This window comes from Stereum hirsutum (genome assembly GCF_000264905.1).
Source record: "Stereum hirsutum FP-91666 SS1 unplaced genomic scaffold STEHIscaffold_11, whole genome shotgun sequence".
Taxonomy (NCBI): Eukaryota; Fungi; Basidiomycota; class Agaricomycetes; order Russulales; family Stereaceae; genus Stereum; species Stereum hirsutum.
In genome coordinates, this window is record NW_006763141.1 from 1028273 (window position 1) to 1148801 (window position 120529).

At 51.8% G+C, this 120529-nt stretch overlaps 33 protein-coding genes and 1 non-coding gene across 34 annotated transcripts; 21 read left to right on the top strand and 13 right to left on the bottom strand.

Moving 5' to 3' along the window:
- The first annotated feature begins 1487 nt into the window (after nucleotides 1-1487).
- On the top strand, nucleotides 1488-2632 carry STEHIDRAFT_170152 (uncharacterized protein). Its single transcript, XM_007306512.1, has 2 exons — nucleotides 1488-2300; nucleotides 2347-2632. The coding sequence occupies exon 1, from the start codon at nucleotides 1538-1540 to the stop codon at nucleotides 2234-2236; it is 699 nt and encodes a 232-aa protein (XP_007306574.1). The 5' UTR covers nucleotides 1488-1537; the 3' UTR covers nucleotides 2237-2300; nucleotides 2347-2632.
- Nucleotides 2633-3164: 532 nt separating this feature from the next.
- STEHIDRAFT_61381 (uncharacterized protein) lies at nucleotides 3165-3380 on the bottom strand (the record flags this gene model as incomplete). Its single annotated transcript, XM_007306242.1, has 1 exon — nucleotides 3165-3380. A coding segment is annotated over one exon (216 nt), but the record flags the coding sequence as incomplete, so codon positions are not given.
- A 192-nt stretch (nucleotides 3381-3572) lies between these two features.
- On the top strand, nucleotides 3573-6227 carry STEHIDRAFT_159137 (uncharacterized protein; the record flags this gene model as incomplete). The annotated part of the gene is made up of 9 exons (XM_007306513.1): nucleotides 3573-3609; nucleotides 3678-3817; nucleotides 3883-3958; nucleotides 4033-4134; nucleotides 4247-4750; nucleotides 4808-5321; nucleotides 5451-5699; nucleotides 5815-5963; nucleotides 6079-6227. 9 exons carry the CDS (start codon nucleotides 3573-3575, stop codon nucleotides 6225-6227), a joined length of 1920 nt encoding a protein of 639 aa, XP_007306575.1.
- Nucleotides 6228-7599: 1372 nt separating this feature from the next.
- On the top strand, nucleotides 7600-8722 carry STEHIDRAFT_159138 (uncharacterized protein; the record flags this gene model as incomplete). Its single annotated transcript, XM_007306514.1, has 4 exons — nucleotides 7600-7764; nucleotides 7836-8220; nucleotides 8282-8607; nucleotides 8663-8722. 4 exons carry the CDS (start codon nucleotides 7600-7602, stop codon nucleotides 8720-8722), a joined length of 936 nt encoding a protein of 311 aa, XP_007306576.1.
- A 504-nt stretch (nucleotides 8723-9226) lies between these two features.
- On the bottom strand, nucleotides 9227-11453 carry STEHIDRAFT_159139 (uncharacterized protein; the record flags this gene model as incomplete). The annotated part of the gene is made up of 15 exons (XM_007306515.1): nucleotides 9227-9551; nucleotides 9707-9763; nucleotides 9832-9860; nucleotides 9933-9946; nucleotides 10017-10041; nucleotides 10107-10154; nucleotides 10227-10406; nucleotides 10505-10515; nucleotides 10581-10663; nucleotides 10764-10816; nucleotides 10889-10909; nucleotides 10979-11065; nucleotides 11129-11204; nucleotides 11271-11313; nucleotides 11411-11453. 15 exons carry the CDS (start codon nucleotides 11451-11453, stop codon nucleotides 9227-9229), a joined length of 1095 nt encoding a protein of 364 aa, XP_007306577.1.
- Nucleotides 11454-12793: 1340 nt separating this feature from the next.
- Nucleotides 12794-14065, bottom strand: STEHIDRAFT_123252 (uncharacterized protein). The gene is made up of 5 exons (XM_007306516.1): nucleotides 13822-14065; nucleotides 13611-13697; nucleotides 13480-13545; nucleotides 13287-13408; nucleotides 12794-13210 (listed from the first exon to the last, which is right to left on the bottom strand). The coding sequence occupies exons 1-5, from the start codon at nucleotides 13993-13995 to the stop codon at nucleotides 13090-13092; spliced, it is 570 nt and encodes a 189-aa protein (XP_007306578.1). The 5' UTR covers nucleotides 13996-14065; the 3' UTR covers nucleotides 12794-13089.
- A 2899-nt stretch (nucleotides 14066-16964) lies between these two features.
- STEHIDRAFT_148503 (uncharacterized protein) lies at nucleotides 16965-20918 on the top strand. The gene is made up of 13 exons (XM_007306517.1): nucleotides 16965-17048; nucleotides 17119-17252; nucleotides 17311-17353; nucleotides 17445-17520; nucleotides 17583-17669; nucleotides 17748-17768; nucleotides 17939-17991; nucleotides 18117-18199; nucleotides 18396-18406; nucleotides 18622-18795; nucleotides 18975-19047; nucleotides 19181-19213; nucleotides 19301-20918. The coding sequence occupies exons 2-13, from the start codon at nucleotides 17210-17212 to the stop codon at nucleotides 20518-20520; spliced, it is 1917 nt and encodes a 638-aa protein (XP_007306579.1). The 5' UTR covers nucleotides 16965-17048; nucleotides 17119-17209; the 3' UTR covers nucleotides 20521-20918.
- Nucleotides 20919-21560: 642 nt separating this feature from the next.
- On the bottom strand, nucleotides 21561-22523 carry STEHIDRAFT_112837 (uncharacterized protein; the record flags this gene model as incomplete). The annotated part of the gene is made up of 2 exons (XM_007306518.1): nucleotides 21561-21605; nucleotides 21696-22523. The coding sequence occupies 2 exons, from the start codon at nucleotides 22521-22523 to the stop codon at nucleotides 21561-21563; spliced, it is 873 nt and encodes a 290-aa protein (XP_007306580.1).
- A 917-nt stretch (nucleotides 22524-23440) lies between these two features.
- Nucleotides 23441-27447, top strand: STEHIDRAFT_170158 (uncharacterized protein). Its single transcript, XM_007306519.1, has 15 exons — nucleotides 23441-23608; nucleotides 23693-24066; nucleotides 24171-24213; nucleotides 24347-24422; nucleotides 24547-24633; nucleotides 24801-24821; nucleotides 24890-24942; nucleotides 25095-25177; nucleotides 25279-25289; nucleotides 25374-25423; nucleotides 25554-25804; nucleotides 25906-25915; nucleotides 26049-26105; nucleotides 26216-26391; nucleotides 26494-27447. Exons 2-15 carry the CDS (start codon nucleotides 24024-24026, stop codon nucleotides 27060-27062), a joined length of 1530 nt encoding a protein of 509 aa, XP_007306581.1. The 5' UTR covers nucleotides 23441-23608; nucleotides 23693-24023; the 3' UTR covers nucleotides 27063-27447.
- Nucleotides 27448-32041: 4594 nt separating this feature from the next.
- STEHIDRAFT_148506 (general substrate transporter) lies at nucleotides 32042-34688 on the top strand (the record flags this gene model as incomplete). The annotated part of the gene is made up of 12 exons (XM_007306520.1): nucleotides 32042-32576; nucleotides 32684-32700; nucleotides 32760-32949; nucleotides 33011-33107; nucleotides 33166-33512; nucleotides 33568-33718; nucleotides 33779-33858; nucleotides 33923-34047; nucleotides 34102-34175; nucleotides 34232-34267; nucleotides 34333-34413; nucleotides 34491-34688. The coding sequence occupies exons 1-12, from the start codon at nucleotides 32431-32433 to the stop codon at nucleotides 34686-34688; spliced, it is 1542 nt and encodes a 513-aa protein (XP_007306582.1). The 5' UTR covers nucleotides 32042-32430.
- A 980-nt stretch (nucleotides 34689-35668) lies between these two features.
- STEHIDRAFT_170160 (uncharacterized protein) lies at nucleotides 35669-37652 on the bottom strand (the record flags this gene model as incomplete). The annotated part of the gene is made up of 1 exon (XM_007306521.1): nucleotides 35669-37652. One exon carries the CDS (start codon nucleotides 37650-37652, stop codon nucleotides 35697-35699), a length of 1956 nt encoding a protein of 651 aa, XP_007306583.1. The 3' UTR covers nucleotides 35669-35696.
- A 1135-nt stretch (nucleotides 37653-38787) lies between these two features.
- STEHIDRAFT_170161 (rRNA adenine dimethylase) lies at nucleotides 38788-40410 on the top strand. Its single transcript, XM_007306522.1, has 6 exons — nucleotides 38788-39020; nucleotides 39148-39160; nucleotides 39217-39365; nucleotides 39428-39917; nucleotides 39997-40103; nucleotides 40168-40410. The coding sequence occupies exons 1-6, from the start codon at nucleotides 38845-38847 to the stop codon at nucleotides 40208-40210; spliced, it is 978 nt and encodes a 325-aa protein (XP_007306584.1). The 5' UTR covers nucleotides 38788-38844; the 3' UTR covers nucleotides 40211-40410.
- Nucleotides 40411-41496: 1086 nt separating this feature from the next.
- Nucleotides 41497-42465, top strand: STEHIDRAFT_112843 (uncharacterized protein; the record flags this gene model as incomplete). The annotated part of the gene is made up of 1 exon (XM_007306523.1): nucleotides 41497-42465. One exon carries the CDS (start codon nucleotides 41497-41499, stop codon nucleotides 42463-42465), a length of 969 nt encoding a protein of 322 aa, XP_007306585.1.
- Nucleotides 42466-42799: 334 nt separating this feature from the next.
- Nucleotides 42800-43662, bottom strand: STEHIDRAFT_148509 (uncharacterized protein; the record flags this gene model as incomplete). Its single annotated transcript, XM_007306524.1, has 3 exons — nucleotides 42800-43011; nucleotides 43119-43329; nucleotides 43393-43662. 3 exons carry the CDS (start codon nucleotides 43657-43659, stop codon nucleotides 42950-42952), a joined length of 540 nt encoding a protein of 179 aa, XP_007306586.1. The 3' UTR covers nucleotides 42800-42949.
- A 5806-nt stretch (nucleotides 43663-49468) lies between these two features.
- Nucleotides 49469-51641, top strand: STEHIDRAFT_82405 (uncharacterized protein). The gene is made up of 5 exons (XM_007306286.1): nucleotides 49469-49494; nucleotides 49584-49836; nucleotides 49902-49997; nucleotides 50066-50634; nucleotides 50943-51641. The coding sequence occupies exons 2-5, from the start codon at nucleotides 49611-49613 to the stop codon at nucleotides 51072-51074; spliced, it is 1023 nt and encodes a 340-aa protein (XP_007306348.1). The 5' UTR covers nucleotides 49469-49494; nucleotides 49584-49610; the 3' UTR covers nucleotides 51075-51641.
- A 2623-nt stretch (nucleotides 51642-54264) lies between these two features.
- On the bottom strand, nucleotides 54265-55476 carry STEHIDRAFT_123262 (uncharacterized protein; the record flags this gene model as incomplete). The annotated part of the gene is given in 4 exon segments (XM_007306525.1): nucleotides 54265-54298; nucleotides 54333-54733; nucleotides 54753-54827; nucleotides 55245-55476. The coding sequence occupies 3 exon segments, from the start codon at nucleotides 54825-54827 to the stop codon at nucleotides 54265-54267; spliced, it is 510 nt and encodes a 169-aa protein (XP_007306587.1). The 5' UTR covers nucleotides 55245-55476.
- A 27-nt stretch (nucleotides 55477-55503) lies between these two features.
- On the bottom strand, nucleotides 55504-58790 carry STEHIDRAFT_148511 (MFS general substrate transporter; the record flags this gene model as incomplete). The annotated part of the gene is made up of 15 exons (XM_007306526.1): nucleotides 55504-55845; nucleotides 55997-56019; nucleotides 56082-56132; nucleotides 56216-56293; nucleotides 56384-56527; nucleotides 56600-56715; nucleotides 56803-57291; nucleotides 57374-57410; nucleotides 57471-57502; nucleotides 57600-57789; nucleotides 57906-57924; nucleotides 57998-58113; nucleotides 58224-58235; nucleotides 58313-58364; nucleotides 58707-58790. The coding sequence occupies 15 exons, from the start codon at nucleotides 58788-58790 to the stop codon at nucleotides 55669-55671; spliced, it is 1620 nt and encodes a 539-aa protein (XP_007306588.1). The 3' UTR covers nucleotides 55504-55668.
- Nucleotides 58791-59157: 367 nt separating this feature from the next.
- STEHIDRAFT_140738 (uncharacterized protein) lies at nucleotides 59158-60991 on the top strand. Its single transcript, XM_007306527.1, has 8 exons — nucleotides 59158-59261; nucleotides 59362-59571; nucleotides 59628-59663; nucleotides 59721-59744; nucleotides 59801-59833; nucleotides 59893-59925; nucleotides 59978-60472; nucleotides 60594-60991. The coding sequence occupies exons 2-8, from the start codon at nucleotides 59425-59427 to the stop codon at nucleotides 60879-60881; spliced, it is 1056 nt and encodes a 351-aa protein (XP_007306589.1). The 5' UTR covers nucleotides 59158-59261; nucleotides 59362-59424; the 3' UTR covers nucleotides 60882-60991.
- A 367-nt stretch (nucleotides 60992-61358) lies between these two features.
- STEHIDRAFT_123264 (uncharacterized protein) lies at nucleotides 61359-64103 on the top strand. Its single transcript, XM_007306528.1, has 2 exons — nucleotides 61359-62069; nucleotides 62140-64103. The coding sequence occupies exons 1-2, from the start codon at nucleotides 61464-61466 to the stop codon at nucleotides 63946-63948; spliced, it is 2415 nt and encodes an 804-aa protein (XP_007306590.1). The 5' UTR covers nucleotides 61359-61463; the 3' UTR covers nucleotides 63949-64103.
- Nucleotides 64104-64641: 538 nt separating this feature from the next.
- On the top strand, nucleotides 64642-66588 carry STEHIDRAFT_170168 (uncharacterized protein; the record flags this gene model as incomplete). The annotated part of the gene is made up of 2 exons (XM_007306529.1): nucleotides 64642-64865; nucleotides 64930-66588. The coding sequence occupies exons 1-2, from the start codon at nucleotides 64665-64667 to the stop codon at nucleotides 66586-66588; spliced, it is 1860 nt and encodes a 619-aa protein (XP_007306591.1). The 5' UTR covers nucleotides 64642-64664.
- A 243-nt stretch (nucleotides 66589-66831) lies between these two features.
- On the top strand, nucleotides 66832-66906 carry STEHIDRAFT_t196. The gene has a single exon. It is a non-coding gene; the product is annotated as a tRNA-Met (tRNA).
- A 1098-nt stretch (nucleotides 66907-68004) lies between these two features.
- Nucleotides 68005-70347, top strand: STEHIDRAFT_100545 (CTR copper uptake transporter). The gene is made up of 4 exons (XM_007306530.1): nucleotides 68005-68341; nucleotides 68443-68806; nucleotides 68929-69147; nucleotides 69524-70347. The coding sequence occupies exons 2-4, from the start codon at nucleotides 68514-68516 to the stop codon at nucleotides 69612-69614; spliced, it is 603 nt and encodes a 200-aa protein (XP_007306592.1). The 5' UTR covers nucleotides 68005-68341; nucleotides 68443-68513; the 3' UTR covers nucleotides 69615-70347.
- Nucleotides 70348-71462: 1115 nt separating this feature from the next.
- On the top strand, nucleotides 71463-73088 carry STEHIDRAFT_159156 (uncharacterized protein; the record flags this gene model as incomplete). Its single annotated transcript, XM_007306531.1, has 1 exon — nucleotides 71463-73088. One exon carries the CDS (start codon nucleotides 71463-71465, stop codon nucleotides 73086-73088), a length of 1626 nt encoding a protein of 541 aa, XP_007306593.1.
- Nucleotides 73089-73867: 779 nt separating this feature from the next.
- Nucleotides 73868-76873, top strand: STEHIDRAFT_170171 (uncharacterized protein). The gene is made up of 7 exons (XM_007306532.1): nucleotides 73868-74039; nucleotides 74113-74411; nucleotides 74482-74565; nucleotides 74621-74936; nucleotides 74994-75162; nucleotides 75218-75728; nucleotides 75793-76873. The coding sequence occupies exons 1-7, from the start codon at nucleotides 73987-73989 to the stop codon at nucleotides 76416-76418; spliced, it is 2058 nt and encodes a 685-aa protein (XP_007306594.1). The 5' UTR covers nucleotides 73868-73986; the 3' UTR covers nucleotides 76419-76873.
- Nucleotides 76874-77926: 1053 nt separating this feature from the next.
- STEHIDRAFT_123267 (uncharacterized protein) lies at nucleotides 77927-83808 on the top strand. The gene is made up of 10 exons (XM_007306533.1): nucleotides 77927-79668; nucleotides 79729-81369; nucleotides 81435-81603; nucleotides 81694-82048; nucleotides 82117-82158; nucleotides 82218-82280; nucleotides 82343-82464; nucleotides 82587-82745; nucleotides 82994-83096; nucleotides 83340-83808. Exons 2-10 carry the CDS (start codon nucleotides 80115-80117, stop codon nucleotides 83547-83549), a joined length of 2478 nt encoding a protein of 825 aa, XP_007306595.1. The 5' UTR covers nucleotides 77927-79668; nucleotides 79729-80114; the 3' UTR covers nucleotides 83550-83808.
- A 220-nt stretch (nucleotides 83809-84028) lies between these two features.
- On the bottom strand, nucleotides 84029-85719 carry STEHIDRAFT_132807 (Aldo/keto reductase; the record flags this gene model as incomplete). The annotated part of the gene is made up of 8 exons (XM_007306534.1): nucleotides 84029-84189; nucleotides 84258-84417; nucleotides 84480-84563; nucleotides 84646-84732; nucleotides 84819-84992; nucleotides 85064-85219; nucleotides 85294-85325; nucleotides 85554-85719. The coding sequence occupies 8 exons, from the start codon at nucleotides 85717-85719 to the stop codon at nucleotides 84029-84031; spliced, it is 1020 nt and encodes a 339-aa protein (XP_007306596.1).
- Nucleotides 85720-86269: 550 nt separating this feature from the next.
- On the top strand, nucleotides 86270-87091 carry STEHIDRAFT_148516 (uncharacterized protein). Its single transcript, XM_007306535.1, has 3 exons — nucleotides 86270-86337; nucleotides 86399-86443; nucleotides 86503-87091. The coding sequence occupies exons 1-3, from the start codon at nucleotides 86276-86278 to the stop codon at nucleotides 87008-87010; spliced, it is 615 nt and encodes a 204-aa protein (XP_007306597.1). The 5' UTR covers nucleotides 86270-86275; the 3' UTR covers nucleotides 87011-87091.
- A 4337-nt stretch (nucleotides 87092-91428) lies between these two features.
- Nucleotides 91429-96647, top strand: STEHIDRAFT_170175 (uncharacterized protein; the record flags this gene model as incomplete). The annotated part of the gene is made up of 3 exons (XM_007306536.1): nucleotides 91429-91963; nucleotides 92523-96247; nucleotides 96305-96647. 2 exons carry the CDS (start codon nucleotides 91429-91431, stop codon nucleotides 96224-96226), a joined length of 4239 nt encoding a protein of 1412 aa, XP_007306598.1. The 3' UTR covers nucleotides 96227-96247; nucleotides 96305-96647.
- Nucleotides 96648-97151: 504 nt separating this feature from the next.
- STEHIDRAFT_123271 (uncharacterized protein) lies at nucleotides 97152-101278 on the top strand. Its single transcript, XM_007306537.1, has 11 exons — nucleotides 97152-97695; nucleotides 97794-97866; nucleotides 97953-98138; nucleotides 98665-98717; nucleotides 98781-99244; nucleotides 99338-99549; nucleotides 99636-99779; nucleotides 99844-100143; nucleotides 100236-100380; nucleotides 100458-100588; nucleotides 100671-101278. Exons 1-11 carry the CDS (start codon nucleotides 97430-97432, stop codon nucleotides 100731-100733), a joined length of 2037 nt encoding a protein of 678 aa, XP_007306599.1. The 5' UTR covers nucleotides 97152-97429; the 3' UTR covers nucleotides 100734-101278.
- Nucleotides 101279-105094: 3816 nt separating this feature from the next.
- Nucleotides 105095-105910, bottom strand: STEHIDRAFT_61444 (kinase-like protein; the record flags this gene model as incomplete). Its single annotated transcript, XM_007306250.1, has 1 exon — nucleotides 105095-105910. A coding segment is annotated over one exon (816 nt), but the record flags the coding sequence as incomplete, so codon positions are not given.
- Nucleotides 105911-106433: 523 nt separating this feature from the next.
- STEHIDRAFT_61717 (uncharacterized protein) lies at nucleotides 106434-106907 on the bottom strand (the record flags this gene model as incomplete). Its single annotated transcript, XM_007306266.1, has 1 exon — nucleotides 106434-106907. A coding segment is annotated over one exon (474 nt), but the record flags the coding sequence as incomplete, so codon positions are not given.
- Nucleotides 106908-109995: 3088 nt separating this feature from the next.
- STEHIDRAFT_61396 (fungal pheromone STE3G-protein-coupled receptor) lies at nucleotides 109996-111273 on the top strand (the record flags this gene model as incomplete). Its single annotated transcript, XM_007306244.1, has 5 exons — nucleotides 109996-110104; nucleotides 110170-110292; nucleotides 110378-110557; nucleotides 110621-110758; nucleotides 110822-111273. 5 exons carry the CDS (start codon nucleotides 109996-109998, stop codon nucleotides 111271-111273), a joined length of 1002 nt encoding a protein of 333 aa, XP_007306306.1.
- A 1152-nt stretch (nucleotides 111274-112425) lies between these two features.
- On the bottom strand, nucleotides 112426-113594 carry STEHIDRAFT_100561 (uncharacterized protein). Its single transcript, XM_007306538.1, has 4 exons — nucleotides 113425-113594; nucleotides 112939-113291; nucleotides 112739-112825; nucleotides 112426-112648 (listed from the first exon to the last, which is right to left on the bottom strand). The coding sequence occupies exons 1-4, from the start codon at nucleotides 113524-113526 to the stop codon at nucleotides 112642-112644; spliced, it is 549 nt and encodes a 182-aa protein (XP_007306600.1). The 5' UTR covers nucleotides 113527-113594; the 3' UTR covers nucleotides 112426-112641.
- Nucleotides 113595-116617: 3023 nt separating this feature from the next.
- On the bottom strand, nucleotides 116618-119527 carry STEHIDRAFT_100564 (uncharacterized protein). Its single transcript, XM_007306539.1, has 8 exons — nucleotides 119243-119527; nucleotides 119095-119163; nucleotides 118537-118993; nucleotides 118234-118439; nucleotides 118023-118141; nucleotides 117593-117930; nucleotides 117244-117507; nucleotides 116618-117152 (listed from the first exon to the last, which is right to left on the bottom strand). The coding sequence occupies exons 1-8, from the start codon at nucleotides 119444-119446 to the stop codon at nucleotides 116704-116706; spliced, it is 2106 nt and encodes a 701-aa protein (XP_007306601.1). The 5' UTR covers nucleotides 119447-119527; the 3' UTR covers nucleotides 116618-116703.
- Between the last annotated feature and the right edge of the window lie 1002 nt (nucleotides 119528-120529).

A 120529-nucleotide genomic window follows, 5' to 3' on the forward strand; every position in this document is an offset into this window, starting at 1 on the left:
AAGATATCTGGGCGCTCGTATTGCCATCGTGACTGTGGCAGCCCACGATTACCAGCTACATTAGTTGACCGTCGGGTTCCTCACCATGCCGGAGGTGAGCGCTGGGACAAACTATTGGGAGTGAGTCGCAAATTTATAGTCTCCGGGAGTTATTGTGCGTCAAGGTGTTAGAGGTGTAGACGTCTGCTGGAAATCCTTGTCCCTGGGTCCAAAGGATCGTAAATGATCCTCAAAGAGCGGGAACGTGCAAATGACGCCATACAACCTTTGATAAGTTCCCGTTCCACACTTGTGGTGCATCCAGCTCGTGAGTATGGGGCATGATAGGGCACGTATGTAGTGCTGTACATGTACATGCAGCCCTGGGCCCCGCGCCAATCAGCGAGCGAGCTCTGGTGGAACTCGAACGTTCTGAACCTACATGTGTGCCCAAATCAGAAGTCTCGCTTTCATTTTGAACACCATGTTGGAGAAGCCATCCCCAAGCCTTTGTTGACTGTATCACAGCGATGAATACAATCAGATGAAAGGCCCAAGTACCTTCAACTTCGAAACGTGACGAAGTAAGTTAAACATATCAGGGTCCTACTGTCGGTGCAGGTAGCATCACCCAAACGAGCCCTCGGTCCGTAACGCCTGGAATGAGGACGAGGGAAAGAGCGGCGATACATCTGAACATGTTCGGGAGTCAGAACAATCATAGCGCAGCCTGAACAGGAATCGAACACCATGAGGACACACGTACGTTGTCTATCCCTGTCTATCCCCGTTTCGTACCGCGGAGGTTCAGTTCTACACAGCCGTGTGGGATCAAGAGTATTCCCTCAAGGTTGAACGTACTGTTATACCGGAGATCTCCTTCTGAATAGGACGCCTAGTCGAAAGTCTTTGTCTGATGAGCCGAAACATAGGTGACCGACACGTTAACACGTGTATTCGTGTCTGTCTGTCTCAGTGGCGGGGCTATGAGGCCTGGGAGCCAGATATGGTTATCCGATTAACATGAGGGGCTCAAATACGCCAGTTGCAATGCTTTTCACAGCCTTGCTGAGCACTGGACCCACAGGCTGAGGCAGTCCTACGACTTTAAAGGTCACTCGAACCATTCTTTCATCATGGGGCGGGAGAACGGTCGAAGGCTCTGCATAGTATATTTATTGTCGTCGGCATGAAGCCGACATCGTGTGACACTGCACAATAAGATCGATGGCATTTGGGGATGGTGACTCCATGAACTGTAGCGCTGCAAACCGTTGTCCATCGATGGACTATTCCACGAATGTTCTGGACAGGAGGCCAGCTATGTGTGATAAAAGAATCACACCTAGGTGGCGCAGCGCAAGCTTTGACTGCATTAACGGAAACATGCGTTCCTCGGGTATAAAAGCCACCTCCTTCTTATACAGCGAAACGTCCTCTCCAAGATGCAGCATCCCAATCCACAATCCTCACCGTCTACTATACCCTCTCTTGCAACGCAAGCCATCATCTTATCATCGCCTCATTCCCGCTCTGGCTAATCACAATCCTGAACACAATGTCAAACACTCACCAGAACGTCGTCCTCGATCTCCCCAATCGCCCTACCCAGGGCAGCCTCCAACCATCTAATCACCAAACTAAACGTTCCACTCCCTCGAATAACCCTGTGCCCATTCACCTGACCCTCTTCACCGCGCTCTCTGCGCTCTTATCCTGCACCACCGTAATCCTCTCGATCCCCATCTCCGGCCTGCCTTCGCACTATCTGTTCTTCCTTTTCCCGCCCCTCACCTTCATCAACTCCGTCTTCCTCCTCTTCCCACCCAGCAAATACGGTCGCGCCGTCCCCTCGCTCGATGCATACACGAGTAATGCACACTTCGTGGGACAGGCCGCTCAGATCGTGGGCTGGACGTGTGGGGTGGTAATCAGCGTTTGCGAAGGCGTATTCGAGTATGTTGGGAGAGCTCCTGCGAGTGGCGATGACGAAGAGGTGGAGACGACGATGTTGTGGTGGGGAATCGCGTTTGCGAGCGAGCTGGTGGCACTGATGCATGTTACGCTGCAGTGCGGGTTGTTGGTATATTGTCTGGTCCTGCGATGGCGTAAACAGAACCAGGGAGGAGTCGGAGGGGTGTTCTTGAGACGATTCACCCAGGCAGGGTCGAATAGAGCGCAAGTGCAATCGACGGTCCTCAATCCGAGGGAGGGAGAGTTCGACGAGAAGACGATCAAGCCAAATGAGGAGGTCTAACCTGTGCGACGACATGGCTCACGATTCCCACCGTCCATATACCAAAGAAAACCTTTGAACGATAGTGAGTGTACTAACAACCATTAATACAATGTACTAACGTCATCTAGCCTTCTGCTTTTTCGTTGAAGATTGTACTGTTCTGTAGCAGGGAACCATCTTGAGAACGACCTGACTGTGGAAAGACTCGACGTTGTCTGTATACGGTCACGGGCTTTCAATATTATAGAATCTAAGTTATTAGTGAGGAGTCGTGTTAAGCTTTCCTCTTTTATTTAGTTGCATTCGCAGTACTCACCACTTATGCGAGTTCCTTTTGAACATTTGCTCATCGAATAGCGTATTATATCAGAGTTCTGCAGTGTTGTATCCCAAGGACAGAGTTTTATGATACTTCCCCGAGATAATCTCTTGGAATGGCATCAGTAGCGTCAGTTGCAAGTTGCGAGTTGAAGTAGCATGGAACAATAGACCTTATATGTTTCAAGTTTACTTGGAACTCGTTGGCGGAAGATCTGTCCGATCCGCCAATGAGCTTTCGCAAAAAGTTCCAAGTTTTTACTAACATATAAGCCCTAATCACTTACTTGACTTGAGTGCTTCTGGCATGGGCTGTTCTGTGCCAGAATGACTTCCGACTTCATTGGGGCAGTCTCACTTGACATCGAATACCTCCAACCAACCCTCAGAAGCCTGTCGATTGAGTTATACACGCAGCACACGACCGAAAACGAGCTCTGTAGTCTGTTCCTAGGGCCATAAGCATTGATGATTGCGACAAGCAAGAGGCGACGGCACATTCCGGTGGAAAGCTTTCGTTCTTGTGTCTTTTCAGGTCTTTTCGCCACTGTGACGTTCCCTGACATTTCCATAGACATGAAATCTCCTGCCAGCTGGCACCTGAAAATTTTCCTACAAGTTGTCAGGTCTATATATGCGTATCCCTCATTTGTTGAGTGAACACTGTTACGCGTGGATTTGATGGGCAGTAGGGGGAGCAAGAATAACAGAACGAATGAGAAAAATAAATATTGAGACCCGTAGGTCTACCACTCTGGAGAAGCGTGTCATCCTTGTGCAGGGGCCATGCTAATCTTCTCTGTATCGTTCCAATTTTTTCGTATGTCACCCCGAAGGGGACGATATCAACTGGGTGCGCGCGCCTTGCCGGAACGAAAGAACGCGTTTTGCGTGGGTGGCGGGTGTAGCCGAGCCATCACCGCGTGGCCCAAAACGAGGCTTCCCTCCACAACGCCACACCACACCCATCCGCGCAGGCATTCATCTAACCTCCACGCTATCTACCCCATTATTTTCCTTTTATTGTACATAATTGATGTTCAAGAAACCGCCGAAGACTTTAAAGACATCAGGTCCGTAGTGCAGATCGTCACTTGCCTGACATCATCAGAGTATCAAGCTTACCGTAACTTGCTACCAGCACCACTTCGGGGTTCAGACAGACGAAAGCTGAGGCAACGCATCGTGGAAATATACACTCTCAGTCCAGATGAAGGCAACGAACTAGTTCCCGATGGTCTCCTCTCGCAGAAGTTTACCACTCATTCCGGAGAACCCGGTGTATGTTGCGCCATAAGTTGTTCGTCGACGAGGAAAGGCTCACTCGACTCATCTGCATCATATAGATGATATATCTGGAACCGAATGGGGACCCATTATGGTTCTCGATTGGTAAAGACTCAGATGAAATGATTCCGACAGGTGCGCCGTCAGTGGTCACCCCATTCATTGAGAGCAACGACATGTAGCTCACGGGTACACCCATATAAACCCAGTTTACACACTATGGAAACATCCTCTTCTCATTCCATGGATGACGACCCCTGGGATCGTATTCGAAGCCTTGGCTCGTGGCGCAGATATGATGTGTCCAGGAGGTCAGTTCTTATCCATTCACCCGTCCATACCGTCCATCCGTCTCACAAACCTTCTTCAAATCATCCCCAACCCCGAATCACGGCGAATACGCTCTACCCCTCCGATGCAAAGTCGCCGGCATCGTCAAACCCGAAAAACTCCCCGCCAATTCCCTCGTTTGCATCAGAGAACATATCGTTTCACGACAAGCCGTCGGTCCTGCGTTCGTTGTCGCTCGTATGGCCGTCGACGGCCGTCGCATTATCACAGAAGATATAAAGACAGGAAAAGCTGCTGTGGTTCTGCATATGGTAGGAGACAAGCTGTGGGAAATGGGTAGTCGACCGGCGAAACTTCCCGAACCTCTTGACATGAACTTTTTGTCGCCGAAGCCGGCGGACAGTGGTGACAGATTTGGCGGTGGGGCTGGGGCTGGGGCGTCAAGGATAGAGGAGGTTGGAGGAGAGGAGTCTGCGCCTGTGGCTGTTCAGGATGAAAATGGAGCTGCGACAGAGCCGCCACAGTCGGAAGATGAAGGAGATGGAGAGCATGGTCCTCCACAGTCGGCGAAGGTTGACGCTGAACCCAGCGTGACGTCTGCAACAGCCGAACCCGACATCAAGCTCACACCAGACGGTGCGTATCTATCGCAAGTTCCCTTTTCATCGTGCTGACTCCACTCGTCAAAACCAGAGGTGACCACACTACTACGATCTTCACTCCTGCAAGCAATCCAAACAACACTCTCCTCCGTCCCCCAATCGTCTTTTCCCATCTCTTCCTCCATCTTCTACACGAACTATATTCTTCCTGCTCGTCCACTTTACGTCCGCCCACCGCCACCATCCGCATTGTCCTCAACCAACTCACCATCGCCGCCACCCACTCACACCCCAGTCGACATCAAACACTCCACCCACAAATCCCTCTCCGCCTTCCTCCGAACGTCACAATCCCAAGGTATTATCAAACTAAAAGACAATCGTCCAGACGCTTCCATCGTAGCCGTCTTCCCAAAACACCCTGATGTAGAGCATCATAGGAAGTATCGGACAGTTGGTGACGAGGAGAGGAGGGAGAGGAGAGAGAGGGAGAAGGAAGAAGGTGAGAGGGAAGGGAAAGAGAGTGGTAAGAAAGAGATGGAGATTGAGGAGCTGTGGAAGCCGCATCAAACGTCGGTCAAATTGTTCGAGGACATGAAAGTTAGGTACGTACGCTTCATCGCCTCGGGTGTATGCAGCACCACCTCGCCTCTTCCCCCCCACTCGGACACGCGTCCCTCCCTTGACGACATCTCGCTTAGCATACTTAGTAACCTCCTCCTCTATGTATTCAGCGCATCCGACCTCTACACCCTCCCTACCATTAAGTCTCACCTCAATACCTATCTCACCTCCCAAAACCTCGTCAACCTCGCCGACCAATCCTACATCAACATACGCGCTTCGGATGTCCTCAATTCTACACTATCGACCAAGGGAACGAGTCCACCAGAGTTCATGAAAAGGGAGGAATTGATCAAGGCGATTTGTGGTAAGATGCAGAATTGGTACAGGATCGGGTCGGGTGAAGAGGCTGTGGTAAAGTACGTTCTTTCTCCGGTCTCCGTTGCTTTTCCCGCGCATTTTGTTTTTATTTCATGTTTTGCGCTGGCTGACTGACATTTTTTTGTACGATCTGGCGTGGCGTGTGGCGAACAGGAAGGGCGAATTGAAGCCGATCTCCGTGATCGTAAAAATCAGGGCAGGGAGGAAAGCGTGTACGCTCATAACCGGGCACGAACAATTCGGCCTGAAGAGCGAACATATCGCAGAGGCCTTGAAGGCGAAATGTGCCTCTTCTACTACTGGTGCGTCCCATAACTTTACCACACCGCACGCTTTCTCCCTCCTGTTCACGCGGCCCTATACTCGCACGCTCCAACCTGGATGCTATGTTTATTTTGCCTCTTTTTGTGTATACAGTTTCGTCACTTCCCGGGAAAATAAGCGGCGAAGAAGTCATGGTTCAAGGGAAACAGCTGATTGCGGTGAAGGAATATTTGACGACTGTGCAGGGCGTGCCGAAGAGGTGGTTGGAGTTGACGGACGCGACGGTCAAGAAGAAGAAATGATGTGCGTATTGCATATTATCTGCTTCTGAGTGCCGGTGGGGATAGATGTACTGAACAGTGCAGTTCTAGGTGCAGAAAAAGAGTGATGTGATGTACGATATGTGTGTAGTATCAGCGTAACAGGTGTGTGGGGATAAAGTCCGTCTTACTCCGTGTACTCAACCTTTCTCGTCATGAAATTTTAATCGCAGATATGTATGCTTGACACTGAACAACGCAAACCGAAAGCTGTCACAAAACATAAGAATACAGTATTCGTATGTTTTTCTCCAGTGCCACACTCGTTCGCATTCAACGACAAGCGCCCGCTGTGTGATGACGTCGTGCGCTAAGCGCTCGTGCCACTTGCAGAAGACCAGGGTTTTGACGACAATGCTGATCTCCTAAGCAGTCTCTTTCAACCGGTTCACGATGATCATTCCGTCTCTTGTCTTATATTGCGATCTGGTATCTCAAGCGTCTTCGCTTTCGTACATCTCCGATATGGTCTCAACCAACCCTGTCTCTTCAATGAAGACGGCTCGAAGAGTCGTATAACCTTGGCTTCAGACTTTCCAATCCTTTGTTGGCAGCAGATATATGAAGACGATGCCGAGCATGGTCCGTACCGTGTGCTATCGATCATTTACACTGGTGCAGCTGATCTCAGACAGTTTTCTCCACAGAAGGGTCATCAGCACTGGCAGCCCCTTCAAATTCGACTCCTTGCACTGGTCCTCCCTTTCAGCTGTTGTCGATAGTCAAAACTCTCCTGATCGCCACCAGGGGAATCTGTCGTTTGTCCGTAGGTCATTTCGGAATCTTCAGGTCTGGACCATCTATTAACCCTATACGATAATGGCCAAGAGTGCTGTCTGCTTACCCAGGTATAGAACCCGGTGCTGATTCTGACTATTGGGTCGCAATGTATCTGAATGGTGTCCAAAGCTTCTAGGTCAATAGGTTCTTTGCACTATCTTCCCTCCTTCGACATCACCTCGAGGACCTCTAAGTGAAGTCTGGATAGAAGCCTAGAAATCCGAGCGAGATATGGACACAGGTAATAGGCACCTTTGCGTACGTCGGTTACACGAGAACAGGAAATCCAAATACAGACCCCCCTTCTGTCTCCAACCTTCCGCCATCTGTTAACGGATTCCATTTATTCCAACCGTGTCCGCTGCAGCGACCCTGGTCATGTATACTGGCCGTCGATCTTCGACGCCGACCACCATTTCAACATCCAAGATTCATCGAAGCACTTTCAATAGCCCTCTACAACTATATAAGTACGCATGTGCGCTAATCCTCTGTCAACGACTCGGATGGTCACCATCAGACACCGTTCTACACTCTCCTTTGACCTGCTGCCAACTATTATCCCTCCCTTCATATGTCTCTCGCTCTGCCGTCTCTGAATCTTCTACTCTTACTCTCATGGCCGTCGAAGCTATCGCCGTTCCAGCTGTTTGCCCCAGTGTTGATAACGCCGAGTGCTGTCTTGAAGACGATCTTCTTGTTCACCAAATCCGATCTGAAGACCATTCTTGTGCCCGTAGTGCGTTGGACTTACTGCCCGTAACGTCGGCTTCGGAATTCCACTCATCTAACATCCTTCTTGCTTTGTAGACTGCATTTGCGTTCCTCACAGCGCCTAATCCAAGCATCACACGTCTTCCGTGCACGATGATGTGGATATGGCTCAATATTCTTCAGTTCTGTGTCTCTAACCAGAGCATCAACCCAGAGGAGGATGCATCGAACAAGCCGTGGCGACCCATACCATCTCAGCGCACATCCGTTTGCTCCGCTCGGATTCTACGGTGGATACTCCTCCCGATGTGCTTGACACTTTCCGTATACCTAAACGTCCTCGGCGAAGGGCTCGCCCTTGCCATTATTTTTCTGGCTCATAACGAGCATAACCTCGGCTCGCATTGGATCCTGCGCAACGTATGCAATGCTATTGGGTACGCTGCGTTCAACGCGGGTGCTACATCCATTGCTTGTCCTTGTGCGTCCTTCATCACATTTATACATATTTTCTCTCCGGTCATACCCATCCTTTCATCTAGCCCCGGATCATGTGATTGACCGTCGCACAACAATGTCTTTCGCCTGCAACGCGCTCATTATCTTCACCACTATTTACGCTCAAGACTTTCGTGACGCCGAGGGTGACGATGTCCTCGGTCGTCTAACCGTACCCCTCGTCTGGCCAGAACACAGTCGCATCGCAATCTTGGCGTCCGTGACCCTTTGGTCTGTTGGTTTGAGCATAGCATGCAACGTTAATGTGGTTGTAGCGGTCGCGTTCTCGTTGTCGGGGTTCTCAGTAGGGTTGAGCTTTTATCGCAAACGATCGGCGGAGGAGGACAGGAGGACGTATGTGTGGTATAATGTGAGTGCTTCTTTGACTTGACTTGCGATATGTTGTTCTGACGGTAGTTGGACAGATATGGTTGGCGGTAGCGCAGGTTGTTCATTGTCCTGCTGTCTTGAAGCTACTTTCTTGATGATCGAACCCGTCATCATGCGGACACGTGCGCTTGTGTAGAGGGTACGAATGTAAAGTCCCGATATCTCTTTGTGAGTACTCTCATTCCACGAATGCTTGTTGCCTTGAGCTGACGTTTCGGGCCTCCTGCCTGATAGGTTTTGATCTTCTGCCGTTCTCTCCTATACCCAGTATTCTCCTCATTGATTGAACCTCCATGTAATGGATTACATTCGTACTTTCGACTCCACACTCGTCTATTATTTTTATCCATCGATTCTCCTAGTTACTGTGGCATAAACACTCGCCTGCAGAGGAGGCAGATACAGTAATTACAGTAAAGACACGTCTCGGAGGTACAAGTACAGAGGGCTATAGGATCCCCCCCAAGTAGTGGTACTTATGATACATTGAAAAGCACATATTTGTCCGCAGACGAAGACAAATCATGCATGTAGATGGAAAAAAGGGATAGAAAGAAGGACGAAAGAGTTCACCAAAAACTGTAAGCCTTCTGGGTTATTCACACAGTCATCGTCCCAGGCGCAGCCTCCTTCGCGCCTATCGTCCCTAACGCCATTTCCTCGTCACCCACAACCATACCCTGCTCCTTCGAATTCGTCTCACTTTTATCGTCATGTTCGAAAACACGACAAGTGTTATGCACCGTCACTTCTACTGGGCCCCGGCTCTTAGCCCCGCTGAACCCACAGTGGTGGTTCGGGCTATCGAAGGCGCTGGAGTCCTGGTCCCGATCTCGACTATGATTACGCGGACGCATATGTAGAACGTCGTGAGGTGTGGGCGATGAGTGGTGGCGGGAGTGGTCTGAGTTGTCAAAGTGGTGCCTGCACGTTCAGCGGTGTTCGTATATTGAGGGACAAAGAAATCGTAAGCGCGTGAGGATGGGTAGATTGACCACGGGAGTTTGCAATATAAAATATATGATATTGTGTGTGAGTTGAAGTTCAAAAGTGGATGAACGAAATATGTATCAACGTACAAATTCGAGCTAGCAAAGTTGGAAAGACCACGGTAGATGCGTGTCGTTGCAATTGTCCTACAATACAGCTCACATATCAGTACGATACTCCAGAGGATTAGAGGAAAAGAGCTCGGGTGGCTTACATGATTATCATCGCCGGAGTTTGGAACATCTATAAACGAATGAGAGCGTGGCACATGAGGAAGGGAGAAGCATATATGATACGTAGGGAGCGAAGACCTACTATGTTGAGGGCAGCTAAGCATGAAATAAATATAAGACAGTCAATATACTGGCTGAAACTGATCGCGTGTCGGAGGATGCTTACGATTGAGGTTCAAAGAGAGGAAGGTCTACCGAGAACAAATAATGGTCAATACGCTCAGCCGGTAGCAGAACTACATGCGATCAGACTTACCACTGGTGGAATCTCAGCCACCGCAGCGAGCGCGATCCACGCCAGACCCTACCATCAAGACCGTCCAAGCATCACTGGATCAGGTTTGCGTGATGTCCCAAACATCGATGAAGGACGCACCTGATGATACAACATCCTCCACAACGGAAACATTCCCGCGCCCCTCTTCCTAAGCAGACCCACAAGCATGATAGAAAGGAGGGAAACATCTGTGGCAAGCGTTGCGATAACATTATTACGGGCTTTTTCAGTGTTGAGAACATCGCAGGTGTTTTCGTCGGGGAGCCAGATGGCTTTGCCCTGTTATTTGCATGGTCGGGGAAAACGTGGATCAAAATCCAATACATGGCTACATGGCGAAGATAGAGGGGGGAATAAAAGGCGATTAGATGACTGACCTCCGTCACGCCTAGTGGTAGAATAGTAGCCGAAGTGTTTAGCAATCCACTACTGAGAGATCGAGGGTCCACCCACCATGAATAAGGAACGCAATCTCCGTCAACCAAATACCCATGACCAAACACGAAACAGGAAGTCTTCGCTCCCAGATTGCTATCCTGAGGTTATCAAATCGACGACGACAGTGGATTGGCAGCCAAGTCGTGGGTGATGATTAGAATGGCTGTGGTGAACGGGAAAAAAGGGAGGGGGACACACGAGCGGAGGACGACAAGGAAAGAGGCGAATGCAAAAGAGAAGTAAGAGAAGACCTTATGAACACCAGTGCGAAATGTGTGCCGTCAATAGTTGCGTTCAATCGAATGAGGATGGTATGTACGTACGAGAAGTGCGACGATCCATGCCTATTGGTAGCAAAAGAAAGGACATGAGGCTCATGGCAACAGACCACGATTTTGACCTAGATGACAAACCTGGCAGTTGATGGGAGACGTGACGTTGAACCCGACGAGGTTAGTCACAACAGAAGCGAGCGTGAACCAGCGGCAGCCAACGTAGACCTGCACAATCACAAAAACACTGAGTCATTGTTCGAGAGGGCTAGTAGAGATGAGATTGCGTACCCATATCGTCCATCGCGCCTTCCTTCGACCCGAGACAAAGCTCCATTCGTAATTGAGAGTGGTGAAGAACTCCCATCTATGTGGAATCGGACAAGTTGAGGTCAATCAACGATGAAACAATCCAAAAAGTGGGTCGAATTACATGTAAAGACCGTCGACGACGTGTAGTAACTTGACGTTGGCCGCTATTTCGTGACACAAATATCAGTAAAGGAGTAGTGAATGAGTAACACAAGGAGAGTGAACGTTATGTATATGATAAAGACGCAATCATATACTCACAAGCGTCGTTAGCAAGTACAGTGGGGTCTAACCAGTTCACCATGATCTTCGCAGAAGAAAGCCTAACTCAAAATCGGATAGGTGGATGCGAAATTCGGCGGGAAATAACGGTTGAAAGTCGTGCGCAGAAGAGCTAGATACAGGTGAAGCACGATGAAGAGAAAGGTAGAAGGGACAATGGCCAAGAATAAGAAGGGGGTGACAACAAGGCCGCAAAGGTATGCGTACGGATCCTATAATATACGGATGAAAACCGGCGAGTCCCAGAGGAGAGTACGGTGCTCAGCGGAGTGGTGATCTAGCAAGATGGGGTAACGACGAGGGACTGCTAGCGCGTGTGAAAGTTGAACTTCAATCCTGAGAAACCTACGGTTCAAGGAGATCTTGCGATGACTACGTAGATGTCTTGGTCTTTGAAAAGGCGAGGAAGTCTGCCGTTAGGGCAAATCGCCCATCGATGCGCGGGTGTGAGGAAAGATCTGTAGTAGCCCACAGAGTGTATCAAGGTTAAGAATATTCCAGATTCGGAGTACGAGGACTACCAGTAGGCGACACGAGACCGCAGATTAGGGGAATGCTATTGTGTTGTGGAGCGGTAGTGTCAAGACCGAGACAGAGGTATGGAGAACGCTGGCAGTCAGTGAGAGGAAGATGAGTACATTATCAGTAGTTCTCTTTAAGAGGAGATCCCGGCATCATAAAAAAAACAGCAAATAACGAGACCAGATGCCATCGAAAGATATAAGGGCCGTCTATGGAAGATAGGTGAACGCGACGAAGAAGATGATTCGATTGTTTACATCTCGGCACTTTGCGATAGCTTTGAACTCCGCAACCACGGTGACCTGTCCGCCACCGCCACAATCTCAGTAACTTAATAAGACTGTCTCGAGCGTCGAACGAAAGTGACCATCGACAGGGCTTGTGGACATGACTTCCAGGAGTTCTAGCCTCACAATTACTCAGAGGTATACTAAAGACCTCGAGAAGGAAACAATCCCGACAGATCTCGGGGTCGGGAGGTGGGGAGGAAAGGGCAATGAGCGCGTCATGAGCGAAACGATCTGAGACAGATCCAGCAGCACTCCCATGCAATTAGTACTAGTAGCCGCTAGCATCCATTGAGTTAGCGCGAGAGTGAACTAAACATAGACAGGTCCAATATCATGCTCAATATGTTGAATTCGAATGGTGCGCGAGAATGTATGGTGGCCGACCATGGGTTCAAGACAGAGATTCAAGGGATTGAGATGTCTCTGTCAGAAAGGCTTGACGAACCCATGGGGACCACAGCTCATATATTCAAACGGCGCCAAACGGATGGATCTGACCGTGCGCTGCAGTGCAGCGAGTTTCCGTCTGTTTCCGTGCGTATGTAGTGTGTTCACGGCTCATGAAGCTAGGGCACACATCGGGACCATTGTGCAGAAAACAGTGCAGTTAGAATTACGAAAATTTAGCATACAAAAACGAAGGTATTGGGTATAGTCAAAAAGAGCGGACTATAGTTGAGAATTCAGTGTTCGAAAGTCCATCCACATCGAGTTATAGTCGGAGTGAAATGTGTGATAGAGTTAAATACGACCCATGAAGCCCAAGAAGAAAGAGCTCCAACCCGACCAACCAAACGAATCAAAGTACCGTGATTCCTGAAGAGGACAACCTTGGGATGACTATGCTTAGTTGTAGAAACCGCCGTAGTGCAGCCAGTCGTCAAAGTTGGTGTACGGGATAGTAGTACCCGTAGCGGCCCAGTTGACGATAGGAGTCCACCAGCTCGAGGTAACAGTGTCGACAGAGCTACATTCACCGATACGTCAGCCATCCATTCGAAGGGTTGAACATCCAGTAGGGTAAGGTTGAGAAAGGTGCTCACGAAGGGTACACCGACGAGCCGATCTCGCTCAAAGCACTGTAGATGAAATCGATGTAGTTCTGCTGGGTGATAGGGCAGCCACCGTCGGCCCAGGCACAGTCGCCCACAATGTTAGCGTAGACCTACATGTCCGTCAAGATACATACAAAGGTCAAGGCAGGTCCCAGACAGACTAAGGATGCGAAGTACGTACGTTGTAGTCCAAGTGAGTCGTGTTTGCCACATTGGAGTTCAGGCAGCCGAAGAGGTAGGCGGTTTTCTGTTTGCGAGAGACGGGAGGATTAGACTCGCCAAGTGTGGAGAGGGTTGATGTTTAGGACTTACAGGATCGCAGGTCTGCGCGGCCACGCAAGTCTTGATGCTCCAGATGTCGGTCGACCCGTTGCGCGCAGAGTCCAAGCACGTCGAGGCCTAAATCCAGTCACGGAGCGTATGCGTTGTCAGTATGCGTTGTCAATGGAACACGTTCGTAGCATAAAGAAAAGCGGTTCTGGGTGGAAAGTGTGTAGGGGGAGAGAAGGTACAAGAGACTCACGAGGTTGTAGCAAGACGCATCGTACTGAGTGATACTGTCCCCGTAGTAACCAACATACTTGAGGTTAGGGATACAGTTGGCAGGGATGTCCTGGCGCTTGCTCAGAGGAGTTACAGCAGCCAAGGTAGAGGCCGCAAGGGCGAGGGAGACAGAGAGCGCGTTGAAGAAGAACATTGTGATGATTAAAGAAGCCGACAGAGGGAGCGTGTGGCACGGGAGAGAGGAGAAGGATATTAGGTGAAAACGATTCAGACCTGAGGAGCATGAACTCGAAGTAGAGAGACCTTATATAAGTTACCGGATGTATGGATGCATATCCCGCCGATCCGAGCATTGCTCGGAAGGTTTGCAGAGCACGGCCTTTGCCAAGAGCAATTCACATTACGGGCACACCAGCCCTGTCGGGCCATGTGCATTACATGATCATGAGGATGTGCTTGACAGCGTCTCTATCCTGGTCCGTCACGCTCGGAGCGTGCACCTATCAAGACGCGCACCGTTACCTCTTTCTATGAGCTTTACGCGTCTGAGCAGCCCCCTTTAGCACTTGACTCGGGGTGTTGAGAAAATTTTTGGTAGTCCTGAGGCCATTTCTACTTGGATACGATGAAGTAAAACAGGTAGATACCTGTCACGTGTGGCGCGGCGAGCGGAAGGCGACCACAAGGTGACCTGAACAAGGAGGACACAAGCTCAAGCTACAGCCATGATGTGTCCTTTGCTGTGAATTGGCCGAGGAGAGGTCATGAATGGACGTCGAAGGCAAAATGCGGTGACTCTTGTCCGAACTGATGGCATGTTTCGCTGAAACCAGGTCGCTTCTTGTCAAATGGGAAGGTAGCCATGGATGAGCCGTTACTTGGACAAGATGGTGAACGCAAGAACCATGTTTGGATCAGAGCGCTTCGGATGGTGGGCTCGTGTCACCGTTTCCTGCCTCGGCCAATATTCAGCACCGCTTCGAGGCGGCTATTCCGAGTTCGGCATGACCACCACGGAAGTGCCGACAGTGTGCAGTCTCGCCTAACGACTGGCTAGAGCACACCTGAGCACACTGCTAGCACACCGCTGGAAGGCTCTGCACGTATGTAGGATCAGAAAATATGACGCTCAGCGCTCAAGAAACTCAAACACAACATAGACAGTGGAACGTACATTTTTGGCCTGTGAGTTTGCTCTGAATCTCTGCAGTGCAAAGCGCTCATACGCCTGCCAATCCGGGCATGATGTACCGCTTTGAATACCCAGCTGATTGTGCTATTTAATATTTCCATAACCACTTGCTGGTACATCATGTCGTCAACGGTGTTACAGACACAAGCAGATATGAAACGTCTAGGAGTTTATCGAGGGCGTCGGGCCATCAGCGAGACCGACAAAAGGACAACCTCGGAGCGCATTCCACACTTCCGCTTCGATTCAAGAACACCCCAAGTACGTATGTACTTCTAGCCAGTGAGTGTACACGGCCGTACTTATTCAATTGGCGAGGCGAGTGTTTGGGAAGACATGCGATTGGAGTCGACTGGTATAAAAGTGTAACCCGCTGCCCTAGTACTCGCTCTCTCATAGAATACAACCTGAGACCGTCCAGGATTCAATCCTATACGTCCGTAAACATCGCTCAATTTTTGGGTATTTAATTATGGGTGGAAAGGAGGTAGTTACACGTGTAATCGCTCGAGGCACCCTGACGTATGTCCACGCCAAATTTGGCGGGCTACGAGACCGGCTGCAGAACGAGCCCTCTCGGACGGAAACGCTCTCCTGCACTTGAACGACCATGTAGGATTGTACGTAGGACATCAGCTATGATGCATAAGAGCTATATTTTTCCGAGATAAATTTGAGCGCAAAGCCAGTGTTCACAAGCTGATCGCACTACTCGGACAAATCCCATTTGCTCTGGAGCCTTGATGTACCCAAAATATGCGCAGACCAGATTATGATGTAGATGCAATCTCATGCCAGAAGAGGTGCCCCGTCCGCACAAGGTCGAGTGAACTGTCCCATCCTCATCTGGAAAGTCAAAAGATCCACGCAGGACAAGATTGATGGGATTTTCGTAGGATAAAACCCCAATCAGCACTGAACCAAATCGCCCAGATCTCGAGAGTCGGAGTGAAGGACAAAACGGGCAATAGAGCGCGTCATTGGTAGGATGAGGGAAAGACATGGTCTGAGACAGATCGAGCAGGACTCCTATTTAGTAGCCGCTAAGGTAGCACCGGTCAAATAAATTCGTCGTGTCCAATGCGTATGTAGACGATCTCGCTGTTCGAGCTCTGGACTTGTGCTGTCGAGCCATCAACGGACCATCCTCTGCATCAGGACTAGGCTATCAAACTTTATCAATCTCCGCCAACAGGACACTGTCTCGGCCCCGTCAAGCCACCCAAAAGGTGAGGAGACGCAGTGCTAAGCTCAGAACATGAAGGATGAGGAGATATCTGTTGGGTGACAGCCAGATCATGGTCCGAATCGGTGGTGGCTGGAGACGGAAACAATGGGGTTCATAGTCTACCAAAACAAACAAATGCGCACCATTTTGTTATATCCTTCCCACAAAATGAGCGTGTCCGCTCCAAACCCTGCGCAGCTCTTGCCTAAACGGTCGGATGATCAAGACTATGAACTTGGTAGATGAGAGAGTGAGCTTGAGCCTGAGAACGAGAACGAGTGCGTCGGCCGTTGCTCGTTTGGTCCAAGTCCGATTGAAAGAATGTTCAAGACATAGGGGCAACAGTTCGATATAGAAATACACGCCAGTCAACCAGAGACGCAGAGCTTTCCATGAATAGGGATATTGAAAAGTTTGGAGCGGGCGGCGCTGGCTCCCGAGCTCTTGTTAGGGGAAGCGGAGGACAGAGACAGGCGATGAAGAGTTGAGGGAATAACGATGGTAATTACCATGGAGGTAATGGATGCAGGATACATTGGGCTGGTATAATTATATACACGCTCGTAAGTTAGGACGGGCAGAGACGTCGATGATGAGTGTACGGGAAGGAGGATGAACATGGGCGCCAAGGCCAAGGCAATCACTGCGGCTAAAAATAGAAAGGTCATAGTTGCCGGATTTTCATCCGCCGCATTGGGCAGGTTAGTCTTGGTCTTATCCCCACCTCCGCTGCCTGCTTCAAGTTTCGCCAGACTCCTCGCGGTTCATGCGCTGGCGGCGGGCGGCGTTGGCACATACTAATACCCTTCTCGAAGACTATCAGGCAGTCAGTACTCCCGCTTCTCTTCATTTTTACATTCTATTCACACGTACTACCCACCGCTTCATTCGCACAGGACTCCTGCTCTCAGATACACGCAGCACGCACGGAGTAACGACTGCACAAACTATTCCCAACACGATATCTCACGCCTACGGACCGCAGATATGGTCAATTGGAACGATCCAGCCACCGTCGCCGCAGAAGAATGTCCGTTTAGTTTACTCTCTACTGGCTTCTCTACCCATAGTTCTTTCTCTATGAATAGTCGCACTCGTCAAGTTTCTGCATGTCTTGGACGGTATATTCATGTGCGTCACTCCAATCCCCTCTCTGTGACCATATACTCATATTGTCTATTTGCTTTTGCTTGTGACACGCCGCCGGCTACGACGGATGCAGTTGGGAGTACTTTTCGACGATCAGGTATGAGTGGGAAGTTGTCACCCGCAGACGACCGTGGAGGTGGACCATGGGCGTGCGTAATTTTCGTGTTTCAAGTTTATCTCTGTAGGTTTCAACGTATTGAACAATGTACAGATCTATATTGGCTGTCGATTATCCACACTCGCCGCTATCTGCTGTGAGCTTGTAGGCTTCAACCTCACGACGTCGTTTGATTGTAAGGTATGCCTCTATTCACTTCGTTTGTGTGCGCTATTGAATTACTTCGGTGCGCTAACGATGCTGTTGGTATGGCTGTAGGGCTGGCTTGTCTCACTCTTGGTTCGTATCGTCTCGCCACCAGTGTTCATCCATCTACCCATCCATGATCCCTTCATCATTCCTTTGACTTTCCGTCCTTCCGTCATCGTCCTCCACACTGCATCTTATGTATGGTCTTCCTGCTGTCTTACCAATTCAGCTCACATCTCGTAAATTGTCCACACATCTAGTTCTTCTCCTTCACCGCCCTCGCGCTCGCGTCCCTCCTCATCGTCATGCGGTCGTAAGTTCTTCTCCGCTCTCCCTTACGGCTTTCGACTGATTGGAACCGAACTTCTATGCGACATTCACGACGGTTAATGACACTCATAACGAACTAACAAACAAAACAACGGGAAAGGAACGTAGAATCGCGCTCTGGGAACGCCGACTGTCAATCGTCGTACTCATGCTCGGTATCTGGCTCACTAATATCGGGTTTCTCATCTATGGTGCGTATTATATTTCTTCATACCACTGCTCCAGTATATCTGATCTCTCTCTCCCAACTGACTTCGAATTTCGATAACTGTGTTGACTGACCTTCGTGCAATCCCGCTCACCAAACACACCAATCCAATCTAATAATTGAACTACGAAACCTGCCGCTCTATCCTGCTCGGATCTCGTGTGCGTCGGCGATTATAGGTCTCGCGGTCGTGAGTCTCTTTCCTCTTTCTAATTCTCCCACAAGACAAGCCTCCGGTCTGTGGTCTCGATATATGGAATCATTCACTGACATCCTGCCCTCTTCCCTCTACCTCTCTTTCACGTCCATATCCTCTTCACACTTCCCTCTTCTCCTCACACTTCCTCTCCCATCCACACTGTATCCCTTCTCTCCTCATCGGCATCCGTTCCGCCCTTCCACCAGGCCGACGCCTTCTTTGACCCCATCGCGTCCACCTGCGCAATAACGACGACCGCAAAGAACAGGGACAACGTCGTCGTCACGCTCGTCAGCGATTTCGTGCTTTGTGTGATCATGTTGGGCGGTGTGGTGAGGCAGAAGAACGACGGAGGCTTGTGGAGGATGATTTATCGACATGTGAGTTTAATAATATCATCGATTGGAGGGTCGAATATTGGGAGATGGACTTGGAGAATGGGGCGAATGGGGCTGATTTCTTTTCGGGTTTCTAATTTGGTGTGGCGGTGGCGGTGGCACGTAGTTATTTGACGTCGGCTCGTTTGTGCTCGGTACTGAATGCTGTTTGGTTGTTGCAGGGCGTCATTTGGATTGCATTAGCGACGCTATCTGAGGTTCCACCCGCGACTTTCCTTATCTTAAACTTGAACGGTGCGTTTCTCTTTCTCTACGTGGCCGCACAATGAGCTACAACAACTTCTCCCCACGCACACTGCTTTCCTTCTAACTCCACTCGACCTCGTTCTTCATAATAATCATGCTGATTCACATCGTACCTTCACAGATCCGATGAACTTAATGTTCCAAACACCCGCACGTATGTCTTCAACATCCATCCCCACTCGGCGCGTTTCCGACAACTTATTCTGAAACTGCTACGTTTATATGACTTCCGTTGTCCCAGTAATCGTTATGACCATCGGCGCGACCCGGATCTACCGCTCCCTCCAAGACTACGCCGGACCCGTCATCACAGCGTCCTATCTTTCCGACGCTCAATTCGCCACGAACCCCGAGTTCGCGATGGTCGAACGGCGAAACAACAAACCCGCACCGTTCCTCCGCTTCGACCACCCTTTCCCTCCAAATTCCAACTATGCATATAGTAAACGACCACCTCCACACGATCACCCGCAGAACCCAGCTCCTGTGTTTTCGAAGTCGAAGTTCGGTTCGGTAAAGTCGAAGGCGAGTGGCAAGTTTGGGCCGTCCAGGTTTGGGGGACCAAGAGCAAGAGCAAGACAACGACTGCGTTATCCGATCCCCCAGTCTCAATCGCAGTCTCATGCATCCATGTCCCAAATTCAATCCCAAGTACGCTCACAGACGCAAACCCAAAGTGGAGGGCTGGGCATGGACAGCATGGACGTGGAGTTCCACAAGAGTTATGGACGGTATGACGATGCGGATGTCGACACGCCAGTGGACGGTCCCGATCCTCTCAACGCCATGGGCACGATCGGAAGTATCGGTCCTATTGGCACTGTAGGCACGATCGGGATGGACGAGCTGGCGTATGCTGAGAGTGGTGGCGGTGGCGGGAGGAGACGGAGCTGGCAGGATGATCTGGAGGGATATGGCGATGGAGGAGGGTTTGGGCCGCGCGAAAGATATCAGTATCAAGATGGGGAAGAGGCACTGAGTCCAATCACGGAGAGTACGGCGTATTCGAACTCGACGACAAATTATAGCAGAGGAGATGAGGCAGGAGCGAGGGGAGAAGTTCCGGGCTTGAATGGAGGGAGGGACGCGTTCGCGCTCGTTCCTGCGGGATGGGGGGGTGGAAGTGGGAATCGGTCGAGGAGGGATAGTACTGCTAGTGCCAGTGGTGCTGGTGCTAGTGCGAGTGGAGGTGGAGTATGGGGAGGGTATGGATTGGGGAGTGCGTTGGGTTGGGCGAGTCGGAGTAGGCATGATAGGGAGGTGGCGAGGGAGGTGCGGGAACAACAACAGCAGGAGCAGGAGCGACAGGATGGACACGGGCGACGAAGTCCAGATTTGGAGAGCGGGACGGGGAATCTGAGTACGACGACGAGGGTAGGGAGTCGTGCTGGTACTGGTGAAGCAATGGGAGAAGAAGGTATGCCACCAGTATATCCGATGCCTCCGGTATCGCACAAGTAAACGGTGAAGGGTGTCGCTTTTCCTTTATCTTCTCTTTCTTTTAGCCTTTCTTCTTCTTCTCAGCCTTGCTATTCGTATGTTAGCTCGCTCTGCTCTATCTTCGTTTCTCCCACAATCTGCATCATGTATCCCCTGTTTACTTGGCTTATTTTTCGTTCAGTCAATTTCCGTTTTCCGTTTTCAGTCTCCCCCATCATCTCTTCGTTCGATCTCATCTTTTCATGATGTTTATGTTTTATTAACCTCGCGATCTACACGCTTTGTCTCGACTCCTCCATTGTCCTACTACTTTCAGCACAACACTGTATCCACGCGGGCCTCGGCCTCTCAACCACCCTACTGTAACTCTCGTGCTACTTGCTTCTACGCCTCTTCTCCACACCGTCCGATACTCCCCCCTTCCTCCATTTCTCCCACCACATCTCCTACCATCACATACCCTCACGTCCTTCCGTCCATTCCGGACCTATATCAAAATCATCATGGCCATACTGGTCGCATCTCATGTCATCTGTCTGTATACGTAGCCATTGCTTCCATCTGTTTAGTCCCTCTATCGTCCATGTCCGTCGCGTTCACTTCAATTTACTCTTCTGTTCGTTTGCTCTATTCGGTCTGGTCTACTTATTCGAATCCTCTCTATGTATCCGATATTGCTATTTGGGCACGGGCTATGGTCCAGGCTTGTGATGTGTGCGTACTACGTAGTAAGATTGAACGTTGATTATGCGCGTGCGTGGACGCTGAAGAGGAGTAAAGTAAATGTGTGGTGTATGTACGACATGGATGTATGCAATGTGTGTATGCAGAATGGAAGTCCACTAGTCCGAGTCATGGAACGGAAAGAACGTTAACAGGCGATCAAACGATGAATCTAGACGACATCGACATCGCCGAAAATCGTGTGCGTAAGTGCTAAGGGGCAAAAGAGCAGAAGAGGATATGTACATTCGGTACAATGATAGACCAGGAGCGAATGGGTACGAGAACCAGGTGTAAACTGTCCTAGGTTAATTCTCTAATGCGGGGTACACGCGCGATCATATCGAGGGCGAGACGGGTTTGGTGGACATGTTGGGTTTGGGCTATACATCGCACAATAACAACTCAGTCAGTTCTCGTACATCCATACTTCTACGCTACCATGATGTAGAGAAAATAAACGGAAAACGCACCGGTGGTCCATCGCCCATCCCTCCTACTCCCGCTCCACCAAACACATGTCTCGGCGCAGGCGCCTTCACCTCCAAACTCGACGCACTCGCCTTCGCCACCCTATTATGCCCGTAATTGGAACCGTAACCAGAACCCGAAGCAGAAGGCCGGATCTCCCTCCCCAAGTACCGCGAGAAGAACTCGTCGAGCCAGTCGAAGAAGGCCTGTTTATCCTCCGGGGAGAGGTTCGTCCAGTCTATCTCTTCGGAGGGAGGATGTCCGTTGATGCGGAGTTGGACAGCGGATTTTCGGAAGGGGTTTGAGGAGGACGAGTTTGTAGGGAGTGGGTGTGATAGGATTGGAGCTGGTGCGTGCATTGGGGGCGGTTTTGGGGCTGGGTTTGGGTGCATGGAGTGAGAGTGAGAAGGAGAGGGGGAAGGGGAACGAGATGGGAGAACGGGGGGATGACGACGTTGGGGTGTTGGAGGAGGATGTGAAGAGTCGTTCTGGGATTCGGATTGGGTATTCGGACTTGAAGAACGGCGTGCAGGGAGGCTTGGTCGTTGTGGCGATTGAGGGGACAAGCTACTGGTCCCTCTCGAAACAGGCGGAGGCGGAGGCCTCAAGCCCTGCGAGTTCGAACTTGTCGAACCAGTCCGCGCAGGCAACGGAGGCCCCGGTGCCCCACCAGGAGATGTGGCACCTACGGTGTCCCTCGACGCCGTCCTCGAAGGCGGTGGCGGGGGTTTCCACTGGGCGGCGGCGCTGGCACTGGCACTGGCACCATCGGAACGAGCGGGAGGTGGCGGTGGCGATCTTTTTGTGTAGTCGATGTGGGAGGAGGGCATCGAGTAGAGGCCATCTTTTGTGCGCGTTATGCGGGAGACGGAGGCGTCTTTGGCTTTTGTGGCACTTCGTTTGAGGTCTGCATGGGGATAACGCTTTGTTCAGTTTCTGAAAAAGGATGTGGCTTGCTTGAAAAGGTGTGATGAGTAGAACGGAGTGTATACCTGCGAGTGAAGGCATGGTCCGAGAGTATTGTGTTCGACGTTGAGCTGCTGGCTGTCGATGTCGATGTCGTTGTCGAATACTGCGGCAACGTTCAGGAAGGACTCAGGTAAAGTAGAATGAAACACGTGATGTGAGTACCGGCACTCACCTATTGCGTGCTGGTTCAAACTCCGCTGTGCCGCGTCTCGCTTACTCCCGTAGCCGAGTGGCTGCCGGCTGTCACTTACGAACATTGCAACACAACAAAGGCAACAGTGTGCATAGTGACACTCAACATAGCTATGTATAAATTCATCTAAAACACTTCTCTTTAATTTGGTCGCGACAGAATTTTCTAATTTCAGCGTGAACGAGCTACAGGACGAACCATACGCTCATATCAAATCACTCGAGGAGAGTGAAAAAATTCTGTCGCGACCAAACGAAGTGAATGTATGTCAAATAATATACTAGAATTTATAGGATTTACTGGTGGGGTGCGCCTTGCCCTAGACGCGCAAGGTCTCGTACATAGGTGCCACCCAGCCAAATCGGTGAGTCTTACTGTGGCCCGCGTCAAAATGGGATGCGGCTTGCCCGGCAGCGTTCAAAGTCCGCCAATTTGCAATGGACATGGCGCTTGGTGGCAACGCCGGTACTCACGTGATGTGAGACGCGTCTGATCATGGCGGACCGGAGGACGTCCGACGCGCTTGGAAAAGTCCGATGGAAAATCCGTGTTCACACTCGCCACCCATCGTTTCATGCGGAAAATAATGAGCTTCCAGTCTTCGTACTCTGTTCTATACAACGAGCTCGACGAGCTCTGCTGTGGAACAGCGGGGATTGCTTGAACGACCTCGGACGTTTACCCATACGTTCTCGGTCGATACTTACGCCTCATCTGTGAGCTTCACTGTACTCGCTCGACCTTTGGACAGTGGTGCGGCCTTCTCTCCTCCTTACCCGTCGGATTGAACTATCTCTTGGATGCCATTAGGCTGATAAACTCGCTTGTCGTCTTCAGGATATCTCCTTCTGCACCCTCCACCTTGTCGAACGCCACCACGCACGCAACACGCCTCAGCCTTCACGAAACGTTAATCCCTGGGCGATTACTATCTCGTGCTCATCTTTTGAACTTCATGAGTCTTTCCACTTGTATAGAACACACAGCAATTTCCCGCAGAAACATCCATCGGTTCACTCATTCCACTAAGCTCGCCTTTCCCTTCAACCATATCTGTATCAACATTGCACGATAACAACCAGTGCCCAACCGTCGACCTCTCTCATCTGCTCGACAGGTCGCTTTTCACTACGCCTTGTATCGGCCGATAACTGTATCTATAAGCACGATGTCGTTTCTCTCGAGCATTGTAGTTCTTAGTCCTGCTTTCCGTGTGTATTTTCTATCTCGTTTATTCGTTTAGGTGCCCAGGCATTACTGACTTTTGCGCTGATGACTTCTTCTTGGTCTCTGGTTACGATCACGGTCCGCCTAGTCGTCACCGTCAAGCTCGTCCACATATTCTGCGGGATATTCATGTAAGTTCACGTCCCCCTTCCTTCTCTATCTCCTTCCCTCCATCTCACCAACACTGTCTCTCCCTTTTTTTCTATCTATATTGCGACACCTGCTATCGTTCCCTTGATTCCTCGACTTTCGACACGCTGGCAGTTGGGAATGGATAAATTCGCTCGGGTTTGAATGGGAAGTCTATACGCGGAAGAGACCGTGGCGATGGTCTATCGGTGTGCGCTTTTTTTTCCTTCTTTCTTCTTCCTCCGTCCATGCATCCCCTTCACCCCCTCGTCTAATCACCAGAAGGGAAATACTCACATGATCTTGTATGAATATGCGGATCATGTCGTGTATAGGTCTACGTCGCTTGCAGATATACGGCGCTCGTGGCCATCATCGTCGATCTCGTGGGGTTCAACCTGACAGAGAGGTATAATTGCGAGGTGTGTGTCCTCCCTTTCACCCTCCCTGTTTCCCCTTTCCTTGTCTACTCGTCTACCTTCATCGTAATTCCTCGCTTCGTTTCTCAGTTTGCTGACCGTTGTCGCTCCTGCTCCTGCCCCCTCGTAACTGTACCTCTTCAATTAATGTCCCTCTGTGATCGTAACAGGCATGGCTTCGCTCGCTATTCGTAAGTTCTTCTCTCCTCATGCCGATTCCTGAATGTGAATGTGAATGCGAATGCGAATGGATGGATAGGTCTTCTCTTACACAGCGACATCGCTCGCTTCGCTGCTCATCGTCCTACGCGCGTGAGTACTTACTCATTATCATTTCCGTCTCCCTCTCTATTTCCTTCCTCCATTCGGCCATACCCTTCTGTTTGTCGCATACCCCGCTTTACCGCCTTTCTACGCATTCGAATTATATACTCATGATAAATAATATCGCCTTCGTACAACAGCGTCGCGATCTGGGCCCGAAACAAATTCGTCGTCGGCGTGACGAGCGTCTTGTGGCTCGTCAACGTTGGATTTGCGCTGTATAGTACGTTCGTCTCTCCTTTTCGAACCCCCCTCTCAAGCCTCCCGATCTAGTGCATCAATATCTCAACGTCGTGCTGATTCGCTCTGCATGTACACGTATAGGTATCACGAAGGTACGCTCAACCGATCCTCGCACTTTCACCTCTTCGCTCGAGTTAGAGTGCAATGAAACCCTGATACGACCTTCGTTCTTGTAGTCACGTATCGCATGGACGAACGCGGGATGTACCATAATTGGCGACGCACGGTGCGGCTTTCTCCCCCTTCCCATCCCCTCAACCCCAGTGTCCAACATTCCCCGTCCGTCCTCCGCATCCCTCCCTCCCTCTGCTCACATTCCGATTCCGATTCTGATTCTCCAACCTCACCCCACCCAGATCCCCCCGCCCATCCTCCCTAGCCTCCCTAATCTCCCTCATCACATCCCTCACAAACCTCACGATCATGTTCGCCGGCGTACTCAAGCAGAAAAATAACACGCATGCGACGCCGCTCTGGAGGGTGCTTTTTTTGCAGGGCGTGGTCTGGATTGGGGCGGTGGCGGTGGCGGAGGTGGGAGGTGTCTTGGCGGATTGGGTGGCAGGAGGAGGGGAAAAGGTAGGGGTGGGAGGGCTGGTTACGGCGAAGAGTGAGTTTTCTTCTTCTTGTTCTTCTTTGGGATGATGCAGAGGATGTATGTGAGATGTGAAATTGCTGATGCGCGTTATGCATTTTATGTTGCGATGTTAGTGGTCATCGTGTACGTGCATCACTACCACTAACCAGTAGAAAACCTACTTTGGAGCTGACTATCAATCCCATACTTCGTCCCTGTTCGGTTCGTCGTTCATCCCATTTCGTGATGCTGTGTGTCCGTGTGCGTGTACATACAGTGTGATTGCAGCGACGCGCGTATATCGTGAACTCTCGGAGTTTATATCGCCTCTGCAGTGCGTCTTCCCCTCCCTCCGTCCTCCTTCTTTCATCTTAAACTTATGACTCCGCTCCATCTCCATCTCATACCACTCACTCTGTGCTCCCTGCCCCTACCCCTATATAGACGAACAACGCATGTCAACCTCCAAGGCCACCGCCGCCGCCGTCGAAGACATCCATTTGACGATACATACGATGGGAGGATCGCTGGGCCTGTACGTGGAGTTGGATCCGTGTATGGACGAGGAGCTGGAGCCGTGTCGCCGAAGGGACATGGAGAGGTGGCGTTTACTGCGAGCGGTACGTGGATGGTTTCTCTCCGCTCACAGAACACCCCTCCCTTCTTCCCTTGCGCGTTGTGCATGTCCGCGGAATATTCATGTCTATTGTTATTTATTCAAGGTCCCGCCGAAGTTTCAGTCCTCAAAACGATCGAAGTAGACGTTGAACTGTCTACAGCTGTTAACGTCGGCCTCGATACCGATCCTTCCGGATTCGGTGACGATGACGAAGAACACGGCCGAGGAGAGTCCTTACCTCCGAATGAACGATCACAGCAACGACCACAGCACGAGGAGGCTTACCTTCGTGTAAGACCTCCGTCGATAGCCCTCCCGCTCCCGCCACACACACTCTCAGGATCGCATCAATGGCCGTCTTCCAATTCGAATTCGACCGCACATTCGCCCTCACCTTCGCAGCCATGGGCGTACACGCTCGAGAGTGTCAAAGAGCTGGATGGTTCGGTGGATTCTGACGATAATGAGGGTCCGGGTGAATGTAAAGAGCCTTTGGCATCGCCGTCGATGCCGCCATCGCTACCACCATCATCACCCTCATCGTTTCCCGCGTCGTCATCGCAGACTCGCGCTGGCGGTAGTGTGGGTGTGAGGAGAGGAGGAGGAGGAAGTGACACGGGCTTGTCAGCACGAAGTTCATCTCCCCGGTCTGGATCCCAGGAAGAGAGGTGAAAGTGGGACGTGGAATCGGGATCATGGAGGTCTTCCGTGCTCGGTGCGCGGGTCTTTCTACTTTGGTTTCACTTATCTGTTTCTTTCATTTCTTGGTGTAAGTATGCTGTGGCGCCTGCGGTGCTTGGCATAACGTCTGTGGGACGGCCATATTTTGTAGCCTTATTGCATCCTTGAGAAAACGGTGGAATTTATCCCGTTCACAGAGATATTTAGTTTCAATGATCGCAATCGATTGTTGACGCCTGAAGACGGACGCCGGATGCGCATTGATGGATTTTGCGTGGCGAGAGGCTCTGAAGGGTCAGCGCGGCGACACCCGCCACCCGCGCAAAACCCGTTTTGTCGTCCCACTCCACGGCGCACAACCCCTGTTCATTGTCCCCTTCGGGGTGACATACGAAAAAATTGGAACGATACAGAGAAGATTAGCATGGCCCCTGCACAAGGATGACACGCTTCTCCAGAGTGGTAGACCTACGGGTCTCAATATTTATTTTCTTTTTGGCTCTTGTACCCGCCCCACACTGCTTTCCCCTCCGCTTCTTGAAGCCTTATCCGCATCAAAACCGTACAACCTATTTGGCTTGAGCTCGGATGCTACAAGTGACCACGTCCAAATGGAGTTTCACGCACCAGTCCTCGCCAGATTCGCATTCTGGAGCTCAGTCTTATCGATGTGAACGGAATTGATAACTTGAAGGTTTTTCTCCAAGCATTTCAATATGTATGGTAAGTGATCCAAGTACGGGACTTAAGAGTACGTGCGAATGTCGAGTGCCGAGGCAACAGCGACCTCTAAGACGGTTTAATTATTCCACAGAACCAGTAACGACGATAGACAAAATACACAATGGGGCGACACGATAGAGGATCAGGACAGTGAACGCCCACGCAGTCTCCGTCCTTGCTCCTTCGCTCTCGACGTACTCTAGACCCCCATTCCTCTAATCATCCCTATTGTACGTACCTTATGCTTCCCTTTGAGGTCCTCGTCTGTGGACCGTCCCTGCTCAGCGGCTCCGAGTCTGAATCTTGTTTATCCGAGGTAAGCTTTGAATCCAAGCGAATGGACGATTAATATAACGAAGGGAATAAGCGAACTCGGGGAAGGCATGCGCAGCAAAGGAGGTGCTGCAGTAGGTAAGTCGGGTAACATGGGCTTGGTCCGACCTCGAAGAGCTCCCAAATTCGCTCATGTATGTCATTTTCTCTCTGTTTCTCCCGCTCGGTCTGAGGACCCTCAACCTTCCACGGTGATGTCGGTCTAGATCCGGTGTCCGCTCTTCAAGCTTCAAGGCCTCAGTCTCGTCCGCGTAGCCTCCATATGCATGTCCATATCCACGTCCAAAGCGAATTCCTTCTCCGCATGTCCTCGGGCCGAACCGCTTCCTTCCTGAGAAGTTCCCCGCAAAACCTTCATGCTCGTCATCCAATCTTCCAGCGCATACACAACCTACAAACACAATCGTATTCAATCTCTACATCCGACATTAACTAGAACACTCACTTCTAAGCCTATGAGGCCTTCTGCAAGCTTAATCCAGTCTCCTTCCCTGTGATATCGTACTGCATCACGTCTAGAATAACTTTCGACGTAAAAACACACACACAATCACCTACGCAGGACCTGGTGTCTCCTACTCATCTTGTCCATCACGGCCACAAATTTGTCTCACAGCATCCCCAAGTTCTGCACCTTCGCCGGTGTTGAGTATCCTTTCGCTGCGGGCTTCACACGATCTTGCCTTTGTCGCGATATATATTTTGGAACTCCCAGGTAAAGAAGCGTCGAGCACGTATGAGTCTGATTCTACTAAGGAATGGACGTTTTGATTCTCTGCGTGCGCTCAACGCTGTATGTAGCGACAATTTATGGAATGAGAAGTGACATGGAATGTGGAGTGAGAAACTGGCGGAGATGCGGGGTAATACTCGAGCGGGGAAGTGAATTGGGGAAGCATAAAGAGGGGAAGTGCGTTGGAGAAGCGGGGCGATGAGGGTGGGCTGGGGATGCGGGGTAGAGAATTTGGCCTGGAATGGGGAAGCGGGGGCAATGAGGTCAGTGAGTTGGGGAAGTCGGGCAACAACGGGAAACTCACGAGGAAGTGGGGAACTAAGCTGGGGTAGCGGGGTGGGGAAATGGCGACAAAACTGCGTGTGTGGGGCGAGAGATTCAGACATTAGGAAGCATGGATGGGTAAGGAAGACGAGCGGACCTGGTGGTCACTCGATGGGAGATGAGTGGATGAAAGATATGGCGAGTGGGGAACTCAAGGTTAACGTTCAAGAAGGAACAGTGTAGTCAAGCGGTACCAGTCTTAGAACACGAAGAGATCATGCTGACGAGGATAACATCGTCAATCTCGAATTCGACAACTTTAGATCGTCAAGTTAGGAAACATAAACACAAAGCTTGTGACGGCTATCCGATGTATTGAGATTGTGAAGAAGTTCAGATCTCGAAAGACACATGAACGAACTATGGCGATTTGAACAACCGAAACACCTAGGTAAGTCCGTAAGAAGCGTGAATGGACTGGGGACTGTCTCGTGAAATTGCTCGCGTCTCGCGTACACAGAAGCACCAGCTTCCGAAGCTGAACTTTTAGCAGTCTTTTAAGCTTAACCATGGCGTGGGGACACAATACTGGGTAGAGGGCATTGTGGCGGCTGAACAGCGTCGTGAGCGTAGCAGGAAGTGGCTGATATCATATACAAAGCCTAAGGTTGGACGATCATCGGGTGAAGGTCGGAAAAGAAGAGAGAGAGAGGGGGAGACAAAGGCAGATGGAGGACCATTCATTTGCTGTGGCTAGTAGCAAGGGTAGAGGGCGTTAGTTTGAGATAGACGAAAGACGAATAGAGGACAAAAAAGAAGGATTGGGGCGCACAGTTTATTCTTACACGGCGTGACGACGAGCAGAGTGCAGCCACAGGTCCGTACGAGATTATGGTTCAACATGCAGGTGAGCCCCTGATCAGCAGTGCCGAACAAAAGAAGACTGACGTGGATATAAGAAGCTAGAAAACATCAAGTGAGAAATCCTATGATCAGTTCCCTCAGCACCAATGATATACGATGCTGGAAAGACAGTCGAAAATAACTCACCGAGGAGACATATTAGGCACCTTCATACGGAGCGTTAGCAAAGCGTATAGACAGGGAAGGAGGTCTCATGACCATGGTGCTGTGTCCCGAGGGCCAATCTCGATCGACCAGAGCTCAGCTGACCGCCCGATGGCCTTCGTGGCGTTCATTGTTTCATCCCATCCACTCCGTCACGTCAACTGTGAGCTGAGAGCTCGGGATGCCTAGCACATGATGTAGATCACCCTACAGCAAATAGAATTTCTACCCGTATGAGATGCGAGAGCATAGCGACGCTAACAGATCGGTGGTGGTTGCTGAGGGTTGCTGTCATGTTCTCCGCACGATAGAAAGTGGCATGAGTAATGGTTATCTCCCGGTTTCGAGCTGGACCACGAAATATGACCTGGCCTTTTAGGATAAGTACACATTCCACAAAGCATGGAGGTAAAACAAGATGTACTTACGAACAACAGGGACGTCGGGGCGAGCTTTACCGTGGCCTTTGCGTCGGAAGTTCGGAACCGGGGCGCCCACATCACCTCCGGTACAGATTGCAATCGTATCCCGGTGCTCACCTAGATCGTTTCTCTTGATCTGGATCGGTCCAGTCGTCCCATGACCAGCGGAAGGTCGGCGGTGGTAGACAAAGAAAGGGAAAACTTCAATGGCAGTATCACGATACGAGTCATGGAGCTCATGGAGGATAGCGGTAAGTCAAGTATCTCGGGGACTCTCGCAGTTTCAAGCTGGATCACTAAGATGTTCACGAAATTGACAATTCCAACCCGTCGGGTTCTCAAAAATTGAACAACTGCAGCCATCGTCTTTGGACTCGACGATAAGTGATGAGACCGTTGTGGGGTTGAAGGAATGCGTTAAATGGCACGCACACTGTCCGTAGAACGCCGTCGACAACGCCGTGAAAGTCAACGAGCATGTGCAGAAACGGGCCGGCGGCGAGTATTTCTCTCGGTGGCTTTCTTTGATGGGAGATTCCATATTCTCCCAGGAACTCGGCCTATCCCGAGATTCCTAAGTTTTCCGGGTTGTCGCACCTCTGCACCAGAAAATGAGCTCGCTGGCACTGACAGAGGTCGTCAACACTGTGGGGACTAGCGTAGGATATTATCCACAACTTATTGTGACTGCAAGGTACCTGCCTCAAACGGATCGCTAACTAACTCACCCCTCGTCGGCCGAGCGATGAAATGAAACTAGGCGTAACAGATCTGCATCCGGTTACGGTTCAAGGTGATATCCGCCGGAGTTCTGATGATAGTTGTCGGTACTTTCACCGATCATCCTTTCGCTTTGTCCCAGGACAACTTCAAAATTCCACAGGAGAGCACGTATACAAGATATCAAGTACACCGTTGTAGGAAAATCGCAATATGTACGCAATTTGCACCATATTTCTTCTACCCTATCGACTAGAAGATAGAGCAGTTTACAAAAAGCAAGATCCGTTGCATACTGTATTTTGGCTGACAACGCAAAAGAACTGATCGAAACACAACCGTTCCGTGCCGAGGGTACGATCTTCCGTCTTCCGCTGTCTTCCGCCGCCCACAGGCCGTCAGAAATGTTCTTCAGCTTTGCACGCCTCTGCGCGGGGGCGAGGCACACGCTGGGCCCCAGTTGGGCCCCAGAGGACCCCGGCGGGGTGTGGAGATTTGTGGTCCTTTCCAAGTCGAGGCGGTCAATGCCACCCGGGTCATGTGGAGTCTGCACACTGTTGCGGAAGAGTACAGAGTCATTGGACCATCCATCGTCGTGAGAGCTGCCTTCAACGACCTCAGAATAGTCGCAGCTTGTAGCTTCGACGATTGTGTGGGTGGAGAAGACCACTTATGCATGACTAGCGAGTCTTCTTTGTCGTCAAATTGCTCTCGTGCCTCTGAATTCGTCCAGGCTTTTCGAGTACGCGACCCTCGCGCAGCGGAGCTTCTTCCGAAATCTCCCTCAAGAAAGGGCCATCCTACTGCCCTCGGACTTCTGCAGAATGGTTCCCGCGATGACAGATGTTGCCTCGCCACGCTGGTCCCCTCGTCTGGCTGGACTCGTACCGTTCCATTTCCAGATGTCATCGAAGTCTGAAAAAAAAACTTATCTTCCCCGCCTTTAAATACGTCTGGGGCTTGCTGGGAAAATTCATTCAGCTCCTTCCTCCAGCTTTTTCTCTCGCATCCCCACTCGTCTCCACACATCTTCCCTAGCCTCCCCAGCTACCCCGTACATAGCGTTATCCGCTTACGTCGGGAATCCTTCGTCACCATGTTGACGTTCTATAATCCTTACGCCCTCGGCGCTATCTCCACTATTGGTGGTTTCCTCTTCGGTTCTGACATCTCCAGTGTCTCCGCCTTCCTCGCCGTCGATTCCTACCTCGATTATTTCGGCCATCCTGATGATATCACTCAGTACGTTCATCTTTCTTAGTTCCAGTGGCTGAATTTGCAATTGACCTGGTCATGGGACCCCCTTGGTGCAAATCATCTACGATTTCGCTTTGATTTCCGTTCGTAAGGGGTGGCATTACTGCGGGTATGTGGACTTCTGCTCGCCTTGGAATGATTCCGTCGAACTAACGAGACTGCTTACAGCTATGCCGGCGGGAGCCTTCATCGGCGCCAACATCGGTGGCTACGTCTCTGACAGACTAGGCCGTAAGAAGAGCCTGCTCGTCTCCATTGTCTTCTGGATTGTTGGGTGTATCCTGGCCTGTGCGGCTCAGGACGTTGCCATGCTCGTCGTCGGTCGTATCGTCAAGGGCGTCACTGTTGGTTGGACTAGGTCAGTCTAATCCCGTCAGACCCCTTTCGAACTTTGTTGCTCACCGATTTGGAATGTTTAGTGGTCAAGTCCCTGCCTACCTCGCCGAGCAATCTCCCAAGGCCATCCGTGGTCGTCTCGTTGGACTTCAGCAACTTTCCATCACCCTCGGTATCCTCGTGAGTTCAGTCAGCCTTTGATACGCGTGCGTTTCCTAACCCAAACCTCTTCGAATAGGTTATGTTCTACATCTCCTACGGTTGTTCATTCATCGCCGGAACTACCTCCTTCCGTCTTGCCTGGGGTCTCCAGCTCGTCCCCGGCGTCCTGTTCGCCTTCGGTCTTCTCTTCCTTCCTGAGTCCATTCGATGGCTCGGTACCAAGGGTCGGTGGGAAGAGGCCGAGTACATCATGGCACGCATCCACGGCATGGAAGTCAATGATCCCTACATCCAGGCGGAGATTGCTGAACTTAAAGAGGCCGTCAGGATTGAGGAGACCATGAAGAAGTTCGGTTTCCTCGACCTATTTAGGCCCCAGCTCTTGACCCGGACGTTCTGCGCTGTCGGTGCCCAAGTCTGGAGGTTCGTTCAATCATATTATCTGCCGCTAGTCCGCTTCTGATGTTCGCCTGGTTAGTCAATTGCAGGGTGTCAACGTTATGATGTACTACATTGTCTACGTCTTCCAGATGGCTGGTTTGACTGGCAACACCAACCTCACTTCGTCGTCCATCCAATACGTTATCAACTTCGTCATGACCATCCCCGCCATCCTGTGGGTCGACAACGTATGCTCTTCTTGTCTTCACTTCCCTTCATCTATCGCTAATCTGGCGTTCGTCAACTAGTGGGGTCGTCGCCCAACGCTCCTGATCGGTGCTCTTCTCATGGCTGGATGGATGTTTGCCACCTCCGGCCTTCTCGCGACGTAAGCTATCCGATCACCGTCTACGAACTCGTTCACACGTACTGATCTGAACTCCGAATATCAGCTACGGCCACTACGTCGACGGTATCGACGACAACCCCGATATCCGGTGGACCATCTCTGGTGCCCCCAGCAAAGGTGTCATCGCCTGCAGCTTCCTCTTCGTCGCTACTTACGCCGTCACCTGGGGTACGTTCTTTCTTGATTATTCCCACCTGGACAAGCACTGACAGATTGGTATAGCTCCCCTCAGCTGGGTTTACATCTCTGAGATTATGCCCTTGCCCGCCCGTGCTGCTGGTGCTGGCTTGGCCACTGTAAGTTTCTCTCCCTTCCGGTCGACGGTAGCATTGTCGCTGACGAGGTTTAACAGAGTACAAATTGGATTATGAACTTCGCGCTGTCCTTCGTACGTGTCTATTGCCGCGTGTACTTCGGAATAGTCATTGACTTTCTCGTTCGATCTACCCACAGTTCGTCCCTCCAGCCTTCCGCAACATCCAATGGAAGACCTACATCATCTTCGCCGTCTTCTGTCTCGCTTCCTTCCTCCACGTAAGTCCCTTGTCTTTCTCCTTTCCTCGTACACCACGTCTGTCTTGCTCTCTCGACTCACATGTAAATCTCTCCAGGTCTTCTTCTTCTTCCACGAAACCAAGGGCCGCAGTCTCGAAGAGATCTCAGCCATCTTCGAGTCCGGCAAGCGCCCCTTCCTGCCTTCTCACAAGTTACACCACAAGGTTGTCCACTCGGACTCAGAGCTTTCGCATGAGCCCAAGGAGATCATGGAGAAGGATCAACACGAGACGGATCATATCGCCCACAAATAATTGCCTCATCTCCCCCTTTTTACCTGACGACGCGACCCATCAAAAATGGGAAAGGGAACGATTTTTACTCTTCACGTTTCACCACTCACGGCTACGAATTCGTTCAACTTTTTCTCTTCCTTCAAGGTTCTCATGATCTGATGTCTTCTGTTCTGCCTGTGCATCTTCTTCTCTTTCGGGCCTCAGTTACTCTTATTCTTCTGCTCATCACATCAATATCTTATCCGAACTCACCCACAACCCCCATATCCACACATCCGTAATCGTTTTACGCCACGCCACGTCTAGACTCTTTGTATTCCCCAGCGTTCCCTTCGCCTACACTCTTCCTTGTACATCCACCATCCGGTCTTCCGGCCCTTCACCAACTCGGAGACCTCACTAGAGCCTAGACGATCAGAACCTTCTCCTTCGCCCATACCCCTTTACCTTCACAACTTACCATACATACACAGAGTCTTAGATCGGTGCCGGTGACGTTGTATTTCCATCCACTTGACTCTACCCAGCCACATTGGATACCTTACGTCTCATTCACGTCTTTGTTTCTTGCGTCCTTGAACTTGTATTAGCATTATCATTACTGAAACTGAGCTGAACTGTGTACCAGTATCTGTTCTGCGCTTCTTCTGGCTGACGCTTTTGCGACCTGAAATTGAATAATTTTTGCCTTCAACCACCTTATGAGTGATTCACGATTATATTTGAAGTGTCTGCTTCCTGCTGAAAACTCGGATGGCTCAAGATGAAGTCCTTGGCGAGATGGAACAGTTTTCTCCCTGATCCAACTTTCAGATCGTCTCGTGGTTATGCTGCCAGACGAAATTGGTGCGTCACACTAGGGCCACCAAGCACATTGTTTCGCTCGGAGATCGCACTTCGTATCGTTCAAAGCACGCAGTATTCATACACATCTAAGCCCTCGTTGGCAAACGATTGCATGACCTAGCCCGTTTCAATGCCGCACAGGTCACCTCCCAATATAACATCATCGTCTCGCTCATCCGCTCAATCTTCCAACTCATCCTCGCCATCCTCCCCTTCATCCATCTCCACCACTTCCACTACTTTCTTCGACCCTTTTGTGTCCTTTTTCGACCCTCCGCCCATCATATCTCCAAGGACCATACCCACAGCGGCGTCCATAGTCGCCTTCGACATTTTCTTCGGCATAGCCCCTGGCCGCAGAAGGGGATGATGTTTCGGGTCTAGTGCTTCCTCTTCTTCCTCGTCCTCTTCCTCCTGGCTACCGCCACCTTCGTCATCCTCGCCATCCTCACCCTCGTCCCCAGTCTCCGCATCACTCGCATTCGAGCCCCCATCAGAGTCACCCTCAGAGTCGGAATCCGAACCAGACGAAGGAGATCCTCCATCGTCATCACTACTATCCACCTCAAAGTTCGAATCCGAGTCCGAATCTGCCTCGCCATCGCCTTCTCCGTCTACCTCCATCTTGTCCGTCTCTTGAGCTTTGCCCTTTCCCTTGCTGTCTTTTCCGTTCGCGTTCGATTTCGACGGCGAAGAAGTGGCTTGATGTGGTTTCGATGCAGATGACGACGAAGAGGAAGGAACGCGCCCGAAAGAAGATCGATACTTCCTCACCCACTCCCTAATCCCCTCCTGCTCTTTCCCATCCACCATCCCCAGCTCCGTCTCCTCGCCTTCCATCATCTCTTCCTCTTCCTCCTCTTCCCCCGCGCCATTCCCTTTTCCATCCGCCCCTCCCGCTTTTTCTTTCCCATCGCCACCTCCAACCCTCTCCGCCCTCCTCTTCAAAAACACCGAACAAGTCCGCCCCGTCGCGCTCAACATCCTCACCCCTTCCTCATACCCCGCCACCCCGGCCTCGGACTCCTCGCTCGGCGGGGCTAAATCATGCAGGGCCCAGAACTCGCAGGGTTTAGACTCGAGAAGCAGACCTTGTTTGAAGAACCAGATGGTGGATTCCTTGGCGCCGCGGTAGGCCGTGATGCCGCGAGCTATGGGCCCAGTTGATGTCGCGGCTGATGAGTCGTCGGGGTCTGTCTTTGGGTTCGTTGAAGAGGCAAGGGAAGCAGAAGGAATGGAAGGAGGAACCGGAGTGTGGAGGGAGCAGGCTTCGGGTAGATGGGAAAGGAACGTTAGAAGGGAAGGTCTAGAGGGCGTTCCTTTGGGGTGAGTGGTCGTTGAAGGGACATTTTCAGATTCGGATTTGGATTCGGAAGTGGGGTATGTCGTGGTGGCGAACGCTGTAGTTGGCTCTGCGTCGATTCCGAACGTGACTTGCACATTCGCCACCTCCTTCTCCTTCGCTGTATCCTTCTCCTTGTCGTTGGCCTTCCCTTTCGCTCCACCCTTCGCCTTGTCTGGTACATCTCCACTCATCAATATGACGGTCCAGTGTAACTTCGCCTTTCCCCTTGTCGGGAGTAAGAAACATCGTTTGAGTTGCGATAGTGGGATAGGCGGGTATTCGAGGGCGTTGGTCGTGGGGTTCGTCAGGCGTAGGGAAGCTTGGTGGATCGTGATCGTGAGCTTTTTGCGCAGGGGAGAGGTGAGCGAAAGGGCGGGGAGGGTGAATAGTGGAAGATCTTGAGCTTCTGTCGTTGGTTTTAGGTTTGGGTTCGTGGCTAGGAGTGCGGACGAGGATGAGGGCGAGGGTTTGAGTTTTTTGGGTGGCGTGCTAGGTCCTTCGGGCGAGGGAGAACGTTTTCGTCTCGTCCCGTTTGTGCCCGTGCTCGTTTCTGGGATGAGGGAAGCTAATGTTTCGGTGACCCGTGTCTGGAATGAGGACCAGGTGGATTGTGTTTGGAGGTTGGCGGAGGGAGGGCAGGGCCCGTTGGAGACGAGGCGAAGAAGGGCTTCGATGGCTTGAGTTTCTGGAGAGTTGGGGGAGGATATGAGGGATTCGATGGTTTGTTGGTATTCTGGAGGGACGGAAGAGGTGGAGAGGAGTGCTTGGAGGTAGGAAGCGGAGGAAGACATTGGGCGGAGTGGCGTGTGTGGTCAAAATGGTCAAAATCCTGTGCGCGATAGGTCTTGGATAAGTGAAGGTCCAACAAAGACTGACAACCAGAAGATACGACTTGTACGATGAAGTGTAAAAGCTTCAGGGTGGTCTCGGAAGTGCTGGATTATACGACATGAGCGTGGAGTGTGAAGAAATTTTTCGACAGGGATGGTGAGTGGCTTCGCCTCGAGCAATCGTCCCAGAATGCAGACAGTCCCGTTTAGATTTGAAGCATACCGAGCACGAAACAAAGGCGTTGGGGACACGAGTATGGCACTTGGTGCTGACACCAACGAAACATGGCGCTCCCGGACCTGTATGCACCACCCTCTGAGCCACAAGAATGACGGTTACTACAACCTGACCCTTTGAAAGTAGTGGGTACTGCTAAAGCAGCAGGAAAGGACGCAACGTAGCACATCATGGTCATACCATGAGGATAGTGACCGACGGCGTTGATGGTGCCACAGCAACGTTCTGTGAGAATGTCATGCTATCAGCTAGGTAGGGAGCCGAGTATCATGCTCCCTCCCGCACGGACTTACATTCAAACTATAAGGAGAAAAATGCTAATAGTCCAAGAGTAAACTTCAAACTCACAGTGCTTAAATACACGTCAACGATACGATGTGGCGAGCCGTATTAGACGCCGGGAGGACTTCGTCTCGGATCGTAAACTGTAATGAAGGCAGTTGCAGACCATAATTAGATACATTAACTGGTATAGAGAGAAATAAAGGCGCACTGAATTTAAATAGTGAGATAGCAGCAGGACTGTCGTGACGAGACTCTCACGCGTTGAAGTCGATGCGCCTTGGGTGATGCCAGTTGATATGTGGGTGAGAGGGAGCGCAAACCTTTCAAATGACGTTCAAATATTGAAATAGGATAAACACGCTAGGCAACGGCATACCTAGGCAGTTATTAGCGATACTAGAGGAAAGCACGAACGGCAGTCGACCGTGATGGTTCAAGATGAAACACGATGCGCGACGCGACGCAGACGCGTGTGTGGCGTAACCACGACGACCCTAACCCGAAATCGAGGTCACGACCATTTTCCCCTCTGCAACGACCTGCTCAATGCTCACCTGAACTCTGTACTCATCGCCTCACCTCATCCAGCCTATCTATCATATCACTCGACTCGAGTGAGAAATAAACAAAATGCCTCGAGCAACCAGCGATCGCTTCTCAAAGGCCCACCAGCCTTCCGCAAAAGCCTCATCCTCAAAATCAAAATCAGGCCAAGCAAGCGGTAGCTCAGATGCAGCACATAATCCGATCTTCAACACGGAGAGATTTGGGCAACATATTCTGAAGAACCCGAGTATTGCGCAAGAGTGAGTGTTTTCCACCTGCTTTCTCCCTCCGTTATTTTCCTTTGGACGTCTCAGCTTCGGGCCACTGTGGCCCTCCTTCCCCGATTCCTCTATTGTGGGTTTTATTCTGACGATGATTCTGACCTAGTATTGTCGACAAGGTGAACTATCAGAGGCACTCGGAATCTCAAGTATCTGCTTCTCATGAATATGACAGGCAAACCTACGACCGACAGATAAAGTTCTCGAAGTCGGTCCAGGAACGGGTAATCTGACTGTCCGTATCCTCGAAAAAGCGAAACATTGTACAGCAGTCGAGATGGATCCTCGCATGGCTGCCGAACTCACAAAACGTGTCCAGGGAAAGTGTGTATTACCATCCCGTACCCAACGTCCGTGTCCTGACTAACAGTCAATCCTACGAACAGACCAGAGCAACGCAAGCTCGAAATCATGATCGGTGACTTCGTCAAAGCAACCCTCCCCTACTTCGACGTCTGTATATCCAACACCCCCTACCAAATCTCCTCTCCCTTGATCTTCCGCCTCCTCTCCCACCGCCCTCTCTTCCGCTGCGCTATCCTCATGTTCCAACGCGAATTCGCCCTCCGCCTTGTCGCCCGTCCCGCTTCCACCCTGTGGTCCCGCCTTTCCGCTAACGTCCAACTCTACGCAAAAGTCGATCTCATCATGAACGTGGGCAAGAATAACTTCAGGCCGCCCCCGAATGTGGAGAGTAGTGTGGTTAGGGTGGTTCCACTGGATCCGCCACCGCCGGTCAGGTTTGAGGAGTTCGATGGGCTGGGGAGGATCGTGTTTAGTAGGAGGAATAAGACTGTGCATGCGAGTTTTGGGGCGAAGGGGGTGGTGGAGATGTTGGAGAAGAATTGGAAGACTTGGTGTGCGGAGAATGAGAAGGTGCGCTTTTTGCTACTTATTCGACGCCGTCTTCCTGTGTTGCTTCCAAACTGACATGTTGGATTCATCCGTGGTCTAGATGATTGATGATGATATGAGCATGAAAGAGAGGGTGGAGGGTATCCTGACAGAATCGGGCTACCATGACCAGAGGGCGGCGAAAATGGACGTGAACGATCTGTTGAAGTGAGTCTTATCTCCTTGGTATAACTCTTCATACACTTGACTGACCGCTTTCGGCCCTACACAGACTACTCTCGGCCTTCCACGACGCCGGTATTCACTTCGCATGATACTCAACATGGCGAGGTGTGGTGTGTGTTGCCGCGGTCATGGTCATAGTCACCTCTAAGTTATTGTTTCCTTTTGGCCTGCTTTGTTGAGCTTCTGTTTGCTTTCGTTTGTGCAGGATATACTTATCAATGTTTCCCGTTCGAGGTCGGGAATGCATTTCGCGTCCTCGCCGTTGAATATATTTCAAGGTGCGGACACATAATCCGCGTCGCGCGGGGCGTGTAGACGCACAATGGCCTGCTTGATTTTCTTTCAGTGCTGAACTGCTCCTCGCCCTTCTGAGGCACCGTACTTGAACGTACATGAAGGAAACACACGATCCGCGTTGCTCGCGTGGCGTATAGCACGGTGTACTTGCCACATCGGTGCCATCGTAACGACACCGCCCGTCTGCCCTCCACATCTGAAACTTCCGCCCGTCTATGTACGCTCGTACAAAATATGGCATGCGGAAGACAAACGCATCAACGTGCTCAATGCAGATCCTTCACGCTGCGGGATGTCTCAGTGCGGTATTCGTTGTGGCGCAATTTCCTTGTCGGTTTTTGCATCGAGGGTGGCGAAGGATAGAAATCGCTCCACACCCGAATCCCCGATGCTACCCGACGTCGGCGGTAGACCTCTATCGCTTGGATATGACGATTTTATTGGCTTTTGATGAATTCTGCTCGCTCGTCTAGGCTCGTCTACTGTCGGGATTTGCGCTCCTTCGATGTTGTGCGTTATGCACGCAAAGTTGTGGCCCAGCATCAACCTCGTCTTATCCGCACTCGCCACCCGCCTGCTTCTTCGAACTCATGCAACGTCATTGCCGCCGTTTATTTTACTTTCTTTCTCTTTGCATCGCGTGCGCTATAGTGAAGTACGACGCACGTCGCACGTCAAGGGTGGTATTACGCGTGAACGGATCGGGACATTTGGGTGGCGGTTACTCCAAGCGCCTTTGGGCTCTTCCTATCGCAACGCAGGGTAAGGGCGGAAGAATGAAAAGTTTTCACTATAATTTTGGAGCGTATGCGTCACAGATGTCACCGCGCGGTCGAGGACCCCATTTCAGGTATTACGCATGTCGTTGAACTGTTTAGACGGCATCGTCAATGTCATGTTCATTCCAACTACTGAGGAGAGAAATCGTATATAAGCAACTTCGACGGCTTCCTCTTTTCCTCAAATCAGCTCACAGTCTTCTCCAAACCAAAGTAGTCTCCTCCATCCACCAACCAATCCACCAACAAACAACAACCCTACCACCAAAACCTTCTCCTCGCCACGCACACCGCTAGTCATGCGTCTCACCCACTACACCGCTCTCCTCTCCTCCGTCTCACTCGCCATCGCAGTGTCCATCCCCGAGCGCCGTGAACCGAACCTCATCCCCAACCTCGTCTCCGGCCTTTCCTCCGACATCGCTCCCATCACTTCAGTCGTCGGCTCACTCCTCTCCGACGTCCTCCCCACCGCTACGGCCCTCTCCCCTTCACTGTCCGACGTCGGCGCCACCACGCCCGTCCTTTCCTCCGATATCGCCTCCGTAACGTCCAGCGTCGTCAACAGTAACAACAACCGCAACTTCATCCCTCCGTTTTCGAACAGCGACTTCACAGGCGGCATTGGGCCGTTCACTTCGGCGCTGGGGTCGATCCTCTCGGGGGCGTTCCCTACGCATTCTAGGCATCACCATTCTTCCGCGTATGCGTCTGCTACGTCCGACACTGCGTCTTTCACTTCGGACGTATCGACTTCTCTTCCTACCTCCACCGCCGAGTCAACCTCCACCTCTCTGACGACCTCCACGTTCTCCTCCGACACCATCTCCGTCACTTCAGACGTCGGCTCTTTCACCTCCGACGTCCCCGCCTCCGCCACCATTTCAGCCTCCGTCTCCCTTTTACTCTCGGACTCCGTCCCGACCAGCGAGGCAACGATCGTCACAATGAATAAACGCGGGCTCATTCCTTCCATCCTCTCCGACGTCACCTCTGACCTTGGCCCCGTCACGTCCGCCGTGGGCGCTATCCTGTCCGGCGTTGTCCCCACCGCTACAGGCGGCCTTTCCTCAGTCATTGCCACCGCCACTGGCGATATATCATCCGTTGCTGGCGCCCTCTCTTCAGACGTCGCATCCGTCACAGGCGATGTCTCTTCTGTCCCGGATGCGCTCTCTTCTGCCGTGGCTTCCGTTACCGCAGGAGTTGAGAATGTGACGTCGAATGTTGCGAGTGTTGCTTCGGGTGTTGTTTCTACGGTTATATAGATATAGATTTTTTTGTGCCTCACAAAAACCTGTATGGAATGTTCGCCGTAAAATTGTCCTCAATTAATCCCGACTCCTCTTATGTTTCCTTACTTCTATTTCCTCTTCGCGACTTGTACATGACATGCCTTCAGTTTCCTTCTCCATATGTATCAGTAATTGAGCTCCGTTAGAGTATGGGCTCCTCCCCTGTATTACTTGCCCACTAGAGATTGTGGTCCTATTAGATCGTAATGTACCTTTGTATTCATAATTTGATGCATACAATTTGAGTTTACTTCTGTTCGTTTGATACTGGTCCCTTGTCAAAAACTGAAATGTAACCGCTGTCTTCGTTCAAATCAGTACATTTCCTTGACCGATCCCTCGCTCCGACCTTCTACTCTGCTCCGAGCTCAAGAAGAGCTGGCCATACTCGTAAGATGTAGGTCATGCTCAGGTTACGCTACATCCATTCCAGCACCATGTTCATGCTCGCGAGCCGTTAGCACTTTGTAAACATGTAAGTTCCGTACGCCCACACTTTTCGTTCGTGATCGCGCCCAACTGTACGGAACAATATATTAAGTTGGGCCAGATTGTCAGCAGGTATTCTTCCCGAGTCATGCTCAGGACCCCGGAGTGAGGAAGGATGAACGCATGCAGGTACTTACGAAGCTTACACCGTCTCATCATGAGTACACCAGGTACACCTTCCCTAGCGAGTAATGCTACAAGGATGACGTCGATCATTTTATCTTTCTCTGACTTGGCGTTGAAGTTGGGGTTGGGAGTGTAGTGCTTGAAATCGTCGGTCTGGTAACAGAGCTCCTCGAGCGATGGAAAGCCGGTCTCGAGAGTAGCTGCGACGCGTTTGATGCTTTCCTATATACAATTGCAGTCTGCTGATGAGAATTGACTTAACACTTTCAATTGTGATTCGCATACCATCGCCGTGGGCGCGGGGGCTCCGTCGCTACGTCTGTCCAGGGCTCTAAGGTCACACCCATCAATCGTCAGCGACTTGAGGTTCGTGAAGCTGCCTGCGAGAAGCTCGAAGAGATCCTCGTTCGTTCCAAGACGTCGACATGTTAAGGAGGTAAGGCTTTCGTATGAAGTGCTTAGTGAAGCGATGGGAGAGTCAATGGGTGCTCCGACGTCTTGCCAGGTGATGGAAGCTTCGGTCAGTGACACAGGCATCGATGGATTCGACATCCCTGCCTCTGATGAGGGCTGTTCCTGAGACAGTCGAATGAAGTAGCCGTCGGGTGCGATGAGTGTCTTAAGCCTCGGATGGCATATCGACGACGCATGAGGGCCGACGTAGGAGGCACTATACGGCCCGTGTTGGATTTTGACGGTTCGTAGGGTTTGAGAATGCAATTCAAGGAATGCATAGATACCCGGGTTGTCGATGAGAACCGCGTTCAGTGAGAAGGAGGTGAGTCGTGGTATTTTTTTGAGTGGAGGATCGGAGAGCAGAAGTTTGACGCCGAGGTCGCTGGTGGGATTGGCCATATCCATTTGCCATCCCATCACGGAGACCAAGTTCATACATTGTAGGTTGGGAAGGGAACCTAGGAGAGTTTTGATGACAGAGCCCCACGATACGTTCAGTGAGGGGCTGGACATTTCGAATAGTTTTTGACTTGAGCCGAAAAGAAATCAAGATGAGTTGACGGTACGGAACATCAGCGAGAGTTGTACGAGTCGAGTACGAGTGTGTCTGCTTTGGCATACCTCAGATGGTACAGCTCGATGTTCCTTACATATCGCGCCCTCCTGCTTCTGGTGTTGTCATCAACATTTTCCGAAAGCAAGACGCTGGATATGTTTGGTAAAGTCGCAAGTTTATTTCTATTGTGGTCCGAATCCCATAGCGGATGACAGGTCACACGGATGTGTCTGTATAGCACTCGCTCCGCCATCACTTGAAAGGATTTACTGACGAGACATGCTGATTTTAGGTCTTGGGGAGCGAGGATCGCATAGGATCTGCGAAGGGGAGAGTATTCGCTGAGAACACGTTGTAAGATTTCCGGAGGCAGAACTCTCGGAAGGGCTCCCCTTCCACTGCCACCCAAAGTGTCTGCCGATGCGTCCATCTGTTCGATAAATCGTATAGATCAGCACTACGAGTCTATGATATCTAGATAGTGCGAGGGAATCAACTGCTAGGGAAAAGGCTGGTGGTGGTTCAGGATCAAGTTCGATGGCGGATTGCGGTAAACTTGCGGTGAACGTGTCGACCGCGGCACGTTTTATTTGTGTGGCGTGGCGCCACAACACCCAACACAGCAGAACAACGACCACAATCCGGAGGGCCTAAATGAATCGTGAAGACCATTTGGTTAAGATCGACTCATTCCGACAGATTGAATTTTCTTGTTCAAATCGGAAAAAAGATAAAATTCACAGGCCACAAGCAGGCGCGACTTTCGATTACTTGTATGGGGGTAGGTGGTACAATTATTCTATCTTTTAAACAGCTTACAGGGTCGTGACCCAGAAGCACAGAATAGAGACAAGGCAAAGACAAGGTCATGATCACAGAGATGTAAACCTAACTAGGGGGATTTATACCGAGCCAACAATACTTGTAACTAGTGGAAAGCGATCGAAAAAGAACCTACAGGTGACGGTGAAGAGAAAGCTGCAGGCGATGACACCCTCGCTTGTGGCCGCCGATGCGGTCCACTAGATATCTTCGTTTCTGTCGACACTTCCCTCAGCGTAATATCCATAGCTGGTGTTCGGACGTTGTACCACAAGCGAGTGTGTGGAGGATACATGGCTGTCCAGGGAGCCCATTCACGACTGCATAAATCTCTACGCCACGACCTGGTCACAACAGTAGATACCGCGGATCAGAAATAAAATCCAGGAGACGGCATGGTAAGTGAGCTGCTTAACTGATGTACAAGTCCATACGGTGCGCGGTGGGATAAGAGCGGCAGTGTGTATCCTTCGCCCAAGACTTGAGTCGGCAGGCCCGAGGGATGGTGTACCATTTCATCCAGTGGATGCTTTGGATTCATCGCAGATCAACTCTCTCGCCTGGATTTACGGTATCCCATCCACATCCGTCAGGTTATCACCCGAACTTCAGTGACCGGGGTAAAATGAAGAGGGAGAGGGAGAGAGACAGAATATGATTGCCCTGTAAGCAGTTACTAGCAACTATGATCAGAATATTACTCTGACAGAGTGAGAAACAATGGGTCATGAGACTACATGGCTTTAGCGTCTGAGCAACACCGGTTCCAGGTTCGATCAGATCCACGGAAAGACGGAATAGATGAAGATCACAGAGCATCGAGAGCAGTGGTAATACGAAGGACAATCAAAAGAAAGGGGAAGATCAGCCATCCAAGTTGACAGGATCGGCGATTGAAAATCATAGCATGCGAAAGATTACGCCTCCAGTTGAGACGCAAAGCATGAGCTTACACTTAGAGCATGCACATATTCCCATGAAACTCAACAAGGAAGCCGTTTGGATGGCTCGAGAGGAAGAAAGATGGGTGTAGGATCATGAGTCTGCCTGACACGAGCTGCCACGTTCACGGTCGGTGGATGGCGACGACGATGAGAACAATGATGGGGTTGGCGCCAGTCCAGGGGATTATGTAAGTCCACGGATACCAAGCCATAGCGGGCAACCAGGATCAACTACCGTTCGAACGACGGGAGACAGGGGAGTGGCTGCCTAATACTGCACAGCGTCGCGACGTTAGGTCTGAGAAAGCAAGAGCGTACCTGGCGTACAGAACGAAAGTTACTGGCTATCAGCTGCCAAGAGGTGTCGGGGACAACGAGGTATACACATGGAGGCTCCCCCACGAACCGGCAATATAAGACGCAAAAAGAGATGGTGGGCGAACTCACGGAGTGAGCTGTGAGTCCAAAGATTGGTTTGCAGCATTTGAGTGAAGACCGCACAAGGCTCGTCCTAGTAAAAGGCGAGGACGAGATTGCGTTGTATCGGAATTCTGCTACAATGATCCTAGCTCCACACGCGAGAGGGAAGGGAGAAAGATACTGTGGCGGACTAGGAAGCTGGACGGACATAGAAGCTGGACAAAGTTTTCTGGAATTTTAAGCAGGCATATTCATACCTTTTTGTCTCTACATAAACTGTAGGTATATGCCCTCCCGTGCGCTATGCAAAAATACTTTGTGTTATTCTCGTGAGTATCTTGTAGAACATGGTGAAATGTTGTCGGAGATGGGGTTTGTGTGGCAATTTTGCCACATGTAGGGAGCTCAACCGACATGGACGCCTCGACCAGCCTTTAATATCAGCCTATATGCTCGTGAAGGTATATGTGGGGCATAAACACGGACATGCCATAAGTGATTCCAAATTATTCCGGCAGACAATGGTTGCCTACTTTTGCGTGTGACATCTTTTGTTGGGGGGATCCTCTGGCTAACGCGCCACAAGAGGCTCCCACTTCGTGAGGCTCTAGCTCCAGCATCTATCATCTTCCTCATACAAAAAGTTTATAGTCTTGGAGCCCCAGCCAACTACTTTTGTTGCCGTGGTCTGCTTATTTTTACCAGACTGTTTGGCTTCCAGAGAGCACAATTTTATAGAAGTGGCCAGATTTGCACCTCTCAAACACCCGAATGAATTTCGAGTGCAAACTGTCGTGAAACATTCCACAAATACTTGAGCAGATAGAATGGTACATAATGGAGCGCTATGGGTACTTTTTGTTGCTGGTCCTATAACGATTATGTGTACGAAATCGGTGGGCAAGGGGGTGTGGCGCCTTTTGACCTCTTTTTCGCCACCCATTCGGCAATAGCCGGGCCCTTTCGGCGCGCGTCCAGCTTCCCTGTTATGCCACTTTCCCCAGTCGTCGTCGCAAAATATTCGTTCGTGATGATTTAGTACATCAGACTCCCCATATAATTGTAATGGCACTAACTATATGCCGGAATACCCAAATGTGCCATTTTGTTTGCATGTCATAGACAGGATATTGAATAAACGAGCGAGAAAGCCCATCTGTCCAGGATCCTAGTCCGCCACAGTAGAGTTTTGCGCAGAGGGCGGGTGTCGGGGTACATGGTTGTGCAGTCAAAGCGTACACTTAGCGCGTACGGCGACCTACGCGGACAAAGTGAAATGACTGATAAGTCGGCACGGAAGAAATTGAGGAACAGCGCGGAAAGAAGCAGTGTAATTGTGGATGCGAGAAAGGAAGTTCGAGGTACGCGTTGTCGAGCGCCAGCGCCGAAATGGCTCAACGACCAATGGTCCGTCCATATGTTTGTCGCCTAGAGACTGGGATCGTTGCTGGACGACAGTCAAGATGACGAACATGACGAGCGCGACACTTACTTACTATCCTTCCTCGTCAACGCGGAGAAACCATGGTCAAATGAGTCGCTTGCATGAACCGTTGAGCAGAGCAGAGTGGTAAAGTGTCACGAGTGATGTTTGTAAGTTGGCTGAGTTACGAAGTGAGCTCATCAAGAAACAGCCTCAGAGAGTGTGAATGTGGATCGCGTTGTCCTGGATCGTCAACATGGCTCCAATCACCAACGCCGCCATTCGATAGGAGCCCATAGGAATCAGAATAATCATATAGGATCATCGGTGGACGTGATGAGGGACCTGGCGTCAATCACGAGAGCCTTCACCGTGACGACGGCGGAAAGGAGTGAGATATTATGATTATAACTTGGAGACTCGGATCTGAGAAAGACGTCGGAAGGGCCTGGATCAAAGTAGTACCCGATACCGTTCACTATGGCGCTGAATCGGAAGAGACAAGAAGAATGAGCGTCGAGTTGAACCAGTGCAGAGAGGGTAAATGGATTCCTGTGTGGCGGAAATAGGTCGCTTGAATGTTTGAACCTTGTGAGAGGGATGGAATGATGGAAGATTCCTTGTACGATGTTGCTGCCAGCGATGCTCAAAACGTGTATCTGGACAACGAAACGGACCAACCTTGTGCACGAACATGTATCTTCCCCAATGAGTATCAACAAGCTTTCGAGCGTTGCCTTTCAACAACGCGATTGGCCGGATACGTATGTTCTCCCTGCATCTGGGCCAGTCACATCTTGAAAACATAGCGACTCGGAAGAAGATGGAAGAAAGTTGGAAGATGCTATACATAGGTGTTGGTGTTGATATGGAAACGAGACGGGCAGATCCATACCATACGGCTTGTTGACCGGACCAACACATGCATGATGCGCGCGCTCTGTAGGTAGGAGGTGGGAAGTCGGACGTTATCCTCTCCACGGCAAGACTGTTTTGGTAGCACTTACCAGTCGAACGGGTGGAATGGGTATTATTAGACTTGTGGCGGGTCGCCATGGACGACGAGCATAATTGACTTGGATGCAAACTGAAGGGCTCGAGGTCAAGCCGAAAGCAAAGGTTAAGCCCAAACCATCGAGAAAATGCAGAAAACAAAAAAGAAAACATAAGAGTTTGAGGCTGGAGAGGAAGTAGTAGAGGAAGAAGAGACTGCTGTGCCGCGGTGTGGCGAGCGACGGACGAAATGCCGCGTTGTCGAGGCTGGGTTCCGCTTCCCAGGACGGCGGCGCAGGCACTTGTTACCACACGGCCGTGTGGTTTATAAAGGTCGAGGAACGCAGAGCGGTCGGGCTCAGTTCTCCTTCATCCTTCGCTCTCGCTGCTTGCTAGCTTTTCTGTTTCTTCTCCTTTCGTTCCCGCCTAGTGCGCCCCAGAGTCTTCGCTAACGCCCCGGTTTGGTGTTGCCCCCTTCATTCTTTTCGACCTCAAGCTCTCAAAGCACCTTCTTTCCTTATCCCCAACCTTTCATTCGCCTTCAAAGTCGTCGAACCCTTTGCTTCAACTTTCTTCCCACACGCTCACTTCACGCTCCTTCCACCGAACCCGAAATCGAAAACCAATAATCTGAAATCATGTTCAGCAAGACGATCTCCTTCGCGCTCTTGACGCTCGCATTCTCTGCGTTCACGGCCCAGGCCGTGCCTCATTACGACTCGAGCAAGGCAGGGTCCTTCGCTAACCAGCAAGATGAGTCTTCCTGCAGTACTGTGCGCGAAAATTCACTTCTTTTAAACCCTCTCTATCCCCACACAGACATAATTTTTAGACTGACTCTCATGTTTCATGTTAATTTTAGGATGTTGCCAGTCTTGCTACGGTCACAATGACCATTACCACCACCGTTACGCCTGCCGCGGCCAGTACTGCTGCCTCCTCGGCCGCTACCAAGGCGGTCTCCTCGTCTGGTAGCAGCTCCAGCAGCTCCGGTTCGAGCAGTTCTAGTTCAAAGAGTTCTGGTTCGAGTAGCTCGAGCTCCAAATCGGGTTCCTCTTCCAAGTCCAGCAGTTCGAGCTCTGGTTCGAGTTCCAGCGGATCTAAGAGCAGTTCGAGTTCGTGTCAAACCTACTTTCTAGTCGAGTTTGTTCTTTACTTACTATTTCGTCCCCTCTCTCAGCAACGACTTCTTCCGCTGCTATCGCGTCTGTGACCGGTGGTAACACCGCTGCATCTACCTCGAGTGGCAACTCTGGTGACCTCCAGACCGCCTTGAGTATGTTCTCGCTCACATATCTTATGGTCTATGAATGTGGCACTGACTAGTTGACTCGTTGCCTGCAGCCCTTGACTCTTCTGTCATCGCAACCGGGTTCGAGCAGGATGGCCAGGCAAACGCCACAGCCGGCCAAGTCGCCTCCTTGACCTCCAGCAACAACTTTATCAACTTCTGCGCCACAACCAACCTCCCTATCACCAACGGCAAGCAGATCACCACCGGTTCGTGCAACCCCGCACCCATGGGTGTCATCGCCGCTAGCACCAACATCCCCTCCTCGAAGTTCTCCAACCCTCCCAACTTTGGCACCATCGCCGCGAACACCGACTTTGACATTGTCATGAACGTCAAGAACCTCGAGCTCGGCAACTTCGTGAACGCGGCGTCGAACTATTACTCCGCTCCTCAGCAGGTCAACTCGCAGGGGAACATCGTCGGACATACCCACGTGGTGGTCGAACAGTTGAGCAGCTTGACGCAGACGACGCCCACGGATCCGACGAAGTTTGCGTTCTTCAAGGGTGTTGACGGGGCTGCGGTCAATGGCGCGGTTAGTGTGACTGTGACGGGTGGATTGCCGGCTGGTGTGTACAAGCTTTCGAGCATCAACTCGGCGGCGAACCATCAGCCTGTGCTCGTTGCGATTGCTCAGCACGGATCCTGTGATGACCAGATTTACGTGCGTCAACAGTCCTCCCCTCTTTCATTATTTTTTATATGTCCATGATTACCGACATCTGTATTCTTCACCCCTCCCTAGTTCACCGTCTCCGACAATGGTGCCACCGCTTCCGCCAACGTCGGCAACAGCACCTCCTCCACCTCCGCATCTGCCGCCGTCTCCTCCTCCGCCAGCAACAGCACTGCTTCTGCTTCCTCCGCCGCTGGTAACAGCACCGTCTCTGCCTCTTCCGCTGCCGCCACCTCCACCAGCAAGTCCAGCAAGTCCGGAAAGGGCTCCAAGTCCGCTTCTGCTTCTGCCTCCGCCTCCGCTCCTGCCACAGATGCCGCGACCGCCTCTGCTTCTGCTTCCAAGGGTGCCGCGACTGCCTCTGCTTCTGCCTCTGCCTCTAAGGACGCCGCTACCGCCACTGCCTCTGTAAAGGCTACCGACTCCAAGAGCGCTTCCGCTTCCGCATCGACTTCCAACTCCAAGAGCGCGTCTGCGTCTGCCTCCAAGGATGCAGCTACCGCATCTTCGAAGGCTACCGATGCCTCGAGCGCTGCAGCTTCGGCTACCGACGCCGCGAGTGCTTCGGCCTCCGAGTCCGCGGCTGCGACGGAGAGCGCTGCTGCGAGCGGGAAGGACGACAAGAAGAGCAGCAAGGATAGGAGGATGATCAAGTCGAGGATCTCGAGGTTGTAGACGCCATTTCGACGTCTCAATGCCTTGATGGTCTAACCTTCCCATACGCCTATACCTCTCCTCTCCTCTTCCTCAATTCTCTTTTCATTTCTTGCTGGATACCCTTTCCTTGTTGTATGAGTATTGCGTGGTCATTTGCTTTCTAGAGTTCGTCGCAATTCATTTATTGGTTACTGTCCCCTTTCACTTTTCGGTTTCTCTCCTCATTGTTTTGTGCTTGTCGTGTTTTTGGTGTTCCTGCATTGCGTGTTTCCGTCGACTTATCTGCCTCCCTTTATCCCTCGCCTTTTTAACTTTCCCACTGAGAGCTTGAGTCCCCGACTCGAATGTTCATGTTCATATAGGGTGCTTTTTTCACTTTTACTCCATTCTTCGTCCGTACGAGCTACGCTTGATGCGCATGCATGCACGCGATTGCCGGTGTTACATGGTCATTCTGTTGGTGGGGATCTCTGGGTTTTTCTGGGTTTTCTCTGTTTGTGGGATGCGTGGATTTGTGGTGATAGCGTTTAGTAGTACGTAGGGGTTGTTGAATGCTATGATGTTTGAAGCTCTATCGAGGTTGTCCTTTCTGAATCACTGCGCCACAATTCTGACCAGAATTGGTGCCACTCCGAACTGCTGTATAGCTCAACTCGGCTCTCGCCGCTGGCCGACCGGCAAAGTCGTTCGTGAATATTCAGAGAACGGCGAACAGTCGATAAATTTGCCCAGTTTTCCTTCTCTTTGTGATGATTTATACCTCATCGATGGTCTACCAGTTTTCCAGACGAGTCACCCCACTTTCATCCTCGAACTGGAACGATTTCGCTCGTTTGACGCGGAATGGGTGAAGGACAAACGAACGGCTCTAGCCTTGGAAGTAGGAACGACTCTGGATAGATGGATGGGCGATTGCGTGGTTGATAGAGGACATGAGGCAGGGAAAACTGAGAGTATAAGAACTGGCTAGGTATTGGGGGCTCAAAGGAATCTCGGCATTCGTTGGTTTTCTACCTTCATCTACATAATCTCGTTTTCCCATGTCGCTCTGTAGGCTCACTCACGCTTCTGAATCTCGTCGCTGTTGCGCCAGAAAGCATATTGGTGAGTCGTCTCCGCCTTTTCCGGTCTTGGTCCTATAGCTCTGTGGAGTGGCGTACATCGGCGACAGGCCTCGGGCCACAGTGGCGAAGTGGATGGACTGCGATTGCTCTATCTACGAGTCGTTGCGAATATTCGAGTTGACCACAATATTTATAGATTATACACAGAAATACGACACGTCTACAGAAGAGCTAGCGACTGGAACAATAGGAATCGCCATTACAGGAATCTATTCAAGCTCACATCAAGCGATGATACAGAGAAACAGAGAAAACGCGCGCGAATCTGAGTGAGTGCATCGCTAATACAAAAATCAATCCAAGCTCACATCGAGCGGTGATACAGAGAAACAGAGAAAACACGCCCAAGGACGAAAAATCGAGCATAGACAGAAAAAGAAATTCAACAGTGTGGGAGAATCCACTCGCATCCTCATCGCCAGGCAAGTCCTTCATCCCGTCTCCTGCCCCTTTGCCACCGACGGACAAGTTCAACACTTCTTCGGCCTCTTCTTCGGCGGTTCACCGATTCGGTGTTGCTTCCACAAATGGGTTTTCATCGTATCCTTCCTCATCCCGTGGTAGCGTTGCGTACAGTTCTCCACCGGGCAGAACACTAGAATATCCTTGAAATCCTCTGGGATCCCATGTCGCTGCCTCCAGCCAGGGAGAGAGCGCTCCGCCTCGTGTTCTGGTTTGGTGCAGATATGGCGATAGTAGTCTCTCTTGCGATTAAAGGACTCCTTCCACTGGCAACCCTCTATCCTGCAGAGATGAGGCTTGTAACTCGGGTCCACCCTCTCCCCCTCCTCCTCCCCCTCCTCTCGAGTCTCCTCCTCGTCAGGCGTCGCTGTTCCGGTGTTGACACCTGAGTAATAGAGGAAAGTTTCGTCACTTGTTGGGGCATCCTGACTTGTGGATGCTTCCGATGTTATTCTTGTGTCTCGCTGGACCTGGGATGCGGTCGAGCGCGTCGAGTCTTCCAAGCCCATTGGCTTCTGAGGGTCGTCCTTCCTGGCCCTCTTCTCTCTCCCCTGCGTAGACGGCGCGGTACTCTTCCTCTTCGGTGCGGGGGCTGGTGACCATGGGGCGGGCACGTCGTCGGGGTCGTACTCAAGCTGCTGAGTAGTGCTTGACTGACCCGAGTGGGAGTCATCGAGGAATGTCGAAAAACCAACCCCAAACAGAGTCTCGTACACGTCCTTGCCATACTCATCATGCCACCAAGAGTGCGGGCGGGGCATATTATCGAGAGAGGAATGAGAGGTACCGGTGAAAAAAGATATTACGTCAGAGGCGGAGTATCCTGACGGTGTCGTCGACGAAGTGCCAGCTGGGCTGTCCCCGACGTCCGGGAGCGAGTCACCTACCCGCTGGGAGCTCCGCTCCAGTATGGCCAGAAGGTCGTTGTCGGTCATGGAGTTGGGAGCCGGAGGGGTGTCGAGGTAGTGAAGTGGACGATGGGCGACGGGTTCGAAGTTCTGAGAGGACGCACGAGATGGTAAAGGCATCATCGGCCTAGGATGACCCAGTGAGCGAGCATCTGCCGCCTGAGATGGGCGAGATGACCCCGGATTGCCTATCGTACGAACGCTGGTCCTCCTTCCGCTAGACATGCTGATAGACGGTGTCGCGGGCTGACGTAAGTCCCAGTCGTCGATCGCGGAGTCTGTGTCGTGAGGGTGCATAGGCTGGATACGGGAGGGTGGGGGGTTGGAGAATGGTTGGAATATCTGCGGGTATTCGTACTGAGCCTGAGGAAACGCACGACGTGTCAGCGAAGATGAAATGACTATGAAAGAGCTTGAGATGCTCACCTGTCCTTCGAATGGGCGTTGGGTGCTGAACTGCGGCGTCGATTCCGGCAGTCGAAGGTGATACTGTGTCATATGCTGGGCAGCATGTTGCGGCGCCCGAGAAGAGAGGCCAAGCTGAGCAGTATGTGCTACGTTCCCGAGAGCGTTCATCTGTGTCTCCAAGCCCCAGATCTGCGGGCCCCGAGCAGGTTGCCCCATCGCAGATTGACCAGTCTGACCTGGCTGTTGGTACGATGCGTGGTTCATGGTTGTTAGTTGTCTAAGGGTGGTGCGGAAAACAAGAGTCGAGGGAGAGCAGTAAGCGCTTGAGAGCAGACGATCAGGCAGTTGAGGAGTGGTTATGCTCTTCCTCTCGACGTTCGAAGCCTGCTTATATATTGCTGGACTTAACTTTGAACTGCCCTTTGTCCTCGGCAGATTCCACATCTTCGCAGGCAAAGTCAACAGGCTTCCTTCCGCCGGAAGCTTTGTTTTTTTTGTTGACCTTTAACTTTTCTGGGTTTCTAAAGCGACAGGTCGTTCTGGATCCGCTCCGAGACAAAGCGACCTTTGACTTCATTACGACGTGTCGCTGATGAGGTTCAGACAAAGGGAAGACGCGTGTACAGTGTCAGTGCTGTGGGGCGGGAAGCCGGGAGTCGTTCCATTTTTCGGCGCTATTACGTTCTGAGACACGCTCGACGTTCCTTTGTTCGCGGCGAGTGCCGTGAAAAGCTGACCAGATTACTTTCCCCTCCCCCATGGTCGACTACGAACATATCCAAGGGGAGGCCTTCACCCAACTGCGCGTGACATAAATGTACGAATTGTTCCTCCCGTTCTCGGAAGGATGCTGAACGGCGGTTGTGAGAGGTCTGTGTCGTGCTTGAGCGCAGTGGCAAGGTGAGCCACTCATCGTACGCGTCATCCCCGATCACACAACTTCAATATTCTTCCAGATGCCCTTTCATTAATTACCATCCATTCGATTAAAAAGATTTGGTAGCACCTAGCGCTTTCCATGCCGTCTATGGGAGATCTCGAATGCACGGTATGTGCCTCGAGGTCGATTGAATCTTTGTTTGCACAACGATCATGATATCATGAGCGTCGACTTGCTGCAGCCCGTGTTCATTTCCTTCCAAGAGTTACCGTGCCAACCTGTTTCTCCTATCCACTCGATGCCGCGTTAGTGCCGAATCGCGTGGGCTCTTGTTCGGTCTGTCCTCTTGTTCTGTCCTCCCTTTCATAGATATTCACTGCAGCGCGCCCAGAGAAAGAGATGGCCATGTATAAGTAATCTGTCTCTCATACAATTCGTTATTTTTGATCATGAATCGTCTATGAGACAAAGAGTTGTTAGGTGGCTCCAACTGCAGCTCGTGCTCGTACGCGATGGTTCGTCACGCTCTCCAGAACCCTCATGTCTCGATTTCTCGGTCACCGCGCCACACGCCACTCAGTCCGGTTCTCAACCGTCCCGCCAAAGGTCTATCGCCGGTATACGCAAACGTCAGCCCAATGGACACAATCACCAGTCCGAAAGCGACGAAGTTGAACGCTAGCCAGCCTCGATTGTTGGGGACGTGTTGGTACATCTATGTGGCCCGGTCGGCATTGTGATGTTGTCCCGTTCGCAGTAAGAAGTATGAGGAAGCGTTGATGTGCGTGAAGAAAATAAACATGGTATAGGCTGGTAAGTCAGGTAGTAAAAGTCGTAGGTTGTGTGGTTGATCAATATAAACGTACCTGTCCTCCAAGCACCGGTCCAACTGAAGGGTGATCAGCTTCCACGTACTGATGCTGGGCGATACGGTCGAGTAGGATTGCTTACTGGACGCTCCGATACCATAGACGAAGTTGAATGCGCCGTACACATGGGCGTCTGCGTGGATTGAGAGCAAGAAAGGTCTTGATATCAGGCAGAGCACGGGAGAGCACGCTCACGGTAGTCAAACAGGTACTCACATCCAATGCCATCTATCGTCCGGCTGACTGTAGCTAGCTCACTCGACACAGGGGAAAGCACGGCAGACATGAGCATACCTATATCGTCCGTTACAAATAAAATCAGTTTGTGGTTCCCGTGATTGGACAGTGTATGGCGAGTGAGTTTGTGGAAGGTTGTCGACTTACTCTCAAGCGCAAAACAAACGATGAATAAAGCCAACGATATGTCGATTGTGATGAGGCCCCACCAAGGTAACGCGAGGATCAAACCTATGGCAGTGGCCCACTCATTCCCTTTCCTATCGGCTAACCAACCTACCATCGGCGATGCTAATAGTGGAGAGTGAATACTGCAGGGAGCTAGATGGCAAGGACGAAGATATATGGAAGGGAGGTACATACAGATAAGAGTAGGGATAACCGAGGCCAGCGTGACGAGGCCAACTTTCGTAGAGTCGAGGTTCCAGATGGCTTGGAGATGAAGAGTGATGATAGAGTTCTGCCCGCCGTACATGACTCTTGAAGACCGATACCAAGTCCGCGCACGACCGTCGATCAGTTCAACGGGGCAACTGGGTGCTAATTATGAGACTAGTCGGACGCACCCATATACCATGATGAAGAAAAACACCGTTGTCGCCCTCGGGGTGTTCATCAAGATAGTTATGACCTTCAAGATTGACAGGTTCTTGCTCTGTGACACTGATGAGCTCTCGTTGATCCCAGGGGGCGTTGTAGCTTGTAACTCCGCCCTTTCTTCGTTCCTCTCCTTTTCATCAATAGCCTGATCACCTGTTACCTCACCTACGACTCTCCCTTCGACCGTCGATTCTTCGAGCTCGTGTGCAGAACTCATGGCGCCACGAGTCTCACCAATACCCGTTGATTCAGAACCCTTCTCATCCGATTCTTTTTCAGCGTCTACCGTGCCGTCTGACGCAGGATCGACTCCCCATCTGATTGCATCCCTCCTCTCAATGACGAGTAACCTAGATATCAGGTCTATGAAAGTGACGATGATACCGAAGTAGAACGGAGCATGGTAGCCCCACCGACCATAGAGGGCTCCACCGAGGGGTAAACCTACGAGGAGTCTATTGTAACGAAGAATAATACAGGCGAGAGAATAGCCATTGGTCATGCTTGAGCACGAATGAGATATGGGCAGGTGCTTACCCTATAGACAGGCCGGACATCGCGAGGCCGAGTTGTCCTATCCAAAGTGGGGTATTAGTGGCATCGAGCGCGTAGAAGCAGTGAGGATAACACTCACGTCCCACATCTTTCTGCGGCACGGTGTCGCACCTATTCACAAAATCACACTTCATCAGTCAAACCAATAACCGACTTTGTTCAACAACTTAAAAACAGGAAAGGGGCTGATCTTGAAAAGACTACGTACAGCAAGGCCAATCCAACAGTCCAAATCATTGCCGATCCGATCCCTTGTATCAGCCTCGCAAGCACCATTACCCAATACGTTGGAGCCAACATCAGCATGATCTGTGCGCCTATGAGCGTAAAGCAGCCGACGACGAGAGGAGATTGGCGGAGAGTGTGGTGTTCAGAGATGTGTGCAATGATCGGGGTCACTGTTTTATATCCAGGTGAGTTAGAGAGCGTGGAGAACGTAAAGGATGGTGGGAGAATCAAGAAGTTTGTAGTGGCGGTTTGTAGCGTAAAGTGGCGCTGTGAGAAGGCAACGCACTGATGGCCAAACCTGCGGACTATGAACAGAAAAATTTTCAGCAGACGATAAATGACAATTTAAGGGTGGTATTCAGGCATGGAACAACCTACGTAGGCGAAAAGCAACCACCCAACTAGGCCCGACACGCCCGTATACCCCAAGCCCTCAAGGTAGAAAGGTAAATCGGTTATGACAATCGAGTAGACGATCGAGTCTGTTGTGATACCTATTGGGTGAAGAGACCAATGTACGATAATATGTGTGTTTTGAATTCCAGTCGCCATCCAGATTAACGTGTGCTTTGCTTGAAGTGCGGTAAATTATAAGTGTGCGTACCGAGGCCAACGACTGCCAGTAGAGGTAAGTCACAAGAAGTTAATTGATATTATCTTTTGTATCGATATATGGCCGATTTATGGACGTACCGAACGTAACGAAAGCGACAGAAGAGCGCCATTTGAGCCCCCATGGACGAGCCTGCCAGTGAGCCTCTTGCCCTGTCTCTACGTCAGAAGTGGTGCTACTGCCATACACCTGTCCCAACTGAGGAGACAACTTAGATAAGAAACGTTTCAGAGATGCCTTCATCTAAGTCGAACCCAGAAAAGAGTCCAGTTCAACGAGGAACTACAGATGAGTTCGCTGACCGTTCAGTTCGTGTCAAGAGCCCAGGCGGATCCGATGAGTGGGGAGTCAAGAGTCAAGAAGCCTCTACATAAATATCTTGGAGTGATGGCGCAGTCTGAGTAAAAGTACACAAGCGCATTATGCAGCCATGTGTCCGAGAGATAGCCTAGACTTCTATCGACATCGACATACCGATGGATGGTAAATAGACGCTTCTATAGTGGAGGTACAATGGACATTAGATAGAAATATCGACGAGTCGCACGCCGTGGCCATTGTAGACGCGAAATCCCACGAGCTCAAGTGGTCCTGGCGGCCTTCTACTTAACTCCAAGACGTGCTATTGGTCCAGTATTCTCTGCGTCCGTCTAAGACTGCTATGGTTGGAGTCGTCTTAAACTGGCCAAGAATGTCCAAGAATATTTGTGTTTACATGCTCGCCATACGAGCACAATAAACTTCGTCCAGCGCCGATTACACGGAAATATCTTGACGAGGGGAAGGTGTGGCGAGGACCGAGTGGCGCCCCGGAGGGTGCCGAATGCTGCTTAGTCAACTGGTTCCACGTTCTGCGCGTTCATCCCCAACACCGTCGCGTCCGTCGCGTCGACGTCGTCGCGCTCGCTCTCAGCTTGTTTGTATGCCACCCGACGCGACATCCCCTCAAGCGGCAGGCGAGAACAACTCTGGTCCCCCGTCGGATGTTTCGTGACAATTATTACGGTATATAACGGCACTAAGATGCAGGTTAGTACGCGAGAGTGCGCGTCGTTCGCTACCGTGACCGTCCGATGATAGGCTTCTTATTCCCATTGTTCCCCTGCGGCCCTGCCGAGGGTATATAAAGCCTTTCTGCCCTTAATCGCTTGAGCTGTTGCGTTGATTTTCGTTCCTCCCATAACTTGCAACTATGCTTCCCTGTTTTCGGTTTCAAAGGACAGGGAAGTGCTCTTTCGGGGACCGATGTCAATACAGTCACGCCGTGCCTCCGCCGCCGCCAACACCGCGACCTGCTATGACACAAACTCAGACGGGCCAAGTCAAGAAACGGACCAAGGTGCGCACACTTTCATTCTATAGCGCGACTACATCGTCATTAACGATGGAAGGTAGTTGAGCGACTCTGTCATGGCGCTGATTAAGGCTGCGGTACGTCCGTTTTCCTCTGGTACGATCATCGGTATCACCCTTGACAATTAAATGCAGAAGGAGGAGGGCGAACCGGCTCAGGTACGTTCAATCCTATATTTGGACGCGACTTCGTCGTCTCTAACGATAAACAAAAGACGAGCGAAGTCAAGGAACCAATCAAGGTCACGGTATGCCTAGTTCCCCACTCTATCGCGACTGGTATATCGTCGTTGATGATATAAAGCAGACGAACGAAGTCAAGGCACCAATGAACGTTACGGTACGCCCACCTCCACCCTTCGACGCGAATAGTCGTTGAGAGTAAATTCCAGGTTACCAAAGTCCAAGCCAAGGAACCGAAGACAACACCCCCGCTTCCACCTTCTACTAACGCCTCTGGATCACAACGAGTGATGAGAAAACCGCTCCCGGCACTAAAGTATAAACTCAGTCCGCCTCCAACCCCGCGCCCGAAACGAAAGCGTATACCCAGTCCGCCTCCGACCCCGCCCCCGGAACCGAAGTATACACCCAGTCCGCCTCCGACCCAAGGCTCGGTGTACTTCGAAAACTTCTTTGCCGACTATGAATTCGATTACGACCCCTCACAACCTATCATGGGCGAATTCTATCGCATGAGCAAATCGTACAAGTGGGAGAAGGACAGTAAAGAGGTGACGGAGGCTCGCGACCGAGTTCGAAACGCTATAGCTGAGACGTTCAACGATACATATGGGAAGGACGTGAACGACCTCAGTGCGTGGCATAACCTCTGTCGAGCCGTACGCATCGACCCTCTTCCTGAGGATATTCAGTCGTGTCGCGAGGTAAGTCGATGGTTGCATATTCAGCGAATTTTTATTACTGCAGCCAGGAGCTGAGTCAGTATCGGCCGACCAAGACCTTTGGTTACGTTGTCATGCTAAGTTAACTCCTTTAATCATGTAGCGTGTGGACGCAGTCTTCGTCAACATCTGTGACCTCGTCGATGCGCGAACTTCCGGACGAGAGGTCCCTCTCTTCGACTCTGAGCTTCGTCTTGCTGTATACAGCAGAAAACACGGGAAAATCTACCCGAAGCAGAATGCGCGCGCTGGCGGTTTGCTTCGCTATCTCTTACGACGGATTGACGATCCCAGGATGGGTCCAGAGGGCGAGTCGAGCTATATATTGGCTAATATAGGGAGGCCGACGAGGAGACATAGGATTAGACGAGGAGGGTACGGAGGGCAGTAGTCGCTGTTGTTGAAGACCACGATGTGCAGTATGAGGTTCTGTACGATAATTTCGTTGTCTAGGCTGATCCCCACACGGTCAGTGCGAGGCGGAATAAATTCTCACTTTCCTCCTGCTGTATCACAATGACAAGTCCCCCACTCAAACCCTTACATCCCTCCCATCCATAGATTCTGTCCGTACGAATTCCGATGCAGACCCGCGGCATTACGCCACGCGCCACTCTCCCACGAATTGAAAGGATACGACGGCGTCTGCTGACGTCATTCAAACCGAACACCGCAACCCGAAAGAGGAAAGGCTTCTCGAATGTTCTCCCTTCGTCTTGCCCTCTGACCGAACGTGCAAGAACATACGCACATTCGTCCAAACGACCGTCAACGATGATTAATTGCGCGCTATGTTCCTATAAATGCCCGGTCGTACCACCCGCCTCTTCTTGTTATCTGAATCTCTCAGTTGCACAGCTCGAGCTTTATCACTCGCGTCCACCTTGAGCTTGACTTGACTACACCTGGCTATCATCGCACTTGACTTCATCACCAGCTTACACCTACCGCTGCTCTACACTCAACTACCAACATGTTCGGCTATAACCCCTATCAATCTTACCTCTCCCCCTACTCCGACCCTTTCTCTTCCTACTCATCCTACCCTTCCTCGGGCTACTCCCAACGCACTCGTCGCTCTCCCTCCTCCTCCGCCTATGATCAACGCGAAGCCTACCTCCGCGCTCTCGCAGAACAAGAGCAGCAACAACGCGAGCGTGAACGCCAGCGCGCGTATTCCCACCCTACGCGTGCAGCTCCGATGCCCTACTTCGCGCAGTATGATCCGGAGGAGGACGAGGATATCTATGGGTACGGACCTGGATCTCGGTTTGGGGGTCGTGGTGGATACGGCTTTGGCCGTGATGCGCGCCAGGAGGCGTTATTGAGGGAGAGAGAACGAGAGTTGGCGTTGGAGAGGGAGAGAGAGTTGGAACTGGAGAGGCGGAGGAGGGCTGCGGCTCAAGCAGTCCTCAGAGAGGAAGAGGAGAAGAGAGCGAGGTTGGCGGCGATGAGGCAGGCGGAGGAGGAGGAGAGGAGAGCGAGGATATTGCAGAGACAGAGGGAGGAGGAGGATGAGAGGATAAGGATGCTGGAGCAGATGGGAATCCTGCCGGGCAGGGGAAGGAGGACGGAACCGGTACGTTTTTCTTTCTTTACGCTTTGCAGTTGCTACTGGTATACTGAGTAATATTGTTTCTCCTTCTAAGGCTTGGAATAACCCCAACCGTACCAGCTCCCGCTCCATCCCTCGCACTCAAACCCAGAGTAATGCTCGCAATCCATCAACTTCTCGTCCTCGTGGCCCACCATCCCCCAGTCCACTTCGTCCTTCCCAATCCACCACGATACCAACTTCTCCCCAACCTCCGTCACCAAAGTCCTCCACCACTCCCGCCACACCCCCGCCTCAATCCCGCCCCGCCCCCACCGAAGAAGAACACCACGCCGCCACGAAAATTCAAGCCTTGTACCGCCGTCACCGCGCCCTTCGAACCGTCCGCTCCATCCAATCTTCTTTCGAGACTTCTAAAGCTGCCTTTGTCAGGCCTGCGATGCTTGATTTCGTGCAGCCCTCGGCATCCGGCTCCGGACTGGCGGTTGCGGCAGATGCGCCTGTCGTCTCCGTACCCGCGTCCATTTCGACCGATCAACCCAGAGCGCTGTCCGAGGAAGAAGAAGAGTCCAAACGCGTTACTGACGCCAAATTAGCCTACACCCACACCAACGCCCCCCTTCACGCATACACCGAATCTCTCGTTCAGCTTCTCAATAAGTTGGACGCCGTGGAGAGCGGAGGGGATAGGAAGGTGAGAGAGAGTAGGAGGGAGGTTGTTAGGATGATTGAGGGGGAGGCGGAGGAGGTGGAGGGGTGGTGGAGAGGAGTTTGGAGGAGTTATATTGAGGCGAAGGAGGATGTGGAGGTGAAGGAGGGCGAGGAGGTGGAGGCGGAGGAGAAGACAGAGGGTGAGGAGGTGAATGATGTAGACGAGGGGCAACAGGACGAGGAAAAAGAAGTGGAGATGAGCGTGGAGTGGAAGAGGGATGAGATGGCGAAGAACGAGCGGGAGATCCAGGAGCAGTCGGAGGTTGCAGGAGAAAGATTCGTGGACGGAAAATGCACAGAGGAGATGGACGTGGATGTTGGTGACGCCCAGGGATCATCTACACCAGCCAACGTCGAGGCCGCTTCGACTCTCGAAGCGAATGAGCCCATGCCTGTCGATCCTCCAACCACGACTGATACTCCTTCTAACACCCTCACTACCAACGACACCCCCGCAACCCCTATCCCTGTTGATGACGACACTACATCCACACCCGCTACGCCCATAGAAGTTGACACTACACTTACACCCACAGCCCTCGCCGATGGTGACGTTGACGTCGACATCGAGCATGCACCCGCCACGCCCGACCTCTCTCGCGCCGCCACCATCGACTCTGCATCCACGCTCGACCCAGACGACCTCGACCTCGATGACGGGTCTACTACTCCCAACGAGGAGTACGCCACCCCTTCCGCCGACATCGACGACGAATACGAATGGGTCGACGATATCACTCCTCCCGCGAATCCTGAGCATGCGGGTGCGGACCATGACCCCCTCGCCACTTCGCACCCGCCACATTCACCTTCGCAATCGCTCTCGAGAACTAGGAAGGCACATCCAGCTGAACGGAATGGTGTGGCAGTGAAGAAAGAGAAAGTTTATGGGCATGGACATGTTCATGGACTTGGTCTCGGTCTCGGACATAGGACGTTGAGGGCGGAGGTGAGAGGGAGGGAGTTGATGAATCTGAAGGCTCCGAGGCTGGGAGCTAGTTCTAGCAGTAGATCGAGGTCGGCGGGGAGGGTTGGGAGAGGGAGAAGGAGTCGGAGTGCGAGAAAGGTGAGACGGGCGAGTGAGGGTGGGGAGATGAACAAGGGGGCGAATAGTCATGTGGAAACGGAGGGGGTGGAGGTAGAGGGTGGCGAAAGAGACGTGGAGAAGAACGGGGAAGGTCTTGACGTATAGTCGCTGATTGCTGCATCTGAGAAAGGGTCTGTTTATGTTCTCTCGATCTGTGGGCTCTGGGTTTTTCTGTATTCTCAATGGGTTGTTGGCCTTTCTTAGTCTTACAATGTAGTATTATTCGATTCATTTCAGCTCTTCTGCTCATTCAAATGAAATTTCTACTTTCTGAAAATTCGTGGGTGACCGTTGTGGAATACTCGGTATTTATTGGTCGCGATTTTTCCAGGTAAGCCGGGTTGCTTGACTCACCGGCGCGTGCCGGCGCCGTCACTTGGACTCGACTTCGAAGTAGAACGGGCGAACCATTATTCATCAGGATTCGGAATCTCTATGAAGGGTATCTCTCGGGGAACTGGATTTGTTTTCGTTCAAGTCGCCTCCATACTCTCTATATCTCTCAGAATCGCTTGAAGTCGCCTCTCGCCATAACTCGCATGCTGTGGCGCTAGGTAGGTGCCACAATGACACCAAATTTAAACTCCGCCAGAAACACGATCGGGGTCGCGGTCATAATTGCGACTTGAACCACAACACGGTGTCTCTGCCTCTTGCTTCATCTTCACTTCTTCCCTCTATTGCATGGTCGTCAATTTTCAATGTCGAATAATTTTTGGAACGCCAACACAGACTCCTTGCTTTCAAAGTACTCTGGGATCTCGGCCGGAGATGCTGACGCTTACAATGCCATGGAGGCACTGGACAACGAGGTCGTTGCGATGTCAAGGGCAATGAGCAGGATCAATTCGCTCAGGAATTCTCTGAACCCTTTCCATCGTCTTCCTCCAGAAATAATCTCGCGATGCTTCCACATTCTTGCTTCAATGGAGCCGCCTATGTATAAGGAAGTCGTGTCGACTCGGATACGATGTCGAGGACATGTACATCTCGAGTGTGTGATATCACTTGGGTGGATCAAGGTGAGTATTCTATGTTTCGTCCGTTCCTGTTGTTGCATGCGTTCAATCGTTCTCATTATCATAGGTTACCCATGTCTGCGGTACTTGGAGGTGTGTTGCCCTTGGGGACCCCACCCTCTGGCAGGACCTCTCGTTCTTTGCGATGAGGCCTCGCTGTTTCTCAACGATCTCGCGCCGCTCCAAGTCCCTTCCACTTTCAATTACATGCAGGATACCGCCTTTCCCTGTAGTACGCGAACTTTTTACACGCCATTACTCACGTGTACAGTCAATGCGTCTGTACGGTGGCCCGCTTCATTTGGGAAACGTCCTACGAATTGCCAGGGAACCGTCACCGGTTCTGAAGTCTCTTTCATTGTTGTATTCGGCTGTTGATGAGCACGATGATGGTTTTGACGGAAAGGCATTGGATGGAATTAAGGCCGACCAGCTGTTTCCAGCCTACCTCAAGGATCTACGATCAGCATACTCTGGCTCAGTGCCGTCGATCTTCACCGGCACCGTCGAATCCTTGACCCTCGTCGGATTTCCTTTTCCTGGCCCACCACTCCATTTCACTCCCAAACTCACGAGCCTGGTAGTCTCTCTGCCAGCGCCCTCCCGCCTCAGCCTCATAGAGTCGGAGATGCGCCAACTCTACCCCTCGTTGGGCCAGTTTCTCGATGTCTTGGAGGGGATGACTACCTTGACTTCCCTCGATCTCCGGTACTGCTCACCATACGACGTTCAATACGATCCCTCGTACCCGATTCCACGCACCGCTTCCCTCCCGTGGCTCGAAAATCTGACTTTAGTGAATATGTTCGAGGGCTTGATGGGTGTGTTGATGGCCATTCAAGCCCCCAACGCACGTCTGCGAATTGGACTTTATGGGGATCCGGACGACGACGAGCTTGCCTCTGTCTTTGATGCTGCTAAATGTAGCTGTGGCCGTGACATCGCATCCCTGCGCTCCCTCTACGTTCATATCGATACGGACCTACACAAGCGAGTCACTGTCTCCAGTTCTCCAGTTGTATCCTGGAGTCTCAATCACAATCCACACGATCTCTTTGCCCCAAACCAAGTCAATTCTGATGGCCCGATTGCCACCAAACGCGACCGAGACTTCGCTTTCGCCTTACAACGAATAGATTGTTCCAAGGCTGTCGAATACTCGACTGTGATATCGGTGGTACGGTGTTTCACTGAGAACATCGTGGAGCATCTCTCGGTTCAGAACTCCCAGAAGAAAAGCGATGATGTCCCCTGCTCTAGACGATTCTGGTCCCACTTAACCGAGAACATGATCAACCTCCGCCATCTCTCCATCGAATACATGCCCCTATCATCCCATGACCTCAAACTCCTCTTGTATCGATGCACAGGCTCGGATTACTGGGACGAGGAGCTCGACAATAGTGACGCAGCCTCCGAGGCTAGCTTGGGCTGGGTTGCCGAAGTGAACGAGCTTCGCCGCGATCTGCGGTTGCAGATTCCCAAGCTGGCGGTCGTCAAATTTCGGGGCATCAAATTGTCGACGAAGTTGTCGCATATGAGGAGCCTGTTGGAGCTGCGCAAGGAGCTTGTCGGCAATGCAAAGGGACGGGTTGATGCTAATGCCAAGCTGCAGAAGATAACATTTGACCATTGTGGTGCCATCGGTGCAGAGAGTCTGTGCCTGGATGGTTTGCGAGCGCTCGTTGAAGAGGTCGTCGTGATGGATCAGGTGATGAGGTGGTAATTCAGAACTGGTCCAGGTTGATGGTGTACTCGTACTTTCAACGTACTTTGGTTGGGAATAGGAAATATATATCCGTCTTTTACTGGTCGCAATGCCCCAATGTTAGAACTCGACAATCCGCGGACTTCTGTGGGCAGCAGGATTGTAGAATTAGTTATGTATATTCATAGAAGGGCCGATCTATGAACCACGTAGACAAAACATGAAACTGAATCTGACTCCTCTTGTGGTGCAGACAGCCCACTGAGCATGGCGCAGCTGGTATAGCGCGCAGGGCCCATAACCCTGAGGTCCCTCGATCGAAACGAGGTGCTGCTATCCTCGTAATCCTCCTTTTTTTTTGCCTGTCAATGGCCATTCGATTTCCAAGTCACCATACCCTTCCGGTGTTCCAAACTAAAATATTTCGGTGAAGAGGAAGGGTTCCTATTTATTTTCTCCAAGAATTTTTCGAGCTCCCCTCCAGAAACTGAAGAAAAGTATTGAGATATAAGAGGCCGTCAGTACGAACGACTGTTGGAACAAGGAGTAGAGAAAATCGAGAAAAAGTGGCGTAGGCCAATGAGGGCCGGCGTGGGACCGCACAAATGGCGCAACGTGTTCCGTGCAGCCAATGAAAGAAAAGGCTCACCCGCCAGCCGGCGAAAATGGCGCAACCCTTCGACATCGTCCGGCCTGCTTGTTCCTTGCCATCATCACCTCGTGCTCGTTGTCTCCGCCGTCGTTCGCCTTTCCTTCGTCAACGTCTCACTCGGCGTCGTCGACTGCTGCGTTCTGCTTCTACTCTTCTCTTTCGTGCTCTGTCTGGACTTGCCGCTCTATGGCTAGCTTCCTTAGGAACTAGGATCGTCGTGGATGAGTGAGAGCGTACTGCTCACGAAGCTCATGCCATGGACGGCTACTTGGTACTTGTTCTGGACCTGAGGCCTCACAACTATTGTATGGCAGACTGACTTTTCTTGTATACTTCGGGTTCAAGACGTCCCAAACGCACCCAATATTCATAGCATTCGTCATCAATATTCGTCCCCAGGTTCGATTCTCGTGGGTACTTTAAACCCTTTCTGTGTATTTGCCTTGCGCTCTCTCGTCATCCTGGTCATTCCCGTCGACACTCTGCCTACCCTTGGAAGTCTCCCTTTGAGCCGCAGACATCGTGTCTCCACCACCAACACATCGATTTGCGCAGCAGGTGAATGCGGGAGCGTAGTCCTCACCAAGCGGGATCCTGCTGTGCGTACCGAAGACTCGAACCTTTCTGGACCTCAAGATCGATTTCAATGCTCTCAATGCTCCCTCCCCCCTCATTCAACACTGCGTCATCGTAGGATACCAGAATCCATTTCAGCTTCACTATGGGCAACATCGACACATGAATTTCCTTATGCAGCCCTTTTGTCCATGCCCGCGGAACCCGGCGTCGTTCTCTCGCCCATCGCAGCTGCCAGCGCATCCCCCAAGTTTATTCTCGCACCAGCTCGGAGCTCGTCCCGCTATCGTCGGCCGATGAATTACGGTGGTCGTGCGACGCCGCAGACGCCGCGGTCATCGGGTCGCCGTCGCTGTCCGTCATCCCCATCGCCCGTCATCAGAAGACACGACAGCTGCGGTGCTGGCGACGCCCTGACTCGGGGAAAACAAACACGCCACAACTTTGAAGTTCTGGGAAATATCGGGGCGAAGATGATTGGGACTTGCTTTGGTTGAGACCTCCACCTTCTCTGCGTGTTTTATATCGAAGAGGCGACTCGAGGTGAGCTCTACTGCAGTTCTTCCCTCTTTTTCGTGCCAAGAACTGGTGAAGTGCTGCGATTGGCTGACTTTGTTTGTGCACCTTTGTTTGGATTACGTAAGATCTTCTGCCGCGCAAGGCGTAACACCTTCCTCACCTGAGCCTTCTCGACAACATCGACGGTCCCTGTACGATGGCCTCTAACTTGCTTTGCGCTCTAAGTTTCGTCGCTATGACCTCCTTCAAGCTTGTGCTCGCAGACTCAAACGGCATGGACATGTCCATGGACGGCGCTATGGATCTTTCCTCAGGCAATATGCTCTCTTATCTGCACTTCACACCTGGAGACACACTCTGGTTCCTGGGATGGGTTCCGAGTAGTAAAGGGGCGATGGTAGGTGTGTGCATAGGGTTGTTTTTGTTGGCGTTGGTAGAGAGGTGGTTGGCAGCGGTGAGAGGGGTCATGGAGGTTCATTGGGCTGTTAGGTACGTTCTAATATGAACTACTATTGCTTTCCACCCTGGAGATGCACCCCTTTTGCTTTTGCTCTAATTGCTTTCGGAGCGATTTCCGCGATCTCGAGGGGCTGACCACATACTGTTTGTAGAGCACAAATCGAACTCTCAAACCGACTGAACGTCAGAGCCGGTCTGCCTACTCCCGGAACGAACACCGATGAGAAGATCACGTCTCAGCGATCGTCTTCTCTTCTCGGTCTGCCACGGCGAGGTGCTATGCCACCGTTCATACCGGCGCATGATATCTCAAGGGGGGTTCTACACGTCGGACAGACGGCACTCAGCTTCTTGTTCATGTTGGCTGTGATGTACGTTCACACTTTTGGTTTCTCCCTTCATTACTGGGTTTCGAGTTATGGTCTGGTTGTGTGAATGTGAGACGTCTCGTATCGAGTTATTGATAAGAATAGATACTCACGTCCAGAATCACAGCATTGTTCCGTTTTTATTCCACCCTTTTGTTCTCTTCATCGTCCTGCTTTACCCGATTCAGTATAAGAACTGACGCAACTTTGCCCTCTATATCCGTCCATCTGCCTTCCTTCCTTCCACCCGTCTCGCCTTCATCTGTCACCCAAATACCGCGCCATCAAACCTCTCCCGCCTTTCCGCACCTCCTCACATTCCCATTCGTCTCATCGGCACTTTTCGCCCCATCTGCGCGACCTGTTCCTGCTCATACAGGACCTTCCAAGCGAGTTTCATCATCTCCATCATCATCGGTCTCGGCGTCGGGGAGACGCTGTTCGGAAGATATCTGCACCCTGTGCATTAAATCAAGTTGCGCACTGAGCCACCCTCGCTCAGATGCCTGTTTCTACCTTTATGTCGCCTACGTCGTCTCATGTCTTCCGTATCGAGTGCTTGTTCGAGCGCTCTTGTTAATGAATCTCGTTTCATTCTCTCATTTCGCGAGGCTCGAAGGCTGGATGGGAAGTAAGAACAGGAAGGAGCGGGAGGGTGGGAAGACGAGGTCGGGCAGTTTGTGCCTGTTTCAGGAAGGTCAGTTCGGTGGTCGTGAGGTTGCGAGATGGTGATGGAGGGAAGTGAACTTGCTATATGGTGACAGTAGGTCTTATTCTTTCCGCTCTCGATCGCTCTTGTTATCGTTTGCGTTGCGGTGGCGCCCTCTGTAATACGCGATTTCTTTTCCGGCTAGGGACGATAGTTGTCTGAGGTTCCGGTTCGTACCTGGATTGGGACCAACCAGCCTGTGATTTGCTCCTGAGACGTTAGAGGGGAAGGCCTGGATGTGGAGTGCTGCAGCACTTCCCCATTTCGTGTTTTCTGGCCTGGGACACGGCGTCGTCAGCGGTGTTGTCGCAATTGCACAGGCTAGACAGGAATAGGATGGTTAATCATGGTCAGAGGGAGGATGACCTTATTCGCTGACATGTGCGAGGGCACTGCTCGTTGGTGCAGCGGTGACGAATGAATGGATTTCTGGGCCTCGATCCAGACATTGTGGGTGTGTCCATGGGTTATTTCGAGGCCTGTCACAGCCTGCTTGATAATTGTGCGCGTTGTTTTCGCTAAGAACAGGCACCGTTCTTTACCGACGCCTGTACATCGTCGTCCTGGGCCCACAAGCCTTCTTTCCTCGTCTATCTCTCACTCTCCTTGGCTACCGCAACCTTTTGCGCATAGGAAATGCGTACTTCTGTTACCGCCGGAACCTGGTGCTGCCGGGTTGAAGAGTGAACGGTGTGTCTGAATCTGGATCGCCTTGAAGGGAAGATTATGTCTATTCTTCGCAGCGGTTTGTCTCTCGGCGGTTTGTGCTGGGTTTAGTAGCTTCGATGTCGAAGTTTTTGATGGAGCGTTCGCGCAGCCCACGCCTAGCGAGGTCAAGGCGGAAATGGGCGCTTGAGCTTGAGAACCGCATGCTACGGAACGGTGTGGCACTGCTCGTCGTCGAAGACGATGTCGAAAGCTCTCGTACATTGGCTGGCTGTGTCGTGCCAATATGCCTATCCTTGGGCTCTCGTGGTGTGACTCTGAACCGCACTCTCGTCGGTGGTTGTTTTGGTCGAGTTCAGAGATGGTACTAGCGGCCGGTTTCACAGGGCGGTAAGCGCTTTTTGATCTGCTTGGGCAGCTGGTAGTGAAGACGATCTTCATTCAGTCGATAGACTCATCTCCGTCTGGTTTTCAAAGCGCTCTCTGCGCAGGCTGTACAATTTCGTCGATTGGGCGTACGTACGTGCCTGAAGTCCTGTTCGAGATCTAAACTGGTCTCGAAGGGCGGGATCAGAGAAGCGCACAAGCGACGGGTTATAAGGATATGGTTGCTTGTGCAACTGTGAAGACAACGTCTTGTTGTTGTTGCTCTCGCTCGTTCGTACGTACGAGGCTGTCCACCCGTATACACAGGCCCCTACAAAGCCCATTGTTCTCCTCTTGTTTCCCCTTTAGGAGCACTGTCGGCTTTCGCCGGGCGCCACCCTCCTCGCCTGACTTTAGCTCTTGTTCTCAGTTTCCTCTGTCTTACACACCCACAAACACTCCTTCTCTCTTCCGCGCGTATCAAGTTCACACTCGTGTTGTATACGTACGTCAATCTTACTCCTCTGTTCTCTGCATCGACTCAATATGCAACGTACAGTATTATTCCAGTATTTAGATGGCACCGAAGTCGACAGGACCGTGGTATCCTACTTCCTTCCACTCGCAGAACCACCCTCATCAGCACCCTAATCCCCACCACCTCACTTTCATTCCCGGTCTACCTAACTTTCACCCCTCGTTCCATCCTTTCCACCTTAACCCGCCGCCCCCGTTCTTCCTAGGGCCACAAGCCCTCCCGCAATCCACCTCCAACCTCCTTCCATCCGAGCCTGCGTACTCCCGCGCTCCAGACCCTCCATTACCTCCCAGGCCCGAGAGAGCGAGGACTCCTGAGCAAGACAGGCCAACCGGTTACTACAGGCGGCATACTGAGAGGAAGGACGGAAGGGAGTACATTGGTGCAGCTGGGTTCGGACATGCGGATTGTGTAGAACTGCATACGCATCCGAGAGACTGTCAGTGTGGATGTCGTGGTTGGGGAAGGGTGACACAGACAGTATTGGGAGGTCGTCTTCACGAGAGCTTGCCTGTACCGGGAGTCGACAGTCGGACAGGACGTGTGGCGGCAGCCTCCCATCCACTATTTCCAAATCCGGCGTACCCGTACGGTGTGGCACCACATCAGCCCAACGTCCCTGTTTCGGCGCCACCGCCAGCCCCTGCTCCCATCCGGGTTTCGTTCCCTCCTCGATCATCGGCATATGCTCCTACGCCAGCATCGACGTCTATCCCCAATATTCCTCCTCCAGTGCCTACTCACGGCTATAGTGACGCTCGAAGTCGTCCTTACATCCCTGGTGGATTGTATGGACGCTACACAGCGCCGATGGAAGACCGGTCTCATGTGCGGTTCACTCCTCCCCCTCCGCCGCCACCTGCTACGACACAAGGAGCGAGAGGGAGGTGGGCTTGGATGCCAGATCCTGAAACGGCACAAATGCCTGTAGCGCACACGCATCATCCATCATCTGCATACGCCACAGCCGGCACTACCTCCATGCCAGACCCGGATCCAGAGCTAGTCATCTTCTCCCCACCTCCCCGACCCTCCGGACCAATGCCACTCTCGCCCATCACAAACGATCCCGTACGTCCACATACCCCCGCACCAACATCGGCTTCCTCGTCCAGCTCTTCTTCGATGCTTTCGACTCCACTGGATGAGCATCCTGAGCCGCCATATGGGATGTATGGATCTGCGCCGAGGTGGCATGATATGGGTGAGGATGGTCCCAGGCTGAGGCTTTCGCCGCGTCGGGAGGATGGTATGGACTATCCCGTTGTTCAACCACCGTCACATCTGGATGAAGAGCCGCCTATGCCACATCATTCACCTACTGGTTCGGCAACGAGTTGGGGGTCTGCGCGGTCAGGGATGCCAATGCCGAGAGTTGGAGAGTACTCAGGCATGGGTGGGAGCGATAGCGATGGGGATGGGATACGTGTGGTAGGCATGGGAGATCATGGTAGGGAGCAAGGAGAGGAGGAGGAAGATGAGGATGTGGAGAGGTACATGAGGGCGGAGAAGAGATTAGAGAGGAGGAGGAGGGAGTTGAGGAGGTTGCTGGAAGATCCCGCCATGGGTGAGTATGATAGGCAGGTTGCGAGGGAGAGGGTCGAGAGGGCGGAGGATGAGGTTACGGGAGCCTGGTCGAGGAGAGCGGAACGCAGGAGGTTTTAATAGGTTTGCTTGGATGTTTGTAGTGCTGGGTGAAGACGAAGAACTTATTGTATTACTAGCTACTGTACGACACACAGTGGGTGCTGTCATGACTGGGACGACACACTGTATTGCTACTTACGATTTTTATGACTACGATTTAGGACGCTGATGACCACTGTATACCATTCTAACTCTTGACTGTTCTCTTGACATACACATCGCGCTGTCTCTGTCGCACACTGTCACGATATTCACCTTATCATTCATGTAGTTTTGCTACATCATCCATGTCTACCCTCCTCATCGCTCGCATGTCTTCGTTGTGGCGCAAACTCAATCGCTTTCTTGCGTCGATCTATCGAATCCATGCGTTGCGACACATGTTATTGTCCCTCATCTGTTGATTCATGGATAGGTCCCATATTGAAGTTGTGATGGAGAGCGAAAGCTTTGGATAACTACCCCACAAAGCACCCACGGAGATTTGGACATCGTGGGGGCAACTCAGTTCAGTAGATAAGATGGTCGGAAAATGTTCAGAGAAATGCTACGGTTCATGTGCGTCTTCTACTAAGAAAAGCAGGCGTAGACAACTGTAGACAAGCGACTATTGACTTGACGATAAGAATCTTCTCAACTGGGCCGCACTCGAGACAAATGGACGTGTGGCGACGTGTGTGGCAACCCGCTGACAGTTCAAAGCGACGAAAAAACTTTTTCACCTCTGTTTGTCCGCAGCAAACAAATGAGCTCCCATTGGTGAAGTCCTCAATTCTAACTTCGCCTCTCCCGCTCCTGCGCCCTCACTTTCAGTCCTCACGTCCCTCTGTCGTTGTAGGCTCTATACGCTTTTTGAAGGCTTTAGCTGCAATAGAGCCTGACTGAAAGCCGTCGTCCTCAACGTTCTATCGACGACATGACTTCGTACGGTACGCCGCCCACGATCCCTGACAGCTTGCAGATCTACAAGTGCGTACCCAATTGCTGCTTTGCACTAATTCAGAAAAACAATTATTTATTCGCACCACTTCCTTTTATCCAGTTCTTATGTTGAGGATCCAAAATGGCAGATCAAGTTCACCGCGATATGGGCATCATGCGTCGGAGCTGCTGTCCTCGTCTCCCTACCTCATCTCGCTAGGGCCATTCGCTCTCGTCGGGCATTTAGTGGGCTCTTTGGCGTTTGGGATGACTGGAACTACCAGCCACTACCTATATCAGGAGAGGGTAAAGTGGAGAAGAAAGCTGAGAGGAGTGGAAGACGGCTGGCAGGTGTGCTGAGGACGGTAGCAAGCGTGTTGTTATGGACGCCGATGGGCACCGGCTTGGATTTGGGACAGAGTAAATATCTCTCTGCATCTTTCGTTTTCCTCGAGATCTAATCACCTTCTTGCTCTTGATTTCAACTCAGTCATTCTTGTTGCGGCCTACATTATCATCGTCATCGTTTGCATCGTCACGAATGCACCTCTTATAGACAACCCTAACCGTGCGGGTACGCATTTGATCTATCATTCATATTAGTCTGCCTCTCATACGCCAGTTTGAAGGTTTTCTTGCACTCGCGCAACTTCCTGTTGTCTTCCTCTTCGCTACGAAGAACTCTTTGCTCTCCCTCGTCCTCGGTCCAGGCAACGGCTATGAAAAACTCAACTACGTCCACCGCTGGTCTGGCCGCGGTCTCTTTCTAGGCGCCGTCATCCACGGCTCACTCTGGATTCGTAACCATCTCCAGTATGATCTTCCTATCCTCAGTCAACAAAAGGAAGGAAGTGGCGTCGCTGCTTTCTCCATTTTGTGTGTGCTAGTGCTGGGGAGCATCAGGCCTATCAGGGTGTACTTCTACCAGTGGTTCTGGGTTGTACAGTAAGCTCACCTGGATCTCTAGAGACAAGAACGATAAATACTGACAAAGGAACGTAGCGTGTTGATGTATGTTGCATTTTTCATCACGATATGTTACCATACGACATATGCCTCTCCGTGGATCCTTCCTCCGCTCGGATTCTACGCTCTCGATCTCCTCATGCGCATGCTCCGCTACCGCATCAAGAACGCTACTCTCGTTCCCTCGGGAGAGCAAATGACCCTCGTACGTTTTTCAGACCACTCTGAACGTTTCAGCATGTCTTAACATATACACGCAGATCAATGTACATGACTGTACCTCTGGATGGTTAGCTGGACAACACGTCCGCCTACGCATCTTCTTCGGCGATCGATTCTTTGAATCACACCCTCTTACTATTGCCTGCGCACCTCCCTCAACCTCTTGCCTCCAATCGTCCTCCCAATCACCAAACATGCTATTCGGCGTCCGAGCGAAAGGTGACTGGACGCGCGCCCTCCATTCATATGCGTCTAATGAGCAAGCTCGTCTTTCCGCCGCTCTTGCTGCTAAACGCGGCGAAAAGGTCGGCGCGGATGTTGATGCGGAAGTTCCTGGCGCTCCGGTTCAGGTCATGATTGATGGGCCATATGGAGGATGTAGTCTCGATTTGGGGAGGTACGAGAGTGTGTTGCTGGTTGCGGGAGGTTCGGGGGCGACATTCACGCTTGGGCTGTTGGATGATATCGTGGGGAGGGTCGTAAAGCTCGGGAGGAAGGGCGGCGAGAAGACGAGGAGGATCGAGTTTGCTTGGTGTATACGATCGTTCGGTACGTTTCTCAGACCCTTTTACCTTTTTCGCAAGGACTGAACAAGATGTTATTCGTGGTATAGGATGTATCGAATGGTTCGCACCAATGTTACTTGAGATTGCGAACGTAGCAGCAACATGCCCGACACTTGACCTCCATGTCACCGTTTTCGTAACATGCCTCTGTAATCCCGAGGCTGTTCCTCCCATCCCGAATTCCGCCGTCCTTATCGAGAAACCTTCGGTACACAGACTCCTCCATCGCCTCATCACTCCTCCATCTTCATCATCACCATCTAAGTCCTCTCCCTCTGCACCGCTCTCGCACTCTACAAACGCGAAAGTCGGGACCGCATGCCCATGCAACTGCAGTCCTGACGCAGAGACGTGCTGCTGCGATGTTATCAACGCCGACATCTCGCCTTCTTCCTCTCAAGAAGCGATCAAAGAGGTCCCCGTTCCCGTCCTGAACTCCAATTCATCGTCCACATCAAGTGATGAAAAAGTTGACCTGGAGCAATTCGAGCTTGAGCAGCAGTCACGAGGAGACGGGCTGGAGTGGGTAGGCGAGGGAGGTGGAGTGGCTGTCTGTGCGAGTGGGCCGGAGAGGCTAACGAGGGATGCGAGCAATGCGGTTGCGAGGATGAGTGTGCGGTATGGGGTCAGGATGGGTGGGATTGCGTTGCATACGGAGGCGTTTACTATGTAGGTCTTGCTTACGGGATGGTATCTGAGACTGGGGATATCGTGAGAGTGTATGATTTGGGTTCTGATCTTATGACGATGTGTATTATTACGATTTTACGTTGCCTGGCGGATATTGATGATTTTTCATGCTTTTGCTCTTCGTCGTTTCTCGCTGATAGAGCTTTGTTTGGAGAGACAGGTCTTTACATCCGGTTTCTCAGGCTTGCTATGCGCAAGAATGAATGTTGGTCGACATCAACGAACGGCTTGGGTCCTTCGATCAACCTACCCGCTCTCAATTTTCCACGAGCACTCATTGACAGGCTCCTCCTTGTACCGCCAGCTTACCACATCACGGCCGCGTCATCCTCTCTCCTCTTTCCAGTGGGAACTTGCTTCGAAGCTTGATGAATACTGTAGTGGAAGAACACAGGAATTAGTCCCAACTTTACTGTGTATCTCTGTTCGTATTCGTGCATTTAGTACGCCCTTTCTTCTCTTCTGAACCACGGCAAACACACTTGCCTACGGATATACAGCCTCTAGCGCTGGAGGTTAGAGGGAGCGAAAGCAATATGAGAGGGTATCAGACAGAAGACTCGATATCACAGCCACCTCCGTATACAGAAGGCCAGGAGGGACTCTTATAAAATAGGACTCTGTGCACTTCTTGTTGAGTGGGACCATGACAACACATCGATACGAGTCATTCGTTAATTCGAACATAGTTGCGTGTGCGTATGAAGCTGTTCTTGATATTTTCTGTCTATTTAGTGCTTGCGGATCGTAGAGAAATCGCTCTTACCCGTTTACGAATGTCGACGTTCACCCGCACGGGCAGGGCCACACCTTGCGAATAGGGGCAATGGCGCCACAGAAAGGCTTGCGCCGAGGAGGCGGCGCCGACGAATGTCCACACCTGCACATCTGCGCGATGTGCCCTCTGACGAACTTGCTTCATACCCTCATCTTTGCACAGTGTGATATCTGCTTCCTCATTTTCCCCATTTATGGCTCTGAATGAAAGTTTAGGAGCGAACTGGTATCTCGTATTTCTTCGCGATGTCTACTAAACCTGGTCGCTAGGCTTGATCCAGACACTCTTGGTACGTTATAACCAGTCCGAAAAACGAACTCGGTCGGAAGCACTGCAGAAACAGTGACATATGGTTGTTTTGGTATAAGAAGTCGACAGAAGCCCTGCTTCTGAGTAGAGGTGAGTCGGTTCGAATTCAGTTCGTGACGCTTACTTCTGACAGTTCCCGTGTGGATATATGCGCATTAAAACGCCATGATTGACAGCCATAGATGCACAGTACTGTGTGTTCATCCTGTCTTACGCACCATGCGTGTTTTCCTGCCCGTTATTCATAGTCAACTCCCCGGGCCACACCTGAACGCGGCGCCACAGCCGATCACTCTGCTGTTGGATTACGTAAACTCCAGCAATCAATTAAGCGCTCCAGCCTCCGAGGCCTTGACTGGGGTGACGTGCTGCCGCTGCGTGGACTCAGCGTTCCCCGCCCCATCTTATTTCTCTTCAACGACTCTCTCAGACGAACTCTTATGCCCAATGTCATCTACTCCCCTTTCCGTTCCATCGAATCCATCAAGACGTCGCCGACAGTCGAACTCAAGCGTCGCGAGTAGTCCCAATAGCCAAGCCTCGAACAGTGAAGGTCGTACCCCACACTGGCAAAAATCTCTCTCGAGAAAACGAGCGCCGACTGGACTTTCTCTCGTTACAGTTGCTAAACCGGAGTCTGGGTCGATCCTTCCAAGCGCTTCGGACAGGCTTCCTCGCCCGAGGCTTATGCATATGAACTCCAGTTCGAGTTTGAACGAAGCTGAGGGGCGGAAGGTAGAGAGGGCGGACTCGGCGTCCATTAGGTCGGCTAGGAAGCAGGAGGGTGAGGGCGAGGATGGGAGCGGGCGAGGGATAGACCTGGACGAGGCCATGCAACGAGGTATGACCGAGGGAATTGTTGGTGATGAGAGATCAGGCAGCAGGCCGCAAGGAGATGAGGGAGTCGCTACAAGAGGAATGACCCCTGGTACGAAGTCATCGTCTATACCTGAGCTCGACGATTCGTCTCCGAAAGCTCTCGCGCCCAAGGTCCCTACTCAACCTCAGATCCAAGACTCTGCCCAACAAGAATCAGGAGGCGCGCAAGCACGCGCTTTTACCGGTACCGGAGGCGAAAACGATTCGAACGCCACGCCGGCGTCGCCCACGAATAACAATATCCTTCAGAAGCCCATGACGACATCGCCATCCTCGTCGCTTCCCCCTCTTCCTTCAAATTCACCATCGCCTACGCAGTCTGTGCCAGCGCCTCAGCCATCGCTGCCTCCTAGTACATCTTGGTTTGCTTCCTTCTCTAGGCGTCGTGGACAAGATACCACTCCTTCGGTCATGGAGGCCCAGACAGAGAAACCCCCCGCTCTACCCCAGCCACAGGTAGAGAAATCCAGCGCCGGGCAAGATGCATCGTCTGCTACCACTGCATCTTCTGAAGCTGCGATTTCGAACACAGAACCTGCTCCCACGCCGATCGCCACCGCTTCCTCCCCCGAACGCGCCTCCGCACCCCTCCTGAATATCACCCCTCCTACCCCTCCTCGCGGACGCCCGGAACCCGAACCCACTGCCAGAGCGCAATCACCACTCGTTTCCTCAGAGCCCACCGAGAGTACTTCCTCTGAAGCTCAAATCATACCCGAGCGGAAATCTGTAAAGCGATCTTGGTTCGGAAGCGTAATCACGACGACTGCGTCTAGTACCAAGAACGTCGTACCTACATCATCTCCAACGAATTCAGACTCGACTTCCGGATCCAGCCCTCCGCAGATCACTGTAACGCGAACGACCGGTACTCGAACAGAGATTTTTTCAGACGTTCCGCAATCACCGTTTACGCCTTCCTCCGTAGACGACGAAGTTCCGGATTACGCTCTTGCCCGTCCCTCGCCCTCTCCCCAGACCGTTCACTCCCAGCAAGATCAAGCCACGCAGTCCACCACCCCACCTCCCGAGTCTTCCTCGAGTTCGAATCCGTTGGTGGCGACGGGCGACAGTGTCAACCAGCGCTTATCGTCCCTCAATCCGAGTACAAGCCGGTTCAGCCTCAGTATTCCGTTGTTGGGTAGGCCGAAAGTACCACTCGACAAGGCATTGGCTGTGGCACAAGCGAGTGGTGTAGGTGCGTCAGAGTCTGGCAAGAAGAACACGGGTGAGGGTGCATCTGGCAGTGGCTCGGTTACGGGCACGGGTACGTCACATTCCTATCTTGTTCCCAGAATTTAGACCTAAAAGTCTCTACCACTGTCAGATGTCGTGACGTCGCCCACCGGCATCCCTGAAGAGGATTCCCAGAGCGCCGAACAGACTACCACTGTGGAGAACACGAACGTAGTCCAATCTGACGAGACCAGCGCCGCGACTACCCGTACGGTGCAGACATCTACTTCTTGGTGGTCCTACGTCGGCTTGACGCCTTCTGGCTCGCAACAAGATGTATCCACGCCAGCCAACGTAGATGACCAAGTCAAGGCAGCTCCATCCGAGTCTACACCTGACGTTGCCGTCACGCCCTCGAACGACACTCCCGCAAACGACACTCCCGCTCCCGAGATTTCAGTCGTCGAAGCTCCTGCCGAGCCAGATGCAAAACCCACGGATCAGCCTGTCTCCCCAGAGGCACATAAAGCCTTGAGCATGCGTTCGCAGGAAACGACAAACAGTGCCTGGTACTATCCCTGGGCGTGGTACTACAGTACATCCACGACTGAGATGGAGACATCTACCGACGAGTCCGAAACCCGCGGCCGCCAGAACACGAACGCCGGCGTCTGGGAAGGCCTTACCCCGTCCGAGCAGATCAAGGAAGAAGCACTTGCGCGATCGTCTTCCGCTCCTCCCAGTTCTAATCCTACGGCCGACGCTCAACCTCCACTTGGCGCTGCCGAACAGATACCGTCGAGTCAGAGCACGATGACGGTCGATGCTTTCAAGAAGGAACATAATCCGATTGAAGGGTCGATGGCGAGCAATATGAGTGGTTGGAGTTCTCTGTTTAGTTATGCGGGGAGGACGCTGATGGCGAAGAGTATCGGCGCAGGGGAGGATGGGACTGCCAAAGAGGAGGCCGGCGGAATGGAGGTTATGGATCTAGACGAAGAAGAAGGAGAGGGCGAGGGTGCTGAAGCTTCGGGAGGCGCGGGGTCTCAAGCCCAGACGACCTCTGTAGCGCAGACTCAATCTCAGACGGTGGCCACCAAGGGCAAACCTCGTTCGTCCTCGTTACTCGGACCCGCGAGTCAGCCTGTTTCAGTTATCAACAAGAAATCGTCTCTTTCCTCCGTTCGTTCGGGAACACCATCTCCCAAATCATCAGAACGCCCGAAGTCGCCTGCTGCCTCGGGAAGCAAGACGCCACCGCCACCGACCTCTGCGAAGCCGAATCTCGTTCTACCGACCTGGGAAGATACGTTCGATATCCCGCCCAGGTCCATTGTGCCTTTGCCAGAGAGGAAGGAGGACGACGAAGGGACGTTGAAGAAAGGTTGGAAGTTTATCAACAACGTGTTGATCAATCCGCCAGGCGGCCCGAAAATCAAAGGGAAGGCTCGATCAGCTCCTTTGAGCGGAGGTTCAAGGCAACGAACGATTAGCGAAAGGGGTGGTCTGCGCGGTAGGCCTGGTAGGAGCGGTTTGAGTGGGAAGAGAGAGGAAGGTGTTCCGGGTGGAGAGGGACGAGAAGGAGTGGATGATTGGAGCTCCTTTGGTTTGGGATTGCCGAGGTCGCACGAAACGATGAGGAAGCATGCGCCTCAGGACGGTGGGGTCAAGAGAAGCAGGCTTAGGAGGGGCTCTGTTTCGAGTTCTGCGGGTCCTCTGGGAGATGAGGCAGAAGACGTGTTGAGGGGATGCAAAAGGGTTGCGGTGTTGGCGATTCATGGATGGTTTCCTGGTACGTTTCCTTTGTTCCGCAATAAGCGAGTCAGCGAGAATGACTGTCTCATTGAAAATCTACAGGTGCTATGATGCGGACTGTCCTAGGTGAACCGACTGGGACGTCGATCAAGTTTGCGTCCATGATGGTGCAAGCTCTAGAAGAATTCCAAGAACATCATGGGGTCAAATTCGACAAAGTGACACAGATGCCACTCGAGGGTGAGGGTACCATAAGCAAACGTGTAGACAAGTGCGTCTCTTTCTCATTTCCCCACCTTCGTGTGTTTGGGCTCATCTTATTATTCCGGACATTCCTGATCCATCATCTCGTTCAACACAGGCTATACAGCGCTCTCACCTCGAATGAAGAGTGGATATCGGACCTCCATGCTGCCGATGTTATTTTCGTAGCCACACACTCGCAGGGCTCCATTGTCTCTACCCATCTCCTCGATCGGCTCATCCAGGATAAACATATCCGGACGGCGGTGAATGTGAATGAAGCCGCAGAAGCGAGCGAGGTCGTGAAAGACGCGGCCATGGATGTGGCGAGTGGTGTCGGTGGAATTGTGGCGCCGAGTTCGAGAAATCTGGAGAACAAGAAGCAGAGGGTCTGCTGTCTATGTTTGTGCGGAATTCATCTGGGACCTTTGAGGTATCTGAGCTCTAGTTCTTTGGTCCTACCATACATTCAGGTAAGCTGCCCGTTTTGATCGGGCGTGGTGTCTCATGAGACCCGTATGATGACTGAGTCCTCTCATAGTATTTCGAGAGTACGGCGGCGAGGGAGTTGTTCGAGTTCCAGGTAAAGATCGGTATCTCTCTTTCTCCTTCAACGTGATGTCACTGACACGGACTGAACAGAATACTGAGAGCCAAGTCTCGAAGAGCTATGTTAGAGCACTGAGAAATGTCCTCAATCATGGGGTATGTCTTTCTACTTTTGTCGGATATAATTTCATCTCATTAACCGGGATCTGCCTTGATAGACCAAGATGGTGTATACAGCCTCGCTAAACGACCAGGTCGTACCGATCTATTCCGGAATCTTTCACGCTGCCTCGCATCCCCTCATTCTGAGAGCACTCTACATCGATGGAGATGCCTATCAGTAAGTACTGGACCTTTCTCTTTTACATCGCTTACCGGAGTTTGCTTGCGGCCACTTCAAGCAACGAACATCCTAGTCTGTTCTCATTCAAGTTTACTCCGTGCTGATTTTGATCTCGCTAGTTCAACTGACTTCTTGTCGAACCTTCTGGTCCTACTTCTACGGATTTTGAACTCGGGGCTCTCGGATAGTGGCCTCTTAGTTCACTTGTCGGAGGCCACGGCCGGTAGTTTGAACGGCGTCGGTCATTCAACTATCTACGAGGAACTTGGGACTTACTCGTCAGTATTCTCACCTTCTACGTCTTATGGAACCGTCCGGAAGGGTCTGACATCCACTTTCCCTTCGCTTCTGCACACTCCCCGATCCACATCACATCAACCTCCTAATCACCGGTGGTTTTACCGATGTTCTTTTCGTGACCATCGTCTTCGTACCTGTGTCTCCGATTGACCCCCGAAATCGGAATTGCGTCGCTCGTTGGTCACATACGGATTCCCCTTCGTTGATGTGCATGGATCAACCACAGCCTTGCAGTGAACTACCTGTTCCTAACGAATGACGGTCTCGAAGAACATCCAGAATTAGTCGTGGAACCTTTCAATGCCAACACCGAACAAAATGACTACGAGGCAAGTTCATTCATCTTTCTCGTTTCCTTCTACGGTCGCTAACCTACACGCCTGTGCTATCACCCATCTAACATTCTCGTGCCATCAATCATCCCTCGTGGATTCTTCGTCATCTCCATTCCATCTCCGCCTTGACCCTGTGCATGGCGCTATCCTCTGCGCCACAATGATTCTTCTTCATTGTCATTGCGTCAAATGTTGCGCTGTTCGTGGATGGTGTATCCCTTGACTTTGACGTAACAGATTCCCTGGGCGTTGCGCGATTTGATCGCAGATGAGCGTGTCGCCTACTTCTTCGGGAAGGCGTTTGCAGACCTGAAGACTGCGTTTCCTCATTGGCACCCAAAGACTACTATACTTAGAGATATCAAGCGGAAGCTTCAGCCCATACAGCGGCTAAGCAACATCGCTGCGTCTTATATGGACTCGACCTCGCTTAATAGCAAGCTTTAGCCTATGGCACGGGCTCTTTTCATTTCCCTTCCCTCTTTTCTGATCGTTCCACTGTATCTACATACTGCACGCATACATCACATTCTGTCACATCGTCCCAATTGTTCAGTTTCACTTGCACTCTGTTGGTTTTTTCACTCGATACATGTCGTTAAGGGAGATTTTGTATTCTGTTGTACCTATAGTATATAGACGCCTGCTCTCATACCAATCAAAGGTCTCGCCGCACGTACATTATTGCATACACATCTGGCAATGCTATTTCGGTTTCGGTCTCTTTCATTTTGCAACTTCTCGGCATCGAAACCTGTACCTTTTCGCCTTTGCTCTCACCGTGACTAAAACCAGTGATGGAAGGGGGAAATTGCAAGAACGGTAGCTGTGTATGACATGGATGGTTTTGGGGCGGTATGCGTTTATATCAAGAAGGTTTGTCGGAGATGATAATTGCGCTAGGACTAGGCGGTTCAGAACGAAAATCACCGATACTCTGCACCACAATCTCCAATGACAGTGATCATCCTCCGGCCGTCAGAACGATCCAACACAGCTTCTATCTCGGCCCTGTCTTTCTCTGAGAGTCGGATGCGGAAGACGTTAAGATTGTCGTCTGGATGCTCAGATACCCCTAATCGCGAACCTATTCATGATGTATGTTTCGTCATGGTTCAAGAATGACGATGCTGTGACCCGGAGGAATGTACGAACCTACGAGGACAGCTCCCACACAAGGATGATCCAGAACCCATCGTGTGGCTATGTTTGCGATGCTTGCGTTCTCATGGCGGTCGCCGATGGTGCGAAGGACGGATAGAAGGGTCTGAAAGAGCTCCCAATCTCCCCACACTTTCAGAATGATGTCGAGGTACTGTAGCGTAGGAGATGAGTTCAGCTGGAAATAAGTGGCGATCGGAGCAATGGGTCGTGTACCTTTCTCTGTGATGGCGTCAAGGTTCCACCATAGGGGTCTGGCTCGTGCTTTGAGAGCCAGGCATCAGAGAGGAAGCCACCACACTAACACGATGAACGTCCCAAAGTGAGCAAAAGACGCCGAAGATTGGAAGCAAGAGATCCGAAAAGTGTGAGATTTTCTTACCAGTGTACCGTAGGTAAGAAGCTTCACGTCGTGTCTTTCGCAGACATCAGCCATGCCATGCAGAACTCTTGTATCAATCAGAGAGAACTGGCAACATCATCATGCGACCATATCATCAAGAACGGGACCGTCATCGTGTGCACAGTCAACTTGGACCTGAAGGCAGAACCCACCGGAACTTGATTCGTGACAATGGCACCGGGCCCCAGTTGGGTGCAGATTTCGTCCGTCCGAATCGCGTCAAAGTTACACAGGCCTATGTTTGTGATGACTCCCTCCGCCTGGAGGTCCTGCAGGTGGCGTAAAGCAGGCAAATATCCGGTGTCCGCATAGTTCTGCCAGTGAAGCTACAGCGACGAAAAATTAATACACGGCGAGTCATTGTGACTGTAGAAGAGGTAATGTCGGAGTAACTGACCTGGAGGAGGTCGACACTCTTCGTTCGCATACGTGTCATGCGTTCTCGTACGCCGGCTTCAACGATGGCACGGGTGGGCTCCGTGGCCTTGAAAACGCACCATTTCGTTCCTCCAATCACCTTCTTCGGTGGTGGGAGCGATTCCTGAAACTGTCCCTACATGATCCACAAATAGGGAGATGAGCAGAGCATCCAGGTTGTGTGGCGAGATGTGTGGCGCGAACACTCACGAAAAGAATCTCCGCACTTCCATAGTGGTCGGCTGTGTGAGACAGCCAAGGATAAAGTTATCGTGCAAATCAACAATCATTCATTAGATGCACATACCCTAGAAGAAGTCGTGGATCAAACACACAGAAGCATCGAGGGGTGAGTACAGTATGGGACGACAACACAAAAACAACTCGAGTTTACCATATCTAGAACAATTCCCGTGTGAGTAGAAGGTGCGAAAAGATCATCATAGCTGCGACGTGAAGAAGATGCGTACCAAACGCAGTATACCCTTGATCTGCGTGTCTTGCCATGCTTTGACGAATTTTGGACGCTGATGCACTGCCCCATGCAGTACTGGAGAGCTGCCAAAGGCCGATCCACAGGCGAGGCGCGACGAAAGGACCCAGTTGGAAGGTTTCCCATTCAGGGGAGGATGCCATCGCAGTCGCGGGCAGTGATAACTTGGAGGAAGTGGGGGTCGTTTCGATGCTCTGACCGCACGGCCTGGGCGATGGCTTTATATTTCCTGCTGTGCAGCCGAGAGCAATCTCCGTCTAAAAAATTCATGTCGAATCAACTCTACGGTAACATGAGAATGAATTGATATCACCATCTGTAAGACGAGACAGGCTGGTGGGTCCACTACCTGCGACGTCAGGACGCCATGCTGGCCGGTAACCGGTTGACGTGCTGAGTCAAGCGTTGCGTGGTTCAAATAATTTCAATATACGGCGACTACAAGAGTCGCCGTAGTTGCAGCACAGTCTTTGCGAATACTCTTTCGCACTGGACGTATCATAAACATGTGCGTGTTGAGGTATTTCACTAACCCATGCTCGGCAAAAAGCAGCTTTGATCCCACCATGAAACCCCCCGATGCATCGGAGCAGCGGAGTCTGGAGACTAAAAGAGAGCAACGATATAAAGGCTGCATGATCCGTCATGATCAGCGTCTTGAAACATCCCTCCTCGACTTCTCTAAAGCTACAGTTAGATATGCCAGCTCCAGCCTCATCGTACGACCCACACTCGGTGGACACCAGGTCACTAGGCCATGTGTTCGTACAATCACAGGCACACTCGCCCTCATCGTCACTAACACGCATTGGTACACCTCAGCAATCTTATGGTTGATACGTTCATCGCCAACGCCAGCGCTGAAGAGTAACGACGCGCCGTCACCTTGTTTTTCACGCAGTGACACTGATTGCCTGTCTCCATAGCCTTCGTTCTACGGTCCGCACCCTTCTCGCCACAACTCCCCCTACTACGGCAGCCGCATTCTGCAAGGCCGCACGTCTGCATCTCTCCAAGGGGTCCATCCCACGATCGTCCGCACTCTTCACCACTCGTACTAGCAATGGCACGGCTCTGCCGACCCCACAGCTACGTGAAACCCTGGCGCGTGCGCGCATCCTATACGGGGCCGGTATGGGCTTAGCAAGCTTGTCAATTTTTACGACGATCGTGCAGCAGACAATCGGTTTACGATGGACAGCGGAAGGAGAGACGGCCGATGTATTGACGTTGATGGATGGAGATGTGTGCCAAGCGATGCAGAGCTGCAAGGAGGAGATAGAGCGAGGGGCAGGTACGGAGGCGATGGACGCTCGAGAGAAGGCGGAGGTATTGCGCGGTGCAGTGATGGAGAGCGAGCGTGACGTAGCTGGCTGGGGTGGAGAGTTTCCCTTCGAGCGCGCCCTCGCTAGCCTGGAATGTTGGAAAATTTGAAGAGGGAGAAGCGTATAGACCACCTACGCTTGTACTCATACGTTTATGTGCCTCAGAATCCAGCCTACCGCGGATACTTCCCCTGGATCGCACCGCAGACTGCCCCCGGTCATTGAATCAACACTGCCTGTTGCGTCTGAACGAAGATCCAAGAAAGTGTGTTTGTGGTACGGAAAAGGTGAACTGTCCGGGTGAAGCAAAGCAACGCGGCATCGTTGACTTCGCCTAAGCTGAGGTGCACATGGTGGTGATGGTGGTGGAAAAGCAGAAAGACGCCCGGAAAGATTCGGGCCCACCCGGGTTTCATGGAAGAGGTCCGCCAAAGTCAAAATCGGGCTCCTTCTGAACGCCGACATCATGCCGCCGGACACCGTTCGGTTATCGTTCATCCTGGTAACCTGGCTTCGAGTGCGATGCCCGCGGCCCTTGTGCAAGATATACAGCAAGACCTGTGAGGGAAAAAACAGGTGAATACAATTGACAACTTCGGCCAGATGACTTGTAGAAACTTCCCGCGGTGCAAACACTGAATTTTCGTCACGGCCCGACAGCGTCTCGTTCCCACGTCTACATATCCGCTTGATATAGCCTACTCGATAAATCGATAAGTCATACCGAAGCAAGCCAGCGGTATGGTCAATACAAGTCGTGGGAAGTTCTCATGAATGAGGAAGCATAGAATGACCTATTGGAAGAAATATGATCTTCTTCAAGGTTCTCCGAACGAGTCATGTCGAGAGACGCTCAGCGCTGGAAGGGTCCAAGATGATGCTTCACTGCCGAAAGGGCGACCTCAAACAACCTGGGTATATCCGCGAGTCCAGAGATTTCCGTTGAAGAAGGTCACTGGGGTGGACTCTCTTGCCCCTTTTTAGGGAATTCATCTGTTCGAAAAGCAGCGTGTGAATCAACAGCACCTGCTCACACATCACAGAGTACGAGTTTGTGGTTGCAGAGGTCCAGAACTCCATCAGGAAGTGGGTCGAGCTCCTCTGAGGATTCACAGCATCAAAAAGAAACAGTCATACCCGTGAAGAAACCACGACGAAATGGCAAGGAATCAGCCAAGGAGATCTACTTTACTCACCTATCGCAGAGACTACATACAAGTTTCACGACTCGGTCGACAGGACCGTTCCTTCCTGCCAACTGGGACCTAAATAGAAACCTCAGCTTCGTAAGGTGGACTCATGGAGGCGTCTACGAATGATTGAGCCTGTTTGAACTCACGACAGGTTCCAATACATTTTTGACGCATTCTGTTGGAAGCGCCAGCAGGGCGGAGGATGCAGCGCATCGCCAGTAAGCCACCGTAGCAGAGCCGTTGGTACCGGCCGAAAGTCAGTCGTATGGAAATTTACTGTCAGCACTGACTAACCGACCAACCTTCGTATTGCCTGAGACGGTGACACTTTACCAATATCGAGATGTGTGAACAGATTGGTGAGGAGCGCCTATTGAATGATTAGACCGCTGAGTTCACGTGCTTCCATTTGCGAGAATCCACGAGCAAAACGGCGTGCTGCCGCACAACATCACAATTCTCTGGGCCGTGACAGAAACGGCGAACTATATCAGGGCGTGGAATAAGGCGACATCGCCGCCAGCTTTCCTGCCAGAACCAATCAGAAAGGTATCTCGTACAACATGGGTAGATACTTAGCTTGGGGGCGGGTGAGAAACTCGGCATGCTATGCTGATTAGCTTCGAAGCTCTATTCGGATTGGACGTGGTTTTACGGTCAGTAGACGGCGAAAAAGGGTAGACGGAGCGAACCGGTCTCACTACGCCTTACTCGCTGCATCAAAAACGATAGTCTCTGGGGCTCGTGTAGGAACGCATGCTAAGATTGACCCATGCCAAGGTCGGCTTACAATGCCAATGGATAGAAATGGTGATTTGATAGCAGCGACCAGAGACTCGTCGATGCACTGTTCACTCAAACGATGACACTGCCCTCCAGGTGACCCGGGGCGGAGCTGGAGGTTGTGGAAGCCGGTTGAGTAACCAAGCCCCCCTAGACGGGTGGACAGTCCGTACCGTTGCCAGACTATCAAGGTGAAAGAGCTTGAGCGGTGCCTGTCTCCCATACGGCCAATGGACTTACCGAACCTGCAACGCCCATCTCCTACCTAGGTTTCCCTTCTTTCCCTATGGAAAAAATTGGGGCTATCAATAGATGGACATGGCTTCAATTACACGGATGAAACTGACCTATGCAACAGGATACCGAAAAGCGTCTGGTTGTAGGAGCTAAGGACACCTTCCGTGTCGGCTCAATACAATTCTTACCTTGAGGCGGGACAAATTGCACCAGAAGGCTCTGCAACGGTAACATGTGGGCCAGGCCGACAAGCAAATCAGGAGGTATCAAGGAATGATACCTGACTAAGACGAGACGCTCACTGGGCGGGGAGAGAGACCACGTCAACTGCGTCATTAACGGACATTCACCATCCACTCCCTCATATCCGCACTTCTGTTTACTGCTGCCATGCCTCACGGACAAACGTCCCAATCTTCAATCTGTGAGCTGCCTTGACTTACGGCAACGAACTGAGTGAGCGGTCTTCAATCTAGAAGGGCCAAGCACCTATCCCGTTGTCGACCTGACCTAACCGTCTGAACGGCCGCCGCATGTCTGACACTTCCTGAGGTCGAGCAGCTAGGGAGAGGTTAATGGGTGCTCCCTTGAGGCCGCATGACACGGCTCTGATTCCGATTTGAGCTTCCGCAGACATACGGATCGACGGCCTAAGCATGTCGGTCTTCAAGGTGGTCGCCGTAAAGACGTTAGGATGTGTAGGGAACTATTTTCAGTCGAAGCCCAAGACGTACTAGCGTGGTGAGTTTACGCCTCAGGACGCAAAGGTATGATCCCCCTCACCTCCCCTCGTCAGGTCCCTGTGGTATCACCGATCACAGACTTTCGGTACACCGCCCGACGGTGTCCAATGTGAAGACCGTTGCTGTATAGGAGTAAGGGCACGGGCAAGGTAGAACGATTCGTTTGTGGCGCAATTGCACAGGCAAAGTGCACGCCAACCAGTGGTACCACAAGCCGTCTTTCATGAAACTTGACCCCTCAGATCAGGTTGAAGCTCGGGCCTAGTATCGCATATCCGATGCTATGAGGATCAGTCTTTCAATGTGCCTTGTATGGCGATGTTAGGCCATGAAGTAAATGGGACGCAAAGGGCCATCCTCCCACAGTTAGTTACGACCGTCGGGGAGATCCCTGAGTTGTGGAGGCCCGGCGAGACGTACATTTCTGGCGAGTACCCAAGGCGTAAGTGCTTCCCATCGTGTGTGTGGAGGTTGTGAGGCCTTGGCCGCGACTTGTACGAGATTTTTTGTGTGGTGACGCCTTCGACTTTATCGCCACTCTCGACCCATCAAAGCGCAAGGAGATATGTATACCTCACGGGCGCTGGGCACTGTGGTCTGAGAGCCGACTTCAAATAACACTACACCCTGATATCCCACATCAACTGCGTTATGCCAGACGGATCGGACACCACAATTACGCAAGAAAGAACGAACGAATCGGACACCGTGATGCTCCTGGCGTCCTAAACATGCTGGGCAAGTCAAACAAAGGCAGCCACAAATCAATTGAGCAGTCAACCGTGCGGGTGAAAACGGAGCACAAGACCGTCCGACAGCGACACGTTAATGAACGAACATTGAACTTGTCGCTGCTCCCGCGAATTGTATGACAGATCCAAACGGTAGTTTGAAACAACAACGCTCATACGGCGATGATCCAAGGTCATCCATGGAGTGAGCTTGTGGTCCTGTTTCATGCGTACGATGTATGCACTATGGTGGTCAGTTCCGCCACTATTCCATTGGCCTACAGAGGGAAGATCGTGCAGACACAAGCTCTCGGAGTAGTGGCAGAGGTAGCCGACATGGAGAGTATTTCCGATAGACGGTATGAATGCATCCGGCAATGCGCTCTACGTGTCTACTAGGAAGTGACTTGTCAAGGTTATCTCGAAGACCATGTACAAGAGGAATACGAGGTGTGGCGCCGCTCTCAGAGAAAAAAAAAAACAACGAAAATGAGGATAACGCACATACTAGAATAAAAGATCTTCCTAACAACTCGGCGCGGTAGCGTTTCAGTTTGGATGTACTTCCGGTCGATGTTTCACCTCGTGGAGGTAGAAGAGAGGGTAAAAGCAAAGATAATATTCCGCGAAAACAACCCTGTGTGGCGGGGCGGCTAACTCCGGCAGGGCGGATATTATGCGGTACGTAACGAATTATGGTTCGCTTGAACGTCTTGGTTGCTCGCTGCTACCAGACTGTATCGCTCTATGTCGTCTTAAGGCTGGCTATAATCTCTGTTTGAGGCAGGTAGACTCAGACAACCGTCACTTCCGCGACCGACAGTTTCATCGACAGTCAACATGGCGGAACCTCGGTTCAAGTCTCCCCCTCCCTCTCACATTCCCGTAATATCTCCCAGGCGCTCAGAGACGATGACCTCGCTGCCCAGCTCTCTTAACGTGCCCAATCTGGGCCTGGTGCCCCCAAACAGACGTCCATCCGGCAGCGCCGGCTCCCCATCCGTAACCTTTCAATCAACACCGCCTATCACATCAACCAACACAGGATTCCACTCTCTTCGGAACTTGCGCAATTTTCTGCCGTTTGGAAACACAAAGATACAGACGCCGTCTGGGAACGCAACTGGATATGGTGTCACCACGGCGAACTCGGGATCTGCGAACAAGAAACTGGGAGCTGTGAGGAGGAGCATGGTAGTGGACAGGAAGCCATCGTGGACGTCGACATCAGGGGATGGATCACAGTCAGGGGAACAGGATGAGGTGATAGTGATTGACCATGGGAGAGACGGTAGGAGTGCGTCTGAGAGTTCCCAAATCAGTGCGGACACTCGACGGTCACTTTCGCCGCCGGCGCCACCTCCAAAGGATCTCGGTACGTACCCAATTCCTCTTCTTAGTGTATCGATGTTTTCTCTCCATTACTTGGGAGACTGTTGTCAGCGGGGCATTACCCTCATTCCGCTCAAATACCCGAGACCAAGCGTTGTTACTGCCTGTCATGTCACTTGCAGGGAAGCCGCCCTGGCCGTTGCCTTACCACCTCGTTAAGAAGCTGTCGCGGCAGAGCTAGCGCCACAACCACGGATGAAGGGTAATTTGACCACGCACACCGTGCATAAGACTATCTGGCTTTTGAAGTATATAATTCCTCCTTTCGTGAGAGACACGTTTCATACACATTGCATGTAATCTCACATGGGTTCTCGAGCTGCCGTTCTCGTGTGGACGGCTTCTTTACCTGTATGAACCACGTGGGAATGTCAACGGTGTTTCCAGTCGTTCATCCTAGATACAGGCGTGGTTCATTTCAGTAAGACAGGCTGAACGATTCTGAATATTGCATTCAAAATTGCTAGGCCGACTATCCTCTAATTCTCGATAACGCAAGTGATGCTTTGTTCGTTGGCAGCTCACACGCATTCGTTCTTTAGGCCCTCCTATCATCACATATACTCCAGACCCACCTCTCAGCACTGAACTCTCCACGATTATCGAAGCCGACCTCTCAGGCCTTTCTAAGCACTTTGCCTCCGACAGCTCTCAAGGCGAAGACACTTCCAGAGGGGAGGAAACAGATGGAGAAGACGACGAGGCCGCAGACCAGGACGCAGACCCGACAGAAACCAGACCAATCATCCAGCCTCAACCTAAGCCCGCGACACCATCCACGCAGGCTATCCCCAGACTTCCCTCCTTCGGAGATTTCTACCGTAATGTAGACGCAGCGCACAGTGGTACACCTGTGCAAAGAACGTCATCGTCGCGGCATCCTGCGGAATCTTCGACTTCCAACCTGGACGACAGCGAGCATGACCAGTCAGGCTTTGATCTTTCGACGTCGCAGCTACCTGATGAGGTATTCCACGCCCTCAAGCAGAAGCAGTCGAGGTCCGGAGATGGTTGGCTGGCCGATGGGGTTGTAATCGATGCCACCGGAAGTACGCCACCAGAGGCTGTACGACAGAATGAAGCTCAGGACGCCGACGAAGACGTCAGTTTCCGTCTAGACGCGCTAGACCCTGAGTTGGCCGTCTTACTGAGCCCAAACCGCATCGGTCGTTCACCATTGCATTCCCCTGCACCGCCTGATCCCGCCACTCGGACTGTCTCAACGTCGACACCCCCTCCCCGCCAGTATTCTCCTCACAGAGCCGTTTTTTCGCCCCGGTCGCTCAACTCTCCGACACGCCCAGGGCCGTCCTCCCTCCCTCCCTCATCGACTCACCGATCACCTTCTCGCGCTGCATTTCCCCAATCCTCGCCAACCGGCTCCATACATGCGCCAGCCCCGCTTGCACGCACCTCCACGACTTTCAGTCGTCCCTTACTCAATCACGCCGCTCGTTCATCCTCCTCCGTAGTTACACCGCGGTTCGCTACTGGCCGTATCAGTCCCCTTCGCGGTGTCACCAATGCGCCCCCATCTTCAAACTATTCGTCCCCGGATGTGACCAATACTACGGGTTTTACGAGGTCATCCAGCGAAGGGTATACGGCCCCGCTACCAAACCCCGGTTCTTCCCCTCGCCGTCAACTGTCCGAAGCTCAAACGCAACTATACCAACAGCAGCAGCAACAACAACACCCTCACCAGCTTGGCTCCCCTCTATCATCTGTCGACACACTCCCTCCAGTCCGTCGCCACAATACCGGCGGGGAATCCTCCTACACCAGCCCGTATTCGCACTCTAATCCCTCGCAGTCTCAGTCACAACTCTCCACGGCGAATACCTCTCGATACAACTCCTACAACGCGAGCAGCTCCACATTTGCCTCCTCGACCTCGAAACCTCCACTCCCACGGCTTACTACACCGTCACGATCCACTCTCAATGGTCGATATCAGCCTGCGTCTGTATCTGGAGCAGGGTCAAGACCAGCGAGCGGCTCGCCGGAGGGGAAGGGTGCGAAGAACGGGAGCGAAGTTTGGGAGAGGAATACGGACGTCAACTCTGTCAGTCCATCTTCGAGGTCATCGACCACAGGCGTTCCGCCCACCGCCACAGCCCGCCGTCTCAATCGTCTCAGAAGAACCGACGACGAACATCGAAGACCGTCCCTCCAATTGGATAGGGACGGGCACGCGCAGATGCACACTCAAATTCAGGGACGATTGGGACCATCGATATCTGAATTTGGAGTCGTCGGTAGTGGTGGGATGAGAAGGGACACGAGCGTTTCGAGGTTGGGATATTTCGGGACTGCGGCCACGAGAAATAGGAAGAGGAGTTTGAGCATGAGCGAGTCGAGAGGGTTTGGGCTGGGTCAGTCTGGGACGGGACAGGGTTTGTTATCTCCACGAGGACCAGGCCTGAAAACGGATTGGATGGGCCCACGTACTGTCAAGGCGCTCACGGCTGCGGGGTTGTTGGACCGCGACCGCGAGCGAGAGCGGGATCGAGAAGTGACGAGCCCTGCGTCGACATCTGCGAATACTGGCGTTGGCAGTGCCGGTACGAGCAGCCGACCTGGTTCAAGGTTTGGGTTCGGGAGCGTGCAGAGCTATGGAGGCGCTGAGGCGAGGGAGTACGGTGCACCTTCGAGAATGGCATTCTCTGAGGCTGGCTCGGGATCGACGAGAAGCGGGAGTGTCTCGAGGGCGATGACAACTGTTTCGGACGATGCGAGGGGGAGCGTCCATGCGAGGACTAGAAGCGGCAGCCTCAGTACTGGCGTTGGTGTTGGTGGAGGAATGGGACCAGTGGAGACACCACGGACGACTTACTCTACGTCCACGGCTCCTACCTCCGTCGTCGCGTCTAACGGACTTGGCGGTAGCAGCACCAGCGGCGGACCTTCACCCAAACGTTCTCAGAACCAAGCGCATCAGACTCCCTCATCGGCGCTCATACAGTCTCTGCATGAGAAACATTCGATGGAGACCTCGGCGCTACTTTCGGCGCTTGCGGATTCGCAGAGAGGGGCGCAAGGGTTGAGGGATGAGAATGCGAGATTGGATGAGAGGGTGAGGGAGCTGGAGGCTGCGTTGGAAGATGCGCATGCTCTTGCGAGGAGGTATCAGGGTGTGGCGGAGAGACAGGGTGGGGGCGCTGCGATGAGGGAGAGAAGGTTGGATATGGGGTATGCAAATAGTGAATGGGAGTGGGAGCGAGAGAGAGAGCTTGAGATGGAGAGGGACATGAGGATAGGTTCTGGTGTAGGAATTAGGGGGGATGGGAGGATGGAAACGAGGTATACTGAGAGGGATTCCATGCCATCCGCAAGGTCACAGCCTAGAACTGTCCTCAATCGCGTTGGTGGTGGCTCTTCTTCAAGACCTGCTTCATCGGATGGCCCTGTGCGCCCGGGCTCTTCCTCCTACCGCTACCAAACTCCAGCTCGGGAACGACTATACGGTCATGCTGCTCCGCCGAAGTCGATGTCTCTATCGGTCGCTGCACCTCAGTCGAGAGAGCCTTCACGCTCACCCTTACTCCAGCTCAACGCCATTGATATGGACCCCGACGAGATCGATGATGTGGGATACCAAATCGACGACGACGACACGCAGCAAAGAGCTCCTATCCGCGGTCATGGCCATGGGCCTGTACTTAGTTTCATGGACGACAATATCGACAGTCTGCAACCAGGTCACGCCCGGAACGGAGATAACAGTCTTAGTGGAAGCAGCGAGGATACCTCTTACCGGACGCATCGACAACGCCCAAGCGCGACGTCGAGCGTATTCGCGATGCCACCACCGGAAATGACGCTTCTGATGCAGGAAAACTCTCTGCCCGGTGGACAGCCTACGTTCAACAGTATTGGGGATGTGACCACTGGGTTCTCTTTGGGCGACCTGCATGCGATGTCTCGTCCAAGATCTGGGACTGCTTCGACGTCTGGCTCTGGGCGACCGCAAGCCTCTCATAGACCTCATGCGAGCGACGGGTCGTCTGCGACCAGTGTGAGGAGTGTGGGGCGTACGGCCGCGGCGGCGGATGTTCAGAGGGAAGCGAGGAACGTGAGCCCGACGACGATGGCGAGTTTTAGTATGGCGGGGAGTGCGAGTCCGGGGAGTTTGAGTTTGAGGACGGAGCATGAGTTGCATCTTGCCGATATCGATGCGATGAGTCTGGCAGATATGTACGGGCCCATCGCGGGGAGTGAGGATGGTGATGAGGATGATAGGTGATATGGCGGGATGGGTTTTCTGGTGAGTACTTCGTTCGCGGTTTTGCGTGGTCTCGATGCTGACGTTCGTTCATGTCAGGTTTTGGTGCTTCTTCCCCTTTTTTTATCGACTTTCTTGCTTCTGTCGTTCGATCTTGTCTTTGTGTGGATCTATTTATCCCATATTCGTGTCTGTCTGTCCGTCTCTTGTTTGTGCTTTCGGTCTCGTTTTGTCCAATCTGTCTCCAGTCCATATACTCAGTTCGCTCCCTTGTCTTTCCTTTTCCCTCATTCCTCATTTCTCATTCCTCTCATCGCACTATCACCCGTAACATACACCAATGCATTTCTCCAACCGATTCTTTTCAGGTGGACTTAAATTGCGTACGGCGTGGATCACAATTCTTCGTCTTGAATCCGTGTTTCGTCGTTGACATATACACATATTTGGCCTTCGCCTTCTCCTGTCCTTACTTGAAACTATCAGCTTACCTACCTCTGCTGCCGCTGCATCCATCATTTTGTTAGTGTTCCTTAGTCGTTTTTTGCTGCCGAGGCTCAATGTCGATGTACTAAATATATCTAATCGGGTCTGGGCAGGGGATGTGCTACTGTCTTTACACTGGTTCCCGAATATTACTGGTATAGCGACAGAGACTAATTATTGTTACGGGAAAATGCACAAGGTCGTTGTACTGCATAATGTGGCCTGACTCGGAAGACAATAGTCAAAGTCTGAATCCTCGGATACCAGGCCAGTATGCCCCAGTCTTATGAAGAGAAATTGCGAGCAAACTAACCTCCCCGCTGCAGACGGGCGCCGGAGCGCCCGGAAAAGGCCCGGAGGGATCGAAATAGCCGCAAATAGACCTCCGCAAGTTGCCGAAACCGGTAAGGCGGGTACGGGCGCCTGTCTTTCTTAGCGGGGAAATGCTCGTCACTTGCTCCCGAGAACAGAGGTCACCAGAGGTCGCCCTTTAGCCTCTTGCCAGCTCCTCTCTTCTCTTCTCGTTTCCACCCTTCTAGCTTTTCTTGTCCTCGTTTCTTCTACAGGCGAAACACAATTATAAGCGTTCTACAGCTTCCTGCACGGAGAGCAACGCAGTTATCCTTTGCTTTGAATCACCACCTCACGACGCACTCGGAAACGGTGCCGTAACATAATCTATCCTTGTCGTCACTTGCGATGAGCTTGAATAAGCATCTTGCTGAGAGCAATAGCATCATGACCGACTCATCACCATCACCATCTCCGTCGACGTCCAGCAACGTCGACAACAGCACCGAGCCCACATCCATTTCCACACAGTCATTATCCACTGTGAAGGAGAATACTGCTGGAGAGCGGAAACCACCACCAAAGACGAAATGGCCATACGACGCGACGAATGCGCTGGACGATATTCCTGGAGTTGCGTTCGCGCTGGACGAGTTCTTGCAGAGTAGGATGGTTGAGAGTGAGGACTATTGCCATGAGATGGACCCGAAGAAGTGAGTGAGCTTTTCTCATATGTCGAAGTGGCGACGTCGGGAGAGCAGGTGATTGAGAGTATTCTCGGTGGTATTAACGGCGTGTATTGCTGGCATAGGGAACGGTTGTATTTCGCAACAGGATATGGCTTAATTCAATGCGTCAAAGCGATGATGTCCTACGAGGACGAGGTAAGCTTTCCCTCTACTGTGGTGCCCTGGTGCTTTATTTGTCTTGACTGACATCTAATTCTCTTCCCGCTTGTTTATATGTTTAGGACCTCTTGGTTGCTATCGGACATACAAAGCACGGCAACATAGTTGCTCAACAACACCGCAAGAAGGCCGCTTCCCTCCCATGGCGTCTCGCGGGGTACACTTCGTCGGGCGTTTCGTGGATCAAGAGTATGACGAACGTCGAGAGACACGCGGAGCTTGTGTATGCTGAGTCATTATTTGAGAAGGTACGTTTCCTCGCTGGGTGTTCCACATGAATCTGCGATGCGGGAGTATCGGTCTGTCGTCCAATGTGCCACTCATTGACAGTGCGGCAACGAAATCCTATACTTCGTGAGGCGCTTGCGATATTGTCTTTCCAGCTATGTTGTCGCCAGCCTCAACGGCACCAAGGAAACCTGTGACATGCTCGATGGGTCTTGTTGGGAGATAACAGAGCCTATTGACGCCTTGTGCACCATGGATCATAATACGTCCTTATCGACATCCTCGAAGACGCTCGCACCACACACGTTCATGTTCCCGGCGAAAGGTGGTGTTTCGTCTTCCGCCTTCGCTCTAAACCCCATGGGCGTCTTACGATGAGCATCGTGACCTCGATATTGTGCTCGGTGAGATGTGTGGCACTAATACTTCCGTGGCGTGTGGGCCACACGCCACATTCCAAAAAACGCACCATGGCTTTGCATCAATTCATTCTTCTAAGAAGCAGAATATTTCAAGTTCGGAGTTTTGCTGACATGTACTCCACAGGCATTACTAGGTATCGTGTACTCCGGCGACTGGCTCGCTTTCATCAAAGAAGCGTAAGTTTCCCCCTTCCCTCTCTCCTCCTCTCCTTACTCACTCACGTCCCACCCAATGTACAGCCTCAATATGCGAACAACAATCTCTACCTACCGTCAACTCGGCAAATACCTCGACCACATGGACGCCGAAGCCGTCTCCTCAGGCCGCGGTCCCATCGACACCTCAATCGACGTCCACTTCCGTTCTGGCGTCTATCTCGGCCTAGGAATTCTCAACATCGTGCTCAGTCTCATGCCGTCTCGTTTGATGGCCATCGTAGAGCTGTTCGGTTACAAGGGCGACAGGCACGAGGGATTGGAGTTGCTCATGAAGGTGGGAGGTTGGGGGAAGGAGGACGTGAGAAAGGGTGGAGATGGGAAGGAGAGGCCGGGGGTGAGCAGGGAGGAGGAGGGGGTGAGGAGGAGTATTTGTGATATGGCGCTTGTGATTTTTCATCTTGTGCTTTCGAGCTTTACGTTTGATGGGGTGGACGTGATGATGGCGCAGAAGATTTTGGATTGGAATGTGGAGCGGTATCCGAACGGTGCGTTCACCATCTCATTCCCTTTGTTCCCTTCGAGTATCTGTCTCACTCTCACCTTTACTTTTTTTGCGGGCTGGGCTCAAAATAAACTAGGTGTCTTCTTCCTCTTTGGTCAAGGCCGGCTCTCCCTCGTCCGTTCACAACCGAAACGTGCGATTGAGTATTACCAGAAGGCGATGTCAGCGCAGAACCAGTACCGGAATTTGCACCATATATCGTTCTGGGAGATGGCTGTCGCGAATCTAGCGCTTTGGGAACTGAGCGAAAGCTTGGTCTGTTGGAGGAGCTTGCATAAGGAGTCCACGGTGCGTAGTTCTCTTCATCCCCCTTTTGCATGATTCGAGTTTTTGGAAACGCTGTCATGTTTAAGAACTGATGGGATGGGATATAGTGGTCGAAAGCGTGTTATGCGTACGGGACGGCAGCAATACTTCTTCAGCTGGGTGGGGATGAGTATCGAGAAGAAGCTCTCAAGCTTGTTGGTCAAGTTCCTAGCTTACGACAACGTATCGCGGGCAAGTCGATCCCTCTTGAGGTACGCTTCCATCCTCATGCGCGCTTCAAGCCTGCACTGATCATCTCTTCTGCACATGGTCCAGAAATTTATGGCCCGCAAAGCCCGAAAATGTCAATCCCAAAACGGCCGCCTCGCGCTCCCCGCACTCGAACTCGCCTACCTCTTCCTCGGCATCGCGCACGCTCCGAAACCGGTCATTGTGGAGAAGATGTTACCGCTAGTTGATGTGCAGCTGGCAGAACTCAGACTGCACGCGAAGGATACGAAGAAGTATGGGGCTGTGAATGCGAATGGCGCTGGGAAGGCGGGGGTGGGGTATTGGGACGATTGGTGTTTGACGAGGTTTTTGGAAGGGATATGTATGCGATATGTGGCGTATCCGGTATGTTCATCGTCGTTTTTCCTCGAGAGAGGTTTCGGTACGATACTGAGGAGAGCGCTGATATGTCTTTGTTTGTGGCGATTTCAATGTAGGATCCGGATGCGCTCACCGAGGGCAATCAAGATGATGTCGCACCGTCGAAAGAAGACGCCACGGCTCGGTCGATGGCCGCGTTCGAGTCTGTGTTCGAGAATGGAACGAATATCGAGTTGGACCATCATCTTGTGTATTTCTCCCGTGCGTTCCCCCTTTATTTTTCTCTGCGCTCCGTCGTCTGCGCAGTATAGCTGATGTTTGGTGCTGGGTTCGGATAGATTACGAGTACGGTCGCCTGCTAGCTTGTAAAGGCGACGCCGAGGGCGCGAAACATCAGTTTGAGCTGGTGCTTTCGGGCAAGCATCTCGAGGTGAATTCTGCGGGGAAGAAGGGCAAGTATAGCTTGGAGGTGCGTTTCTTTACTCTGTATTCTTGCTTCAATCATTCCACCAACTGATCGTGTTCAACTGTCGGATCCACGCTGGTTGTAGAGCATGCTGCACATGAAAACGAGCGCGGCGCTGGATGCATTGAACCAGACCAAGCGCCTTTGAGATGGCCTTTGACTACCTCAGAGCGTGCACGTGGACGAAGACCTCGCATCGCCTGTACCGCCAGACGATTGTTTCTCAGACGCTGATACGTGTCCGGCTGGCTTCAGACCTCCATCCACGAGCCTCACCTCCATCCACATATCGATGCGGGATAGTTCTTTATCTGTACTCTCTGTTCGCTATTGCATCTCTGTTGTTGCACTTCGTTTATTTCTATCTGAGTCCTTCGGACGGACGTCCTGCTCTATCTCCTGCCTCATATCTCTCTCGTCTTCAGCATATGTATACTTAGATCTTATTATTGCATCCACACATCTTCCATGACGCTATTCTTCCTCCGCCCTAACTCGAACTGTTTTGCTTCTACTCATAGTCATAGGGTAGACCTCGGGTTGTATACCCTGGACCAGGCGCTGCCGGCCTCCGTATTGTTCCTTGCAATCGGTTTCTGGTTCGTTCGTCATGGTACATAGTACGCACTACTTAATTGTACGACTCTCATCCGGTTGATTCACGCACTGATTGAATGCATCGATGATTCACGCATCCACACGCCACCCTAACCATAGTGGTGTTCGCTCCTGTTCGAAGTCAGGTAAGTATCGGAGGGTCGTTATTCTCGTCGTGCCGTGGTGCGTTCGTATCCTGGGGAGTGCTTGTTCGATATGTCAGACATCTGCTCACACTCGACGGTATAAGCATCACAAATTGTGGGCCACATCCGAGTCGTCGATATCGTGAACAACCCGAAGTGCTGTACAGCTCGATGCGGGGTTTGCCGCTAGACAGAAATCGGATACCGACAACATCATGAACATTTGAATACTTTCAACGTCTATCTCACTAAAGTCATCTATCTAGACGAGCCTACTCTCATGTAACGGGCGTACGTTTGCAGACGTTCCAGCGGCCGCCGCGTTTACTCATCCATTTCTCGAAGAGCTGCCTCCCTTTCATCTTGCTTTCACCCCAAATCAGCGCATCGCCTTTCATACACACATCGCGAGAATAAACCAACGGCCGGCCTTGGACATGATTCCATTTGAAAGGAAGCTATCGTACTGGGAGTGGAGGAGCCTGTCGTGTTGGAGGTATAAGAACTGGTAGAACGGCCCTCAGACGTATCTTGCACACCCCCATCTACCGGACCTGTTCAGTCTCACTTAGGCCACTGTCTATGTTATATATTGAAACCATAGCCTCGAACTTGGTATGTACTGAAGTATCATGGTGCGTTCGTGGTTCCCTCTGTACTTACCATGATGGCGTAGCGTACGACGAGTCACTCGTTCAGGGTGCTGGATTTTAAATTGGTCTCTCGATCGAAATGCATCCGTTCCGGTATCTCCAACATGCCATCCATATACGAGTTGACCACAAGCATTGATATATTCGGTACATGAAAATGAAAGTCTACAAAGGAGCCGCAAAGATAGTAAGAGAGGAGAGTGTGCATGAAATCCGAGTGAGTCTTTTTCAGTCTAAACAAGAATGAGTCGCTGAAGTATATCCCTAGAAACAAATCCACCAAAAGATCCATCCAAAGAACGATCCTGATCACCAACAGTGCAAGAAAACCTAGGAGTAGCATCAAAGGAACATATCCAAATCACTAGGCAAGTCCTCGAACTCATTAACCGCCTCCTCATACGACCAAACCTTCCTCTTCTCATCGGCAGGCGTCCAAATCCCATCCCTCTTCCACCTCCACGTAAGGACGTCAACCCTCCTCTTCCACTCCTTCACGCTCATCCCATGACACCTCTCCATGTGGATATTCACCCTATCGTTCCTCATCTCCATTTCCCGATGTCCGCAGCTGATATACGGACACCCATGCAGCGTCCCCTTATACCCCCTTTTGATCTTGTAGCGCACCTCCCAGCCGGGGATGGCGCGCTCGGGTGCGTGGGCTTTGACGTTGCAGACGTGTCGCCAGTAGTCCTGCCTGCGACTGAAGGGTTTCGTGCGAGGACAGCCCGGAACGAGACAGCCGTGGGCCTCCCGTGACCAGGCGTTGTCGACGGCCCGTTTTCTCGGCTCCTTGGCTGAAGTCGCGGGTCCGGTGTTGCCTGCAGGGTGAAGTAGGGGTGCATCGTTGCTTGCGGGGACATCCCTGGAGGCGGATGCCCCCTGTTCATTTTGTGTGTTACACTGGACCGTCGATGCGGTCGAGTGTGCTGAGCCTGTGCCTTGAGGATTCGAGGCGTTGTTCTTCTTGACCCTCTTCGACGTGCCGTGCGTAGGTGCCGATGTTGCCTTCCTCTTCGACGTTGAAGGTGAAACAGATGATGACTGAGGAAGTGGCCCCTGAACGCCGCGTGTGTCCTGTTGGCTGGTTCCGGAACGAGCTGAGCTGGGGGTCGGCAGGCTAGGAATATCGGAGGGAAACGATGGGAAGGGGGTGACCGCAGTCCCTGACGGAGGCTCGTACATACCGAAACCAGTCTGAGCGTGCTGAACACGGCGAGGTGTCGGAGCGAGAGCCATGCCTGAGGATGAAGACCCGATAGCAGACGACGAGGATGGCGCTGCGTAGAATTGAGCCATAGACGAAGAAGCAGCAGGCTGGGTCGTGTCCGTGCGCCAGCCGAGCGGATACCCTACCTTGTCACCCAGTTGGTGGCTGCGCTGGCTCTGCAGCAGAGGCATAGACGTCGACGCGGGGAAAGAGTTGGACACAAGAGCATCGAAGAAAGTCTGCGTAGCTGCGCGAGCGGGCAAAGGAACGATAGGCCTGGGATGAATGGACTGGTGTCCGGCTGCAGCTCGAGACAGCGCAGGAGAATACGAGGTCCAGCCGGGAACGGCAGAATTTCCTCTCGCGTTGGATCTACGGATGGGCAAGAGGCTGGCTTGGCCATGGTTCAGGGCAACGTCGTCCATATTGGTGTTAGCGAAGGAGGCGAGGTTGGGAGGTTGGGAAATCCGCGACCGGATGTTCTGTGAAGGTCAAAGCATGTCCGTCGTGAGCAAGAACAATAGAGCGTACGAAAAAGCCTGAAATGCGTACCTGTGATCCGATATTCTGCCATTGGGCGTCGCTTTTCTGATTGAACGTCGACAGTGCACGGTTATGTGGCATTCGGGGGTAGTGGATGGAAGGCTGTATGTTGATCTTGACGTCCCCAAGAGCCTTCATCTGGGACTCCAAGTTCCAGACGACCTTGCCCTGAGTAGGTTCTCCTAGCGTGGGCTGAGTAGCCTGAGCTTGTTGCTGATACGGCATGTAGTCCATCGGCGAGGGTAAGTTGTGGTTGGGGAGAGTAAGCGCGTGGAACGACAAGTGTAAGTGGGCGAGGAGCGAGGGGTTATTTCGTCTTGCTCCGTCGTCCAAGAGCTACTTATATAGTCCCAGGGTGAGTCCCCTTTGTCCGCTCGACGCGCCCCGTCGGAAGCTGATTTTTCGCTTGGATGAAGTGGATGAAAGGGATCGATCCAGAATTTTCCCATGAACCCTGAGCGTCGCTACGCATTGTTTAAAACTTCCCATTTTGGGTATCAATAGAACAATGTCGATCTGAAACCGTGCCAGGACAAAGCGCGTCGCCGGCATTTCTTGACGACCGGTCGCTTAGGCCTCGAGGTTTGGACAATGGCGATGACACAGGCGAATGCTCAATGATGGGCTTATATTCCACAGAGTCATATCGAGGAATATATCGGCTCCGCCGTCCGTGCTATGTGCGCACCCACCTTGCTTTACCGGCCTCCTCGGACAAAAATGCGGATCAACAGAGGGACAAAACAGAACGGTCTATTGAAACGCATCATCCTTCCGACGAAGGGTACTTGACGACGCTGGTGACGGTCTGCTTTGCACGATGTAGCGATCATGCCAGCCACCCATCGTACGCCCCCGGACCTTCTCGTAGGCCGCATCACAGCCCGGAATGTTGACATTACCTCTCCTGCCTCGCCGTGGCATTCTAGAAATGTTTCTAGTTGAGTAGTAGTGTTTGAACCTCGGCCGGGCGGTCCTAGGCGTTTGTTTGTCCTATGTCATGACTCTGATTGAATTTGTCCAGACACACCGGTCGCTAGCTCACAACACTTCGATCATGGATCTCTCTTCCATCCCCAGAATTCAGCATATATTATGCATCTATTATATCATTATTCAAGAGGGAGGTTGACTTGTCAATGAGCCTGGTGCAGAATGTTTATATTACTCCAGAGCATACTACACATGAGACCGAGGATTGAAGGAATGTGGTATAAGGCAGTGAACGATGCGATAATTCGCCGATATGAGTGGATGAGCGCGACACGGTGCGATAAATAAGCTTCAAAAAGTGGTGGTAAGCATATAGGGACTGCGCGCATGCGTGAGATAAGTTATCGAGCGACTCACCTACTTGTCAAAAGCAAGAATCGACAGATAGACGCGCCAAAGCGCTGTCGGACTCTAACTCCCTGTTGTACCGATAGCCAGGCAAAGAACCTAAGAACTTGGACCACGGAAAGGTCGTCCACCGCATGATTGTCGTGTATTCCCAGTACTCAGGAAGCCATCCTGCGTATTCCCAGTCGATGATACCTGTTATGTGACCGTCGTGAACCATGATGTTATGATGCCACAAGTCGCCGTGGGTGAAGACAATTGCATGAGGGAACAGAGACGGCATTCCCTCAGCCGCCGCACGCCGCTGAGCATAGTTCGGCGCCGTACTATCATTCACGAAAGGGAACAGAGATTGATGGAAGGCGTCCTCGTCGACACCGGCAGCGATGTGTCGCAGTGGAATGCGTGCGCCATAAGCGTCGCCTCCGTCAACTCCGCAAATACGGGTACCCCAGCGGTTCGAGTAGCGACGCATACGCTCGAGGTGTGACGCCAACTCTCCTTTGATAGTGGCAAGCTCGTCGGGAGACAATGAATCGAATACTTCGTTCAGCGGTTCGCCAGGGATTCGCATCATCAAAATGGATCCCCAGTTCCATGACTCATTGGGATCCGATTCTCCGTATGAGAGGATGCGAGGGACGGGGATCCCCATAGACTGTGCGAGCATCGTTGCTAATGCTTCTTGCTCTCGTACACGTTCTGTGGATTTGAGAATAAGGTTGAAAGGAAGCGGGTATACACAACCTTCGCTCGCGATGCGCTGAAGATGGGGACGAGAACGACAATATAGGCGGGATAGTGGTAGCAAAATGGATATGTGAAGCCATCCGTAAAATCGCTTTTTCCAACGAGGCAAGCGGAAGGGGAGGGCATGCAAGGAGATCAGACTGAAAGATAAATTAGATTATTTACGCCTGAGAATTTTTTCGTATAAGAAATGGACCTTCGAGTTGGCCATAAAACTGGAGGTACGAGCGGCTCCGGATGTTTGAAGAAGGTTTGGCTGAGATGGTGAGGAAAGCGAGGCTCGGAAACGGCCGGGAGCTATCTCTTTGCTTGTGACACGTCATCTGTGGCGTTCCTTTTCCAACCGTCATTGTCTTTCTCGGATGCGACGATGAGCTGCCCGCTGCTGAGGGGGATATCAGCGAAACTTGGTTTCATTTTTCTTTGTCAAAACTTTGTCTAAGGGATATAATTGGCATGTACTTATGTAGCGAGTAGTACATACTGACCGGATATTAACGTTGCTCGCAGACCATCCACAGGATTTCTCCCTCGCTTCGTATACCATAACGATCTGGATGATCTATTATCACTACAGTGCTTGTAGGAGATTAGCATTGTTCAGATCATAAAGCTTCAAACTTGCACGTATGGTCCAAGAGGTAATTGACGCCTTCCACCACGGTCTCTCTCACTTTAGCATTTCCTTTCCACCCAGTCCTAGGAGTCCATGTCACAAAATGCGCACCTACATGAATCGTCACATCTCTCCTCATCCGAGAGCTCCAACCCACACTAGCACCGTTTACTTCAAGGGCGTCCTTATATCCCGTCACAAATCCTCTCATCAAACAATCCGCCTGATCCTTGTAGGAGTCGCGAAACTTCGCCACCAAACTCATCTCCGCCACAAATCGGCCGACATCCATCGCAGCTACTCCAGCCTTTGACAGCTCCCAATCCAGGACATAGATCTTCTTCACAGCATCCTCATGACCTCCGTTTACCATCTCATGGCTCGACTGACGATCCCCCAGAGCCATCATTATATTCCCCGGCCAGAAATCCCCCATGGTATACGTCTCGCGAAACGTCCTGACGGCCTTCGACCGCTCATTGGCGATATTACTATTGCCTCGAGCTGGTGGTCCATGATATTGAGCGGCGGGTCGTGTATCACGGGGAAATAGTCCTCTCCCTGTTCCTTGGAGAGGGTCGAGACCAATCGTTCGTATGTCACGTTCGCTGTCACAGTCTTCCCTATCTCATTTCCAGAGAAGAAGTCCAACAGCCCCTCGTCCGATGTACCCCAGGCATGTAACCCGCCAAGGAAACGTCCAAGAGACATTCCGCACTGGCGGGACAAAGCTGGGGTCAAGGTGAACGGACAGATTCCACTGCCACTGTTGTTCATGATTTCCGCGAGACTGAATGCGTTGCTCCCAACGTCCTCCATGATTATCACGCTGTTCTCCTTGTCCCACAGGTAGACTTCTGGGACGGTTACGGGAATGACGTTGCTGCCGACTTTAGAATCGTTCGGCCTCGAATCGCACCAGGCTCGTACGCGCCGTAACGCTTCCACTTCGTATTCCTGCCAACGAAAGGGCGACATATCAGTATGACTTGGGCTATCCCTCAGAATTTCGCTGCGCTTCACGAACCTGGCGGGCGAGGTCGAACTCCCACCCACCACCTCCGTCGCTGTTCCCTTCAGCCTCAGTCCCTCCATTGGCGCTAGGATCACTGGGACCAACACTTCCGGATAACCACGTCTCCGCATGCTTTAGGACCACCGTACACTTCCCATCATCTACAGGACGGCAAAGTTGCAGACGATAGACGAAATTACAATATCCGCCTGTCATCCGCGTAGCGCTGATACTTTCGAACCGTTTGTCTGGTAGCGTTGGAGAATGCGCGAGGTAGGAAAGGATGCCTGTACGTGTGGTGAGATCGTATGGTGTAGCTGCAGCGATAAGAGGAGTATTCGCTCTGGATGGGCTCATGTCGGACATGATGAACGACCTTGTATATCGAGCCAGATGGAATGAGATGGTAGTGGGGAAGAGTATGTGTATAGTTCTGGTGGCGTGGTATTTTGATGGTGCTCCCTGTCTATCGGGGTCGACGGAGTAGTCAATTAGTTTCATGAATGTCTCACAATCTTGGCTCTTCGTTTCCCATGCTATCAATAGTCTGTATGACAAGTTTGCGCCAAACTCTGTCACCAGATCTTTGGTATGTTCTTGACGGGTCACAACTCATAATGTGGGTAGGACTAGCAGCGGCGAGGAAACATATTAGACAGCAAGCCTACATGACTCGGAGGCAGTATATATATTGTAGTCTTGTTCGATGTTTCTTGTGCCACTCTAGCTCGCCACAACTTGGGCCGTGTCGGCAGCCTTCCGGTTCCGCCGGAGGACTGAAGTTCCACCAGATTTCAGCTAGATTCGCATAGTACTGGTATTTCTGCTACAGATTCGTCGAGCAGAGTTTTGCTCCTCGTAGACATCCTACAATCTACAACGGTTGGGATGGTTGTTTAGGTCGTGCGCCACATCAATATCCTGATCAACCAGGAGTGCTATACAGTTCGCCACGGGTTTTACCGGTACCTGCCAGCGACGTGTTACTTTGGACTTGGGCAGTACGAAAATATCTCTTGAAAGTGAGTCGCTTGATTTGTCTACGCTAGAATTCTCAAGATAATGTAGCGCACAGCCTGAACGGACGGCGAATTTGGTGAAGTCCCGTTTTCAAATCGCGCCTCAAATTCACGACTCGGAGCCTCTGCCTCCCTCACACCCCGAACCCTAGAACATCGCCCTTCGGCCGGGTGTAGAGAGTGCATGCCAAAGTCTAAGCTTTAAACAATGGTGTGTAGATGAACGGGAGGTTGACGCGAACTACGGAGAGCGTGAGCCAAACGTTCTCATCGTATGAGAACGACGGGTGGAGGTATCCAAACTTTGCCTCCCTATTGTTGTCAATCGATGCCCAGTCCAGTCGCTGACGTTTTCTTTTTGATAGTCATATTCAGATGCATTAATGTTTCTGGACGCGTGAATCGAGTAAAGGTGCGTCGTCCTCGTCTTCTCTCCTTCTCATTACCACGTTGTGGCGTAGTTGCGCCACTCGCTCCATAGAGGGGAGCAATCCATCCACGAGCAACCAGGAACGCTGAGAGAAGCAGAAACTGAATATCTAGTATGACTCTTCAACCCAACAATCTATATAGTGGCTCACATGATCGCCATAAGTACTGCACAGTCACCTGCGTTGTCAAGGACACTTCGTCGGAGGCATGACTCAGAGGTGGCTCAAGCTTTGTTTCAAGTTTTTCAGTGTTCTAACTAGGATTGGAACTCCCTTCACACATCAGTCACCATCTTCTCCACTGCCAGATGTCGGCTTATCTACCTCGTTGTCTTCCTTCTACCCTTCTGAGCTTCTCGACATCATGTCCTCTCACATCACATCTGTTTCTGAGATGCGGCGTCGACCACAGCCTCCCTACGAAATCCCTGCTGCCGTGTACCCACGAGCATCAAACGGTTCACCTTGGCAGACTCGCGGACAAGCCACTTTGCTGATTCTTAACGGACCCCATCATCGCGCCCGCCAAGTGGCCTCTGCGGAAATACTCATCATTACAACCCAGTACCCACCATACCGCTTTCTGCGAGCATTCCTGGATTCTGAGTCGGAAGCCTTATCTTGAGTGGCCGTGCTTTGAAATTTCGCAATGATACCCTGACTACTAAATGCGGTCATGCCCAAAGCGTGTCCCAAATAGAGTTAAGACTCCTCACCTTGATTGGTTGGCTTGCAATGCATTCCTCGACGACCGACTACGCAGCCGGCGCGCGCCACATTATGGAAGCCTTAGACCATGAGAAAAGTGCGCATCTGACATTTCGATAGCCGAGAACCAGATACGAGGGTTTGTATGTACAACGGTTCCGCCGCTCCCTATGGATGTCGCTCATAAGAGTAGCGCCATTACGCTTCCTCTTGGTTTCCTTTCTTCACTCCCGCGTCCCGCTCTTGACCCGCTACGAGGTTCCCCGTCCCCCACACGATTGATTTGCAGATCGTCCTGTTCGACGCGGTCCCCTGAAGTGGCACTCGAGACCGTCGACTCGACATCGATTTACTACCGCATGACCCACCGGATCCGACATGTCATCGACTGCCCTCGCCCCATTTGAGCCACCGAATCATGTATACTCTGCCTTTGCCTTCATCTCCTTCATGATGTGCGTAGTCCCGGTGTACTGGCATCTGGAAGGTAAGATAGATCCTTTGGAAGGTTTCATATGGGATCGGTCTGACGCATTTCCATGGATTGGGCAGCTTGGAATATGGGCACCCTGCTTTATATGTTCTGGACAGGGATAGCGGTCCTCAACATGTTTATCAACTCTATCATCTGGGACGGGAACGCAATCAACTCAGCGCCGGTGTGGTGCGATATCTGTACGTACATAGTCATTCCATTCCCTATGTCCTGATGGCGACGACGTTCTTCTATCGGCTAACCAATGCCACACGGAATGATCAGCTTCCCGCATCATCATCGCGTCGAACGTCGGCACCGTCTTAGCCTCACTTTGCATCGAAAGGCGTCTTTACAAGATTGTCTCGGCAAAAAGTGTGATGATCACCTCCCAAGACAAGCGCAAAGCGATCATCATTGACCTCGCCATTGGATTCGGTGTTCCGCTCATCCAGCAGCTCATGTGTGCGTACTCTTACAATTCGTTGCTTGGGTTCTATGACGAGTTCTTGCTGATTACACGTGTAGATGCTGTTGTCCAGGGCCACCGTTTCGATATCGTCGAGGATGTGGGCTGTTGGCCTACCACCTACGTGACCCCCGTCGCGATTGCTCTAATCTTCACCTGGCCGATCGTCATTGGCTTGATCTCCACTGCTTATGCTTGTAAATCTTTTCTACGCCTGTCGTTCATCAATCTTTCCCTGACACTTATTTGGTACTATCCAGTCACGACGATCTGGCTTGTTTACAAGCATCGCCGTAACTTCAATAGTCTTATCAAAGACAGCCATAACTTGAACAGCTCTCGCTACATCCGTCTTATGTGTCTCGGCGGCACCGAAATCCTCACTGTACCCCTCGCTTCATGGGCCCTCGCCGTCACCATCCAGGGCGGCGTCTCCCCCTGGGTCTCTTGGGCTGACACCCACTCGGATTTCAGTCGTGTCGACCTTGTCCCTGCTGTCCTGTGGAGGTCCTCTTCCCTCGGCGTGATGAACTACGAGATGTACAGGTGGTTCCTCGTCCTATGCGCGTTTGTTTTCTTCGGGTTCTTTGGGTTCGCGGACGAGGCGATAAAGAACTATCGCTTGGTTTACACGTCTGTTGCGAGTAGGCTTGGCTACTCCACCATGTCTTTCACATGGTCGTCCTCAGGGTACGTCACTTCTACCTTCTAGAATGTAACGTTGCACGTCCCAAATAAGCCACATGTGGTCGTGTCGTTCGTTTGCGTGGCATATTCACTCAACTTCCTGTTTTCGTCTCCACTCTCATAGCAACATCAGTTCCTCGAAGTCCAGGGACGACCACTTGTTCGACGGCAAGAAATCCGGTCTTCCCGCATTCCTCAAGAGTGACTACTCCCATGCAGCAAAGAGCGTCCAGCGCAAGGAGGACCCACTCGGGGAGACACTTGACAGCAGCTTCGACCTCGGTGGAGATCTCAATATCGACACTTCTGGGAGTTCGTCCAACTTCGGCATGGCAGTGATGGGCCATCGCGTGGATATTGACCTCGAGAAGGGCAAACACGATCAGAACCCGTGGTCGCCGATAGAAACGACGGCTTCGTCCTCGATGCACCATCTGGACCGAAAGGTGCAGGACAACGACGAGAACGAAGGGGTACCGCGCAGACCAGAGGTCTCACTCGATTTGAGTACTGCACTACCGGCGAGGTCAACGAGAGAGTCGCGTCCATTGTCGATGCACACGATCTGAGTTGTTCATCTCAGCGATCCCACAATTTGACTTCTTTGGAAGAATTTATCTCTCCTTTCTTTATTCTTCGTTATACCCAGCGTATCTCATCGTAGAAACGACATCCTTCGACTTCTTTGATCGCTGGTCAATCATTTATCGACGCTTCACGCCGCCTTCGCTTCGATCAGTAACATTCTAACTTTAGTTTCAGCGTTTGCTTTCTCTGATTACCCGCCGTGTCATCACATTCGCATTTTTTTTGGCGGTATACCCCCTTTCTCATCGGCGTCCTTTCCAAGTCCGTCGTCCCCGTGTTTGCACTATCGAATGCTCCCACTATTATCTTTCTGGTTAGCTCTCAAATCTCGGAATTACTGTAGCCACGTATCACCTCGACGCTTTTATGTCCACCCATCCCTATGTCATCTCCTCTCTGTTTCTGTTTGACGGTCGCAGAGCTATCATTCACCAAAGCTTGCATGACCTGTCGGCTCGTGCGACCTTCCGAAGTCATTACCCCCTATTCTCCGTAGGGTATCGCGGCCAATTACTCGTTCATTTACGTTCCTTGTAAACGCCCTTCCTATTTTGTCCCCCGTGAAGGTGCTCAAGATCTGATAGTTAGTCCATTTACCGTTTTCTTCAGGCCATGCAATCTGTTGGGATAATGTACAAGAGTTACGCCGACCCCATATGCTGAAATAGGGGTCAATGTGAAGCAAAAGACTTCTGTACTACTAAACCCGATATAAGGGTAAGGCCTCCGAATCTGAAATCGCCCTTCAAAAAATCCTACCAAGCGGCCTTCGCATACTTGTACTTATTCTCGCGGTAATAGGATCTTACGACCTGGAAAAATCGCGGTAGGACAGGTTCAACATGAGGGATCATAGCGAGACAGAAATAAAGGGATGTGTGCCTGGATGAGAGAGAGCATACCTAGGGTCGGGTCCACGTTCGAGTCTCAGTCCATAACGGGTGGCAGACCTCTCCCTATAAATATCATCTGGGAGTGGGGTACCCGCCCTGCGAACACGATCATAATAAAGACATCATTAGTACCCCAGTCGGACTCCGTACAGCCAGAATGACTTCGAACCGTCGACAACCATCCGAATTTGGAAAGAGAGGGGACACACCTGCAATAATCGCAAGTACAGGGCTTCTTTCCCGTCCCATGATGATCGCATCCCCATGTCATGCCCCCATCCGTACCACAGCAGGTCCACCTAAAACCTTGTGGCCAGTACTTAAAGAACTTATTCTGATCACCATTAAACTGCGTCTCGAATTTTCTTTTCAGATCGTCCGCCTCTTCGAGAAGGCAGGCGCCCCAGCCGGTGCCTTCAGTCGGAGACGGCCAGGTGATAAGCTCCAGTCTGCCTTCATGGATGGATCCGTCTTCACAAGCGCGGTACTTGTCGTACCAGACCGTCTGGCGTTGGCAAGATCCTTTGTGAGAAGGCCAATCGGCCAATTGGCATTGTTCGCTCTAGAAGCAGGAGCATGGACGGAAGCGGTCAGATCGTGGATCAGGCGACAGAACAAGGCAATATCACGTTTATCTACACTGAAAAAGCACAAAATAGAATGATGGTGATGATTGATAGGAAAGTAAGACTTACACAGTATTGAGGACCCTTGCATCGACCGCAACGCTTAATCTGATTTCCAGGCATTTCTATGCGGCAAGTAAAGCATCTTCCAGATTCGCGTGCAGCAGGCATTATGATTACAACAGTTCGCAAGAGGGAAAGAGTACAGAAATACAGATAGTCCAGCGACAGCTGGCGAGAGGGATGGTGAGGCGAAGGAGAATGCGTGAGGCTTTGACAGCAATCTGCAGAATCGTAGTCGCAGTCGCTTTTTTCTGCGATGGGGCTTGCTAGTTGCTGCTTCTTCTGACGCAACCGACTCCCATAACAGGTTGTGAGCGCCACGACCACCGTCCTCCGGCGGCGGACCACCATCCACTGTAAAGCAATGTTTCGAGATATCTCCATCTCAAAAATTGTACAAGTGATTCTAGTGTGTTGTTGACACACTCACAGTCCTAAAACCCAATATTTAAGTGGCAGCATCGAGGCTGGCTCGAGGACGAGCACTGTGGCCCCGTGTAGAGTGGCCCGTCGGAATGGCCGGAGACAGCTCCGAGTGGAGCACAGGCTTCTCCGCGAGAAATCTGGGTGCGACTACGATTCTGCAAACCGCTGGAAAAGAAGAAGGCAGTCAACAGATCCAGTCACAGTAAAATACACCACTCCGGGGTGTATCTGTACTTCACGTTCGAACTTACCAAGAACTTACCATCAACAGTCGGCGCGATTTGCATGCGAAATCTCCTCTGTCGTAGCTAGCGATTCGACTGCTAAGCTCGGCATGCGACCGAGGATAACGAATCCAGTTCATAACGGTTCAGAAGGTACAAAGACGACACGATCGTACAAAAAACAGGACAACAGAGAGACAGCGTGTATGCGACAATCAGAGGACAGCTAGCAGAACGAAGAGCAACAAAGATCACAGCGATGACCGACGTATCATTTGTGGATTATACATATGCTTTAAATGACAGCCGCCACCCATCGTAAATATGGTGGTGTGCGAATGATATCGTAACAAACGATCTAGAGAACAGAGAGACAGAGGGTAGGAATAGAGTAGTCATGATACGAGATTCCGCCCGCAGAGCGAAGCGATCAAGCCGGTATATCGTAACAAGATCATCGCGAGATCAAGGCCAATCACTATCACGGAGCAGAAGAAACCCCAAAATAGGGCACAAGAGCGAACGTGAAAGGAAAGAATAGGATAACCATGGCGCTTGAGGAAGTGGTAATCCTAAGGCATGGAGATCGCGAGTTCGATTCGCCAACTTCCATGAGTAACCGGCCTGAACTCCTTTATAATGAACTGATCTTCCCTCAACCGGCTAGGGTTGGGAATGTGTGCGCTCATGTTGCTACGGGGGTCCGGCCTCTGCATAACATGAAGAATCACGGAAGGAAGGGATCAATCAGCGTGATGAAATGATAATCGAACATATCATAGATGGGTACGTACACATTCCCCCCGGAAGTTGTTCAAAACCAAGCGACAAAGTCTATCATACAAAGCTCCGCGCGTGGCTGGCAACCTGTCACTCTGGCGACAAAGTTGAATATCGTGGGCCCAGTCATGGCAGTTCGGCCACTGCAATGCCGCAAAGTGAAAATATAGGAATGTCTTAGCATGTAGAAATATAATTAGAGTCAAAAAGACATTACATGAATGTGCGCCCTGGCGTTGATCGGAGGAAACGAACCCTCACGATACAGGACCGTGTCCTCTCTACCCTCTAGGAACGTCGAGTCTCGGACGGCCAGCATACCTGGGTATAGGCTATCCTGGTCTCTGAAATAGATGGAGACCGCAGGGGAAGGCCGAGAGCCGAAACGACTGGTAGAAGCCTGTCGCCGAAAGACGAAGGGAGGCTGAACAACATCGATGAAACCGTGTGGGATGTACGGGGCCGGTGCAGTGAAAGATGTGGAAGACATTGACGGCTGGCCTAAAGCCATCACGGTGGAATTGTTGCGGTAGTTTGTGGGGGAAGAGCGATGAAGCGTTTGCGGAGCGAAGAGCTGGATGGGGTAAGCTTATGTCAATTTCGTTCGATTAATCGAAGAACAGACAGTTGAGAACGTACCTCGGTGGAATGAGATCCTATCATACCTGCACTCATCGGAGCTCGAAAGTGGGCCTATAGAAGACAGTTAGCAAGAATATTCGCCAAAGAATGAGACAAAGTAAGGAGGACTTACTCCAGGGGCCTGGCGATGGATAGACCAGAGCTGAACCGGGGATGGCGTGCCGATGTCATTGCCCGGGACGACAGAGCGAGGGAGACTCGCGATGGGATGAGCAACGGGACTAGAGTGAGGTGTGACGGGGCTATAGGTGAGACGATCATAACCAGGCTCGGCCGAAGCCAAGCTCGACGAATTCTGCTCTACAGATTAGCCACAGAAATAACAGAAGAAGGAAATCAACTTGCAAGTGTAGCCTCTTCTTCCCCGTAGCGATCCTGGTGGGTGTACGTATCGAGAAACTCCTGCAACTGTTCCTCAGGAGATTTGTCGACTGAACGGTCTGTCAAGTGGTGAAAGTCCGTATATCAGACCACAGGTGACGGAAGTCCACCTGTGAAGGAAGCGTAGAACTAGCCTCGGTTGTTACGCATCGCCATGGCTGTCTCTGTGGATTGTGCGGAGTGGATAGCGATGGAATGTCGATTTACCAATCGATGTCGGTCGCACAGCAGAGGAGATGGATGAGGTTTCGGGAAGAGTTGTGGTAGTTGCTCTTTGGCACCATGTCGGCGGAAAATATACAGGCAAGGAGCCTACAGCCATGGCCTACCTGGAGCACAGTTGTGTTGCTCGACGAGGGCATGACCGGGGCGGAGCTGTAACAGAGCTGTAGGATTGTCACTGTCAGTCAGGTGTGGGCAGGGTGTGGGCCACGGCTGTAGGATGGGCACGTGCGCCATAATAAACTCACTGGATAGAATATCGTGTCACCTTCAGATAATAGTGTATGCTTGCCTCCATTGGCAGAAGTCACAAAATCGTAGTACGGGATCCAAGAGCAAGCAGGTCTAACGATGAAGAGTGTCTCTCAAGATCCAAATAGGCACTGGTTTTGTCGGAAACCCCGTTTCCAAATCAGGAACATATCAGGTGCCTCGAGAGGCGCTGGCGGCGACGGGATGTCAGACATTTAGGCCGGGCCGAAGTCATTTCCAGTTCCATGACAATGAGTCGCGCCACACTTCTCGCCACAACGATGAACGCACGTCTGATATTCGTGAACCAGAATAAAACAAACATCCAAGCCTCGTCCTACCTCGAGTATTCTCACCTTCAAACCTTCACACTGAAAAACGCCAAGCCCCTCTTCGCCTTCTCCACCTCCTCCTCCAACATCCGCGCATCCTGACTCCTCCACACCAACTCTCCCTCTCCCTCCCCACCCTCCCCCGCCGGATTATACCCATCCACCAACGCTTCTCCGCCCCTCATCCTTTCCCTGACCCTCGTCTCAAATGCCTGCTTCTTCGCGTTCAGAGCCGACATTTTGCGCGGGTCGGAGTGCCCTGAGAAGATGAGGAAGGCGGTTCGTGGAGGGAGGGAGGCGTGGAGGGATGAGAGACGGGATTCGAGGGAGGAGAGGACGGGTGGGAGGGGTTGTGGGACTGAAGGGGGAATGAAGTCAGCCGAAGCTGAGGGTGTAGGTGGAATGGAGGATGTTGAGGGGGCTGTTGGTGCTGCAGGTGCGGGCTCAGTGGTCGGAGCGGCTTTAGGCGTGATCCCTATAAATCCCCGAATTGATCAACACACAACGCACACATCCTCGAAAAAATCGATCGATCAAACAAAGCCCGTCCAAAAAAGGAAACTCACACCCAAGCGCATCCGCCAACCCGGTAAACCTCCCGAACACAAACTCATGCGATCCGAGCATCTCCTTCACGCCCTCATACACTTCCTCGTCCGTATTACACGGCACCGTCGTCGTCGCCTTCGAGCCGTGCCATGTCGCCGGGTTTCCGTGGTCCACGACGGCGGTGCGGATGGTGTTGTTCGGCGTGCCTGCGTGACCCGCGGAGCGAGACATGCGCTCGAAGATGGACTCAAAATCTGTGCGGAATTCACCGTAGCCCATGCCTATCCAAAAAACATATTCACCATCAGTCTCTCGTCTTGTCTTATCTACAACGAGTAGAAAGAGCAACGTCAATGTGAAACGCACCATTCTCCACCTTCCTCTTCAACAACTCCATACAAGCCCTCGCGTCCTCCTCGGAGTCATGTCCCCCCTCCCCCCTAACCTGTATCTCCCTCCCACACCACTTCTTCGTCAACCACGCCAAGCCGGGCTTGAGTGGCCTTCCCCTTGGATGATGATATATGATCGCCGTGTCGATGCATTTTGGGTGACAGAGCTTTAGGGCTTTGAGGTCGGATTCAAGGGAGTGTCCGAGGAGGATGGGGGTCGGTTTTGCGGAGAGGAGGGAGAGGAGACGGGTTTGCACTTGGCGGAGGGTGGTGGTTACGGGGGCGAGGGCGGCGGGGGTTATGCCGGACCAGCTAGAGAGGGGTGGGTGGTTCGTTTGGTCAAAATTTTATGTCGTGCATACTAGGGAGGATAGGGAATGGGAGCGGAGAAAATAGGGGCATACCGAGTGAGGTAGTCGATGATGGGTTTGGAGGGTTTGACGAGAGTATCGTATTCGACCTTGCCCGTCTTATAATCAATCACGGAGACCCTCGTCAATTCCTTCCCGTCTTCGGTCAAACACTACAGCAACGCCCAAAGATCAATAATTCCATTTCTCAGTAGCCTAGACTAAAAATAGAACACGATGGAATAGAAAATGGGAAGTGACATACCATCTCGCAATCAATCGCGTAGATCTTCGCAGTAGCAGTAGGCTGCTTTTCCAAGAGCGAGTACATCTGCGGCTCCGGCGTCTCTACCCATCCTTCTGGTTTTTGGAAGACATCGGCCAAGTAGGATGGGATAGGATAGTCGTTCTCGATCATTTGTTCGAGTTTGAGGAGGTAGAGCGTGGGATTCTTTTCTTCGCGGCGTTCAGCTGTTATGTCCCACATCCAGTAAATGTCAGTAACAAAACAAGTGCAGAAAGTCATGGAGCTGGTGACAAAAAATTGGAGAGAAAGAGAGGTGCTTACAAGCTATCCGCGCAATGACACGCTTCCTCTTCTCCTCTCCACTAACGGGACCCTGAAAAAACGAACTCAAGACCGAATGCATCTTCGTCGCTTCACCCGGTGCCTTCGTAGGCAACGCATGACTGAACGTCCGGCAGATGAACGGAACCCCACCACACGCCGCCGCCTCTTCTTCTCGTTCGTGTCCTAGTTCTCGCGCATCGCCGTCCAGCTCCATAGCTATCGGGGCAGATGTCGGGGAGGGAGTTGAAGAAGGTGATGGTGGTAAAGGTAATGAGATAGGAAGGTTAGGGTTTGAGGTTGCGGATGTGGGAAGGGGAGGGAGGGAGAGGACTGTGTGGGTTAGGCCGGGGATGAGGAGGACGACTACTTTTTGGATCGAGTGAGGATTGTCGACGCGGATCCAGGAGCATGGCGGGGCGTCTGCGATGATGTGGAGCACAAAGTCGCGAATATCCTAGGAGCGTCGGCGTTAGTACAAGTACGACGACGTGTATGAGGACGATGGAAGATGGTGCGCCACCCACGATAATTGTGTGGCGAGGCGGTTTGACGTACCGAAACTGTTACTGCCTCTTTGCGCTTCACGATCTCATTGCCCACATACATAAACTTCGGCGGAGCAGCCTGAAGCAGTGCTCACCGGTCAGCCAAAAATAGTTCGCAGACACGACGACCGCCTGCGTGAAGAACGAGAAACACACACGTCAAGCTTTACGCCCGTCTTCTTCATCTTCTTTCCCTTTCTCTTTTCCACTTTTGTCCACTGGTCGCCCGAGCCAGTACCAGAGGTGCCACCGTCTTCTTGTTCTTGAACAAGCCCGTGCGAGACAGGTGCCGACGTTTTGGCCTTTTTTGATTTGTGCGGGCTGCTCGAGGGCGAGGACTCGGAGGATTGAGTGCGCTTCATGGAGGGCACGAGTCGCCAAGCGTGGTCTAGATACACGAGGCTGGTCGAAACGACGTCAAAAACGCACCGCAAGGAAAAACTGAGAGAAACGTCAAGTTCAGGAAGTGACAACTTGGAAAACAAGAGCAGAAAGCAGAACAAGTCCCAAAAGACGGAACGCGGGCACGTGATTTGGAAGACATTCACACGTTGTGTCTCAATCAAGCGGCAAGTCCATCACAATTCGGTACAAATTCGCTACGACCAAGTGGACGATTGAACCACGATATGTACTCTTAAGCTTGTTACACGCTAGTTTTTGGCTGTGAAAGGCTATGACAGAAGGTCGATCTGTCGATTTCCCCCCGATGCTGCGGTCTTTGCCGATAGGTTATGAAGGTTTTCCTCGGACTTTAATAGCTTGGTCTTTTTCAAAATGAAGTCACACACAAGAAAGTCAGGGAGAACTACGTACACTGAGGTTATCCGAGGTAGTCTGAGGTCTGACGGAGTTTGACGCGGTCCGACGAGGTTGGCTGAACTCCGACGAGCTCTGACGAGCTCTTCCGGGGTTTTCCGGCCGGGAAAACGGGCGCGGACCGGCGACGCGCTCGGACGCGCTCGTCGGAGTTCATACAACCTCGTCGAACTTGGTCCTCCGGCGTCAGCGTGAAGCTTAATCGCGCAAGTTGTCTTTGGTCGGACCAGGTCAGAGCAAAGTATCACTCACCAGTCTAATTAATATATTTATAATTGAGCTCCAATGAGCTCTCAGGAGCTCGGACTAAGTATAACGAGCTCTTCCGAGGTCGTCTGGGATCGAATAGGCATTTGAGTGCGGTAAGTTGTCCAAGGTATGATAAAATATGATTTGGTTTGCTGGAGTTTTCTCAGCTCTGAGTTCGTACGCTGAGGTTGGATGAAGTCAGCCGAGGTCGGCTGAGGTCCGACAAGGTTTGATATAGTTTTTCACAGTCAAATGGAGTTGTCTCCGAACGTAGCTCAGAAAACCTCACCGGACCTAGTCAGACTCCTCCCTCCCTGATATATGCAACAAATCGTCTACCTTCTGTCCAAGGAAAACCATCATAATAGGTGCACAGA

Bases quoted from the DNA above. Each gene is read 5' to 3' on its own strand.
- STEHIDRAFT_148503 (XM_007306517.1), top strand. From the start codon at position 17,210: ATGGTCAATTGGAACGATCCAGCCACCGTCGCCGCAGAAGAAT. The intron at 17,253-17,310 runs GTCCGTTTAGTT...CTCTATGAATAG, and splicing joins CACCGTCGCCGCAGAAGAAT to TCGCACTCGTCAAGTTTCTG. The intron at 17,992-18,116 runs GTAAGTTCTTCT...AAAGGAACGTAG, and splicing joins CTCCTCATCGTCATGCGGTC to AATCGCGCTCTGGGAACGCC.
- STEHIDRAFT_170161 (XM_007306522.1), top strand. From the start codon at position 38,845: ATGCCTCGAGCAACCAGCGATCGCTTCTCAAAGGCCCACCAGCCTTCC. The intron at 39,366-39,427 runs GTGTGTATTACC...TCCTACGAACAG, and splicing joins ACAAAACGTGTCCAGGGAAA to ACCAGAGCAACGCAAGCTCG. The intron at 39,918-39,996 runs GTGCGCTTTTTG...TCCGTGGTCTAG, and splicing joins GGTGTGCGGAGAATGAGAAG to ATGATTGATGATGATATGAG.
- STEHIDRAFT_123264 (XM_007306528.1), top strand. From the start codon at position 61,464: ATGTTCGGCTATAACCCCTATCAATCTTACCTCTCCCCCTACTCCGAC. The intron at 62,070-62,139 runs GTACGTTTTTCT...TCTCCTTCTAAG, and splicing joins GGGGAAGGAGGACGGAACCG to GCTTGGAATAACCCCAACCG.
- STEHIDRAFT_100564 (XM_007306539.1), bottom strand. From the start codon at position 119,446: ATGAAGCGCACTCAATCCTCCGAGTCCTCGCCCTCGAGCAGCCCGCAC. The intron at 118,994-119,094 runs GTACGTCAAACC...CGACGCTCCTAG, and splicing joins AAGAGGCAGTAACAGTTTCG to GATATTCGCGACTTTGTGCT. The intron at 117,931-118,022 runs GTATGCCCCTAT...ACCCCTCTCTAG, and splicing joins ATCATCGACTACCTCACTCG to CTGGTCCGGCATAACCCCCG.
- STEHIDRAFT_148516 (XM_007306535.1), top strand. From the start codon at position 86,276: ATGCCAGCTCCAGCCTCATCGTACGACCCACACTCGGTGGACACCAGG. The intron at 86,338-86,398 runs GTTCGTACAATC...GGTACACCTCAG, and splicing joins ACCAGGTCACTAGGCCATGT to CAATCTTATGGTTGATACGT. The intron at 86,444-86,502 runs GTAACGACGCGC...CTGTCTCCATAG, and splicing joins GCCAACGCCAGCGCTGAAGA to CCTTCGTTCTACGGTCCGCA.
- STEHIDRAFT_123267 (XM_007306533.1), top strand. From the start codon at position 80,115: ATGCGTTCGCAGGAAACGACAAACAGTGCCTGGTACTATCCCTGGGCG. The intron at 82,281-82,342 runs GTATGTCTTTCT...CTGCCTTGATAG, and splicing joins GAAATGTCCTCAATCATGGG to ACCAAGATGGTGTATACAGC. The intron at 83,097-83,339 runs GCAAGTTCATTC...TTGACGTAACAG, and splicing joins CCGAACAAAATGACTACGAG to ATTCCCTGGGCGTTGCGCGA.
- STEHIDRAFT_123271 (XM_007306537.1), top strand. From the start codon at position 97,430: ATGACCGACTCATCACCATCACCATCTCCGTCGACGTCCAGCAACGTC. The intron at 97,867-97,952 runs GTAAGCTTTCCC...TTATATGTTTAG, and splicing joins TGATGTCCTACGAGGACGAG to GACCTCTTGGTTGCTATCGG. The intron at 98,139-98,664 runs GTACGTTTCCTC...TGTACTCCACAG, and splicing joins CTGAGTCATTATTTGAGAAG to GCATTACTAGGTATCGTGTA.
- STEHIDRAFT_123252 (XM_007306516.1), bottom strand. From the start codon at position 13,995: ATGTTCTTCTTCAACGCGCTCTCTGTCTCCCTCGCCCTTGCGGCCTCT. The intron at 13,546-13,610 runs GTAAGTCCTAAA...TCTCGCAAACAG, and splicing joins CCGCGCAGACCTGCGATCCT to AAAACCGCCTACCTCTTCGG. The intron at 13,409-13,479 runs GTACGTACTTCG...ACGGACATGTAG, and splicing joins CGACTCACTTGGACTACAAC to GTCTACGCTAACATTGTGGG.
- STEHIDRAFT_170171 (XM_007306532.1), top strand. From the start codon at position 73,987: ATGACTTCGTACGGTACGCCGCCCACGATCCCTGACAGCTTGCAGATC. The intron at 74,937-74,993 runs GTAAGCTCACCT...AAAGGAACGTAG, and splicing joins CAGTGGTTCTGGGTTGTACA to CGTGTTGATGTATGTTGCAT. The intron at 75,729-75,792 runs GTACGTTTCTCA...TTCGTGGTATAG, and splicing joins TTGGTGTATACGATCGTTCG to GATGTATCGAATGGTTCGCA.
- STEHIDRAFT_100545 (XM_007306530.1), top strand. From the start codon at position 68,514: ATGGCCTCTAACTTGCTTTGCGCTCTAAGTTTCGTCGCTATGACCTCC. The intron at 68,807-68,928 runs GTACGTTCTAAT...TACTGTTTGTAG, and splicing joins GAGGTTCATTGGGCTGTTAG to AGCACAAATCGAACTCTCAA. The intron at 69,148-69,523 runs GTACGTTCACAC...CTGCTCATACAG, and splicing joins TTGTTCATGTTGGCTGTGAT to GACCTTCCAAGCGAGTTTCA.
- STEHIDRAFT_170152 (XM_007306512.1), top strand. From the start codon at position 1,538: ATGTCAAACACTCACCAGAACGTCGTCCTCGATCTCCCCAATCGCCCT.
- STEHIDRAFT_100561 (XM_007306538.1), bottom strand. From the start codon at position 113,526: ATGCCTGCTGCACGCGAATCTGGAAGATGCTTTACTTGCCGCATAGAA. The intron at 113,292-113,424 runs GTAAGTCTTACT...TCCTGCTTCTAG, and splicing joins GCAAGGGTCCTCAATACTGT to AGCGAACAATGCCAATTGGC. The intron at 112,826-112,938 runs GTGTGTCCCCTC...TCGTGTTCGCAG, and splicing joins TGTACTTGCGATTATTGCAG to GGCGGGTACCCCACTCCCAG.
- STEHIDRAFT_170158 (XM_007306519.1), top strand. From the start codon at position 24,024: ATGTCGTTTCTCTCGAGCATTGTAGTTCTTAGTCCTGCTTTCC. The intron at 24,423-24,546 runs GTGCGCTTTTTT...TGTCGTGTATAG, and splicing joins CGTGGCGATGGTCTATCGGT to GTCTACGTCGCTTGCAGATA. The intron at 24,822-24,889 runs GTAAGTTCTTCT...ATGGATGGATAG, and splicing joins CATGGCTTCGCTCGCTATTC to GTCTTCTCTTACACAGCGAC.
- STEHIDRAFT_140738 (XM_007306527.1), top strand. From the start codon at position 59,425: ATGCTTCCCTGTTTTCGGTTTCAAAGGACAGGGAAGTGCTCTTTCGGG. The intron at 59,572-59,627 runs GTGCGCACACTT...GATGGAAGGTAG, and splicing joins AAGTCAAGAAACGGACCAAG to TTGAGCGACTCTGTCATGGC. The intron at 60,473-60,593 runs GTAAGTCGATGG...TTAATCATGTAG, and splicing joins ATATTCAGTCGTGTCGCGAG to CGTGTGGACGCAGTCTTCGT.
- STEHIDRAFT_82405 (XM_007306286.1), top strand. From the start codon at position 49,611: ATGACCATTACCACCACCGTTACGCCTGCCGCGGCCAGTACTGCTGCC. The intron at 49,837-49,901 runs GTTCGTGTCAAA...CCCCTCTCTCAG, and splicing joins CGGATCTAAGAGCAGTTCGA to CAACGACTTCTTCCGCTGCT. The intron at 49,998-50,065 runs GTATGTTCTCGC...CGTTGCCTGCAG, and splicing joins TGACCTCCAGACCGCCTTGA to CCCTTGACTCTTCTGTCATC.